This window comes from Selaginella moellendorffii, unplaced genomic scaffold (genome assembly GCF_000143415.4).
Source record: "Selaginella moellendorffii unplaced genomic scaffold, v1.0 SELMOscaffold_16, whole genome shotgun sequence".
Taxonomy (NCBI): Eukaryota; Viridiplantae; Streptophyta; class Lycopodiopsida; order Selaginellales; family Selaginellaceae; genus Selaginella; species Selaginella moellendorffii.
In genome coordinates, this window is record NW_003314277.1 from 2,200,905 (window position 1) to 2,322,484 (window position 121,580).

General features: G+C 43.8%; 23 protein-coding genes and 1 non-coding gene across 31 annotated transcripts; 12 read left to right on the top strand and 12 right to left on the bottom strand.

Moving 5' to 3' along the window:
* Nucleotides 1-11,011: 11,011 nt before the first annotated feature.
* On the bottom strand, nt 11,012-15,507 carry LOC9642116 (respiratory burst oxidase homolog protein F). Of its 2 annotated transcripts, none has more exons than XM_024675902.1 (15): nt 14,315-15,507; nt 13,870-14,029; nt 13,728-13,776; nt 13,542-13,655; nt 13,066-13,482; nt 12,584-12,970; nt 12,421-12,516; nt 12,248-12,363; nt 12,097-12,199; nt 11,950-12,023; nt 11,738-11,897; nt 11,541-11,678; nt 11,366-11,494; nt 11,226-11,304; nt 11,012-11,165 (listed from the first exon to the last, which is right to left on the bottom strand). In XM_024675902.1, exons 1-15 carry the CDS (start codon nt 14,898-14,900, stop codon nt 11,056-11,058), a joined length of 2,718 nt encoding a protein of 905 aa, XP_024531670.1. In that variant the 5' UTR covers nt 14,901-15,507; the 3' UTR covers nt 11,012-11,055. The 2 variants fall into 2 exon arrangements, with proteins under 2 accessions (XP_024531670.1, XP_024531669.1); XM_024675901.1 differs by having other exon boundaries at nt 11,541-11,696.
* Nucleotides 15,508-15,636: 129 nt separating this feature from the next.
* On the bottom strand, nt 15,637-17,861 carry LOC9642741 (rhomboid-like protein 15). Of its 2 annotated transcripts, none has more exons than XM_024675904.1 (14): nt 17,754-17,861; nt 17,536-17,701; nt 17,169-17,472; nt 17,089-17,121; nt 16,949-17,040; nt 16,819-16,892; nt 16,693-16,772; nt 16,552-16,630; nt 16,313-16,497; nt 16,210-16,264; nt 16,080-16,139; nt 15,938-16,012; nt 15,830-15,873; nt 15,637-15,775 (listed from the first exon to the last, which is right to left on the bottom strand). In XM_024675904.1, exons 1-13 carry the CDS (start codon nt 17,775-17,777, stop codon nt 15,862-15,864), a joined length of 1,239 nt encoding a protein of 412 aa, XP_024531672.1. In that variant the 5' UTR covers nt 17,778-17,861; the 3' UTR covers nt 15,637-15,775; nt 15,830-15,861. The 2 variants fall into 2 exon arrangements, with proteins under 2 accessions (XP_024531672.1, XP_002971354.1); XM_002971308.2 differs by having other exon boundaries at nt 16,552-16,633.
* A 32-nt stretch (nt 17,862-17,893) lies between these two features.
* On the top strand, nt 17,894-19,723 carry LOC9642742 (pentatricopeptide repeat-containing protein At4g02750). Its single transcript, XM_024675927.1, has one exon. The coding sequence runs from the start codon at nt 17,894-17,896 to the stop codon at nt 19,721-19,723; it is 1,830 nt and encodes a 609-aa protein (XP_024531695.1).
* LOC9642117 lies at nt 19,660-21,816 on the bottom strand. Its single transcript, XM_024675903.1, has 9 exons — nt 21,052-21,816; nt 20,881-20,953; nt 20,750-20,820; nt 20,565-20,650; nt 20,429-20,512; nt 20,287-20,368; nt 20,039-20,220; nt 19,917-19,975; nt 19,660-19,862 (listed from the first exon to the last, which is right to left on the bottom strand). Exons 1-9 carry the CDS (start codon nt 21,785-21,787, stop codon nt 19,766-19,768), a joined length of 1,470 nt encoding a protein of 489 aa, XP_024531671.1. The 5' UTR covers nt 21,788-21,816; the 3' UTR covers nt 19,660-19,765.
* A 189-nt stretch (nt 21,817-22,005) lies between these two features.
* On the top strand, nt 22,006-23,016 carry LOC9642744 (small heat shock protein, chloroplastic). Its single transcript, XM_002971118.2, has 2 exons — nt 22,006-22,318; nt 22,392-23,016. The coding sequence occupies exons 1-2, from the start codon at nt 22,027-22,029 to the stop codon at nt 22,847-22,849; spliced, it is 750 nt and encodes a 249-aa protein (XP_002971164.2). The 5' UTR covers nt 22,006-22,026; the 3' UTR covers nt 22,850-23,016.
* Nucleotides 23,017-23,780: 764 nt separating this feature from the next.
* Nucleotides 23,781-25,016, bottom strand: LOC9642118 (14 kDa zinc-binding protein). Of its 2 annotated transcripts, none has more exons than XM_024676007.1 (7): nt 24,896-25,016; nt 24,789-24,842; nt 24,645-24,719; nt 24,538-24,595; nt 24,382-24,471; nt 24,178-24,295; nt 23,781-24,128 (listed from the first exon to the last, which is right to left on the bottom strand). In XM_024676007.1, the coding sequence occupies exons 1-7, from the start codon at nt 24,955-24,957 to the stop codon at nt 24,061-24,063; spliced, it is 525 nt and encodes a 174-aa protein (XP_024531775.1). In that variant the 5' UTR covers nt 24,958-25,016; the 3' UTR covers nt 23,781-24,060. The 2 variants fall into 2 exon arrangements, with proteins under 2 accessions (XP_024531775.1, XP_002971357.2); XM_002971311.2 differs by having other exon boundaries at nt 24,645-24,728.
* A 35-nt stretch (nt 25,017-25,051) lies between these two features.
* LOC9642745 (thymidine kinase) lies at nt 25,052-26,899 on the top strand. 2 transcript variants are annotated; one of them, XM_002971119.2, is made up of 4 exons: nt 25,053-25,446; nt 26,133-26,274; nt 26,332-26,453; nt 26,512-26,899. In XM_002971119.2, exons 1-4 carry the CDS (start codon nt 25,112-25,114, stop codon nt 26,798-26,800), a joined length of 888 nt encoding a protein of 295 aa, XP_002971165.2. In that variant the 5' UTR covers nt 25,053-25,111; the 3' UTR covers nt 26,801-26,899. The 2 variants fall into 2 exon arrangements, with proteins under 2 accessions (XP_024531774.1, XP_002971165.2); XM_024676006.1 differs by having other exon boundaries at nt 25,052-25,446; nt 26,133-26,453.
* Nucleotides 26,900-27,009: 110 nt separating this feature from the next.
* Nucleotides 27,010-28,976, top strand: LOC9642119 (splicing regulatory glutamine/lysine-rich protein 1). Its single transcript, XM_024676004.1, has 3 exons — nt 27,010-27,630; nt 27,755-27,842; nt 27,920-28,976. The coding sequence occupies exons 1-3, from the start codon at nt 27,544-27,546 to the stop codon at nt 28,834-28,836; spliced, it is 1,092 nt and encodes a 363-aa protein (XP_024531772.1). The 5' UTR covers nt 27,010-27,543; the 3' UTR covers nt 28,837-28,976.
* A 6,068-nt stretch (nt 28,977-35,044) lies between these two features.
* Nucleotides 35,045-36,315, bottom strand: LOC9642120 (protein PLANT CADMIUM RESISTANCE 10). The gene is made up of 3 exons (XM_002971312.2): nt 36,134-36,315; nt 35,509-35,735; nt 35,045-35,399 (listed from the first exon to the last, which is right to left on the bottom strand). Exons 1-3 carry the CDS (start codon nt 36,273-36,275, stop codon nt 35,259-35,261), a joined length of 510 nt encoding a protein of 169 aa, XP_002971358.2. The 5' UTR covers nt 36,276-36,315; the 3' UTR covers nt 35,045-35,258.
* Nucleotides 36,316-36,364: 49 nt separating this feature from the next.
* Nucleotides 36,365-38,212, top strand: LOC9642746 (ELMO domain-containing protein A). Its single transcript, XM_002971121.2, has 10 exons — nt 36,365-36,757; nt 36,811-36,919; nt 36,997-37,100; nt 37,156-37,224; nt 37,286-37,401; nt 37,452-37,506; nt 37,563-37,683; nt 37,754-37,801; nt 37,867-37,961; nt 38,033-38,212. The coding sequence occupies exons 1-10, from the start codon at nt 36,533-36,535 to the stop codon at nt 38,132-38,134; spliced, it is 1,044 nt and encodes a 347-aa protein (XP_002971167.2). The 5' UTR covers nt 36,365-36,532; the 3' UTR covers nt 38,135-38,212.
* A 16,789-nt stretch (nt 38,213-55,001) lies between these two features.
* On the bottom strand, nt 55,002-56,856 carry LOC9642747 (acyl-coenzyme A thioesterase 9, mitochondrial). The gene is made up of 5 exons (XM_024676118.1): nt 56,319-56,856; nt 56,049-56,226; nt 55,516-55,973; nt 55,325-55,453; nt 55,002-55,266 (listed from the first exon to the last, which is right to left on the bottom strand). The coding sequence occupies exons 1-5, from the start codon at nt 56,793-56,795 to the stop codon at nt 55,129-55,131; spliced, it is 1,380 nt and encodes a 459-aa protein (XP_024531886.1). The 5' UTR covers nt 56,796-56,856; the 3' UTR covers nt 55,002-55,128.
* Nucleotides 56,857-58,314: 1,458 nt separating this feature from the next.
* Nucleotides 58,315-59,094, bottom strand: LOC112346603. The gene has a single exon (XM_024675928.1). The coding sequence runs from the start codon at nt 59,092-59,094 to the stop codon at nt 58,315-58,317; it is 780 nt and encodes a 259-aa protein (XP_024531696.1).
* Nucleotides 59,095-59,487: 393 nt separating this feature from the next.
* LOC9642748 (ras-related protein RABA5e) lies at nt 59,488-60,860 on the bottom strand. Its single transcript, XM_002971315.2, has 2 exons — nt 60,360-60,860; nt 59,488-59,889 (listed from the first exon to the last, which is right to left on the bottom strand). Exons 1-2 carry the CDS (start codon nt 60,691-60,693, stop codon nt 59,567-59,569), a joined length of 657 nt encoding a protein of 218 aa, XP_002971361.1. The 5' UTR covers nt 60,694-60,860; the 3' UTR covers nt 59,488-59,566.
* Nucleotides 60,861-66,540: 5,680 nt separating this feature from the next.
* LOC9642122 (zinc finger protein STAMENLESS 1) lies at nt 66,541-67,449 on the top strand. The gene has a single exon (XM_002971123.1). The coding sequence runs from the start codon at nt 66,541-66,543 to the stop codon at nt 67,447-67,449; it is 909 nt and encodes a 302-aa protein (XP_002971169.1).
* A 142-nt stretch (nt 67,450-67,591) lies between these two features.
* On the bottom strand, nt 67,592-70,371 carry LOC9642123. Its single transcript, XM_002971316.2, has 5 exons — nt 70,285-70,371; nt 69,627-69,980; nt 68,441-69,572; nt 68,279-68,367; nt 67,592-68,217 (listed from the first exon to the last, which is right to left on the bottom strand). The coding sequence occupies exons 1-5, from the start codon at nt 70,332-70,334 to the stop codon at nt 68,079-68,081; spliced, it is 1,764 nt and encodes a 587-aa protein (XP_002971362.2). The 5' UTR covers nt 70,335-70,371; the 3' UTR covers nt 67,592-68,078.
* A 211-nt stretch (nt 70,372-70,582) lies between these two features.
* On the top strand, nt 70,583-72,110 carry LOC9642750 (rhomboid-like protein 20). The gene is made up of 8 exons (XM_002971124.2): nt 70,583-70,734; nt 70,793-70,899; nt 70,975-71,115; nt 71,175-71,241; nt 71,302-71,459; nt 71,517-71,618; nt 71,676-71,786; nt 71,857-72,110. The coding sequence occupies exons 1-8, from the start codon at nt 70,710-70,712 to the stop codon at nt 72,037-72,039; spliced, it is 894 nt and encodes a 297-aa protein (XP_002971170.1). The 5' UTR covers nt 70,583-70,709; the 3' UTR covers nt 72,040-72,110.
* LOC9642124 (FRIGIDA-like protein 3) lies at nt 71,782-76,666 on the bottom strand. Of its 2 annotated transcripts, XM_024675977.1 has the most exons (4): nt 75,367-76,666; nt 75,064-75,239; nt 74,481-75,002; nt 74,315-74,427 (listed from the first exon to the last, which is right to left on the bottom strand). In XM_024675977.1, exons 1-3 carry the CDS (start codon nt 76,652-76,654, stop codon nt 74,484-74,486), a joined length of 1,983 nt encoding a protein of 660 aa, XP_024531745.1. In that variant the 5' UTR covers nt 76,655-76,666; the 3' UTR covers nt 74,315-74,427; nt 74,481-74,483. The 2 variants fall into 2 exon arrangements, with proteins under 2 accessions (XP_002971363.1, XP_024531745.1); XM_002971317.2 differs by lacking the exons at nt 75,064-75,239; nt 75,367-76,666 and having other exon boundaries at nt 71,782-74,427; nt 74,481-74,593.
* A 35-nt stretch (nt 76,667-76,701) lies between these two features.
* On the bottom strand, nt 76,702-78,635 carry LOC9642751. 3 transcript variants are annotated; one of them, XM_024675979.1, is made up of 8 exons: nt 78,350-78,635; nt 78,199-78,282; nt 78,040-78,144; nt 77,943-77,979; nt 77,536-77,702; nt 77,371-77,476; nt 77,079-77,308; nt 76,702-77,020 (listed from the first exon to the last, which is right to left on the bottom strand). In XM_024675979.1, exons 1-8 carry the CDS (start codon nt 78,531-78,533, stop codon nt 76,803-76,805), a joined length of 1,131 nt encoding a protein of 376 aa, XP_024531747.1. In that variant the 5' UTR covers nt 78,534-78,635; the 3' UTR covers nt 76,702-76,802. The 3 variants fall into 3 exon arrangements, with proteins under 3 accessions (XP_024531747.1, XP_024531746.1, XP_024531748.1); XM_024675978.1 differs by having other exon boundaries at nt 78,196-78,282; XM_024675980.1 differs by having other exon boundaries at nt 78,196-78,302; nt 78,350-78,453.
* A 1,497-nt stretch (nt 78,636-80,132) lies between these two features.
* LOC9642752 (pumilio homolog 12) lies at nt 80,133-82,733 on the top strand. The gene is made up of 6 exons (XM_002971125.2): nt 80,133-80,186; nt 80,260-81,589; nt 81,642-81,804; nt 81,867-82,030; nt 82,084-82,339; nt 82,413-82,733. Exons 2-6 carry the CDS (start codon nt 80,325-80,327, stop codon nt 82,521-82,523), a joined length of 1,959 nt encoding a protein of 652 aa, XP_002971171.2. The 5' UTR covers nt 80,133-80,186; nt 80,260-80,324; the 3' UTR covers nt 82,524-82,733.
* A 103-nt stretch (nt 82,734-82,836) lies between these two features.
* LOC9642125 (putative D-cysteine desulfhydrase 1, mitochondrial) lies at nt 82,837-84,637 on the top strand. The gene is made up of 10 exons (XM_024676003.1): nt 82,837-83,014; nt 83,061-83,126; nt 83,192-83,386; nt 83,450-83,560; nt 83,624-83,715; nt 83,766-83,855; nt 83,921-83,978; nt 84,033-84,146; nt 84,208-84,305; nt 84,377-84,637. Exons 1-10 carry the CDS (start codon nt 82,892-82,894, stop codon nt 84,540-84,542), a joined length of 1,113 nt encoding a protein of 370 aa, XP_024531771.1. The 5' UTR covers nt 82,837-82,891; the 3' UTR covers nt 84,543-84,637.
* A 9,672-nt stretch (nt 84,638-94,309) lies between these two features.
* LOC9642127 (DNA polymerase kappa) lies at nt 94,310-97,851 on the top strand. The gene is made up of 17 exons (XM_024676037.1): nt 94,310-94,482; nt 94,542-94,714; nt 94,782-94,955; nt 95,006-95,129; nt 95,184-95,284; nt 95,331-95,417; nt 95,470-95,565; nt 95,623-95,743; nt 95,794-95,922; nt 95,974-96,065; nt 96,117-96,228; nt 96,277-96,613; nt 96,667-96,905; nt 96,984-97,026; nt 97,086-97,205; nt 97,269-97,389; nt 97,447-97,851. The coding sequence occupies exons 1-13, from the start codon at nt 94,317-94,319 to the stop codon at nt 96,749-96,751; spliced, it is 1,797 nt and encodes a 598-aa protein (XP_024531805.1). The 5' UTR covers nt 94,310-94,316; the 3' UTR covers nt 96,752-96,905; nt 96,984-97,026; nt 97,086-97,205; nt 97,269-97,389; nt 97,447-97,851.
* Nucleotides 97,852-105,527: 7,676 nt separating this feature from the next.
* On the top strand, nt 105,528-106,555 carry LOC9642753 (warthog protein 6). Its single transcript, XM_002971129.2, has 4 exons — nt 105,528-105,756; nt 105,809-105,876; nt 105,932-106,148; nt 106,214-106,555. Exons 1-4 carry the CDS (start codon nt 105,528-105,530, stop codon nt 106,543-106,545), a joined length of 846 nt encoding a protein of 281 aa, XP_002971175.1. The 3' UTR covers nt 106,546-106,555.
* Nucleotides 106,556-109,603: 3,048 nt separating this feature from the next.
* On the top strand, nt 109,604-112,834 carry LOC9642129 (protein STABILIZED1). Its single transcript, XM_002971130.2, has 2 exons — nt 109,604-112,512; nt 112,574-112,834. Exon 1 carries the CDS (start codon nt 109,612-109,614, stop codon nt 112,510-112,512), a length of 2,901 nt encoding a protein of 966 aa, XP_002971176.1. The 5' UTR covers nt 109,604-109,611; the 3' UTR covers nt 112,574-112,834.
* TRNAL-CAG lies at nt 112,568-112,648 on the bottom strand. Its single transcript has one exon. It is a non-coding gene; the product is annotated as a tRNA-Leu (tRNA).
* Nucleotides 112,835-121,580: the final 8,746 nt, after the last annotated feature.

Consider the following 121,580-nt stretch of genomic DNA (forward strand, 5'->3'; position numbering starts at 1 on the left):
GTGGACAATTTTCAAGATGGCACATTTCATACCCACAACAATGGAAATGGATGCAGAAAATGTAGCAAAGCTGTTCTTCAAACAAGTAGTTTGAGTGCCACCACAATAGAAGTGGATGCGGAAAGTGTAGCAAAGCTGTTTTTCAAATAAGTGGTTCGAGTGCGAGGAAGGCTAAAAGAGATTATCTCAGATCGAGATAAGATCTTCACTAGTAGGTTCTTGAGAACTCTCTTAGAACAATATGGCACCAAGTTGAAATTTAGCACAGCCTATCACACACAAACATGTATTAGGTATTAAGTCAAGTTTGATAACAATAACATTTCTTGACAGATGGACAAACGGAAAGGGTGAATAAGCAACTAGAGGATTATTTGCAATGTTATGTTTGTGGAGACTAGACTGATTGGGTAAGTCATTTAGGCCTTATGGAAATATGCTATAACAACTCACCACATTCGAGTATCAAGGTGAGTCCATGGGAAGTCATCAATGGGCGAGTTATTGAAAGTCTTGTGGAACTCGGTGTGGCAAAGTATCATGGAGAGTTACCCGCAGTGGAGGCATTCACAACGGAAAGACTTAACATTTGGAATTTAGTGAGGGATTCCTTAAAACGGGCTCAACAAAGGCAATCTAAATATATGAATTAGAAGTGTCAGGATGTAAAGTTCTAAACTAGGGATAAAATATGGCTGAACACCAAAAAACTAAGGTTATTAAGTGGGATTAGCCAAAAGTTGACCCAAAAGGTAAAATGCATATATTCTTAGAAATGAACTGATCTTGAGTTCCTTAAGTAGGTTTGCAAGGCCTTATGAGATTGAGGCTCAAATTGGTAAAATGGCTTACCACTTCTGATTTCCTCGGGAGATGGGGAAGATGCACCCTATGTTCCATGTGAACTTACTCAAGCCGTACTTTGAGGATCCACTTTGTAAGGACCAAGTAAGACCTTTACGTAAGATTATCAAAAGGGAAGAAAAATACGAAGTCGAGACCATCTTTAATGTACGTAAAAGCAAGTAACAAGGATGCAAGGTGAGGGAGTTCCATGTGAAGTGGAAAGGATTTCCACACTGTGAAGCAACATGGGAACTGGAGGAGAACCTAACAAACGCGCAAGATCTAGTGGAGGAATTTTTGCAAAGTAAAACTTTATGTATTTATGTAAAATTCAATTAAATTATCTATTTGAGAAGTTTAATATGTTAGGACCCAAAGGCACGCCGAAGGTAAGCTAATTAGCATGGGTTAGCTAGGTCGACCAGATGTAGGGAATTACACCTAACTCTCTGCAAAGATGTCGAATCCGTAGACATATTCTATGGAGGTTAGGTTTGAGGCCCAACCCTCTAGTAAAGCAAGGTTGGGTTCAAGTCCTAACCCTATACTAGGGCGTGGTGAGGTAAGGGGTGTAGGGACACTTATATTCTGTTGTCATGGGCTCTTGGTCAGAGAAGCTAACTTATGCACACCGCTAAGTGGGGGGATGCCCCCAGAGACATGGTCAACAAGTCATAGGACTACAAAGAGATATTTAATATAGGCATTGAACTTCTTCTATGGGTGGTGGAGTTCTAAGGAACCAACTCCCTGAGGTGTCACAAGCTAAAGGATCCCCGAAAGCACGATCCAAATGATAAAGAGTTCATTGAATGAGACTAAGTCTGAGATCAAGTCCGAGACCGACTCTAAGACCGAGTTCAAGACCAAGTCTGAGATCGAGTCTGAGACTGACTCTGAGACCGAGTTCAAGACCAAGTCTGAGACCAAGTTCGAGACTAAGTCCGAGATCCATGATTGGGTTTGAGATCGAGTTTGAGATCGAGTCCGAGATAAAGTCCAAGGTTGGGTTCGAGATCGAATCTGAGATTGAGTTTGAGATCGAGTCCAAATACTAATATAGGTCTTGGGGTGAAAGGTTTCAAAAGTATAGTAAGGATAGTGAGATCCAAGAACCAATCTTGAAGGAACTCTTCAGTAGTAAGGCTTAAGGGCCTTAGGTGGGAGTGAGCATGGACTCAAGTGGTGCTGGAGGGATCACCTAAAGAGGTGCTTAATAGCAGCTCCCACTTCTAAAAGGGAAACTGACTACGGTGGTCCTGACTCATGTGGAATGGTGCCCCACTTGAGAACTTTGGGGCTCATTAATCCTCACCCTTTCTAGGAGCTTGGGCCTTCCCTTCAGGATGGAAATGAGGGAGTAGGGGTACTTATACCGGGCCATTAGGCCACAATGTTTCCCCCCAATGTCCTGAAGCAAGTGTTGCACTAAAGGGTTGGGATTTAAAAGGTCCTATGATCAAGTCTTGTTGTACCAAGGGATGTAGAAACTTGGAGGCTTGGTGTGCTTGGTTGCTTATGCCTGCGAGAAGTGTAGCTGAACCTCAAATCCAATCTAACTCGGGAAGGGGGATTAGAAGAGAATTTGGGAATCTGTGAATGGATGGCTAATGCTCCATTTCTAGTGTAGTGAGTTGTTGAAACTAAGTAGGACCAAGTAGGAGCAGGTACAATATGCAAGAACCTTGGCAAGGGAACTTAATTAAGGCCAAAGCAATGGTGGTCGGATAGACAAAGTAAGCTGGCAAATTGGAAAAAAAAAATTTGTAGCTTAAAACCGATAGTTTAACGTAAGGATATAGGTACTCCATTAGCTAACATGGTGTGGAACTTGGGTTTAGACCCATGTCAAATGCACAACAAGAATAAGCATGCAATCAAGAGTTAGACTATGGCTTAAGTTGGTTGGCCATGCTTAACCTACCCACTATTCCTACTATATATTTAAAATGCTACCCCCCCCCCCTGACCTTGAGGAATGGATGCTTTAAGCTTTCACCTTTAGTCACCCTTAGTCACCCTTAGTACCAAAAGTTAGTCCTTAGGACAAGCTTTAAACTTACAACTTACTAAATATGGAATAGTGCTAAATAGTGAATTTGAACACGCCATCATGTTTAGAACAATCTATATATTTTGTAGATATGCCAATTACCAAATCTAGACACTTTCAATAAATAGCCATTGGAACTGGAACAAAACTAATACAAAGGGCATGATAGCGGGGGTGTTTGGCAGACACGATAAGCTATCATCTAGCGAATATTAAAGGACTAATCTCAATATCACAAGGGTTCTTGTCAAGCTAGTGCATGACAGAACAAAAGAGGACTAACAAGCCAGGCCAAGTATGTTTAGCTAAATAGACACTTATAGAAAGAATGCACTCAATCCTGGTTGATGAGATTTAGATTCAAAAAATGCCTGCTAAAGGATGATGACGTTGACGTTGAACAATCCTAGAGTATCTTAACTATGCTTATAGGATTTGAACTCAAGACCTGTTAGATATATGGATGCATATCTGGGATTAATTTGGACTTATACCTATATTAAAATCTTAGACTAGCTGACCATTGTACTAGATTAGTTTTTAGAGCCCAATTGCAGAAGCATTTCATTCCTCTAATTGCATAATGAAAATAATATCCTAATCTAACAAAACTAACATTAGCAACAATTAATATATCAGAATGAATGGCACAAGAGCCAATAACCACTCTAACTATTACATTAACCAATTTGGATAAATCCAAAGTAGCAATACTAGGCTTCACAAAGAATGCATAATAAAGAATATGTGATAATACAAAAAGCCAAAAGCTATTAAAAAACAATTAATCATCATTAATGTCGTGAATATGATTGTGGGTATCGAAAGTTATTTGTCGGTTAGTACTTTTGGATATTCTTTCCTTACTACCACGATGGCAGGAGGTTGGTATTGCTAGACTTTTTTTCAGTCCCTCTTATTTAAGAGTTAGTAAACTTGACTTAACATTTGTACTTGGCCAGAAGAGCATAAGGAAGGAATTCCGGTAAGGAAATTTATTCTATTTGTTCCTAAATTCTTTCTCTAGGGGAAGATGATGATGCCATCTTGTCCTAGCATTTAAGGCACTATTTGTTAAAAGAATAAAATGAACTAAAATTCTAACCTATATCTCTAATACCATGTGAAGAGAAGCCAAGCCTCACAACTTAGTGCTCTATGAAGAAACAAGAACACTAAGCCTCTAGGATAGTTCTCAAAAAAAATGGCAAAAGAACCCTAAACTAAAGGACCATGGCTCTAACAGAATGTGGTGGAGAATAGGAAATTGTAGCCTTATGTTTTGAGTAAATTTATATAGAATTTATAAGCTGAAGCGAAGTAGGTAACAAGGCCATATATTGTTATATACTGTTCTACTGTTAGCTCCAAAACCACAAGTCACAGGTCACAATACAATCAGATGAACAACAGCTTTACATAGTTTGACTTATGAAGTCAAAGGAACTTCTAGGAGAATCTAGGGCTCTGCAGCAACATTTTCTTGATTCAATTTTGAAGAAAGTGAAAATATAAGAGACCATGTGGCAGTCAATTGACTTTAATTTGAGTACTCAAAATATAACAACAAAACATAAATAACAAAATTAAGCATTGCTCTTCCTAGAAGAGCCAGTTGTCTTGGCATTGATAGATTTTCTACACCAGGATTGTGTATATAAAAAGAAAAAGATATTAAAATATAAAATAATATAAATGACTATTCCTAAATATAAATTTATTATTTTATATTTAAAATAAGTCTTCTGTAAAAGTGTCAAATAAAGTGAATGAAAGAAACTGTTTTTAAACTAGTTTTATAAATATAGAGTTCAAATACATTCATTTAGATTTTTCAATGAAATACATAAATTTTATTATAGCTATTTATTCATGTTGTTATATAGCTTATGCTCAAGAAGAATATCATCATGAAATTTATGGAATTAATGGAGCAATTCCTAAACAAATAAATATGGATGTAATAGTTTACTTTTTTATTAGTTTCATAGAAACATCACTGCCCTTAAATGGAAATACACCAGAAAGCTCTACATTTCACACATCTTATATTGACATGCTTTCAGATCATACAAGCTTAATTATAGATTTATTCCTTATTGTTATATCTGCTGGTAATCATTGCCCAACAAATAATAATGGATCCGTCAAATTGATAATAATGATGCTACAGGTTTGATATTAAGAACTGCCAGGCAAGTTTATCTTTCTTTTCAAAATGAAAGAGCATCATATTTTATAAGTATTATTGTTTGACATGATATTGGTATTTTTGCAATAGCGTATATGATACGTGGATATGAGCTTAGAATAACTCCTCTTTATAGTATGATTTATTCATTTCCCAATCCATATAAAATTTGTAACTTTTTTAAAAGTACATTACTTAGTGGATATAAAGGTTTATTTATATCCACACTTTATGCTGGTGAATTTTTAACACATCTTTATAAAACATATGTATTTTTAGTACAGAAAGATTGTAATGCTGTTTATTATTACAAAAATATAGCTATATGGAATACTGAAACATATGGAATGAGTTTTGATTGTAAATTCAGATTACAAGAAGATGGAAATTTTGTTTTATATTCAGCATTTGATTTGAAACCCTTATATGCAACTGAAACTTATTGTAAGAAATTTAATTGTGTAAAACCATCAATGTTAATATTACAGTTAGATTGTAATTTAGTTTTATATGAAGATGGAAAACCTTCTATAAGCATGTGGTCAACTAAAACAATATGTTATAGTTATTAAGTTAATTTAATATATTTATTATAAGATATTTTAGCTTATAAATTTATATCTATATTTATATATCTGCGACTGCTTGTAATAAATATACATATTTTTAAAATATAAATTTTTATTTATATCTAGTTTTGATATTAAAATATTTTCTTTTGCAATTTCAAAACATCCTTATAGAATACAGAGAAGACTTCCTTATCCAGATATCTGCATGCAATTTTAATTTTAATTTCTGTAAGTCAAAGAGATTGAATATTCTCTTAATGTAAAATTTACCTAGAACTTGAAATTAAATTTGAAAAATCCAGCTAGGCCACGACAACTCTAGTGAAACAGCACATCAATTGCACTATTAGGCAGTAAAAAAGGGTGGCATGGCAAGTACTTAGGCCTTAACTTGGTCACACACATAAATACAATACAACACTACTCTTTCTAATAGGAGTTTCAAGAAGTGGCTTGTTCAAGTTGTTACAGCAGCATATAAGGAGGTTATTAGCTTTGTTGCCTGCTTGGCTTCAGGTTATAGATTTTATATAAATTTACTCAAAACAAACAAGGCTGCAATTTGGGTATTCCACCTGTTCTCCACCACATTGAGCCACAGTCCTTTTGTTTAGGGTTCTTTAATTTTCTTTGTCATTTTTCTTCAGAGCCATCCAAGAGGCTTAGTGTTCTTGTTTCTTCATAGAGCATGCATAAAAGTATGTTGTAGGGATATGAGAGAGAGAGCTTAGAACTTGCATCCTACTACTTGACTTACTTTTGCCAATGCTGCTTGATCTGCTCTTATTGATGCTTGATCTATGCTTGCTACTAAGGCTAGTAGGGAAGTCTACTAGGCACTTGCAAATGTTAGACTCTATTGAAGCATCCACAATTTTTCTTTAAAGAGGGAATATGATTCTAATAATGTAGAAACCTCCTTGGCCCTATATATATCACTTCAACTTTAGCACTACCAAGCTAAAGAAATGCATGAAAAATTTATGACTAAGGTTCTAGTTTTGTGCAATGTGATTGTGTGGCTGACAGCTTGGAGGATTGTAGTACACATGGTTTTCACCTTTCTTTTTATGGTGATTTATCATAGGATAACTATAGAGTGGAACCTAAGTTTTAGGGCATTGGGCCACTGAAGAAAAAGATAGAGCCAAATGCTCAAAAATATAACTAACAAACGAAGAAACTAAAACACAGAATGACTTATGAGTGTACAACCCAAGGAGTGAGGGATAAAAGCATAGAGCAATAGTAGAACATACATTTTGAAACCCCTACAAGCCCCACACCCCCTTATATAAAAGTAAGAACACTATTCAATTGAGAAGGAAGTATTTAACAACAATTGTAGACGCACTAGCAACCATTAGTTATAAATGATCATTAAAATTTATCTCCACAAAATAAGGAAGGTCGTCCTCAAGACAATCTTAAGAATATAAATATTAAAATGGCAAGTCATCAGCAATTAAAGCAAAATTCTCAAACCCCTCCCAAAGCATTTGGATCCATAGCTCAAACTTTTGAGCCTCAAGAACTTTATTAGGGTTTAGGGCATAAACCCTAAAGCCTCAGGAACCTCAAAAAAAGAAAGTAAGTTTTGCTCTATATCTTGTGAACAATGAACATTAAGTATAATAACTGTTGATAGCACAAAATCTTTATCCAAAAAATCCATAGATGCTAGAATAATATGCTCATTAGGAACAAGAGAAGAGAGTGAAGAAGGAAGAAGAGCTTAAGAAATGGCATTAACATTAGTTATAGAACTTTCTAAACGATAAACAACCTCGAAATCATATATCTGAAACTTTCAAGGCCCACCAAGAAAATTATTCCACTTAAATAACAAAGTAACCATAGCATGATCACCTTTTAGTAATGTTCAAGAACTATGCAAATATGCATGAAACTTCTCAAAACCCCACACTGTTGTTAAACACTCCTTGTCTATTGTGGAGTAGTTCATCTTTGTTAGTTATAATGTACAGTTGATATATGCAATGGATGGCACTAACTAAACACACTCAAGCTCTTTTACATCAACATATCTCCAAGATTGGTATCAGAAGCATCCATGCGCAAAATGAAAAATTAAGTGTAGTGAGAATACACCAAAATTGGAAGAGTTATCAATAACTCTTTGAGATTTGCAAATGCCCACAAAGCAAAATGGAAGTCCTAATTCCAGACTCAATCAGACAGCTCAAACACTCCACATTCCAAAGATTCAACAGCCATAATTACAGACCTAATTGAAAAGCTCAAACACTTGACCTTACAGAGATTTAATGGCCATGATTATGGTTGTGCCACATGCAAGCTCACTCATAATCCACAAACTAGATGAAAGATGACATTGATGACTTCAGCAACACTTGCAATGCAGTACAATCAAAAAAATGATCAATGAAACAACCAAGATATTATACCTTGCCTAAAAAGTGTTATATATTATTTACACACTTCGGAGTTGGGAACTTTAAAATAGCTATAAGTGTTTGTCAAGATTAATTTGCAAATCTTCATAAAAAATATAATACCTGAAATAAATTGTGTCTTTGGACCCAAACACACACTTCGATTGATTCAACTTTAAACCAATTTCCCACAGCCAATCCAACACTTTACGAACATCACAAATGTGCTCTTCCCATATACCTCCGAGTGGATCAAGACATCATCAATGAAGTCAATAGTTAGTTTTGGCATATCATAAAAAACTTTGTCCATCATTCGCTAAAGAGTCATTGAAGCATTGTTTAAATTGAATGCCATCACCAAGAACTTATACAAACTAAATAGTGTATGAAAAACAGTCTTGGGAATATCTTTCTCGGCCATTGGCACTTACCAATTCCCATAAGTAAAATCTAACTTAGTGAACTAATGACTTTTCCCTAGATGATCCAGAAGATTAATAGTGTGAAGAAAAGGGTACATATTCGAAATAATCACCTAGTTTAATAGACGATAGTTAATGTAAAAGTGAATACTCCCATTAGACTTTGTCACAAAATGAAGTTCACACACCTAAGGACTTTGAGACTTTTGGATAACACCTCTAACATCTCCTTGACGTTCACATCTAAAATCTTGATCTCCTTTGATGATTGACACCAAATAAGAACCTTGATTGGATGGGCATCCTTAATTGGATTAGAATGATGTCTTACAATCTTAGCCCTAAATGACAGGTCAAAGTTGAAGATATTAACATACTCCTTTCTAAGTTGAATTATTGCAACACAAAGAGTGTTGGAGTTGGAGGGATTAGAGAGAGAATAGAGGAGCAAGATGGAAATAAAGTAGGAAGTAATGGAGAAATAAAAATGATGGAGGCAAAGGTAAAAGTAAAAGGACAAAATGAAAAAAAAAGTGAAAGGAATGAAAGAAATATAAAGAAATATGAGAAAAGGGGGAGAAACTTTAAAGTAATATTTGGCATGATTATACTGTAGCCAATCTATACTAAAGATGAGGTTAAAAGCTTAACTCACACCACCTATAATGATTGAAATTCAAACTTGAAATCTCTTATATACACCGCTAGATCTGCCTCATCCCATACATGTGTATATGTATAGCCATTACTATAAAGAATAAAAACTGGCTTCGTTGCATGATGTAACTATAGATGGCAATGTATGGCAATAGGCTGAGCAATAGAAGATAAATTCAAGTTTATATCAACTAACATAGAGAGAATAATAGATCATCTCTTGCTATAAAAACAAATTTGGAAAATAAATACTAGATGAACTAGTGCCGAGTGAACCCCTTGATGATACTCTTAAAAGAAGGATGAAAGGGTCATTTCTTTATTTGCACAAAAACCATCCACTACTAACATGACTCCTAGCTTTCTGGAAGAATCTTTGTATCAAGATTTTCCATTACAACAACACTAATAGGATGTTGTTGATGCCAAAGTCTCCATTTAGAAAATGGAAAATGCTAATCCAGAAAATGCAGATAACATTGATACATGTGGCTAACCCCAGTAGCAGATATCACGGCCATGACCATGTCTTTGCCTTTATCCTTGAACACGAGCAACAGTAACATTAACCTCCATTGGAATAAGACCATCTCCCATAAGAAGTGAAACGGAAGGATGTGCAATGAGAAGTGGAAAAGGTGATGTATTATAACATTGTGTTAGTCAAAGAGCATCATCAAGGATGGTTGGAGCAAGTGCATGCACAAATTTCACAAGATCTTGACGAAATGCTAGCTACAACATTCCCAACTTGATCCACTTTAATATATTTGGCTTTGTACAAAGTAAAAGGCTCTAGAAGCGATCGCCAAATTGCATCACTAACTTAGATGGCCTTTGCCGAAGACAATGCAATTGTTGGAAGGCATCATCGTAATTGTCAACATGTCCAAATACATGTTTGAAAATTCTAATTGTCCTTCCGTAGCACGAGGGGGAGTATTATGAACTTGGCACCAAACACAATTACAAACATACCAGATAACATCATATCACATCTTTGATTAATAAAAAGACCTACACAGCTTCTTGGTCACACAATAATGTCTTATATACCTGCTTAGAATAAGAGAATCATGGTAGGCATAGAGAAACTGTGGAATAAAGATTGAAGGTACTATTGGCCGTAAATGATCATCAAGAATTCTCCAATCCACATGAGTGGTTGCACTCAAACTATTGTACCACTACAATGCCATCCCTTGGAGATATTTGGGAAACTCACGCAAACACTAAGTATCATCCCAAAAATAATAAGTAGCAATCACTATAAAGTGATTGAACTAATAGTACACATCATCTCTAAGATTCCCATGGAAGAACTCCAAATGGACATGAGGTTGGCAATAAGAGCTAGAGGAGTTATACCACATGTTATGAATGTTGCTAGTTTAACTACAATTGCATGGCATTGAGCAATTGCACTAACTGCTACTCTAGTGTCAAAGAGGAGGAGGTTGCTGCTCTGCTATGAAGATAAATGAAAAGAAAAAAAAGTAAAAAAGAATAAATTGAAAAAGTTACAAAGAAAGTGAGACTTAAACAATACAAAAGTTATATCTAAACCAAAATCTCAATTCCAAGCACTCATCAAAGATAATTAAAGTTGCCCCTCACTTCCACCAATATGAGTGCATAGAATATGGAAGATTGGTTTCAATCTATACCACTTGCTCCTATATATAAACCAAGTTTTTGGATTAATTAATATGCATATTTTTGTATTCCAGATGATTATCAAAATCCTACTACATTATTATTGTTAGCATCATATCTATATTTTCTATTCTCAATTTCTTTACATAAAATTTTCTATTTATATATCTTTATAAAATTTAATAATTTAAATAGCATCTCAACTTCTAGTAATTTGATTGAAACATGAAAGATTTTGTTAAAAATTTTCTTTGTGAAACTCAAATTTTGAGTTGGATATTTGGTTAAATTCACTTGATAATGCATCAAGCTCCCTAGCTAAAACCATAGGTCCACAATAGAAGACACCTTCATAAGCAAATGCAATAAGAAAGAAAATAAAAAAGAAAAATAGAAAATCTCACTCACCTATTCTTGAATTTGTATGAATGTTGGCAAGCCTGGAAAATACTTTATACCATTTGGGTCGAGCAAAGTGAGTTCTAACCTGAGTATTGGTAAGAGATTTATTATAAGCAATCAAAATGAAATCAGATCAAAGATCTTACTCTTGTTCCTGAGACAATGTCAACACCATTCTTGGCATGATGAAAAGCTTGCATCATTGTGATGAGAGCTGAGCGAGCATCCCCTTCTTCATAAACGCTGGTGAGATAGTTATGCATCTCGATCACTGCCTGCAAGAATATATTTTAGTGTGATATTGTCATGATCAGGCATCACCTTGTTGTCAATCTCGGCAACTTCGTTTAACACTCCTCTAAACCACTCGAACGAGCCTTGCTCTCGAGTGACCCAGTAGAAATATGCATTCGTGGGACATTGCAGCTTTCTTTCATTTCGTTTCCTGGGGCTTCGAATCTGCTTCATCGACAAGAACTGGCAAAACAATAATAATAATAGGTATGAAGATATAATACCTGTTGTTGATCTGCCAGTTTTATTTGGTTTAGCATGTCTTTGAGAACGCTGATGAAAGGCGTTGCTCCAATTCCAATTCCAACGAGCAGTAAAACATCATATTTCTGATAATCCTGGGCTGGAGCTCCATAAGGTCCATCGATTTGAAGCTTTGGGAATCTGAGAGAAAGCTTGCAATTTAAAAGTTATAAGTAACCTTTGAATAGTGTACCTGTGTCTTATGATGCTAATGTCGCTGCTCTCACTCTCCAGAACATTTTCTTTCTCTGCAAGACCTCCAAGTGCCTGAAAAACAAAAGAGATCTTTTGAACAAACCTAAGCAAAATAACAATACTATCCTAAGTGTTTTCTACTTACCTTGGAGAAGATTCTTCTAAGCTCCTCCGTCCAGTCCCCCACAGTTCGTATATGCACACTTAAATGCCTGTCACTAGGAGCGGAGGTAATAGAAAATGGATGCCTGAAAACAATGTAAATAGCTTCCAAAATAATGTTTTCTTTAACTTACCATTCAAAAGGAGAGATGGATATACATTTGATAAATAGATACATGCCACTCTTATACTTGAACGTAGGTGGCTTTGTCATCTTCAAGGCAAGAACATTTCCAGGATGAATAGCAGCCTTCATATACACAAAAGAGTTTAACAGCAACTTCCACAATCCAATGAAACTTCTCACCTTGACAACTTGTACTGTGAAATGTCTAGCTCGAAATGCTGAGAGGATCCTCTCCACTGAGTAAAGAAGCACTGGCACAGAGAGATACATCCATGTCTACCAGATCAAAACTCATACTTTTGTTAGGACAACATGCTAGGAAAACAAACTGTAACCAGCTTACTGATTTCGCCACCCAGTCGTTTGTGAAAAATAAGAAGATGGAGTGAAGCAGCAAAAGCACGTAAACCACCATGAAAAGGTGGTGGGAGTACCAAAATGCGTTAAACCCCGTCAACCTGTGCAAGGGCCAAGGGAGCCTCACGAGATTCCTACGAAACCATCTCGTTGCCAGCACGAACGCGATGCTCATCATAATCACCATGCTAATCCCTGTAACACCCTCTATAGAAACCAAGATCCCCACGTAAGTTGGCTGCTTGTAGTGGAACCCTCGCCCGAGATAGATCATAAACTCTTCCTCGCTCGCCCGAATGATCCTGGGAAAATCACACGCGAGATGAACCGTCGCGTGGATTCCAACCCCCGCAACGATGGCTCCTGCAATTATCTGCAAACGTATCAGTCACCAGGAACTTAGAACCCACAGCACGAACTTTCTACTTCACTATTTGGTTCTCAGAAACTTTAGTTCTAAACGCTTGCCTTGTGGAAGTTTAGACTGTCATCGAATGGAACAACACTTCCCACGATCGTGGAGCGAAGCCAAGTGATGGTGTTCCTGCAAACCGGGAGGAGAACCAAAGCCATGTTGAGCTTGAGTGTCTCGGCGGCTCCTTTGGCCGAGCAAAGGCAGTAGCCGAGAAGCTTGAAAGCCGAGGTTTGCTTGTATGCGAAGAACTTCCAGAGAAAAAGCCCACACATTGCAAAGATCCACAAGCCCACCACCCAGACACGCTGCCAGTTCTCGATGACGAAGTATTTGATCTTCCTGGCACAGAGTATGATCTTCCCGGATTGTTCAAATGCCAGAGTCTGGCTCCAAGTTTGGCTGTAATTGAGATAACCATCTTGTGCTAGTGATGCGAATTGTCCCAGCATCAAACTCTCGAGCTGCCAGAGCTAGCAAATCAAAGAAGAGATTGAAAAGGTGGTGAAGGTTTTATAAACTTGAAACTTACTTCAATGTAGCCGATTCCGCTAGGATCCAGCTCTTCCATGATGAGGGCCGCATATTCCTCGGCTTGCTCGTTGAGCTTTGATAGCTTGTTGGCCGAAGCGCTGAGAATAATAATCTGGGACGAAAACCAAAGACAGAGTAGTGTATTTAAGATAGAAGTGGAACCTATCAGCTAAATTCCACGCACCTCTTTCACTTCTTCCTCGGTGATACGTCCATCTGCGTCCTTGTCACACCTAAATTATAGGAGAACAAGATAGAAAACGATAAGAAGGTGGCGGGCAATGAGATTATTTAAAACGTGAGACGAGTGGGAGTGATGCGCTTACATATCGAAAAAGATTTGGATCCTGGAGTCGAAGCTTTGGTCAGATAGCTGCAACCAAAACTCGTAGAGCTCCTCTTTGTTAATGCACTGGAGGTTTTGGTGCTTCCTCCGTGCAAGCGCGTCGAAAAGCTCGCCAGTGAATTCCCTCGAGTCTGGCATCCCTGGAAGAAAAAACCATTGCAAGCTTGAGAGATTTCAGCCGAGAAATCAGATAAAAGAAAAAGAAAAGTTTTATGTGAGCTTGGGAGGAGAAGAACGCAAAATGGGGAAGAACAATGTCAAAAGTCTGGAAACGTGTCAAGAAATTCTTGCTATGGACCACGAGAAACATGTAGAACCTGTAGAGGCAATCCAATCATGCAAGAACTTTGATCCATCATGGAAATTTGTGAGTGTGTGTGTGTGTGTGTGTGAGAGAGAGAGAGAGAGGAATTGGAATTGCTCACCAATGCACAGGCCAAAATCGCCACGATCGAGCATCCCATCCGGCTTGGCGAGCTGTTGAAACCTCATCTCCACCGCCTCCCACACCGCCTTTTGGTCCGCGCTCTCGATCGCGCGGCTGATGTATCGGAGCCCCTGCAACGCAGTCTCGGCCCCGGATCTCGATCGCGCCAGGAACAGATCCCCACTCTGCTGCTTGCGGATTCGCGGCTGCTGCTGCGATGCCGACGATCGCGACGACACCGCGCTATTGCTCCTGCTCAGCGCCAGGATCTTCACCAGGCGGTCGCGATCCGGCGAGCTGGGCCGCGACCGCGACCTCGATCGCGGGGTGCTCGCCGCCCAGTTGCGAATCAGCTCCAGCTCCTGGGAGATTTGCTTGGAGATGAATCGCCCCGACTGGGTCGTGTGGCGCAGCAAGCTCGCCAGCGTGATCCTGCCGCTGGGCTGTGGATCGTCGCAGCGATCGTCCAGCGCGCTCACGCTCCTCACCCTTACATTGTCGTCGCGCACATCGATTGTCAATTCCAGCATCCTGGATTCGTCCACATTGTCCTCGTCCCCTGGCGATTTAGGACATACTTCCATTGCCTCGCAAGAACACGAGCGAAATCTTCCCCCTTCTCTGGATAGCTCGATCAAAGCCGCGATTTGAGGCACGATCGCCAATTGGGATCCAGGATCTGTCCTTGAGTGACGGAATTTAGCGAAATCCTGGATCAAATCATCGCTCTAGCCTGCTCTGCCGCGAAATTGTCAGCTCCCTGGAACAATGTAGGCTCCCAGGATCGACTAAGATCGCTGTTCACGCCATAGATTTGCCCTTTTTCTCTTGTCTTCAAATTCCTCCAGCTGGTGAGAAAAGCATCGGTCGCGACGATTGATTGATTGGGATGGATCCCATGATCCCTCTCTTGCCTGCCAACAGTAAGCCCACAGCGAAGGAAATTTTCTATTCTTCTTCCCACAAGTCCACCATAGCTAACGAAGCTTCTCCTTCTTCTACTTCCACTTCCATTCTTTCTCTATTCTTTCGCTCTCTCTCTCTCTCTCTCTCTCTCTCTCTTTTCTTATAGTCAAGACACTGCCGCTTTGTATTTTTATTTTTGCCCTAGCTTCGCCATCGCTGGTTTCCAGCTGCTCGCACGAAGTGTGACGACTTCCTATTCGCAGGACCGAATATTCGCCAAAAGGGCCGCTTAAACCTAAACCACTACAGTTAATGAGGAACCAAACCCAGCCAATACCGACGCGACACGTGGCCCACTCGTCGGTCAGTTTAAAAGCCTCGAGTTCCGCTGACCGGCCCAATCTAGTGCCCGAAAAAAGAATTAGCCACCAATTAAGTAAAGCAAAATTCAATGCACGTCTTGCATGAATCATGATAGAGAAGGACGTATATGCCACCGCGTTTGAGTGGAGAACTTTGATTCCTTTTTTTTCTTCTTTTCAAAGCCAAGGACCTGGCAATGGGGGAGAAAATTGGCCGATCAGAGTGCTAGAAAACTCACTCTTACCTCGATCAAGTCTCTCAGTGTCCTCCCGGTTGCTAGTGATGTGCCTGGAAGTGATAACAACGTGTAAGAACTTTAGAACCAAGAAACACAATTTTGAGAAACTTGGACCTGCGAGGAGCTGAGAATCTCCACGGCAGTAGTGATGTCCCCGTTTGAAGCACTCAAAGCTTCGCTTGCTCGGCTCTGTCCAGTAGAAAGTTAAAGGAGGATGTTAGCAGCTCAAACGAGATAGCGGAAGAAAGGACCAAACCTGTTCAAATCCCATTGCCACCAAGCTCCGGAGGCTGGCAGCTTTGTCTACTTGTTGCCCCTGAGAGAAAAGATAATATTTTTTTTCGGGTAAGCGCACGACTGACATGGAAGTCTCAAACAAGGAAAACCTGGACGGCTGACTGTGGAGGCGCATTGCTACCGCCTCTGGCTGGAGTGGAAGGCCTGTGAAACACAGATTCTAGCTGAGGAGGATGTAAACTTAATCCATACCTTATTCCTGGCGGTGATGGCCTTCCATGGCCACCCGTAGAAACGGGAGGAGCTTCCACTAATTCGAGGTCGTCGTCTTCCAGTAATCTGGCTTCTAGATCCGTCGCATTTGCGGTTGCTGGCGGCGTGGTTTGTTGCTGCAGCCTTGAAACACCTCCCAGTGTTCTACCAGTGCCGGGGAACCTCTGCCAAAAGGAACAAAGTCAGGCGCACCGCATGAAGCTTTGTGCGTAAAATACCTCATCGATAGGAACGTCTCTTTGTGGCGTCAACGAAGACCGCAAGCGGCTCCACGTGTCACCAAAGTTGAGGGTGTTACTGCTGCCGAAAGGCGAAAGGCAATATTTTAGATGACAGAAAGCCAAGGCCAAACAACATACCTCGAAGTAGAAAACGTAGGAAGAGTTGCATTGGCAGAGCCACCCCCAACAATAAATCCCGGCCTTCTCATGCACGATGCCTGTTTCAATCAAAGAAGTTAAAGCCTTAAAAATCGTGCTTTTTACAAGTAAAGAAGAGCTTTCGATCTTGGTGTATGTCGCCTGGGACAGCATTAAGACGTTGAACAATCCATAAGAATCTACAAAAACCACGTGAATCAGAAAACGCATCAAAGCCAAAAACCTTCTTACGGACATGCAAATCCAGACAAAATCCCGCTAAGATGCCCGAGCAACGAAACTCTTGGCATGATCATCTGGAAAATGATCAATAAAACCCATGGATACCTGTAAATCAAACTTTAGAGAGGCTACAAGAGCAGAAAATGTCCTTACCATTTTGCAGGCACGTTGAACAAACCAAAGATGCTACAGCAAGAAGTTAGCCGACTGAAGCGAAGAAAATCCAACAATACCTTCGATTTTGGCCGGTGTAGAGGCTGCCTTCTATGACGATCATGGCAAAGAGAATGCCGGAGAAACCAATCTGACACTCCATCAACACACTCTTGTGCACATAAATCGGGTTGTACGCGACAATGTAGGCAATGAGGATGTGAATCACCGCGTTGCTCACGGCCAGAAGCAAGATGACGTGAAGATATCTCACGGACCCCATAATACGCTCCAACGAGCTTCCAATGGGAACCAAAGCAAGCATGTTGAAAAGAACGTGTAGAAGCGATGCATGGAACAAGACAGCGGTGATAGCCCTGTACACTGAAAAGGAAGAAACACACTTCTTCATTTGCCAGAAAAAAAAATTCCTTGCTTGAAACTTACCTTGAAAATTACCGATCACACTGTCTGTGGAGAAGCACACTTGCTGGAAATTGTCGTAGCCAATGAGAAGATCCACGATGTAGATGGCAACGCAGAGGATGAGAGTTCCTCCAGTGATCGCCGGAATGCTCGCCCACCATTGCGAAGCGCGAGTGCTCAAGCTAGCCTGCAAGAATAGAGGAAGTTAGGAGCGCCGGAGCCCTCTCTTTTCTCTTTACCTCCGAAACCACGTTAGGCGGCATGGGCCTGGACTGGAACTCCCCTCTCGCCAGGGTTTCCAGAGGATTCCGCCACGGAAAGGCGAGGCAAAGTTCCGTAACGGAAAGCCTCTCGCGATCAACGGTGACGATACGCGGGGATGAAGATCTTGCAGTCCGTCACGAGGGCTTCCCTCCGCCACGACCAGCTCCTCGAGGAGCTGCGATGCGCGGCGATCAAGCCCAATCTCTCGCAGACCAAGCGGCTCCACGACCAGATCCTCCCCAATGCTCGCATCCGCCAGAAGCCCTTCCTCCTCAACCGGCTGATCTACCTGTATGGCAAATGCGGCGCGCTCGATCAGGCCTGGGAGGTATTCGTGAACAAGTACCAGAGAGATTCCTTCTCCTGGAACTTGATCATCGCGGCCTACGCAGAGAATGGAAGATTAGAGAGAGCGAGGGAAGTTTTCGACAAGATGGACGAGCCAGATGTGGTTACCTGGACGACGATGCTCCGCGCCTACGCCCAAGCCGGGCAGATCGCCGAGGCGCGGCGGCTCTTCGATCGCATCTCCTCGCCCGACACCGTCGCCTACAACACGATCATCGCGGCCTACGTCCACGCCAGGGAGCTGGATCAGGCCCGGCAGCTCTTCGATCGGATGGAGAAGAAGAGCATCTGTACCTGGAATTCGATGATCGCGGCCTATTCCCAGCTCGGGGATCTTGAAATATCAAGATCCATGTTCGATGCGATGCCGCGGCGCAGCGTAATCACCTGGAACTCGCTCGTCACGGCCTACGCTCGATCCGGCGAGCTGGATGCCGCGGACAGCCTCTTCGATCGGATGCCGCAGCGCGACGTCGTCTCCTGGACCGCGATGCTCGCCGCAAATACCCTAGCCGGGAACCTCGATCGCCTCCGCGCGCTCTTCGATGCGATGCCCGAGCGCAATGCCGTGTCGTGGAACTCGATGATCTCGGCGCACACGCACCGCGCGCGGCCGGACGACGCGCAGGATTTCTTCGATCGAATGCCAATGCACACAACCCTAGCCTGGAACACGCTCCTCTCCGCGCACGCCCAGGCCGGCAACGTAGAGGGCGTGGAGTGGATATTCCACCGCATCCCAGAGAAGAACTCCCTCTCCTACACCGCCATGGTCCGGGCATATTCCCAGAACAATTTGCTAGCGCAGGCGCGTCGCGTGTTCGATTCCATGCCCCAATTCGACACCGTCTCAGCAAATGCCCTTCTTACCGCAAATGCCATAATGGGGGATCTAGAGTCAGCAAAGCGTATCTTCGCCCGGATTCCCTTCCCAAGCCCCGCGGCGTGCACGACCATGATCACTGCATATTCCCAGCAAGGGAATATCCGGCAGGCAAAGATCCTCTTTGACTCCCTGCCCGAGCCGGACGTGGTATCTTGGACCGCGATGGCCGCGGCATATGCCGACAACGGGAACATCCTCGAGGCGAAGCGGATATTCGACGCCCAGCCAGTCCGGGATCGCATCTCGTGGACGGCGATGGCTGCCGCGTTCGCGAGCAATGGCTTCGCGCGAGAGGCGATCCATCTCGTGTGGATCATCAGCCTGGAGGGGCTCAGGGCGGACGAGGCGGCATTCTCGAGCGTGCTGAGCGCCGCGAGCCGGGTGGGGCGATTGGAGGACGCGATCGAGTTCTTCGTCTCCATGATCGGCGATCACGGGCTCGCCCCAATTCGCGAGCACTACTGCTGCGTCGTGGATGCGCTCGCGCGCGCTGGGCGATTGGCCGATGCCGAGGAGCTCGTCGAGAGCATGCCATTCCTCCCCGGAGACACCGCTTGGGGATCGCTGCTCACGGCGTCTAGGACCCAGCGCGATCTGGATCGCGGCGAGAGATCCAGTGGAGAGATGGGCGATCTAGATCCCAGCAATGCCGCACCCCTCAAGGCCATGTTTAATATATACAAGGAGAAAGATCATCACCATCTCTCATAATCAATGCTTCTTCTTTGACACAAAGGAGTGATACCTTTTCTATCACTCCCTGTAGTTGTAAAGCCTGTGGGATTTCACGTATTCGATCACGCCATCGTGAACTAGATACTTCACCGACAGTGCCCTCTCGAAGCTTTGCCTGCGAAGAAAGAAAACGAGAGATTTTAGAGACAAAAGAGTGATTTTTCTTCACCTGACGATTGTGGAGCTTACGCCGATCTGTGCCATGTCTTCCATAGCCAGGATGTTTCTCTGCAAAATCTCCGGAGAACACAAAACCATGACAAGAGAATGAGAAGACTGCTGGGAGCTTACTCGGTGTCTGTGCAAAGTCTCGTTTTGGAAGACGACTTTGTCGATGCTTTGTCCGTCCCTGCTGAGACAGACGATCCCGTAGTCTCGACAGATTCGCTCTACGTGATCCGGGATCCAAATGCTTGCGTCTTCCAAAGTTGCGAGGAGATCAACTCCGCAAAGCAGCATTATCCTTACGGTTCCTGCGTAGCGTGACAGACGTTTACTTCAGTTCCTTGAAACGCAAAAAGAATCTATCAGTCGCTGACCTTCAGTGATCATTCCCCCATTGATACAGTGATCTACTCTAGCTAGAACATCGACAGTTCGTTGACGTGTTGGTTGCCTCGCCTAAAGGAAACTTAAGCGTCAAGATGAGAAGACCAAAGAAAAAAAAAACCATTTTTTTACCTCCCAGCTATCAACCATGATGAATGGCGAGTCTGCTGTAGAGATTTGACACATTTGTATTCTATGCTCAGCTAGAGCCAGCCCCTGGAAGACGAAAAGCGAGTTAAGTAACATCGATGTTTGGAGAAGAACCTACAGGCTTTGCATATCCGTCGTGAACAGGAGACATATAACCGCCGAGTACACTATATCCCTCCGACATCAAACGGTTCCTGGCGAGCTCTATAGAAAACGAAAAACCGAATGTAAGTTCCTGGCGAGCTCTCTAGAAAATGAAACAAAAAAAGTGAATGTAAACTACGAATGCCTGGAAAGACATACCAAACATTCGAAGATGCATGATCGTCGGAGGATTGAAGCTTCCGGTGGCAACGAGAATGACACCCGGTCTCCTGGCAAAACCAACAAAACCCAGCTGCTAAGAGCGATCAAAAAGAGACTGAAACTCTCACCGCAAAGAGCCATCCAAGTTTCGTATCAGCTGGCTCCCGAGCTTGTCCAAGCAGATTGGAACATCGACATGACCTGCAAATCTTATAAGCAGAATGAACCGAATGAAAACGAACGAAAAAAACGAAAGAAAAGCGAAAAAAAAGAAAGAAATGGAAGAACTCGCAACGTACTTAGAGCCATCTCAAACCGAGACAAGGAACTGCTGCTAGAGTTCCCAGCAACCGTGGAGTTCCCAGCCATGGTGGAGTTGCCATTCCCGGGAGCTCCATTTGGATCCAAGCACCGCGCCCTCCTTCCATTCCTATCCCCGAGAAACTCCGCCATGCTCTCAAACAACTGGACTCTAAACGTCGCCGGGAGCTCCTTGGCCTTGGTCTTCTCCTTCTTAAGAACATCGTCCAGCTCCCAGTAGCTGGGATGCCCGATCTTCTTGTTCCACTCCACGATTTGCTTGTAGGCCGTCAAGAGATTCGACCACTTTCGCTCGATCTCCTTGGGCTGCCGATCCACGCCCATCGGCAGCAGCAAATTCCTCACCTCGGTCCACTTCTCGTTGGCGGATTTGAAGACGTGCTTGCCATTCTTCCCGGCCAGGAGGAGCTTCATGTGGACTTGCTTGTAAGCGCTTACCAGGGCGTCCATCTCCGAGTCCTGCCACATCTCCGCCCGCTTCTTCTTGCTGCCTACGCTCTCCGTCTTGTCGATCTCGTCGCCGCCGAGCCCCTCCTCCATCGCTGCCGGATGATGCTGGTGATGCTGCTGCTGGTGATTGCCCGCCGCCCCCAAATCCCTGGAGAAGCTGCCCAGGCTCACGGATGGATCCTCCAGATCGGCGGGATCGAATGCGGCGACGCTGGCCTCCTCCGAGGGCGCGAACTTCAGCGGGCTGGGAAGCATACCCGCCATAGCTCGGAGCTTCGGGGAAAAAACCCTAAAAGAAGAAATATTTTGCTTTGTGGGGTTTAACGGGAATCGAGCCCAGAACAAAGCAATCCTGACGTGGTCATCGACGTGGCAGGAATTCTGACCTGGCATTATGCACGTCCCAGATTCTGCCACGTGTCTGAGTAACTAGAGATCTCTAGAGCCTTCTTTTCTTCCCATTTAAATGCCGGAGAGAGCTACTGGGTGAGTATCCAAGAACAATGGCTTTGGTGTTTAATCCTCTAGCTCTATGCGCTCCTCCAGCGATTACTAGGGTTTGTTCTCGGCCAGGCAATCGCAGCTCCAGCGCCAGGCCCTGCGCTCGCGATAGGCGATTGCGCGTTAGAGCGTCGGCAGCGCCGGATCAAAACAGCATCAAGATCCAGCAGCAGCAATCCTCGCCCCAGCAGCTCCAGAGAACGAATGGATCCTCTTCCCCTCCCCAGCAGCAACAGCAGCAGCAAAGGCCGTCGATGGCATCGAGAAGACAATCCTCGCCCCTCTCGCCGCTGGGTAAGAATCTCCGATCGAAATCTCTCTCCCGGAGTGATTCTTAGAAATCGCGAATGTCTCTCTCTCTTCACAGATTTGTGGGATCCATTCATGCCGGCGTCCAGGAGCTTCGGCCAGATGCTCGACGCGATGAATCAAGTGCTGGAGACTGGAGCGATGCCGACGCCGGCGCCATCGATGCTGCCCACGATCCAGCGCCGGAGCTCCGGGCGATTGCCGTGGGACGTGATGGAGGACGAGGAGGCCTTTAGGATGCGCGTGGACATGCCCGGGCTCGCCAGGGACGAGGTGAAGGTATCGATCGTGGACGATGGCTTCTTGCTCATCAAGGGCGAGACGAGCAAGGAGAGGAAGGAAGGGGGCGACAAATGGGCGGCGCGAAGCGTGGGGTCTTACGAGTCGAGGGTGATGATCCCGGACAATGTGGAGGTGGACAAGATCACGGCGGAGCTGAAAGACGGCGTGCTCTACGTGACGGTGCCCAAGAAGAAGATTGAGGCCAAGAAACCCGTCGAGATTCAGGTGTCCTAGGGTTTAGGGTTTTATTCAGGGCATGCTTTAGCATGGGTTTAGGGTTTACGCAAATACAATAAACCCTAAATTTGCTCGCCAACGAGATCTGTCAACTTCTCCACAGTGCTTCTTTTTCTCAGTAAGTAAAGTCAGGCTTTGAATTATCATTGTGGTTTGGTTTTCGATAGAATTTGAACTGTTCATATCAGAAAGTAAAATACTGGAGTTTGGTTAAAGTCTGGTTCATATTTTTCACAAGAACGAAAGGGTTTTAGTTGTGGGTGGTTTTTGTTTATGTCGTTGTATCATCACCCTGTATCATCGCCTTGTGGTTCGGTGATAAAACGATGCGAGAGCGACAAAATACCCCCTCTGTTTTTGACTGTAAGGACTTGGTTGTGGATCACTGATCTCAGAACTGCAGGGGAATCTTGAGGACACTGATATGGTAATATATCATATCAGCCGTGTTTGACTTGTACATCGATCCCTGCTGCTCTTGGGAACGCGAAATTGCTGCCTTGGCATGTGTTTTAGCACAGTCTTTTACAGTTGATTGGATAGTATTTGTGTGCAGGGTCTAGAGCAGGCGTACATGTCAATGGTGGGCAGATTCAGGGACCACAGCAAGCACTTCATTGCAGTCATCTTCGACAAAGCTGCTCATCGCATGCAAAGGGTGGAAGGAGTAACTGTGTTCCCAGGCTACTTTGAGCCGGCCCTTTAGCATCTTGTTGTCTGAAATACATCCTCTACTGCTTGTCGTATTGCTTTGCAGAGAACGGAGAACGTCAATCCCCAGAACCGTCAGCTGAGTATTCTGTGTGTTTGGATATACAATAGCCTCTTGACGAGGGTGAGATCATGTGTTCTTCATCTCTTTCCATGGAGAAGAACGGTACTTTAGACCACCTTGTTCTTTAAGAAGGTCCAATAAGGAGGGAGTGAATTCCTTGAGAAGAACAAGTTGTCTAGGAGAAAAGAGGATTGAACTAAGAACTTTGGAGTGGATGGCGACCTTGAGCTTATTCTTGGTAGTAAGAAGTTGCTCGACTAAGGCCTTGCACTACTAATTGAGGGCGAGGATCTCTGTGTCACAAGCATGGAGTTTGTCCTCGTCGAAAAGCTAAAAAGCTGTGAAAGTGGGAGTAGTCTGGTCCTTAACTAAAGAGGCCGGACTGACTACAAAGGGGAGGTGTAATTCATGCCGCATGAACTTCATACAAATATCAACCTGGTGGCCACTTAAGTTGTCTTCCTCCCAAGATGTGCAGATGAAGGTGGTAAACAGACTGACCTGCAGAATTACAGGGTGATCAACCAACGAAGTAATCGATCAAACTTACATCCGAGGGGGCCATCGTTGATGACGACTCTGTAACCATCTCCCAGCCCTTCTTTTTCACCAATGAGTTTAGCCACATAAAGCAAGTGTCCAAGAACGTCCTTGTGTTTCTCTTCAGCCTAGAAGGATTGAAAAGAAAAACAAGAATAGAACTGAACTTTAGATCAAACAATCAATGCAAGTAGTATATAATAGATTTGAGAACCTTGGAGAGCTGCGTGAGACCGTCCCGGATCTTTGGAATCAGTACCACATGAACTGGGGCTTGAGGATTGATGTCTCTAAATGCCAGTGCCTTGTTCGCGTGAATTGATCTAAAGAGTGTAAGCAGCGATCATATTGATTAGAAGGAGATACTTACCTTGTCGTCCTCGTAGACAATGGTGGATGGAATCTCCTTGCTGAGGATTTTATCAAATCTGGGAGAAACATCGATGAACCTTTCTTGAGGAATCAATCTCTACATACATGGTTGGGCCTCCTACATTTGTCTTTGCGGCCTCTTTCGCGGCGGATTCTTCGCTCCTCTGCGCTCTAGCAACACTGAAAGTTCTTCACACACGAAAGCCAAATGACCCTCCACAAAAACACGAAAAAAACGAAAATTTGGACCTTTTCTTGTGCCGCGATAATTGGCACCAAGAACATCGAGCAGCTCTCCCAAATCTAAGCAAAAACCCCAAAATTTGGATGTAAGAATCGATCTTAGAGATTTTTACCTGGAGAGAGGACCTTGCTGGGTTCTCCATAGAATACTCCCAGCGAGGATTACACTAGACATGGTAGCCAAGAACGAATTTTTAGGGTAACCTAGCCTATGCGGGAAAATTTTGGAAAGATCTCTTATCTATCTATTCGAGGGGGTTTTGGGGGTTTTATAATATATCGTATATGGAGGCGTTTGATTGATTCCAAGAGGCTGTGAGAGACGAGCAATGCTGTTAGGGTCTTCGTCGCTGGCAATCGCGTCGTCTAGGTCCAGGATCTTCTCAGCGGCAGCGGCGGCGGCATCGCGGCGGCACAGCCTCGCCCCGGCTTCTTGCTCCTCCTCATCCCAGGCGCTGCAATGCCGCGATTCTAGAATGGTGGGATCGCCAGTGTTGCCCGCGCGGCGATCGTTCTGCTCCCGCCGGAGCAGCGCCAGCGCCGATTTTGCGGAGAATGGGCGAGAATCTCCCGACGGCGGCATACATTTGATTCTAGGGCCGATGTTTGCTGGGAAGACCACGGTGCTGCTCCAGAGGATTCAAGCGGAGGCCGATGCTGGGAGGTATGTGTTCTTCCAAAGAATTCCCTGGTTAGAAGTTTCTCTAGTTTCTTTGCTTTCTTTGTTTGGAGCATTGGAACGATCTGTTTGCATTTCTTTCTTGTTTATATTTGTTCTTTCGCTCGTTCGTGTTTGTGAGGAGTGTAGATCATTAGAACTCCCTGGTTGCATTTTCATTTTCGGTTTGTTTGTTCTTGCGCTCGTTCGTGTTCGTGAAAGGAATCGTAGAAATCCCTGGTTAGAAGTTTCTTTGCGTTCTTTCTCTGAAGCATTGGAGCGATCTCTTTGCATTTTCTTTCTCGTTTATGTGGGTCGTTAGCTCGTTCTTGTTCGTGAAAGGAATCGTGTAATCCCTGCTTAGAAGTTTCTTTGTTTTCTTTGTTTGAGCATTGGAACGATCTCTTTCTCGTTTATGTTTGTTCTTTTGCTCGTTCGTCTTCGTAAAAGGAATCGTGTAGATCGAGCATTAGCTCGTGTCCACCGTCCTAAGCACGATCTTATGGCTAAATCTTTTTTGTCCATTTGAGGCAATCAGTCTATAACGCTTCCTTCGCCATCCTTGTCGTGACGGGGCTCGAACAGCTCCACAAAAGAAGAAGTCGAGATTTTTGCTTCTGTTTTCTAGCGCATCTACAACTGGTGGAACATCGTTCTCACATTTGTTTCGTTGCTTTTCTTGTTTATTCCAGGAGAGTCGCCTTGGTGAAATCGGACAAGGACACAAGATATGGCCTCGGCTGCATCGTCTCGCACAGCGGCAAAAAGATGCACTGTGCCGCCGTTGCATCGCTCTCCGACTTTAAGTCAAACAAGCCCGAGCTCTACGCACAGGTACTCAAAACTTCCAAAACGAAAAATCAAAAAATCTTTCACTTGGATTCCAACCAGGCCGAGATCATCGGCATTGACGAGGCGCAGTTCTTCGACGATCTCTTGAGCTTCTGCCAGTCGGCGGCCGACTGGGACGGCAAAACTCTCATCGTTGCTGGGCTGGACGGCGATTTCTTGAGGTACCAAGAACCAAAAAAACTCTCTTTTTTTTTATCTCTGTTCCTCGATCCGTCGCAGGCAGCGCTTCGGCTCGGCGCTGGATCTCGTCCCCCTGGCCGACTCCGTGACCAAGCTCTCGTCGAGGTGTGAGATTTGCGGCCGGGCCGCGGCATTCACGTTTCGAAAGACGGACGATCGACGCAAGGAGGTGATCGGCGGGGCGGACATCTACATGCCCGTGTGTAGGAAGCACTACGTGAACGGACAGTTCGCCATGGAAGCCGCGCGAAGTGTGGTTCTGGAATCCCACTCGCCGCAACGCGACCCTTGTTCGTCCTCGCCAGAGAGAAAGCTCGCGATTGGCTAACTTCCCATTAACTTAGCTTAACTTAATCTCGCTGGTATATGCCTCTTAGATTTAGGATATTCTGTCAATTTCCTTGAATATTCTAAGGTATATTCTATCTCTGTTAGGTCTTGCCTTAAGGATGTTGATTAGAGTAAGCTGGGGATTAGCTTAATGATAGCTTTAGGGCAGAATAAAAAGGAGGCCAGGGCTGCCAGCGTGCCCTTTTTTGCTCCCATTCCCAGACGCTTGCGCCTAGCGGCTAAGCTCTCCTCTAGCACGGCCTAGCAGCAAATCCTTGGAATCGCGGGAGCTGGCGGACTGATTGCGCCCACGAGCCTCGCATCGTCGCCCCAGCGCCGCGCCGCACCGCGCCGCGCATCGCCATCGCATCGGCATCGCGCATCGAGCGAGAGAGGAGAAAATTTCCAGGGTTTTTGGTTTTTGTGGTAGCATTCCCGGGAGCCCCGATGGATGAGGGCGCGGGATTTGGCAGCAGGTGTAGGGAATTGCGGTCCTGGGCAGGGATCGCCGGATTGCGGTGAAATGTGGCGGCGTGGGAGATTTTGAGCCTCGTCGTCCCCTCTCCCTTTTCTTCCCTTTTCATCCCTTTTGGAGAATCGCTGCATAGGAGCTGAGAATTATCGCAGTGGAGGGCAGTGGGGGCTGTATGTAATGGTGCAGTGGTGGCAGCTGATAGAGCCCACCTCCTCTGGGTGCTGGTGTCGCCACTCCTCTACTAAACGCTCACTTAGGGTTCCTCGATGTCTCGGTGTCATCCATACCCGCCACCGGGATACGAAAAGAAAGCCACCACCGAGCTCATTGCGGACATAGTTCCTGCTGCTCAGGTTGGTGCCTCTTCGTTTTTTTTTTCCCTTGCTAGATAAAAGAGAACTCTTTTTCTTTTGCTCGAAGTGTGTACTAATGCTGCCGTTTTTTTTTTTCTTGTTTCTTTTCTCTTCGATTCTCAAGGTTGCTACTTCCAAGGAGAAGCACAAGCACAGAGACAAAGAGAAGAAGAAGAAACGAAAGAGGGACGACAAGAATGAGAATAATTCACGTAAGTAACTTTCCTTTGTGTGCGTGTGCATGGCTTAGCCTGTTGGGACCTTGGGATCCACTTGCCTGTGTTTACAGACAAGGATAAGCGATCTAGCAAGAACCAAAAGACGCACGCCAGTAGCAACGATGTTTCTGGGGGAGAGAATGGGAGGTTGCAAGCTGCTGCTGATAGCAAGAGTGCCACTGGCTCGACAAAGGCTGGAAAAGGTTTGCAAGATGCGAAGCTATCGGACAGGGTCACGGGGACTGGGACTGGGTGGCAAGAAGCAAAAGCTCCCGAGACTGGGAAGGCCGTTCTCCAGGAAGCGAAAGCGACCGAGACAGGCAAGGTTTTGGAAGCGAGGAGCTCTAGTTCTACTCAAGTCCTGGATGGAAGCTCCAATTCCAAGTCCAACTCCAACTCCAAGGCCGGGGTGGCGGCAGCAGTGGCGAGCACTTCCAAGTACGTAGTTACAGACACCGAGATAAATGGCAAGGTTCCTTTAGTTATGGTAAAGCCGCTCGACACCGGGCAAGTAGTAGCACAGCAGCAGGGACAGCAACACCAACACCACCAAGATCAAAAGATAGAAGACGATCGAGGCAAGAGGGAGGATCAAGAGAGAGAGAACGATCGAGCGAAGAGGGAGGATCAAATGAAGGAAGACGATCGAGCGAGGAGGGAGGATCAAAAGAAGGAAGACGGTCGAGTAAGACGGGAGGATCAAGAGCAAAAGCAGGATACAAAGAAGAAATCGCCACCAAGTGTGGAGAAGGAGAAGGAGAAGGAGAAGCGGCATAGATTTCCAGAGATCAAGCTTGCGGAGATCAAGGAGGAGAGGCTTGAGGAGGACGACGCGCACCTCGAGTGGCTGTATCATAAGAGGAGAAGGGACGAGGGGAAGAAACCAGGGGAGGAAAAGGAGAGGGAGGAGGAAGACCAGGTTTGGGCCGAGGCGCGATTTCTTCCAGCCGTGGGCGTGTATGCGTTGCCGTACGTGGTTCCATACTGAGAGGAGGACGCCTGGTACTTAAGTTTCTCCACGTTTTTTACTTTTTTCTTTCTTTTTTTTTTTTGGGCTCCTAGTTTGAAATGTGGTATTGGTAACATTTTTTCAATGAGATTTAGGGGCTTAAACCTGCGGACTGTGAATAGATGTGTCAGCAGACCCGTGGAAAAAAATATTTCTTCTTTAGCTGTTTCAAACGTTTTTTTCTTTTTCTTACACTTTTTAAAAATAGCTCAATTAAAAATTATAATTACAGTTAGTTTGAATATTTCTCTCTTTTTTCGTTTTAATTTTAAAATAATTAGAACAATTACAGTAACTAAGTTATTTACTGAACATATTATGATATAAAGGAAATATAATAGATCATAATATAATAGAAAAGAATAATTTAAGTTAAAAATATTTTCACCTTTTCTAATTTATAGTTAGAAAATAATATATTTAATTATATAAATAATGAGAAAAATTAATCCACCTTCATTCATAATTCATAACTACGTATGACATTTGAAGTAACAAAAATCTTGAAATGTTATAACAATAGTTATTATTAATGTAGTTAAACTACAGAATTTGAAGTTATTATATTAGACTTTTTAAAATAAAAACAAATATATTTATTTTAATGGTTTTTATATATTTATAGCTTAATGAATAAAATATATTCTAACAAACCAATGTATTTCATTTATATGAAAAATAAAAATCACAAATTAATGTGAATTCAAAATATCAAATTTGAGGACTATTCTTTTTGCTACCAACTTCAAAAGGTAAGTTATTAATAAATTATTAAGTTCATGTAAGTTAAAAATGATGATATTTGATGATACTATTATTCCTATTTCACATATTTTATAAATTCTTCATTTTGGTAGACTTATTTTTAAAATGTATATTATTGTTATAGAATTTATCATTAGATTTTAAAGAAAAGTTGCAAAATCATCGTTTTTGCTTCAGGCTTCACTTTGTGAGTGCATGGAATATGGAAAGGGAATACAGAAATGTGCATATCAATTAGCCCAAAAACCCTAGCTTATATATAAGAGTAAATGGTCTAGATTGAAACTAATCTGACAGCTACCAAAATCCCACTACGCTAATCTTAGTATACGGCATCGTAGCTGTACACTTGGCCCTCACATCATCCCCTCCTCTTGAAATAATGGAAAACCATCAAGGTTCTCTTATAGACGGGCCGGGATTTGAAGGAACGTCAGGAGGAGGCATTAGTAAATTTGTAGGTGGTATTAACTGCTCCTGATCCCTTTGTATGAAGTGTTTCAACCACTACACATGCACAATCTCTAGAGGATTAGTCTGCTGGACATCATGCCAAACCTTATAAACTTGTGGTCCAACTTGCCGTAACACCTGATATGGTCCTTTCCACTGTGTAAGGAGCCCCTTAGATAAACCATGTACCGTAAGATGGGGAAAATGGACTAACACCAAATCATCCACTTTGTACTCTGCAGGTGGATAATGATGTGAGTTGTATTGCTAGTGTTGTCCCACTTGTACGTAGCCTAAGTGTTCGGCAGACTCCACTCGGACAAGTGGAAGAATGTTCATCAAATACTAATCCCATGACCTAGCATCCGCAACTCATGGCAATTGCGAAGGTAAACCCAAGTCCGTTGGTAATATTAGATCATGACTATATAGGAGTTTATATGGTGAAGCACCAATAGAACTTTGCACCCCTGTGACATATGTATACCGAAGAGACGGCAAATGACCATCCCAATCCGAATGTTGAAAGTTCACATGCTTTGCAATTATCCCCTTGAATCTCTGAACGAGCCATTCCACCAGACCGTTTGATTGTGAATGATAAGCACTCGTGAAAGTGTGGTGTATCTCCAACCGAGACGTCAAAACATGAAATGCCTCAACCATAAATGCAGGACCATTATTCGAAAGAATCTACTCTGGACAAGAATGCTAGAACACCACTCGATTAAGGAGGAAGTATCCAACAGTAGTTCTAGAGGTGCTAGCAAGAGCACCAACTTCCACCCAACGATTCAAGCAATTAGAAACAATAATAACATACTCATTACCAGTAGTTGACTATAGAAAAGGTCCCATAAGATCAAACATCACCAACTCAAGCGGATGGGAAACTGTAATTGACTCCAATTGTCCTTCCGCAGCTTGAGGGGGAGTATTACGAACTTGGCACCAAACGCAGTTACGCACATACTGGATAATATCATATTGCATCTCCGGCCAATAGAAAGACCTGCGCAGCTTCTCAGTTACACGACAATGTCCCATATGCCCACCTAAAATAGGAGAATCATGGTAGGCATGGAGAAACCGTGAAATAAAGATAGAAGGCACCACCAACTGTAAATGATCATCAGGATCCGTCCCCACAAAATAAAGAAGGCTGTCTTCAAGGTGATATTGAGAATGTAAATGCTAGAAAGGCAAGTCATCAACAAGTGATGTAGGATTCTCAAACCCATCTCGAAGCTTTCGAATCTACGCCTCAATATTTTGAGCCTCGTAAACCTCATCAAAAGAAGGTAAATATTATTTTGCACTTTGTGGACACTGAACATCAAATACAGCAACTGCCGACGGCACAAAATCCTCATCTAGAAAATCCACAGAAGCTGGAACAACAAGCTCATCAAAAACATGAGAAGAGAATGGAGAAGGAAGAGGAGCTCGAGAAAGGGCATCAGCATCAACCATAAAACTCCCTAGGCGATGAACAATATCAAAATCATATATCTGAAGCTTCAAAGCTCATCAAGAAGTACGACCAACCAGGTTCTTCCGCTTCAATAATGAAGTAACAGTAGCATGATCACCTTCAAGTAACGTTCAAGAACTATGTAGATATGCATGAAGTTTCTCGAAACCCCCCAAACTGCTGCTAAACACTCCTTCTCTGTCGTGGAGTAGTTCATTTCCGCTAGTTATAATGTACAGATTATATACACAATGGGATGACACTGACCAAGCACACTCGAGCTTTCTTGCATTAACACACCTCCAAAACTAATGTCACAAGCATCCACACACAAAATAAAAGGTCGAGTGTAGTCAGGATATGCCAAAACCGGAGGAGTCGTCAACAGCTCTTTGAGATCCCCGAACGCCCACTCACAATCCGGAGACCAAATGAAAGATGATGTTGATGACTTCAGTAATGCTCGCAACGGTGCAGTGCGATTAGAAAGATGATCCACAAAACGATCGAGATATTGCACCTTGCCCAAGAAGCATTGCACATCATTTGCACACTTCGGAGTAAGGAACTTTAGAACAGCTACAAGTTTGTCAGGATCAACTTGCAAACCCTCATGAGAAATACAGTACCCAAGATAAATTGTATCCTTGGACCTAAACATGCATTTCGACCGCTTCAGTTTTAAACCAACATCGCATAGCCGATCCAACACTTTACAAACATCATGAACGTGCTCCTCCCACGTCCCCTCCGAGTGGATCAAGACATCATTAATGAAGTTAGTAGTCACCTTCGACATATCATAAAGAACTTCATCCATCATTCGCTGGAAAGTTATTAGAGCATTGTTCAAACCAAACGGCATCACCAAGAACTCATAAAAACCAAATGGTGTACGAAAAATAGTCTTAGGAATATCTTCTTTGGCCATCGGTACTTGCTAGTATTCAGAAGCAAAATCTAGCTTGGTGAACCAACGACTTCGCCCCAGACGATCCAAGAGATCAGCAGTGTGAGGAAGAGGGTACACATCTGGGATCGTCACTTCGTTTAACAGACAATAGTCGATGCAGAAATGAATACTCTCATTAGGCTTCGTCACAAGATGAGGTTCACATGCCCAAGGACTCCGCAACTTTCGAATAACACCCTTCTCCAACATCTCCTTGACATTTGCACGTAAAATCCAGATCTCCTTGGGTGACCGACGACGAACGGGAACCTTGATTGGACGAGCATCCCCAGTTGGAATTGGATGACGTATGGCAATTTTGGCCTCAGATGATAAGTCAAATTCAAAGAGATTAGAATACTCCTTCATGAGCTGGTCCACCACTGTAACACAAAGATCGTCTGAGGGATCGGAAAAGGGAAGAGCAGAACAAGATGAAAACACATAAGGAAATAATGGGGGAACAAAAGTAATGGAAGCAGAGGTAAAAGTAGAGGGACGAAGAGGTATGGAAGTGAGAGGAATGGATGAAACATAAGGAAGTATAAGATAAGGGGGAGAAGCCTCAAACTCACATTTGGCATGATTGCACTGCAACCAATCTATACCAGGATGAGGTCAAAAGCTTAACTCGACACCACCCGCAATGACTGCAACTCAAGCTCCAGATCACCCACATGCACAACTAAGTCCACCTCATCCCGTGCACATGCATGTGTACGGCCATTGCCATAAAGAATGAAAATTGGTTCCGGCGCACGACACAAGTGTAGATGGCAACGTGTAGCAACAGGTCGAGCAATAGAAGATAAACTCGAACTTGTATCAACCAACACAGAGAGAATAATAGGAGATCTCTTGTTATAAAAACGAGTTTGGAAAGTAAACACTGGATGAACAGGTGCCGAGTGAACACCTTGATGATACTCTCAAAAGAAAGATGAAAGGGTCACTGACTTATTCGCGCAAGGTCCCTCCATTACTCGCGTGACTCCTCGTTTCTCAGATGTATCTTAGTGTCCAAACCATCCACTGCAACAACACCAACAAGATGTTGCTAACGCCAAGGTCTCCACCCAAGAAATGGAAGTCGCCAATCTGGAAACCACTGACAATGCCGATAAGTATGACCAACTTCATCACATGCCTAACAACAAACATCATGGCCACGACCACGTCCTCAAACTTGTCCTTGGACTCAAGCAGCAGCAGCATCAACCTCCATTGGAATAGGACCATCACCCAAAGGAAGTGGAGCAGAAGGACGTGCAACAAGAAGTGGAAGAGGCGATGTCTCATAACATTGTGCCAAGCGAAGAGCATCATCAAAGGTGGCAGGAGCAAGTGCATGCACAAATCCGACAAAATCTTGACGAAGTGCTGGCCACAACATTCCTAACTTGATCCGCTCCGACATATTTAGCTCTGCACAAAGCAAAAGATTTCGGAAACGAATGCCAAATTGCATCATCGACTCAGATGGCCCTTGGCGAAGACAATGCAATTGTTGGAAGGCATTATCACAGTCGTCAGCATGTTCGAAGGCGCGTTTGAAGACGTCTGGAAGAACACTCTAATCCTCACAAGTGGTTGTGCTCAGACCATTGTACCATTGCAACGCTGTCCCTTGGAGACACGTGGGAAACTCACGCAAACGTCGAGCATCATCCCAAGAATGATATGTGGCAATCACTGTGAAGTGATCAAACCAATGATACATATCATCCCCAGGATTCCCACAAAAGAACTCCGGCCGAACGCGAGGATTAGCACCAAGAGCATGAGGAGTTGTACCACATGCCGTGAATGCTGCCATCAACTGAGTTTGGTTGTTCAATTGCAAACATATAGCATCAAGCAATTGTACCAACTGGTGCTCCAAAGTCAAAGGAGGAAATTGTTGATTTGCCATGAAGACGGATGAAGAAAGAGCAAAAGAAGAGAAACAACAAAAAGCATGGAAGATCTAGACAATGCAAAAAAAAGTTAGATTTAAACCAAAATCCTGAAATGGAAAAACAAAAGAAAGGGAATGGAAAAAACTAAATTTAAACCAAAATCCTAAATTCAAGCATTCCTCAAGGACAATTAAAAGTGCCCCTCACTTTTAACAATGTGAGTGCATGGAATATGAAAAGGGAATACAAAAATGTGTATATCAATTAACCTAAAAACTCTAGTTTATATACAAGAGCAAGTGGTCTAGATTGAAACTAATTTCACGGCTACCAAAATCCCACTACATTAATATTAATATATGGCATCATAACCATACACTTAGCCCTCACAAGTTGTTATTATAAGTTCTTTAAAAAATGGAGTGAGAACTTAGAAGTTGGCCACAACTACTAACTCCCAAACTTAAACTAGGTCCCAATCAGGCACACATAAACTGTAAACACCATTTTATATCCTTACATCACATTGTGGCAGCCACTCGTCCAGTTAGTGTAGAACTGATAAATCTACCCATATCAAGGTCGTGAATCCTCAATCATAAGCATCCCTAGTGTCAAAAGGCACACAACACTAAAAAAGATAAATAGTGTTTAAAACCGTAAAAAAGGTTTAGTACCACCTTCTCCAATCAATATAAACTCCGTCGTCTGGTGCGAATTCTCCACCGCCTTGGACACCCGGATCGCCGCCAGCCACAGTTCTTGAGCCTCGCCGAGCAGCTTCCACACTGATCCCGAGGGTGCTCGTCACCATCGTCACGCACAACAACATACTTCATTGGATTTACAATCATCGCAGCTATACCATTACTTGATTTCCAGGAGCAACAGTTACAGGGATTCCCGAGTATGTCCCTCGCTCTTTCATTTCTCGGTACTCTTGGCACACTGCGCAGGGATGGCAGCACAAGTGCGTGAGAAAGTCGCCGCACGGAGCATCCTGGAAAACACACAAAAAAAAAAGAAGAAAAGAAATCGTTGGTCAGATACACAAGGAAAGCAGATCGCTTCAACTTGAAAAGAACTTGGAAACTGTGAGATGGAGTTACCTCGAGATTATACTTGTCTCTCAGTGTTTTCCTGTAGCCACAAGCGTAGCATGACACGCATGACGCAGCGACGCCGAGAGCAGTTCCTTCCGTCAGTGCGCAGCAAAGTCCAGTGACAGCGCCCCAAAGAAGAAGATGCATCACGCACGGCCCGACCCACGGCCGATCTTCCAGAGTCTCCACATTCCGGCCAAAGAGTATACAGGGGCAAAACAAACCAAGGCAGCCTACACACAAGAAAAACCAAGGAAATGGATTAGAACTCTTATGAAACAAGCATAACTAGAGAACAGTGAATGAAACTCAGAACAAACAACACTCTACTATGCATCAAAGAGTTGGAAAGCTTTGTCAAACAAACAAGAAAACCAAGAGGAAATGGATATGAAACACCCGTCCCAGAGAACCAACGTGAAAACGAAAACGAAGAACAAAACTTAGAACTCTAAGCATCAAAGAGTCCCTCCCATACTGGAAAACTTTAGAAATAAAACAAGGAAGCTCAAATCAATCGAAAAACTAAAGAGTCGAGAGCAGCCAAAATCGAGACTGGAAACTCACCGGAAAGCCCAAAATAGGGAAAGAAAAAAAATGCGAAGCACAGGAGGAAAGATCGATCACTCACAGCTCGGAATATCGTCGGAGCAAGCGCAAATCCCAGAGGTCCAGCGCAGGGGGCGCTCATGCTGATGGAAGGGCACGGTGCCATCCTCTGCTGCTAGCGGCTGGTAGCTCGCCCTCGAGGAAGAGAGCTCCGGCGCATCCATCACCACGATCGCTGGCGCAAGCCCTAAACCTTGGAGAACGAAGGCGTACGGAACAAGGTAAAGGTGAAACTCATGGCACGGTATTTTAATTTCGTGGGCTATGTTTTTAGGGTTTCGCTGGTCCTCCCCGCGCTGTAGATAGATTCGCGCGCGTTTTCCTTTGCTCAGCGCCGGGAGCTGGATCGCGCGATCTAGCCTAGCAGCGGTGTGGAAATATGGGAAATGCGATCGCAGCGATGGCGATCTAGGGGCGGTCCATGAGCAGCAGCTCCGCCGCCTCGACTAGCTCCAGGAATCTCGTCCTCGGCAGCGTCGCGGTTGCGGATTGCGATTGGTGTGGCTGCTGCTCGCCGCTGTGCGCCAGGATTATGAGTTCCGCGGCGCGGCTGAGGCGGCGCGTCCATCACAGCGATGTGGGAGGGAAGAAATTCGAGCGCGTTCTCTCCAGTGGATCCGATGGATTGAGCGAGCCCCTTCTTGGAGTGTGTTCTTCCTTCCTTTGCTTGCTCTTATCGATTTAACTTTTTTTTTACAGGGTGGAGACGATGAGTATTTTGAAGATTGGAAGGAGAAGAAGAGAAGGGAGGAGCATGAATGGTCGCAGATTTTCACTCGGCTCCTTGCTCAATGGAGCCAATGGCTGTGTAAGCTTTGCTCGTGCTCTTGACACTATCACTCTCTTTTTCTTTCTTTCTTTATTTCTTTCTTTCTTTCTCTGCAGCAATCGTGCTTTTAGGCTCGGGATCCTTGCTTGGTGACATGATCAATCGTGTTTTGTATCGTCGAGACGAAGGTATCGTGCATATCGATCTAACACCTGTACAGGTAATCTTTCTTTCTTTCGCCATCACTAGCCAAACGATTCTTTCGTGATGTGCAGGAAGAACGGCTTCACAAGCTCCAGAAACGCTTGCAAGTTGCTTTTGATGGAAGCAATTCCAAACACGCGGTAAGACAAAGTCTTCTCGGAGATGGCTTTTTCTCAAACTGGGAGAATGGCTGTCTTTCAGGAAGCACTGGTAGCGCTGTGGCACGAGGCTTTCCCTGGCCGTCTCTTCGATGGTTTGATCACGGAGAAGTGGAAAGAAATGGGATGGCAAGGCACGGATCCTTCGACGGATTTCAGGTCCTTTTCTCAATCCATTCATGCTCGCCAATTTCTCCAATTCCATGCAGAGGTGGTGGATTCATTTCCCTGGAAAATCTGCTCTTTCTAGCGCAGCGCTATCCGGTATGTTACTTATCATTCCTTCCAGCAAGATTCCCTCACATTTTCTACGTTTCTAGAGATCGTTTTCGAAGCTGCTGCACAAAGAGGAGGGCCAGCGATCCGAGTGGGAGTATCCGTTTGCGGTGGCAGGCATTAACGTGTCTTTCATGCTTATCCAGATGCTCGACCTTCGATCAGGTAACAACCGAGCTGCGCGATTCCATTATTGACTTACTCGTGCGCTCTGTGCTCTTGTTTGTTTGTATAGAAAAGCCGAGCTCTCTATCCGGACTGAAATTCGCGAAGATCTTGGCCGGTACGTTCTCCATTTCATTACAGCGACGTTGTCCTTGAAGGAATCTGGCTATATTGGTATTGCAGAAGACGAGCAAGCTTTTGACGTGCTGTACTGCGTAGCGTTTGAGATGATGGATGCACAGTGGCTGGCAATGCGTGCTTCCTACATGGAGTTTAACGTACGTTTCCTCGCTTTCTTCGTCTTTGCGATTAACGAAAGATTGTTTAAGATTGTTCTTTGTCTAATCAGGCTGTCCTAAGCGCAACCCGTTCTCAGCTCGAGCGTGAGTTGTCTCTAGATGATGTCTACCGAGTTCAGGACCTCCCCGCATACACACTCTTGTGCAGATGATTTTTAATCTCGGAAAATGGACAAACTATGACTCTAAAACTTAATATTTGAATCGGTCCATCTTGTGTATTATTATTATTATTGGTTAAGATTATTTGACTCAAAATAAATTCAATTAAATTTATTATGACGCTTGGATTTATCAGCCCTTCTGGACGCAATGTTGCGAAGCAATTATACTCGTTCAAATCCCCCCAGGGTAGTCCAAGTTCTTCTAGTACGTAAGTACGGCACTTTGAAAATCATACACGAGGGACCGCATTTCCCTCTGCCTTCCGTGCAGCAGACGGTTGTGAAGAAAATTCTCCACACAGCACAGCATAAAAGCCCAGACTTGACGAAAACTAATGCCAAAGAATCAAGGTCTAGATCACAGCAGAGAGCGATCAGGAGTTTTTAAATCCATGGCGTTCAACATCTTCTTTGTTATAGCTCTCACGCTTCTCTCATCAGCCGACATACAATCTCTTGTGGAAGCTGCCGATCCCGATCCAGTGCAGGACTTTTGCATTCCCAGCAACACCTTGATCGAAGGCTCTCCCTGCAAGCCATACTCGCAAGTCACCTCCAAAGATTTCTACTCAAGCCTCCTCCGCACCAACACCGATACTACAAACACCCTCAATCCTCTCTTCAACTTCACGCAAGCCATCAAGCCAAATGCTGACGTGGACCAATCAGGGACGAGATAGGATGGGTAAAACTTCAGATGCCGGTCCCCGAAAAGTTTAAGGATTTGTCCATATTTAGCCCATGTCGGAGTCGGATGAAGAGTCCGAGGTCCGAGACTGGGCATGCTGCCGTGGGCCAGTGGGTTGTCGGGAGAGGCATCTGTAAAACCTCGGTGTCGTATCTCTTTCCATACGCTTGTCGTCAACCCTCAAAACCGGGAGTGAGAGAAGTCTCCTGTGTGGCATGATTAATACTGGGCCTTGCTCTTCCGGGCGGGTCACTTGGTTGTGGTTTTTGGGATGAGGCTACATGTTGCGCTGGCAGTTGGTGGCTAGCGTGCTTGCTGTACTCTCTCCCACAGCTGCACCAAGTTGGCTTCCGGGGCTGAGCGTAGGTCGCTGATCCGAATCCGTGTTGGAGACTTGCTCTCATCCCGGTGTGCAGTGGTCTGTTGTCATTGTTTGTTGTGGTATATTTCAAATTCCACTTTCCCGGCTCTCAACACCATGGGACTATCCATGGCGCAGATCTATCTCGGGCCCAAGGGTGTTGCCAGGACTCACACTCATCCCCGGGCGAGCGAGCTTGTTTACGTCGAGAAGGGTGTTGTGGAGGCTGGCTTCGTGGACACGAACAAGCTCTTCTCCCACAAGATGTGTGCCAGCGATCTGTTCGTGATCCCGCGAGGCGTGCTTCACTACGTGGTGAATGTTGGACGAGAGCAGGCGATTCTTTTGGGGGTGCTCAAGCTCAACAGCCAGAATCCTTCCTTCCAGATACCATCGTCTGCATTGTTCGGACCAAAGTTGCCGTATGAAGTCCTCGAAGCATCTTTCAGTCTCAACAGAACCACCATCGATGCGCTGCACAAGATCTACAAGAATGTAATCCCTTGAGATCTCTAGAGAGCTCTTAATTGATGGCAGAATATTTAAATTATTCATTTGAATAAAACAGAAGATGAGCAATGTCCCACGCATGTTCCACACCCATGGTTTCCCACACCTGCATAAATTTGATCACCACCCCAGGATTGAATCACCTACATGATCTACGTACCAGTGCTCGCGTATGGTGCAGTTCCTCAGTTCCTCAAGTATAGACTGGCCCCGCACCAAAGGTGTGGAGCGGTATTTTCTTTCCTTCGTTTAATCAGGCTGTACTAAGCACAACCCGCTCTCAACTCGAGTTCAGGACCTTCCACATACATACTATTGTGCAGATAATTTATCTTTGAAAAATTACTGGATCTCCGAGACCAGCTTGTTCTGGAAAAAAACAAAGAAACCATTACTCTCTTTGCTTGTGTCCAGAAGCTTGTCTCCCAATTCCTCCCTTCATCAAGGAACCAACATCAAGCTTAGCATGCATGCCATATGCATCCAGCTCCCAGCGCTTCAGATTCTTCAGCTGTGAATTATTGGCTTCGACTATGTGTTGTTTAGGAAGGCTACTCGTGGTGTACCTGTGCGGAGTGATCAGGCAGAGGTGGTGCGCCTTATGAGAAGTTAAAGGCCATTAACTGCTCTTCCGAGTGCTTGTGCTTTTCTATGTTAACAGTGTACTGCACCCCGATCAAGTGCTCATATCTCTGTAGATGATCATGGCCGTAATCAGCATGTACATATATCCTGCACCTGTTGGCAGATCGTGCAGCGGAATGTCAGCCGGCAAGCTTCTGCACTGCATATCCCATGCTGGGATTGATGGTCTTCTCCCAGGTGCCAGGATCTGCGACTTCGCCTTCTACTCCATGAACAGCGTCGAGGGCGGTGCTTACGTCACTCCGGAGGATGGTTATGGTTTTAGCTACGCAAGCTTTGAGACCATGGCATATGGACCGAGGGACATTGATCTCCAGGTCCTGATGGACAGAGTCTTGCGGTGCTTCAAACCGGGTTTCTTCTCGCTGGCACTTTATGCGACTGGGACTAGCAACAGCTCCGGGCCTTTCGAAACTCCTCTACATAGATCTGCTCCACGAAAGGCGAGCAGAACTCGCATTCTGACAGTGCGTATCTGGGATCCTGACTGATCATTTCCGATCGCAGGTGGAGTCCAGCCTTGCGACGATTTTTTTGACCGTATTGCGGATGGAAGACATGGTACGTCCGTTAATGAACTGCAGGAGCACCCTGTGCCAATCCTCCTCGTCTACCAAAAGTATACAGACTTCTTTTGGCTCCAGTTCAGCTGGTGGTGCGAGTTTGAAGTTGTTCCCGTCAACCCACTCAATACTTGGTTCGCATCTGCCTAACTGCTTAATCCGAGCTATTTCCATGCAAGCCGCGTCCAGCTCATCCAGAAACTGGGGATGGAAACCAGCGTAAAAATCCATGTCCTTGGTCCGCTGCATATGACCAGTTACAATGGCTCCCAGCACAGAGTGAAGAAGAAAAACTTCTCTTTACGAAAGACGAGGTGGGATTTAGTTGACGACCACGAGATATAGAAACACAAACCTTGTTAAAACCCCTGACACGATAGACTACTACTTGCTCCGAGTCACTCAAGTTGGCAGTCACTTGGTGTGCTGTAGGAGACACGCCCCACACGACTTTGTAAGGCTCAACAATGGCTTTGAGCGTCAGGAAGGTGTTTTCCAGCTCTCTATCGCCCGCTCTCTCGATGCCACTGTGATGACGAGTGTCCAGAGCCTGCGCACCATCAGCAATAAAAGTGAAATCGTCCCCAGCGGCTGCCCTCTCCTTGAGAAACTTCCATCCATTTCTCTATGTTCCCAGGCACATTGAAGTCCCCGTCCTCCTCCATTTCTTCTTCCATTTTGTGAACCGCGTCACGAACCGGCTTGTGCTCGTCTGCACCCGAGTATGCAAAGCGGAGCCCATCAAGCAGCCATTTCAGTAGCTGCAACGGTGTTCTGGCCTTCTCCATGTTCCACACGCAAACGATCACACTCTTCTGTGGGCCACCCGCATAGAACATGCTCGCAATTGCCCTCAACCGGCAGCTTTTCCCAATGCCCTTGGGCCCGACAGTGACTAACTCTTCCTCACATTCAAGAGACAGGACATGCCATAGCAGTTTCTGTAAGTCCGGTGACCCCACAAAAAAAAAAGACTTTCTTAACCTTTTACCAAGATTACAAGTGCCTGTGTAAGGAACGATGATCACCTTGGTTAAGATTGAGAAGATCCTTGCAATTGAGCGCCTTGATCTGCTGTCAAGATGCCTCCACTGTATCATCTCCGGCTACACGCTGCCGCTTCTTCGCAGCCTCTGCTCTCTCCATGAATGCCACCCTAACAAAATAAAGTCTTCTCGATGGTTTTTTCTGAACTGGGAGAATGGCCGTCTTCCAGGAAGCACTGGTAGTGCTGTGGCAAGACGCCCTGGCCGTCTCTTTGACGGAGAACTGGAAGGAAATGGGATGGCAAGGCACGGATTTCTCAATCGATTCATGCCCAGCAATTTCTCCGATTCTGGTGGTGGATTCATTTCCCTGGAAAATCTGGTCTTTCTAGCGCAGCGCTATCTGGTATGCTACTTATCATTCCTTCCATCAAGATTTTCTTACATTTTCTACGTTTCTAGAGATCGTTTTGAAGTTGCTGCACAAAGAATCCATTTGCCGTGGACGGGATTAACGTGTCTTTCATGCTTATCCAGATGCTCGACCTTCGATCAGGTAACAACCGAGCTGCGCGATTCCATTCTTGACTTACTCGTGCACTCTGTGCTCTTGTTTGTTTGTATAGAAAATCAGAGCTCTCCATCCAGACTGAAATTCGTGAAGACCTTGGCTTGTTGTCCTTACAAGAATTTAGCTATATATTGATAGTAGCACTTGCTTAGCATATGCTGTCCTGTTAACAAATACTGTTTGAATGTTATAATTATAATACAAGTTTTTCAAGTCTTTTTTATTTGTTCATTAGACTTATATCAAGAATTTCTTTCAGTGCTACAAACAATGCATGGAGCATTTAATATAAAACCTCTTTATAGACTGTGTTAATAGTGAAAGTAGGACTCAAAGGGAATAACTGTCCTTGGAGTGATATATTTTGTATTTTAATGCTTAATCCTACTGATGATGTGCATCTTGATAAAGCCACATAAAGTTAGTTATGGGTGAAAACTGGATGTGGTAGGTGTATTCTGACTCAGTCAAATGTTTGGCCTTGACATTTAGAGATTGTAAGGCAATGCCCCAAACGTATTGGAAATTGTTTTTTGGACATTTTAAATGGAATTTCTGTGTCTGAAGGTGTGAGTGGGATGAAAACTCATGTACTTTTAAATTTGCCTAATATAAAGAACTATTGGTAAAGTATGTTTAAGGATGAGGCATGTACCATTACATAGTCTACTTGATGGACATATGTTCCTTAATAGAATAAGGAATAACACCTTCTTTAAGTAAGAGTTTATGTGGTGGAAGTTTAGAAGGAGTAATGGAATTTAAGAATTTAATTGGAAAGTCTTTTGAGTGTTTAATGTAAGTATGACTCTATTAGATGCAATGTAGGGGTTTGAAATATTCTGTAGAGATGGGAAAACAAAATTAACAATAGAGGACATTATTACCTATGTGTAAGGCAATATAATAGATTTTGAAGCTAAATTTGGTAAATTCACATAATTATTATCATTTCCAATTTGAAGAAGCCAATCAGCATATAAAGAGTTATTTTCAATTAGTCTTATATTTGTTTTAGTGGAAGTGTTCTAAAAAATTTCTATAACCTATTCATTTTTATTGAACTTAAAACAATTTGTGCTCGATGACCATGTGGAATAGCTGGTAATATTTGTCTAAAGTCACCACTTGTAATAATAACAATTCCTCCAAAAGGTAATTCATTTTTTTTATATCTTATAATGCTAAATTAATAACAGAAAATTCATGTGTGTGAACCATGCTAATTTCATCCCATATTAACATATGTGCATTCTTAATTTTTAGACTTGCTTCACTATTTTAAAAGTTTATAAGTTATATGTAATGTCTAACTATTATGTAGTAAAGTGCTTGCAATACTTATCCAGACTTACTAATTACATTTTTATTTAAAAGTTAATGTATAGAAGTTAATGTATGTATAAAAGTGTTAAGGAGAAAAGTTTTACCAGTACCACTAGAACTATCGATAAAAATATATTGATTTTGCTCAGTTAGGTTGTTAATTGTGTTGAGGATATTATAATATATAATCTTTTGTTCATCATTAAATCGAAATAAATTTTTTCTACAGAATGAATGAGCTGTATTAAATTAATATGATTATTTGTATCAAAATTTGTATAAAATAAAGGAAATTCATAGTCTTGATTGGATTTTCCATATAGATTGAATTTGCTATTTATATCATATAAAGCACATTCATAACAAAGTAATAGATCTATTAGTACAAAATCTTCAGAGAAAGAGTTTTTGAATTTTCTCATAAGGAATAAGGATTTTTTCGACTACAAAAGACATATAAAAAACAAATAGTTATCTTAATTGTGGTGACATTTTAAAAAAGAAACCATCTTCTAAACAATTTACTGCATAGCAAATGCAGTACTTTGAAATGTTTCAAAATAAGTATTATGAATTCTTTTTAGATCATTAAAGGAAGTAGCCCCTTTTTTGTAAAGCAGTATAAAGCATAAATAATAAAGTTCAGTATTAAATGGGGAAATAGAATACATTTGTGAGATAATATTTTGTCAATATTTAATTTGCCAATGATGAGTGTGTTTATTAAATGTATAATGTAGAGGAATTTCAGGATATATATACTGCCTTGCATTTGGATCATGTCTATTTAATTTAAACCATTTTGTTAACATAGTATCATTTTGAGTAGCTTTTTGAAGTTCAATTAGCTCATTATCCTCAATGAAATAAATATTTTGGAAATTTTCTAGATTCATAGAAAAATAGATTATAGGTGTTGAAAGCCATGCATTTTAAATAGAAAATGTCTTCATATAACTTCTAGAGCAGAAACATAATAAGTATTTAAAAAGAATAAAATTTCATCTCAGTTTAAGCTATTATTATGTTATTGAGTGGTTAGATGGATTTTAATAGTGGCACAGTCATAGCCTTTGTAAATATATTGAAATAAATATTTAATAATTTTTATAATTGCATATATTTAAATATTTATATGAGCTTTATATGTTTTACAAAGGTATTTGTTATAAAGTATAACCCAATGGTTATCCATATGACAACCATTTTTAAAAATTGTACGCCCGCTGTCTAATCTATAATAATCTGGATATCCATTATCAAAAAATGTTGTTTCATTATTAAATTTTTTTGGAAAACCTTTTGAGTAAGAATTATTTTCCATGCAAGGACTATTAGGATAAAAAATTCCACATGGTTTATGCAATATATACGATGTAACTATTTTAAAGAGTTCATACTCGTTACAAAAATCTGGTAATCTAGCCATGATATATTGATTAATTGTATCATGGTCTTTAACTTTATTTTCATGGGTTAGAATTCCTAGAAAATGACAATGTGGGAGACCTTTTTTTTGGAACTCAATTATATATATATAGGCTATACATTTTCCAAATACATGTTTTTCTGTTATGTCTTTTAAATTTTTTTTAAGTTAATATGGAAAACTCTAGAAACAAATGGTCTTCAAGACCTTCATTTGGATGTAAGTTTTCTATAATTTCTGGCTATTTAGGGTTACAAGTGAAAGTAATGAAAATATCTAGTTTCAAGTAATGAGCAACAATTGCCATTGGATTTTGATAATTTTGTTATATTGCTCTAGAGCCACCACCAAAACTTGAGGGTAATATAAAAAATTTCATATTTTCATTTGAAGCATAATCCATAAGATTAGTATACATTTCTACTTGTAATTGTTTTTGGTGGGTACAATAGTAATATAGATTATTACACTCAACTTTGACATAAACATCAACAATGTATTATTGAGTAAGCTTACCAGCATGTAAGATTTGGTCAAAATTTAATTGTAGTGGTTCTTTTTTAAATAAGCAATATGCATAATATAGAAGTGATGTAGTTCAATATCATCGTATATTCAAAATATTAGTATGCCATCCTTTATCACTAAAAGGAAATATCAAGGGATAAACTATAGAATCACAATTAACATCGTGTTGCAATCTTTCTAGAAAGATTTGCTATAGGATATATGCAAATTTCACGTCCACATGAAGGTTCTCCATTCTTACTAACAAAAATAACAGCAACTTCATTTAGTTGTGGTATATTATAGCATCAATGATCAGTTCCTTCATTCCTTAGTAACATATAAATGCCATGTAAAGGCTGGCCTATAACTACTACTACATGAAGTTCTTTTTGTTCCATTTTATACATCATTCTATAAGCTTGTTCATATGGATTAATATGATAAAGGAGTGTATTAAGATGTAATAATAAATCTCGCTCACAACTTGTATTAAATAGGTTTTAATGCCTTATATCTGTGGCTTCTTAAAGCAATAAGGACCATTACTCTTAAAGTGTCAATATTCAACAACCCCTTTTATTTAGAGTGGCCCATTTTCTTATTTGGACTTGCATACCACTTCATTGTGCATGCCACCTCATGACTATAAATTTCAAAGATTGTTTAGTATATTATTTTTCAATTATTTTTAAGTATATAAAATTACACAATAAAATATACTATTTATTGTACTATAACAGTATTATCCTGATTGTATAAATTAATATGACTACATATAATATTAAATGCAGTTTCCTTCCTTTCAATATATATTTTTCGCCAAATATGTTTTTGAATGTAAGAGCTGTATAATCTTTTTGTTGTACCATAGTGAGGAAAGGATCATTTCACTACATTCCATATCGATTCAATATGATTTGTATAAACTCCAATCACGGGATTAACAAAATTTTGGGAGTGGTTGACCGTATAATGAGTGAAGACTCTAAATCATAACAGCCCAATAATCACTATATATAATTACTCCTAAACTATTAATTATAATTATTAGTTAATAATAATAATAGAAATAGAATTTAACTGATTCAGCATTTATATATAAGATATCAGTTAAAGTTTGTGCAGTATGATCGACCAATAGAACCATAAACATTCAATCTGAATCCTCCAAAGATGCATTAATGTATTACTCTTCTACCACAACTATATTTCTACTTACCAAACTTACTTTCATCAATTTCGAAAAAAAAAATTTGAACCACCAATCTTTTGACTACCTCATTGTAATGTGATAACACAAATATCATGACAAAAGTTGTACCAATTTGTTGTCATGTGCTCACTTTTAATACTACTAAATACAAGCTTGATCTTGTGGCATTTTAACCAACAATACATCACTCTAAACATTTGAGCAAATGTGAGAGTGCTATTTGCAAATTAAATATTAATTCAAAGAGATAGTGTGATATTACAATTTTTACAATTCCACTTCAAATCATCTGTACAAACTTAATTATTATCAGATCGATATCTCATTGGTCGATGGCATTTTTCACATTCTCTCTCTTCTAGAAGAAGACTCAATAAAATCAGAAAAATAAAGAATACTGATCTATATATTCCAATCTAACCATAATACTAAATAGAATGAATAAAATTAGAAAGAAAATATAAGGAGGAGCACAAACATAAAACATAATGAGGAAAAACCTAAACCAAAAGTAGGTTATATACTTTTAAATTATAGCCATTCATTCACTGGCTAATTATGAAATTATAGTCGTTAATATACCCATTAACAACACCTACTAATTAAAGTTTAACATTACTACTTTAGAGTTAGTCATTAAGCATTTTAGGGTGTGGCACTGGGCATGACTAAGTGTGCCATAGAGGGAGCGAGGAGTGAGTGTGGCAAAGGGGTAGCCACATAAGAGAGGGGGGTGTTGGATTATGCATTCTTCCCAAATCACAAGATAAAAAAAACTCAAAACAAAAAGAAGTTTGCAATATACTTTATCAAGCAGCATACCCATCTCCACAAATCTTGCAATGACTAAATGGTCATATATAGACCAGCCTTCAGCTTTTAGAAGATAGAAAACAATTGATTGACTAAAACATAACAATGCATTTAACCTTTACACAAGACTTTACCTCATAATTTCAATTTGCTAATAATGCATTAGAAATAGTTAAAATGTCCTTCATTCAAACCAACCATTTTTGGAGCATTGTTATGTGTAACCAAAAAAAATTCTATTATAACATAGATGCTTCATTGCTTGTCCTTCAACAAGAAAATGAAAACCTTTTTTAACCTTCTCCATTTTTAGGAATTAAGTATGTGACAATGAAACAAAACAAAAAAGACCTCTAATATATCAGCTTGCTCATCAAATTTTTCTTCAATTTCTTGCTCAAAGTCCAACTTTCAACTAACTTCTTTTGTATTCGCTGGGCTTCTACTTCCTCAACACAAGATCTTCTATGAATCTACAAGTAGGTGACTACTTATTTCATAGTCAATTCAATTACATCCTTTCTATTCCAACTGATTTTCTCATTTTCCTCCCCTGACTCCTCATTGTCTTCATATGTAGAATGTTGGTTCTTTGCCTCAAGAACTTCCCTTACCTCTCAATTACAGTCATATAAAGATATCAGTGAGAAGAAATAAGGAAAAGCCTTTGCAACAAGCAATATGCTCTGCAGCCATCAATATCCTCTTTTGGAAGATCTTCATCACTTTCCTTTTGCATAGAGATAAAAATTCCATGAACTTTGCTTTCATTTTCCTCTAGTTTCAAGATTGGATTCCTTCTGAGTTTACCCATAGTGGATATTCCTAGCATATGCTAGCATATTTAACTTAGAGCTTGTGTGGATAGAGCATACTCATTTGAGCCAAAAATAGGTCAATAGAGTAAGAAATACAAAGAAAAAACCAAGTTTAAACCAAGTTTCCTTAGCAATGAACAAAAAAAACCAAAAAAAAAGTCTTATCTATTGCTATCATGGTTAGCTTCTTACCAAGTTCATGAAACTATATAAACAAGAATATAAAGAGCCAAAGAGAAGAATTTACAAGTTTATTGAGCATTATGATGGTGGTAAGGAGGCCAAGCTTAATACCAATCACTAGATTGTCATCATCCTCTGACAATATTTTAGACTCATGCAAATTCAAACTACTTCTAACTATGTAGCATATGTGATTTTCACCCTTTACCCTATAGCGATTTATCATATGATAACCACAAAACAGACCTACCCTTGAACATGTATGCTAAGAGCAATGGAGTAGGACTTAAGTTTCAAGACTTTAGGCCACTGAATAAGGAACAAAACTAAACTTCTAAACATATAACCAAAGAGTGAAGGAACTAAAGTATGTAATAACCAAAGAGTAAAGAAATTAAAGTATGTAATAACTCTTGTGTAGCTAAAGTGCAAAGAAGTAAAAGTATGAAATTGTAAGCTTCTAAATTTGGAGTTCTTGAGAGGTCACCTAATTCAATACTACTAAAACCCAAGGACACTTAACCCCAAGTCAATTGGAAAAGAGCAAAGAAACTAAAGTATGTAATAACTCTTGAGTGTAGCTTAAGTGCAAAGGAGTAAGAGTATGAAATTGTAAGCTCCTAAATTTGGACTTCCTAAAAAGTCACCTAACTCAATACTATTAAACCTAAAGATACTTAACCCCAAAACAATTGGAAAAGAGGGTGCACTCTTATTCATAAACCCTTTTCTTTTATATTTGAATCCCATAGATCATTTTTTAAGTTGTTCTCTTTAGTTATTTCTTTGCAAGTTCACACCCTTATGAATGGAAACTAAAATCTGCAACTCTCTCGAGAGCCTTGCTCTCTTTGACACCTTACTCTTTGGGTTGAGCCTAGCTAGAGCAAATTGGACATGCCAGATGTCAACAATATGTGGTGCAATTCCTCTAGTCAACTAACAAAGTCGGACCCAAAACCCCTTTGATACCAAATGTAAGTTCATGAATTTAGACTTCTTAGGAGGTCACACAGCCTAATACTACTCAAACCCAAAGACACTTAACCCCAAGTATCCCAAGACCCTTAACCGATTAAAAAAATGGGTGCACTCTTATTTATCGACCCTTTCCTTTTATATTTGAACCCCATAAATTGTCTCTTAAGTCATTCTTTTTGGTTACTTCTAGAGATGACACTAGAATAATCTTAAAGCATCTAGCATCCTAACACCAAGACTAGCAGAAAAAAAAGCAATTTGGTGTTATTTTAGCATATAAATGGCCTGATGTGAGGATATAGATATTCCACCATCGTATAGAGCTTAGGCTTAAACCTAAGACAGATACAGAACAAGGACAAACATGATTAATGGGGAGTTAAACAATGTCTCAGGTTGGTTGGCCATATCCAACTTATCCTGTAAACAACGAAAAACAATGACTTGAGAGATAATATAAAAGGGTTCAAATATAAAGTGAAAGGGCCTATGAACAAAAGTGCACCCTTGTAAACAACTAAAGGGAACGACTTGAGAGATGATCCATAGAGTTCAAATATAAAGGAAAAAAGGCCCATGAATAAAAGTGCACCCTCTTTTCCAATTAGTTAAGGGTCTTGGGATACTTAAGGTTAAGTGTTTTTAGGTTTAAATAGTACTGAGTTGAGTGACCTCCTGAGAAGTTCAAATTTAATAGCTTATATTTGGTATCAAAGGGGGTCTTAGGTTTGATTCTGCTAGTTAATTAGGAGAATCACACCACATGTTGATTGCAATATCTAGCAAGTCCAATTTGCTCTGGCTGGGCTCAACCTGAGGGGTAGGGTGTCAAGAGAGCGAGGCTCTCGAGAGAGCTGCAACTTTTAACTTTCGTTTATAAGGGCATAAACTTGCAAAGAAGTGTGATGGATTATAAACAACCAAAGAGAATAATTTAAGAAACTATCCATGGGTAAATAGAAAATGCCCATAAATAAAAGTGCATTCACTTTTCTAATCGGTTAAAGGTCTTAGGATACTTGGGGTTAATCATCTTTAGGTTTTAATAATCCTAGGTTGGGTGACCTCCTAGGAAGTCCAACTCTAGAACTTACATTTAGTCTCAAGTTCAATTGGTAGGCTAGTGTAGTGCATCTTATTTCTCTCCCCTTAAGCTAATTAGAAAAGGGGCAATTATTTAATGAGAGAGCCTTTAATGGCTATTTTATCCCCATTTATCCCCCAAGGTTCCAAGGATTCATGGTGATAGTATATCCAAATCTCATCCCATGATCACATGCGCTACAACTAGGGGAATCATACCAAACATTGAGATTAACATTAAAGAATGACTCAAAAAAATAATCCATAAGAGTTCAAGTATAAATAGAAAGAGCTCATTAAAACAAGAGTGCACTCGGATTCAAATATATATGGAAAAAACAAGTGCACCCTTTTCTTTTTAAAATGATCCATAAGGGTTCAAATATAGATGGAAAGGGTTTATAAACAAGAGTGTTCCTAATTTATGATCGTGGGATATTTTAGATACTTAACTTTCACCCCAATCCATAAATAACTAATATAAATGGAAAGGGCTTATGAATAAAAATATGTCTTTTTTCCATAGTTAGCTTTCACCCTAGTCCATAAATAATTATTAAGATTGAATGACTAAAAAGACAATCTATAAAAGTTCAAATATAAAAAGAAAGAACTCATAAACAAACATACACCCCCTTTTTTAATCTGAGATATTTGAGATATTTAAGGTTAAACATCCTTACTATTTAGAACCCTTATCTATATGAAAGCACACTCTAGGCTTTCATCCCCAAGGAAATGAAACCAAAGAATTCTAGAGTCAGATATGTCCAAGAGGGGTGAAAACCCAAAACAATCATTTCCCAAACCTTCCTAGAATTGGTAAGTTTTTATAAAATAGCAAGGGGAGTATTCTAGTAAGGGGATCTATTTTTTAGATGGAATATTTGATGTCTGGCAAAAAAAAACCATTAAAAAAGGGACCCTCCAGAAGCTTACACAAATGATCATCTGAAGTTAACATAGAACCTGAAGGCCATCATGTTGGTGGTGTGATGAATCTACTAGAAGGCACAAGTATCACAAAGAAAAAACACTATGAAATCACCAACTCGTTTTGCAACGCAGGTGCTTCATCACAATGGCACTATTGAAAATAAATCAGAAATCTACACCAAAGCTTACCCCACCTTGTGTTCTTGGTCATATACTTGCTGTATGGCAGTTTTTCTCAAAGAATCCCTTGACCAATATGACTTGCAAATCTACATCGAGAAAGTCATAGTTCCAGAAATTAAGAGTTTGATTTAAGAAAACCCAAATGCTCTCCATGCCTGGTTCTTAGGTTAATCCGTTGTCATTGTGCACTCTAGTAGAGCCATGCCGACTAAGACTGTAAGGATTGTCCTCTTTGGGCAGCCAGTCATTCATGCTCAAGAAATCTACCATGGTTATTCCCATGGCCCGCCACCTGCTCGTCAGATCACCGTGAAGCTCCACAATGTGCTGGTTATAGCTGATGCGGTCCAAAGGATATTGCCTGTCTTGCCGTTTTCATATGAAGGGCACAAACACTCTGGCCTGTGCGAGGGGGTGGTCCCTTGCTCTGGTGAGCACCTCCTCTGTCCTACTCTAGGCGGTAGAGGAAGAGGACTTGAGGTTAGTCCACCTCATGTTGATACAGCAAAGGCACGAGTTTGTTCAAGGCCTCTCTCCACTGCAATGAGTTTGTGAGCTACATACACTGTGATACTCTCATGAAAGAACTTACCCCGACCCTGCCTCCCCAAAGCCCTAACGCTCTGAATTGTCAAGCGTGGCCGTTGAAAGGTCAAACCATGACCCGGAGCTGAGGGATAGCTGACCACTCTCGGCTGGGACTGTCCTGCCCTCGTCTCCTGTTCAAAAAGTTTTTGCTGATGGTGAAAGGGCTCCAGTGATTCACGCCACTTGCTGACAAAACGGCTCTTTGGAATTTACATGCATCGGCAATGATCCTCTGGTACACCAAGTTTCCGGATTTTGGGAACACCTGCAAAAAAAATAAGTCCAGAAATCTTGCTTGTAATCACGAGCTCTTCGCAGCTCCTATTTGCAACAGCTTTGTGTAAGGATAAGGGCCAAAGACACCATCTGAGGGCACAAGGGCGGACAACCGGGTTCCTGAGGTGCACGATTAGAATCCAGGAAATCTAACCCCGGAAACTTCGGCTAGTTTTCTTGGCAAGTATAGAACTCATCTTGAAACCGCTTATGGTCTTCCTTTTTGCCAATCTTCAGGAGGTTCCCCTCGATTCAGGACAATTAGTTTCTTGTTTAAAGCAGGTCGCCAAGATATAAAAAGCTCTGAACGAAAAAAAGTCCTTATCAAGCAGCGTACGTAGCCTTGCAATTTCTGGATGGTCACATACAGACCGACCTTCAGCCTTTAGAAGAAGATAGAAAACGATTGATTGACAGGAGCTTAACAGAACCATGTGCTTAACCTCCGCGTAAGACTTCTCAACTTTCCCGATTTCAATCATTAGAAACAAATAAACTGTTGCTTTTATAATGGAGCGTTGCTGCAACATGTACCAAAATAAACTTTTCCATTACAACTATAGATACTTACCTCATCACTGCTTGTCCTTAGACAAGGAATTAAGGTCTTTTTTAACCTTCTCCAGTCAGAGGCTGTAGGAAAATAAGCATGAGAGAAACGAAAAGAAATGTACCTTCACCTCTAAAGTGTCAGCTTCCCCACGTTTTCTTCCATTCCCTGGTGAAAATCCTCCGGGCAAAGACTTTCAGCCAGCTTCTTCTGCATTTACCGGGCTTCCGCGTCCTCCAATGCAGAACCTTATGCATGCTAGATTGAATCTACAAGTAGGCGATTTTCTAAAACATGGAGAACCAAAGATGTTTACTTCGTCCCTTTACCTTTCCTCCACTCGATTTTATCGTTCTCCTCTGACTCTTCATCGTCTTCATCGTTTAGAATGCCCGTTCTTTGCCTCGAGAACTTCGCTTGAGAAGGAAAAAGCAAAAACCTCAAGCTACTTTGCCTCCTCTTCATACTTCGTCCCCATCTTCTTGGCTTTTCTTCTAGATTCAAGACCGGATGCTCCAACTCTTCCTTGCCCCTAAACACCGCACATTTCTCACTTGGATTTATAAACATTAGTGGCTATAATTTCTCAATACCATTGTTTGGACTCATGAGAAGCACAGTTGAGGAGCGAGTGATAGTGCGGGAGGGTCGAGTTTGGGGGCCTCTCCAGCACCAGCAAGCGCAGGAGGCGGCTGTAGAACACCCCGCGACGCAAGTGCCTCGCCTCCTTGATGCGGAACGGCTTGAAGACAACGTAGGCTGACGTCGCTAGATCAGTTTCATGCGGGAGACACGTTTCGCCTACGGCGTGCCTGTTGCCCCTGAGCTCTGAGTACGCTTCTGCCACCCTCTTTTGCACCTCTGGGACACCCGCGCTGGCCCTCCGGAGGTTCCAGCCCAGCCTGTCCACGGGCAAGCACGAGAAGTAGTCGCTCTTCATCAACTTGTAGACAAGATCAAAGATGTTGAGGGCGGGTTCCCTTCCTGAAATATACAGAGCACGGTTAGAGACTCGGGAAGAATGGAAGCATACCACTACTGTAAAAAGGTTGCTCGAAAGATGCGGGTGTCCGATAGCTGACAGGCTGGGACTGTCCAGAAAGACTGCCCTCGTCTCCTGTTGCAAAAGGATTTGGTCAGAAAAGCAAGAAATCGATGCGTATACCAAAGATGAAGCTGGATGGTGGAGGGCGGAGGGGCGGGAGAGGACGGGGTTCAAAGTCAGTGGGCCAACGATTTACGAAACGACGGGGACACACTCCAACGCTCTTGCTGGCACAAAACCGCTCCCAGAACTGCTCCAGCGCCTCCCACACTTCGTCTTCTTCGTGTGAATCGTCGAAGTCGTGCCGCAGCAGCTCCCGGGCGAAATCCGCAAGAAGGCGCAGCTCGAAGCGGGCATTTGGCACATCGTTGCAGTGGTAAAGATGGTCGTGCTCGCCGGGGCTCAGGTGCCCCAGGTAAAGGATGCCCACGTAAGTCACCAGGGAAAGCTCGGCAACTGGAATCCAATATAGTTGTCCATAGTTTCGCACATAGCGTTCAAGAGCGCGCGCCTCAAATGCGTCTGCTCTTGCTTCTCCGCCTACGTCACCAAAGGTGGCATCTCTTCAACCTTAAACCATTAGGGTATTCGTTTTCAGGTTAGAAAAAATAGATGATGATTAAAGGAGTAGAAAGTTGGCACACTTTCTGTACATGCACGTCAGAAAAGATGGCGAACCTACGCTCATTGTGTTGTAACTTTCCACTCTAGACCGGCACGGTCGCTAGTGATCCGCGTCGTACCTCGAAACACAACGTCGTGCCTCCTCCTCGGTCGAAGGTAGCACTCTCCGTACGACCATGTCCCCGGATTTGGAGCTCGACGTGTCTAACGTGAAAGTAAAATGGAATGTGTTTGACACCTGCGAAAACACAGTCCAGAAACCTTGAGCACGCTTCTCTATACTTCTTGTGACTCACCTGTGACGATCGTGACTCGGGTTGCGTTACGATGGCCTTCACCTCGACGTGAATCTTCGGCCGCGCGGAGTTCTCTTCCTCGGTGTACAGCACGCAGGATCTAAAGCGCAGGAAATCACCCACATCAACCTGTTGTGAAAAAAGGAGAGCTTGGATCAAGCAAGTTCTTTGCAACGCGTATATATACGAACCGGACGAAGGAAGTCGACGTGATCCACCTCCAGGAACACTGGCCTGTGCCCCCCGAATACGTAGCACGTAGAAAACGCCAGCTCGAACGCTCTGCGCATGAGAAATCCTCCAAATATCCGGCCGTGTAGATTGCGCTGCTGGGGCTGGCAGATGATCGCATTCTCCAGCTTGGTGTGCTGGATGAGTATGCTGTTCTTGTCCGCCAGAGCCGGCATGTCGGTCAACACCCGAGCCTCTGCCAGCAACTGCTGCACTCTCTGGTCGTCGGCTTGGTCGGGCTGCTTCGACCGGGCTTGCTTTCGTTTCAGCTCGAGCTGCTCGGTCGCGGCAAACAGCGCCTTCTCTTCGTCGGTCTCCGGCGAGAGATGGTTCACGGGTGCCGACTTTTGAGTCTTGGAGTCGCGGGCAACGAACGTGAAGTTTGCGACGAGCGCGAGCGACTCGTCGGTGACAATATCTGTAAAAGAGAGAGAGAAAAAAAAGTTGTGGAGTGAAGAAGCGAGAGGACTTGATCTTGAACAAGGAGCTATACCTGTTGCAGGCTGGATGACTTGCATTTGGATCTTCATGGACGATCTCCCGACCCATGCAACCGCGCCAGCCAGCTTTAGATCGACATCGACACGCAAAGGCTTCTTCAAGCTCACTTTGTCCACCGATGCTGTGACTAGAAGCAGTGGCCTCGTCGTGCTATCATCATCGGCACAATGCTGGAGAAGGGAGAAAAAAACCATCAAAGAATGAGCAAGAAGAACAAAGAAAACGAGAGAGAAAAAATGCTAGCGAGATCTAGATCTCTTACCTTCATGGCAATCGTCCCGGCCAGAGCATCCAGATCCTCCATGAGCTTGCCCATCCGGATGTTGTTCCAGGGATTCCTATACTGCTCCCGAAGAGCAACGTCGGACACGAAGTTGTAGAGCACGCTAGTGCGGCTCTCGCCGGGAGCCCGCGTGAGAAGATTGACCTGCGAAGGCCCATCGTTTGACGAATTCACGGCCCTCTCCAGCAGCGTGGAGCGCGCATTCCACAGCGCGGCGGTCACTGGCGAGTGGTACATACCCGGCCACAGGCTGAGAGGCTTGTGATGCGGCCGCAATTCGTCGCCACCGCCGTTGGCCTGGCTGAGCGATCGCCGCGCCGCCGTGGAGTAGACAGGAATTGGCGGATGATCCAGAGCTGCTGCCGCTGGATCCATCGCGGCCCTAAGGAGAGGGAGAGAAGTGGGGGAGATCCGGCGGCGGCGCCAAGCGCATTGGAACCTAACCCTGGCTGCCATGGACGCGGAGCTTCACGCCAATGCCGTGAAGAAGTACTCCTGCCGCCATAGCCTTTTAGGTCACGGGCGGATATTCTCCACAATTCAAAACAGGCGGCGGTAAAGCAATGTTGACTTTAGGGCTCGCGTGGCAGGAGAATATTCGTTCGAGTCAAAATAGTCAACACTAGTCAAACAGGTTCAATGTACGAGTGTCGAGATTCCAAAACAAAGCCAGAAATCTTCCGTGCTTTCGGACGAAGAATTTCTCGGCTGTACTTTTTCAACGAACAAAAGAAAACAAGAACACCAACTTGCCTGTCCAAGCAAGTCCAAATCGCCACAAGTTCACTGCTCCTCTGAAAGCCAAAGCTCACGAAACTAGAACACAAAGAGCCAAGGAGGAGAACTTACAAGCTCACGAGCATTGCGGTGGTGGCGAGGAAGCAAACGACAGATGGAAAGCCGAGAATGCAAGCAGCACTCTCACAGCGACGAGGGACGGGTGCCTCTCTCCAGTCTCCACTGCTGTTGTCTCCGTGACCACGCCAGCCCCTTCGGTTGTTTCCATCGTCGTTGTTGTTGCTGCCCGTCCACCGATCGTTGCTATACTGCCGCTGCAAATCCCTCCCGACTGCTGGAAGCGCCTGAATCGCCCACCGCAAGTCACTGGAGTGAACTCCAGACCTCTCTCGGATCACGGCCAGAAGCTCCTGCGTTTGCTCTCGGGAGAAGTCCTGCGAAAGTGGACGACGAGCCCTGCTGTGCTTGGAGAGAACGAGCTCGATAGCACTCTGCCTTGCCGGATGCTCTGCTTTGAAAGTACCATGAAACCAGAACGGAAAACCAAAGAAGAAAAAACTACGGAAGAAAGGACCACTTACACAACTGATCCAGAGTCGAAGTTGACATGGAACTTGAAGGCCATCACGCTGGCGGTGTGACGAATCTACTCGAAATGCTCCATGACGCGCTCCACAATCTTCTGGTTCATGCCAGGCGGAAAGCATCGCAAACTTCGGCGCGGTACCATCAAAACACCGGTCCGTTTTGCAACGCTCGTCAGGACACCGGGAAGGTGCTTCATCAAAACGGCATTGCTGAAAAACGACACTGTAGAATTAGAAATCTACACCAAAGTTTACCCCATCTCACTTTCCCAGTCATATACTTGGCCTAGTTTTCTCGAAGAGTTATTCCTTACAACTTCTTTCCGTGACTTGCTGCTTTTGATCGGGCCACGATAGAGTCAGCCGAAGAAAAGACCGAGAAATCTAAGAAGACGAAGAAAAAACCAGCGCTGACCTCTGGCCAAATTGTTTGCAACATCGGCCGCAACAACAAGACTTGCAATCGAAAACTCTCCTTCACCAAGTCGTGAGTTCGACAGAAGTGCAAAACTAGAGTGTGATTTAAAGGAAACCCAAATGCTTCTCTTCTCTTAAATCCGCTCGAAAGAGAGCTCTCTATCCTCTACTATCACTATAAAATGGATCCTTTATAGGGTTCTTGGTCAAATCGAATATGCTTCTTTCGCTGTCTAATTGTCGGCATTGGCACAGCTCGCGATTTCTGGACGATTTCCGAGGAAATCCACAGGAAAGCTCTTTGGAGGAGCGATCGACACCTCTCGCAGATTCTCGGTCTCCAGCGCCAGGCGATTGAATCGCGTGTCGGCGACGACGAGCGCCCGGATGGACCTGCTGCGCAGCGTCACGACTGGGATCTGCGTGGAGAAGCACTCGTCGATCGTCAGCTCCTCCAGCGCCGGGCAGCACGCCACGAATCTCTCCAGATCGTCGCCGTGGAAGATCACATTGGCGAAGCGGCATGTCCTGAGCTCCGGGAAGCGGCAGCCCTGGGGGATTCCATCGAAGTATCCAAACTCGAGCGAGAGGGAGGAGAGCCTGGGGCATCCCGAGAGAGAAGGGAGGAGATCCGAGAAGGCGCAGCCCTTGTTGCTGAGCTTGAGCTCGCGGACGCTGGCGCTAACGTGCTGGATCCATAGCTGCACGGCATTCTCGCACAGACACACGAGCGATGGCTCCGTGGGGGAGAATCGCAGCGATAGCTCGCCGATGCCGCCGCCCTGGACCCTGGAGATGGCCGCCCAGACGATCTTCTCGGCGTCGAGCGACCTCACCACGCAATCCTGCTTCCACGACTTGGGGAAATCGAAATGCAGCGCCGGGACGCGCGCCGTCCAGCGCCGCCAATCCCGCGACACGGCCGAGCAGCGCAGCAGCGCCTTGGCGTCCCTGATCTTGGACAGGATGCTGTCGACGATGAGATCGTCGGGGAGAGATTGGAAATCAGCCATCAAAGGCAGAAGAAAGAGCCTCGCAAGAACAAGAAGTAGAGATCCAAAGAGCCTTGCGAGAACAAGGAACACACACCCTGTCCTTGAGAGACTTATAGTACCATTGGGCCCAATCGCGATGAGCCACTGGCCGCTGCCGTACTCGCGACAAAAACCTTGGTGGTATGGTTACACGATCTCGTCGCCCCATTGGCCACGTACATTATTTCCTGTGTTAGTGTAATAGATTAGGGAACGTAAGGCCTGTCTGAGACCACGTGACAGCTTCTAGAAGCTATTCCCCATGTGCCATTACACCCCCCTGCTTGACCTAATCTTAGGGTTAGGGCAAGTCAACACCAAAGCCCTAAACCCGATAGATCCGGATTTAAAAAAGAGGCTGGCCAAGATATCTATCGAAAAGCTCTAGCTTGTTTTGAGATAACAGGTCGATGATAATATTTACTAAATAGCATATTAAATAACCGCGTGATCAGGAAGAACAGCAGCTTAGGCCGGAGTCTTGAGGTTTGGAGCTGTTTCCATTCTCGAGGCCGAGTTTCTTGGTGCCGCTGAGCGTCCCCGCCTTGGAGGAATCGGAGGAGAGGATTTTCTTGCTCACCATGCCGAAGATCTCCTTGATCACCGTCTCAAACGCGGCGGCCACGTTTGTGGAGTCGAGCGCTGAGGTCTCGATGAAGAAGAGGCCCTCTCTCTCGGCGAGATCGGTGGCCTCCTCGATGGAAACCTGGCGCAAGCTTTCGAGATCGGACTTGTTGCCGACGAGCATCGTGACCAGGCTAAAGTCAGAGTACACTGCAAGAAAACAAAATAGAATCAAAGACTTGTGGATGTTTGAAGCAATGGTAGAGAAAGTAAACTGAAACACTCAAAGTCAGACATTTTCCCCGTGATCACGTCAGAAGCAAAGAAAGAATCTGACAAACTGCGAAATATAGAAAAGGACTCAAACACTCGCAAAAATAAAAATGGAAAAAACACCCTCGAAAAACTCGCCTCGAGAAGAGCAAACTAAGTTCAACGAAAAGAGAAAGAGAAAGAAAACAGTGGGATCTTCTGCAACTTCCAACGACCGCAAAGAGGACAAAGACACAAGAGCTAAAGAATATACTCGCTACCTAGAGAACAGTGGACGATCACACAACCAAAGAAATGACAAAGGAAAGAGGAATGGATGTGATGGTGGAGTGCTTGGAAAAGGATGCAAAGAAAGAGATCTAAAGGATTGATTGAATAGATCTATGAATCGATCCCGAGTAACTTACCTCGGAGTTCTTCCAGCCATCGCTCCACATTCTCGAAAGTTTGCTTCTGGCTGATATCATAGACGATCATCGCTCCCACGGCGCCCCTGTAGTACGCCGAGGTCACAGCTCGAAACCTCTCCTGGCCGGCGGTGTCCCAAATCTGGGCCTTGACCTCCTTGCCTTCGATCACCATGCTCTGCGTCTGGAACTCCACGCCGATGGTGGCGCGCGAGTTGAGATGGAATTCATTGCGCGAGTACCTGGAGAGGAGATTCGACTTGCCGACCGCGGAATCGCCGATGAGGACGATCTTGAAGAGGTAGTCGTCGCCATCGCTGCCGCCATGGCCCATGGCGCGGCGCGGAGCTTCGAGCTTGCTCGCTAGTCGCTGCCTAGAGAGAAGGGGAGGAGGGATTCGCCAAATGCGCCAATGCCATGGCAGGAGCTCCGTGAGGGCTTTGCAAAGGCAATGTATGTAAATTAGAGTGGCCTGGCATCATTGAATACACTAGGAGGGGAACATACTTCCTTGCTCTCTGTGTATTAACAGTGTTGTGTCAGATGAGAATATACAAGAATCATCTTCGTTTTGAATTATGTATTATGATAACTATAATGATGTTAGCTTATATCTATAAAATAAATGAAATCAAAAAACAATTCACTAATATTTTAAACATTATTTCTTTTAGACTTGGATATTCATGGTATATCCCTTTTAACATATAGAGATCTGGATAAGACCCTTATATCGCGCCTTGAACTTTTGGGTGAGCAACAAGGCCGTCATCCTCCGAGTAAAAAGTGGATTAAAAAAATTAAGCAACTCTAGGCTGAACTTATGCAGGTGTTGTTCAGTGAGTAAGACTTTTCGTGATTCTGGCAGGATTTGATTTGTTCTGACGCCTGTTTGTGGATTTCTAGACGCTGTGTCGCTGGCAGACGGATTGGCGCTTGTCAAGATGGGAAACATGGTAAGGATGTGTGTGACGTTTCGACTGATTGATTGGAACTTTGGGATTTTGTGAGTTCGACAATGCTGGCCGTAGTAAAGCTAGAGACGATGGAGCCTGCTGCTGATACATCCAATCAAGGTTGCTTGAGTGAGTCTTTCTTGAGTAAAACACTATTCTTCTACACTTTACTGTGAATTTTCGTGATTTTTCGAGCAGCTGTAGATTATGCTCGAGTCAGTAGAGCGCTTTGTAAGTCTCTCCAAGCCAATTTTTGCTCTCTAGTTTTTGCTGAGATTTCTAGGAAATCTAAAGATTATCCAGTGTAAGGCTATTCAAAGTTGGATCTATTTACTTAAATCTCGTGTTTTTTTTCCAGGAGACTCAACGTGAAAAACGGTAAAGTTGCTCTCACCTGGGATCGAGGTCATGCGTTACAATTGAAAGGAAAAACTTTTCTGGTGTGTTTTTGAGAGCTTCACAGCTAGCTAGCAGTGCGCCACACCGCCATCGCAGCACACCCCTGCCCACACCGCTAAGCACGCCATCGCCACCATGCCACCATGCCACCCCACGCAACGGCCGCTCAGCCTAGCCCGCCACCACCATCCCTCCACTGCCCAGCCAATGTTAGTTAAATGTATTGTTGTTTTGAAAGGTAATATTGTACTTTTATATAAATATGATAAAATCAATGTTCCTAATAAATAATATAATTGACTTATTAATTTACTTTATACTTTCTTCACATCTGGGATCATTTGCCACTTGCTGTTTGAGAACACACTATAAATCTTCTCTTTTCACAATTCCCATCATTTGGCAGATTAATTGGATTTGGCTAAAGTGATATCTTTGTTCTTGTTGTTATTCCTAACTTAGCTAACCTAGGTGCGAATTAGAAGCTACTCTTGAATATTTCAATCTTAATGCTACATACTAGCAAAAGTCCCAGCTACGCTGGGAGCATTGTGTTTATTTCTGATATTTTAATAATTTCAAAGAGTTGTAAGCGTATTTATATTTTTTAACATAATCATAATTATAAGATATATAGTTAAACATTTTTATATTTAAATATAGAAGAGAGAGTATCTGATTGATTTGATACTACATGTTTAAACATATTGAACATATTTTTTGTTTTAAAAATATCGTATATAGTAGACATAATAAAAAAATTCATCAATGAATACCATCTTTATACAACTAAATGTTTAAAATCATTTGAACCTAGTGCATTATATTATCTTGGATCAGTTGTCTAATTGCCTTTTATATGTATTACAATATCACTTATGCCTCCTTGAATATTTGTTGAATTTAACACTTCATTCTCTATTTCTTACAATATTGTGAATGCATTAGCATAGGGATTTATCTCTTTTAATAATTAATCAAGACCACCCATTAGTTGCTCATTGCATTTAGAATTGTGTTTGTTTTTTGATTTTTATCTCCGTTGGCATATTTTTCATTATTTGGTTTGAAACTTCCTAATATATATAAAATTAGGGCCACCACTGCAATGATCAATGAGGCTCTTTCGTTTAAATATATTGGATGGTTAGTGAAAGATCTCGATTGTATCTTAAAATCTTTGATCAAACTACCATTAAATTAAAATATTAAATTAGAGTTTGTGAAGAAGTTTTTGGTAGCAAGAGGAATTCCAGTTGCATATATGGCACTTGTATGGTAGGTTTGGAGGGTATGGCCTGGAAAAAAATGTAAAATAAAAATATATGTGTGCTTGAATTGTTGTATGTGATTGCATATTATTTTGCACCACCACAAACAATGTCTGTATATAATTTTTTTTTCAAAGGTCATGCAAAATCCAAATAACCACTAGTTATTTATAGCCTAGCCTCTCTTAACTTTTGTTCTTGATTAATAAAAACATCTAAGGGTTGGATAATCTTCTTGTTGCAGTTGTTAAAATCCTGTGTTTTACCGGTCCCATTAAATTAGTTAATTCCTTTTAATTGCAATTCTAAAATATACTTAAATATTCTTAGTATCTTACTTCAGTATTAGGCCTTTGAGGCTTCTTCATGGCAGTAAGTTCTTTGATGAAAATCTCAACGTAGCTCATAAATTCACTGCAGTGGAAAGACGCCTTAAACAAGCTCGGGCTTTTCCTGTATGAACACGAGAGACGTGCGATAGAGGCCAACCTTACTACCTCTTCGCAGACTATGACGGAGGACGCGCTCGCCCGAGCAGGGGACGACCACCTCGAACAGGCCAAAGTGTTCGTGCCCTTCATACGAGCACCTCCAAACAGTCAGGCGGACTATAACCAGCAGACTGTGGAGCTTCACCGCGATCTGGTAAGAAGGTGGCAGGACATGGAAGGTGACAGCTTTCAAAACTTTTGGGCAAGCAAGAAGGCCGTCGTCCTGGACGCTCTTCCAAGGAATGCCTGGTTCAAGTAGTCACGGACGAATCTGACAAAAAAGTTAATGGGGTGGAGTCGTATTGACAGCAGCGTAGTCTGTTCGTGGTGCTTGCCAAAGCTATAGCTACTGCGCAAGGGGTGCTCGTTGACATTACATAGGGTTTGAAAGGGGCTGAGGACTCTATTTTTGAGGGAGGGTACTCCAGGAGGCCAGACAGCTTCTTCAAAATCGGCGATACATGGGTTGCTATGGAGCTGAGGACGAAGGGTGATGACCACAAGATCGCGGAGGCCAGGGGAGAGGTGGTGATTCTCGGCAACTTGTTGTGGAAGCAGAGAACGAAAACTAAGCCGTTCTACTCGTTCCAAAACGAAGTCTTTGGTCTTGTCGGGAACGGCATCGACGTGCAGTGCGTGAGGCAGATCCATGCATACGGGGCACGCGTGAAAGCTTACAATGGGCCGCTGCTTCCACTCGCCGGTGGGGATTTCAAACCAGGGGATAGCTACACAGTAGACCTCGAGTCGCCGGCTTTGATGTGGGTTGCCGGTGCTCTTCATCGGATTGTGGTGACCAATGCATCCAAGATAAGTCCTTGTAGCGAAATGAACAAGGACGGCTACTATGGGTGCGTCAAACTCACGACCAGGGCTGGTTACTGGGTCAGCGACGAGTATTTCCCTGTAAGCCAGACTTCAAGGAAATCCTGGTAACTGTCGTGGGAGCTACCCGGAACAACAAAATATCTGTGGTTATGAAAGTCTTTTGGGAAGGCGAAGTGTGGTGGCTCAAAGTTGGCCCAGACGCTGAGGCACGTAGACAGGACCGGATGAGCTCCCTACTGGAGGCTGGGAAAGGTGGTTCCAGACGGAGAGAGACATGATATCCAGGGCATGCTGGGTGACGGTGGTGGCACTGCTTTCCCGGTGACAATCGAAGGTGCCAACAGGCCAGCGATGCTTGTCAAGGATGCCGGTGATTCCGTCTCCAAGCAATTGCTCTCGAGGGAGTTTGCACCGGCTGACGTTTATGAGATGAGCAAGCAGCTGTATGAGGCTCTAGAGGTCAGTGGAGTCATTCACGGGGACGTTTGTCTCTAAAACATCTGCTGCAAAAGTGGTGGCTACAGCGCCTGGCCTGCGGTCGTCCATTTTCGAGCCTGGTATCTGCAGTGGACAAGGCCTAGCCGGGCCTGGCCGTGATGCCCAAAATCCCAAGTGGGAGATGTCCCTGGATTGTTATTTTTGTGGGGGGAGGTCCAGCAACGTGGTGCGGGACCAGGAAAGCTTGCTTTATTGCTGCTGCCTCAAGATTCTGGGAGGCAGCCTTGGAGCAGTGCTGCTGACGAATTTGAGGTTCTTCAACTGAGGACTGCAAGCATGAGATCTCTCATCGAGGAGCACGGACGTCACCCTTACCCGCCACTATTGTGCAAGTAAGTGCTCTCTCTCTCTCCCCCTGATTCTATTGTTTGTGATGTGAACAGGCTCCGTGGGATTGTCCTCGGGGCTCACTGACTGAGATTTTTTATTCTGAATGATGTTAACAACATACACTTCGAGCTTCAACTTTGACCACTTTGGTCTCGAGTGACTCGTCTAACTATTGGAACGGACGATTAGGAGTGATGAAAACAAATCTTTAAGTAATATTTCTTGCGCTTAAAGTGTATTATCTTAGTTTAAAACGTAAACAAACAATAGCGATGATGATCTTGGGTCAAAGTGAAACTTGAGAACAAGAACAAAATTGACCCATTACTACTTTGGCCGCGAGCACCCCACAAACCATCAAAGAATCTCAAAACCCACAATCCAACTGGAAACAAACAGCACACAATCCTAGAGTGACGCACCTTAAGTAGTACAAACTGTTGGCCCCTTCTCAAATAACCTCTCTCAACACACTGCTCATCCCGCAAAGTGGCAAAGACGAAGCAGAAGAAGAAGAAGAATGAAACCTCCCCAATCCCCTCCAAAAGCTGCCACTCACTCCACTCCACCACATCAAACACACCGCTCAAGATCAAAACACTAGCAAGAGCATCCCGTGAGACGCAAAACGGGGCACTGAATAAGACGATCTCGCGGCCGGCAATTGTAGGACCCAAGATCCCACTCTCATAGCCAAACAACAAAAACAGTAGCCTTGGTACAGCCGACGGCCACGATTCGCCCGGACCATTCAAATTCGAAATTTGAACTTTGGCGCGAGATCACGGTGGAATATCCCGGCTGGTCGCGCGAGAAAAGCCAAGCTTGTCAATGCTGTGTGCCAAAGGCCTCCCTCTTTTGCACGCTCGTGCCCTTCTCCTACCCCCTCGCTTATCAAATTACTAAACTATTGCCGTGTAGGTACCCAGCGGATTTGTATAAGTATTCATCTCCTCCTTGCTCGCTCCCCCCTTGTTTGGCTGCAGTGTTTTATAATCTTCCCGGTGCTTGCTCGTATAAACAATTCTCTCCTTTTTCCTTCCATCATCTTCTTCCCCCTTCCCTGTGAGCTTTTCTCCCCTGCTCGAGTGGTGTGGAGCAAACCATCTATCCTGCTTGTGATCTAGCCAGCAGCACTAAATCCATCCTGTCTGCGTGGTTTGCGATCGTAGCTAGCAGCACAGCTCCATTCTGTCTCGTGATCCATCCTGTCATGTGATCCGATCCTGTCCAGCGATCACTCCATTCTGTTTGTCAGAGTAGCGCTTCCATCCATCCTGTTCGTGATCCATTCCAGCGAGCAGGGAGCTCACACTTCGTCCTGTTTGTGATCCACTCCAGCAAGCGGGAGCTCTCACTCCAGCAGCACCAAACTGGAACTTCCCCCAAGAGTTTCTCATCCGGGATCATGGCCAACTGGAGAGCTTCTTCGGCGCGGCAGCAATGGAACTCGAGAGCTCCAACAGCAGCGGCGGCGGAGGACGATTCCTGGGAAGTGAGAGCTTTCGCCGAGGACGCCGCCAGCTGCAGCGGCCAGTGGCCTCCACGCTCCTACTCTTGCAGCTTCTGCGCCAGGGAGTTTCGGACGGCCCAAGCTCTCGGCGGCCACATGAACGTCCATCGTCGCGAGCGAGCATACGCCAACCAGCTCGGCTTGATCTCCAAGGCGGCCTCCAATTCCTCGTCCGCCGGCGTAGCTCCTGTTCCTGTTGTCCCTCTCGGTGGCGTTGGAGCCGGCAGCAATAACAATCCTGCCGGCAATGCTCCCAGCATTCCCAGCTCCAACGATCATTCGTCAGCTTCTGGAGCTCCTTCCACTCCACCAGCGCTTGGATTTTGCTGGGTGTATCCGTATCACCATCCTCTAAACCGGCCACCTATGCATATGCATCCCGACCACGCTGCGAATTTCGTCTATCCACAACAAATGCCCGCTGCTGCTGCCGCCGCTGCTGCCATTTTTTCTCCTCATCCCGTCATTGCTGCGAGCACTGCTGCTGGTCCGGAATTGTCACTGTCTCCACCGAATGTGTCGTTGAGCACCACTAACAACAGCTCGTCGCTTTCGTCGTCGCCGTCCCACAACTTGGCCTCCCTGAATTCCAGCAGCGGCAGCGACTCTTCGACCGGTAGCCTCCGAAAGAAACTAGCTGTTGCTGTCAGCTTCAACCAGCCTTCACCGGACGAGAATGGAAATGTGATGATGAAGTGTCCTGATCTGTCCGGGATGAAACTGATCGTGGTCGACGGCGAGGCGAATGCGCTTGACTTGGAACTTCGGCTGGGACACTCGAAATCGATATCCGAGCCTTCTTAAGTTTTTTGCTCTAGTTTTGGAGGAACCATTATTTTGACACCCAGAATTTTGCGTCCTGGAAGGAATAACAGAAAAGCTGAAAACGTTTAGAAATAACAAAAGGCAAAGGAAGAAGAAACAGGACCACCTTGCCGGCTTCCCATTCGTTGCCTCCAAGGAGAAAAGAAAATCGTTGTTGTATGTTCGGAATCTTGTAATCACTCCGGTTTCTTTCCCACTGAGAAGATATTGGTCGTCTGTGCCGTTGCTGACTTAAACAAGTCTTCTCACGCTTGGCAGCAAAACAGGAGCCTGTGCGATGTACTTTGATATCTTAAGCCTCTTCTTCGTTGCCACTGATCGTTCCGTCTCCGAGCACCAGGACGCAAAGTACCGTCATACCGAAAGTGTGGGACTCGTGTGGTGTGGAAGTCAAAAGATGGTGCTGTCATCGTTTCTTTAGTTTATGTGTCGCGTTGGTGAGGGGGAGGTTAGCTAGTCCATGCGTTCCTTGCAGCAGTCGGGTGTACAAACCACCAGCCTTTTGACTTCGATTCACCTGAATTTCTTCGCCTTCCCCCTGTGCCCGTTACTTCACCCACCTGTGCCTCTACTAGTACTGAGAAGAATGATTTGGCCATCTTTCCCAGTCAAGGACTCGCAACTGGATTCAGCAAGCAGTAAGCATCCGGATGAAACACGATAACACCTTCCCTGCCGTTTGAAGGTGCGCATCTCGGCTCTAGTGTCCTGTCCACAACCTGGGGAAAATTCTCACCTCGCGGCTGGCTGTAACGTTCGACAGATTAAGAATGACGTCATACGCCGCGGAAGAGCGAAATTTGCTCACCTCTGTGAGCATGAAAACCTCCCGTCGTGACGTTTATTTGTCAGTCCAACATTTTGGCGCCTTCGGGATCGGTTCAAACAATGGGAACTCTGACAAAGATTCATCAGTCAGACAAAAGAATGAAAAGAAAAAAACGTAATACAAAACTACAAGAATACGAACTTGAGTTCTAGCTGAGTCGTATCTCCTGGCGTTGTTAGAGCCTGTGCTACCATTCCCGTGACTAATGACTGTTGGTGCGGACTGTACTGAGTAGTGACCATCAGATAGGCCGGAATCCCGGCATCTGGCGATTGCGGATGCGAGCTTCCAGTCAAGCCTTTCTATCGACGCAAGCACACTGGTCTCTGCTCTTGACAGCGCTGTCAGATCAGCTACACGGGCCCTGTGCTTGAATCCCCGGGAATCTACAGTACCACTTGAGGAATGATAATTTCCATCTCTCGCTGGATACGAAGGCAAACTACTGCCACCGGTAGAACACTGCTTGCCCGAGGCAACCTCAGAAGTACTATCCCCAAAGGTCGGAAATTCACTGTAAGTCGTTGGCTCTGGATCCTGCTGCGCAGGAACTGCGCACTGCTGCTCACTACAATTGTCGCAATCACTAAAACCGACTTCCCAAGCCTCAGACCTGTAAACTTTGCAGTCTCTACGTAGCATCGTCCTCTGTGACTCGTCCTCGTCCCTGCTACATGCCGAGGCCTCGGGAAATTGTATTGTGTCTTGTGAGACTCCTACTCCTAGCATGTCCTTCATGCTCGAGCACCTGTTCGTCTCGTCCTGCTCGTTTCCCAAACCGCATGCCCTTTGTGAGGTCATTGGTTGTAAGTCGTCCAGACGTGATTCAAGGCCGGTAACTTCAGCAATCATCCGATTCGTAGCATTTTCGTTCTCCAGTCGGAGCTTTAGTGCCTCTTCGAGAAATGCATTCAAGTCGTCTATGGAAGTCTTCTGTTCATCAGCAGCCAAAGCTTGAGGGATGGAAAACCTGCCTTCTGGCTTGGACAAAGTCTCTGCTGTAGTTTGAGCCAGAAACGAGCTGTTCGATGACGAATCAGGATCCGGGCCATCAAAAACTATAGTCGGTGATAGCGGTCTTACTACGTCTCCTTCCCTGGACTCGGCAAAACGGCCAAATTGCTCGCTGAAGAGCTGCCCTTCCGCTTCCGGACCATGACCCAGTGCATCTTCTTTAAGGACTGCAGCCGGATGGAACGTCACTCTCAGATTCTTCGCAGCTGCACATTTTCTAAGTGCATTGTCCGTTTCCTCGTCGAAGGAACCTAGCAAACTGTAAGGTGGTTAATATATCTAAAGCAGACAAAGCCAAAAGGAAAATTCTTACCGCGACTGATCCCAAGTCAAGTCTTCTGATGGAGTTCTGCTTGGGACGTGTGTGCCCATTCGAAAGAAAAGCTGCCGAGTCTCATCACGCAAGAAACTGTTTTGAGCAGCAGCTTTCATTGTCTCTCTGAGCCTTGCGGCAAAGTCTTGGTTTTGTACGATGCAAGGCTTGCTTGGTTTTGCTTTTACCGTGGAATTCTGACGCGTTCTCAATGGCTGCTGCGTTTTATCCTTCGGAATTGTTAGATACAAATATGCAGACAACCGCGCTCTTTCTTTTTTCCTGCTCTCCAAGGCTTCTTTCACAAGCCTTTTATCCTCCTCTTCTTGCTGCCTTGCAAGTCGCTGAAATTTTCTGCAGTGTAAAAGTCATTAGCACTGAAGCTCGAGTAAAACTTTTCATAACATGCCAAAAGAGAAAAAATCAACACGACTATCCAATAAAAAAAGAGAACAACGAAGAATTTATGGCAAGATCATTCTATATAAGACAAAACAAAGAAAAGGACTAAACCAGACTCAAGAATTTTAAAAACAATTCCGGAAAGCTCATAGAGCAGTTTAAGCAATATAACAACGATCAGCTGAGTCTTTTCTTTCGAAATTTTGGAAAAGAAAACGAATGTCCCCGAAATTTCACACTAGAGAAGGGCGCTTACCTCTGCCGCATTGCCGTCTGCCGCGCATTGGCGATCCGCTTGCGCTCCATGATGGCGCGCGGCCCAGTGCCATCGGCGCCATCGCAATCCAACCCCATCAGCCCTAACCCTAAAGCGACACCGTGCGCGCCGGCCTACATGGCTCCCTCCAACGCTCCTCCCTATGGCTTTCAAATTCAAACACTTGAAACCGGCCGGCGTACACGTGGCAACACGTGGCAAACGGCAGCCACGTGTACGCCTGGCAGTTCCACGTGGACATTTCGTACGGAAGCCCTTGATATTTGGTACCCTAAATCTAGGGTTTTTGTGGAAGGAAGCGTCAAGATTGTTTGCGGGGACGATCGAGCTCGATCGGGGCAGCTTGGCGCTCGAATGCAGCTTGAATCGCTGGAATTGTAAGCGGCGAGTGGAGCGCAGCAGTCATGAACGCCGGGCCGTCGGGATTTCGTGAGTAATTTCCGTCTGGATTGATTGATTGAGCTGATTGCGTTCTCCCGATCTCCAGAGAATGCTCCAATCACGAAGGGCGTTGTGGTGGTGTGCGGATTGGCGACGTTGCTCGTCGGCACTTCGCGGAGGAGCATCATCAAGGCTTGTGGTCTTTCCTATCAGGTAAGCAGACTAGTAGCTGCGCCAAAAAAGAACTTTTTTTCCCTTGTGATGCTGACCTCTAGGATTTTTTGGTAGGCCGTAGTACAAAATCTCCAGCTATGGCGTCTCGGGACGGCGACCTGCGTTTTCTCTTCGACTCCCGAGCTAGTTTTCGGTCTCTATTTAATTTATTTCTTCCGGGTGTTTGAACGGCAGATCGGATCAAACAAGTACTCGGTATGAGCTGATAAGAAGATATAAATTCTTTTAGCTTGCTAACCATGGATTGATCACAGGTGTTCGTTCTTACAACTACAATCATCTCGACACTGTTGGAACTTTCCGTCTTGTCATTTTTCAGAGGTAATCAGCTCTAGAAACTCCGCTTTTATAGAATCTAAGATGAGTTTCGGGTGCTCGCAGATCCCACAACTTCCGGTATCAGCCTAGCGCCGGGACCTTATGGATTGATCTTCGCTTCTTTTGTACCGTACTTCTTCGACATACCAATCTCTACGCGCTTTCGAGTTTTTCGAATGCAGTTCTCGGACAAGACCTTCGTGTACCTGGCTGGCCTTCAGGTTCTCAGATCTTCTCTCTTGAATTGTACCGCAACAATGCAAAGTTTCTTTGCGCAGCTGCTACTCTCCTCGTGGAGACAATCTCTGATACCAGGCTTGTGCGGGGTGCTGGCGGGATTTACATACAGATCCAACATTTTTGGCATTAGAAGATTAAAGGTAAGCTCAAAATCCGGTTTTTACTGTTTCGCCTGACACAAATCGTCACCCAAACAGTTTCCAAAATGCGTGGCATCGTTCTTCTCTCGAATTTTCTCCCCCCTTCTCTTGAGCTGGCCATCGCCAGCCCCCAGAGGCTTGAGAGAGCCTTCGCGACGTTTAGTCGAGGTAAAAAAGAGCTTTTTGTTTTTGTTTCCAAAGGAAGAACACAAGTTCTAAGCGACCATAATCTTTGCAGGGACCATTCGTTCCTCCGCAAGCTCCCGCCCGTGCAGCCGCTCCTCCACCGCCTCCTCCGGAAGAATCCATCGCCACTCTTGTCTCAATGGGCTTCGATAGAGGCCTCGCCATCCAAGCTCTGAGCCAAGCTCGAAACGACATGGTTGCGGCTACCAACATCCTCTTGGAGCAATCCCACTAGAAACTCCTTCCACTGTATACATTCTTCTCCAAAAGGGGCCCAAAAATCCACCGAGCACCAAAGTTTTGTTCTTCCCGGTTTGTCTTTGATCCTGGCTCTTGCGTTCCAACTCTCTGGCAGCAAAGCTTCGAGGATCGTCTACTCGGTTTGTCTTTGATCTTGGCTCTCGCGTTTTAACTCTGGGAGCAAGGCTTTGAGGATCGTCTCGTTCACGAGCGTCTCGTCCTCGGACTTGACACGCTGCTGCTTCCAGAAATCGATGGTGGCCATCTTTTTCTCCACCTCCACCAGATCGTGGAGCATGTTTGCGCGCTTGAGCCCCTTGGACATGAGCGAGTACGTGATGGAGTTTGGCATCACCCCCTCGTCTTGCATCCTCTTGAACACCGCCAGCGCGTGGCTCACTCGCCCGTAGTGGATGAGCGAGTTGATGAGCGACGTGTAGTTGACGACGTTGGGCTTGCAGCCATTGAGCGGCATCTTCTCCAGCAAGTGCTCCGCGGCATCGATCTTCCCCTCCCGTCCCAGCGACTGGATGAGCACTGTGTAGGTGTGAGCGTCGGGCTTGCAACCAGCGTCGAGCATCTCCTGGTAGATCGCCATGGCCCGGTCGAAGTGCCTCATCTTCACCAGCATGTCGATCACGGTCGTGTACGTCCGCGTGTTGGGCTTCACCTTCAAGTCCTTCATCCAGTAGAAGATCTTCATGGCCAGGTCCGGGTTGTGCGACACCGAGAGCGTGAAGATGATGGAGTTCATCGTCACGATGCTCACCTCGATGTCGCTGCTCTGGAGCTTCATCAGGAGCTCCTCCACCTGCGAGAAGTGGTGGTGGCGGCCCAGCAGGCTGATCATCTTGGTGTAGACGAAGCTGTCGTGCTTGTATCCCGGCTGCTTCTCCACCCAGTAGAAGAAGCGGAGCGCCGCCGTCACGTCTCTCATTCCCATGAGCACCCGCAAGACCTTCCAGGGATCCCACCGGAAGTTTGCGGCTTCCAAAGCCGCGGCGGTCTCGGGCGTCCATCTGTAGATAATTGTCGAGAAGGCCTTCATGTCGACGAGAGGCCTGTCTAAGCCTTCCATCACCTCCATATCCTGTAACGGGACGCTCCGTTCCTTAGTTTCACCACCGCTAGAGCCGCGGCGATCATCCTCTTCCTTGGTGGACTCTTGATCAGGAGTTTTAGCTTGAAAGTCTGCGTAAAGTTGGTCCGCCTCGATCATACTCTCCATGGCTTCGAGGAGAGGCGCTGCTTCGGTCAGCTTGCCAGCCTTCTTCAGTGAGTCCATCACCGTGAAGTACATTTTCCCGTTTGGCTTCTGATTCGCCTTCTTCATCCCTTCGAAGAGCCCCTTGAGTAGCTCCAAGTCGCCAGCACTGGCGGCGGAATCCATGAGCACTCTGAAAGTAGCAGCTGTTGGAGAAGCCTTCAAACTGTCCAGCTTTTCAAAAACCAAGAGAGCTGCGTCCAAGTTTCCTGACGAGGCCAAGCACTGAATGAGCACGGTGTAAGTTCTCACGTTGGGCCGGCAGCCAGCACTGACCATGTCTTTGAAAATTTCTCCAACTTGTCTAAACCTTTTGAGCTTCGTAAGCAGGCTCATGAGCATCGTGTAAGTCACCACGTTTGGCAGGCACCCCACTTTCAACATCTGGTTCCACATTTCCACCGCTCTGTCGATATCATCGGCCCGGCTGTACCAATGTATGACTGTAGTGAACAAAACCACATTCATCCCACAGCCGTAAGCGGACATGTCGTCTAAAACCTTCTGTATACCCGTGACATCCTTGACTCTTCCGAAAACTTCGATCAAGCTGTTGTAAGTATGCTCTGTGTGCCTGTATCCTTCAACTCCCTTCAACCACTGAAAGAATCCCCATGCAGCATCCGGTTCTAAAGGCTGCCTAAGCACCTGTAGGACGACCAGAGGATTCCACGGCACTTTCAGCTTCTCGACTTTCACCTGACTATCCTCGTTCCAGCCCATTTCCCGGAGAACGTTTCCCACCTCTATAGCTGCTTCCATCTTTGAAAAGAACGAGCCGATCGTGTCCCGGGACTTGAAGGGCTCCCACCGAGGAGGACGAGATGGTCGATACATGTGAAGATTTCCTGCTTGAATGTTGAGCGGCGTCTCCTCCTCTGCTGGACTTTCCGACGTACTGGGTTCTTCTTCCACTGCCCCGTTTCCATTTCGGTCTGCTGGAGCCAAGCCTCCGACCTGCGGGTGTTGCCGAAGAAATTGGAAGAACGATCCGTAGTGAGAGCCTTTGCCATTCTTCGCAGTGGTAGAGGGGGCTGCTGCTGCTGCCGCACTGGAATGAAACTCGCAGTACCTATGCCATCGAGCTCTCCTCCAGCTAGGCCGCATTCCCCCAAAACCCTGAACCCTAAACACTTCAGTAAAATAGAAGGAAAGCAACACTAGAAACTTACACATCAGTGCAGGAAGGACGCTTGATAAGCTGGGGGTGGCGGAGGAAGTCCACTTCCAAACTGGTAGCTGCTGTAAGAAGGATTCCCATAAGCTGCAGACCCGTAGAGCGACGAACCCAGCCCGTCAGCCGAATACAGATATGAGGTAGACATTGAAACTGGAGTTCGATTTCCAGTGTATGTCGTCGTTGCAAACCCCCCTTGGTTCCTCCTGTCATATCCTGTCTGGGGGGCCAAGCCGTAGGTAGAGAGGCCGACGCCACCGAACTGAGCTCTGTCCGATGGCCGATAGAAGCTCCTTTCACCGTTTCCATATACAGCTCCATTTCCATTGCAAGCTCGAGGACGCTTGGCTTGTGCTTTGACAGCGACTGCTGCTCGTTTCCTGTCGGCCTTGGCCCTCTCCAGCACATCGATCCTTTTCTGCAGCGACTGCGGAGGAAACTGAGCGTCCAGCTTGTATTCCTCGATGCACTTGATGACAGATTTCAAAGCTGACAGCTCCTTCATCGACGAGTCGTTCTTTACAGGAACAAATACATTGTCAAAAGAAAAGTAGAGTAATATAAAAACTCTGTGGTACCTGTGCTGCAGCTGAGTTGTTGCCGCTCTTCAGGATCACTTGAGCTGACTTTCGAGCATCTTTGAGGTAGGCCTTGAGCAGCGGCACAGGTTCAACTCGATCCATAATCTCGAACGCATGAGCAAAAGCCAGTGCCTCAACTTGCTTTCCTTCCTTCGCAAGCTTGTCCACCACATCTGGAAGAACAAAGACATCAAGACGAAACGAACGTAATTCTCAGAAAGCTTTGAACAAACAAAAGCAAAAACTGAACCAACGCGGAGAACAACTCGCAAAGAACACAAGACGATTGAGGACACCGACCTGGTATCTTCGGGGCCAGTCCCAGGGCCCTGCAAAGCGCAGGAGACTGCCTGCGCCGTGCGACAGTGGTCACAAGCCTGCAAAGCTCTTCATCATCATACTCGGGGGAGTGGAGAATCAAGTGGGGGCTCGAGGGTGTTGCCACTAGCAACCATGATGCCATAGAGAGTCTAAAACATGGAATTGTCCAGGCAATCCCATAAGTTGCCAGGAGCTGCAAGAACACCTGCGCGTCCAATGAATTCTCCGATGCCACAGCACCGCTAGAGTCCTTGAGGACATCCATCCTAGACTTCCATCTGCCAGCAAGCTCCTTGGCACGCTCCTTGATGTTAAACGGCACCACCGGATGCTCGACTCCTAGAACCGGGTCGGCCAAAGCCGAGCCAGCACTCTCTAAGATGAGCACACAAGCACGGCGATTAGCCGAGACCCCTGACTCCTTTCTATCACCACCACCACCACCACCACCACCACCACCACTCTCACTATCAGACGGGATGCTATACCCCTCGAGGGCATCCAGGACGAGACGAGCCGGATCAATGGCACACCGAATTGCGACCGGCAACTCCAACCTCAATGCACTCACATCCTTCCTATGCTCACTCACGTACCTTCTCAAGCCTTCCCCGTCCATGTTCTCACAGAGTGTTTTAAGCTCTGGACGAACTCTCACCTCCGCCACCACTGAGTTGACCGTCGGCTGCTTTGGGGCGGGCGATGGCACTGGCGTTGCTTCTTTCGTGGGTGTTCCACTGCTGCCTTGCCCGTTCGTGGGGGAATCGTTGCTCTCCTCGGAATGCTGCTGCTGGGCGGCGAGAGGATCGTGATCCGAGGCCGGGGATCCGCAATTCTCCTCCGGGTTGCAGATATTGCCAATCCCTGTCCCCGGGTTCTCCAGATAGATGGCCTGCCGCTCCTCGCTCAATCGCCGCTTCTCCTCCACAATGGCCGCGATCGCTGCCTCGCGCTGCTCCTGGACCCTGGCCAGCGATGCTTCCTCCCGCGCGGCGATCGCCTCCTCCCTCCGGCTCAGCCCTTCCTCCACATCGTCTAGGGCTTTCTCGCGATCGCTGAGCTCCTCGTACCTCTTCCGCAGCGCCGCTTCCACCTGAGCGAAGTGCTCCTCAAGCTGCTTCCACTCGATCGTGCAGCTCTCCAGCGCGGCCCGCCGGGACTCCAGCTCTTGAAATGCGCGCTCGATGCGCTCCCGCCGCGCAAGAACATCGTCCAATGCAAGCGCTACCGGGCTGAGATGAGAGATTCCAGCGTCTGATCCAGCCATCGCGAGGAGATACACGATAATATTTCACCCTAGAACCAAGAACACCAAACAAAATGCTGGCCGTTGAGGCCCAGATTGATCCAACGGCCAGCAGCGAATTCCCGGGCCGCGGCACTTTGCAACCGCTTGCCACGTGGCAGCCTGGTTTCTAACAGACTGTCTCAGATTCGAAGTAAACGGCGGCGACTGCCGCCCCAAATTCGTGACGCGTGACAAAATCGTGGACGTCGAATCTCCCGCGATCCGGGGCGTCCGTTTCCCGCATCCATGCCTCCTTTGTGTCGAAGAGAAGGAAGACGTGCTTGTGCCTCCCTTTGGAGATGGACGGCATTTGACGATACTCGAGGATTTCTTCGTGTCCAAAGCCTGGAAAGAAAATTCCAATGTGAGAACTCTGCGAAAGAGTTTTTGAAGTAGAGTATACCAGTTTGAAGAGATTTCAAGACCATCCACTGCAAGTAATCTTCTCCACCGGCTTCGAGCTCCACGAGTAGCAGCAAGAACAAGCTTCTCAGCCTGGAATTCGATCCACCAGATCTTTCTACCACTCTTACGGACGGTGGTCCGTGCATTACTTCTCGGTCGATGATAATTCCATTAAAAACCTGGAAGTTGCCGAAGGCTATCTCCAGAAAAAATCCATCCTCCTCCACACTGAATAAATAAAGTACGTAAAAAAGAGCACTAGCTTGAGCGTTTAACACAAAGAAAAGAACCTGTCTAGCAAGTCTGGGATGATATGCGTCTTCTTTAACAATGTCGAGGTTGTGGGGAGCTCCGTTATATCGGCGCCAGGAACCATCCCGGAGTTGTTCGCTCGGCCTTTAAAAACCGATGTGTGTCAGTTCTTAAAACGCACGAACTCACAAAGAATTTATTACCTGGAGTACAAGGAGGAAGAGTGCTTACGATCGCCTCCGTGTGGCTATCGACCACTCCAAATGCGCAAGCAGCCATGTCCTTCAGCGAGAGATCGGCGGTTTCAGTGAGACCTGCTGTCACAACTCTCTGCAGCATGCTCATTGTCGCTGCTGAGACTGGCAAAGATCTACAAAAAGAGAAAACAATGAAAGAAAGAAAAAAGAAAAAGTTAAGTAGAGGAACTCGGAAGCTTAGCCTTAAACTATACCTGGACGAGATTTGCAGCTTACATCAAGCACAGACTTGAAAATTCGAAAGAAAAAGCTTTCTTTTTTACACGAGAACATACCAGGCAACAAGAGCAGAACTAGAAAATACAGACACTGACAGCAAACACGAGAATGAAACATAACATCGTCACTGTGACCTTATATCAGTTGCGGGTTCCGATCCATCGTTTCGAGCTGAAGAATTGTCAAAACACTTTAGAACAAGGTCGATCAATCGGTTTACGTTGTCCTTACCAGCAAACGGACTGGTCGCAAAGCCATGAACTTTAATCCGGGCGCTCATTCTACTGTCATCGCAAGACGGATCTTCCAACTTCTCTAAGCGCTGCGCTGCTTTATCTGAACAAAGGCGGTTTTTCAAGATGTGGAGATAGAACAAAAAATAATTACCACGCTGCTCTTTCTGTTTTGGATCGACTCCTTCGAGACTTTCATCTAGAGAAGTCACCATTCCAGCCTGAGAATCAACCAGCACTCCTGACAAGAGAAAAAAAATCCTTTTGCCCAAGTTAAACGCGCTTTCCTTTCCGAGAATGATGTATACCTGTGTATGGATCATATGCCTTGGACGAAGTTTTAAGAGCTTGCTGCTGACCCGAAAGCCCTCCCTCGGCAACATCGCGCAGCGCCGAGGGAGAATCTTGTTGCGCGCCTTCGTTCTTCTCGCCGATCATACTGGCGGCATTGCTAGCCCCGCAAGAATTCACACCCACATTCTTATCCTCCATCCCCAAAATCGAAGCGATTGAAGCGCAAGCAGCACAAACAGCAGCAGCTCCCTCTTCCCCTTCTCAAGGGCCCTAAAGTGCGATCAGTCCTCCAAGTGTGAAAAACTGGACGCGTGTCCCACCGACGTGGTGCGATCGTTTTAACGTGGGATCTAGCACGACACGTGGAAAGCCCTAAAATGTGAGGCTAGGATGAAACCTTAAGTGTGAAACCTTGGGTAAAGTAGACCACTAGTGTCTTACAAGCACATTGACAAATGTGTCCCGCTGGGTAACACCAACTTTGTGTTGCAAACAAAAGAATCCACCAAATCCATCCAATACCCGTGCTACGTACGATGCTACGATTAAAAATACTATCTCGGTATATTCCGTGCTCCTCCTCACACACACACACAACACAAGGCTATCGGGCCAAACGACGCCATCAACCAGATATTCGGCGTGACATAAGCAGCACCACGCTATAAATAAAACCAAAGATCAAAGATCAAACAAAAGGTGGTGGGCAGCAGCAGCACAATAAAAAATCGATATAGCGTGAGCTCGATTGCCCTAAATTCCACAGCTTCACGTGTTGGGGACCTATGGTTCGTTGAAGCTGCAGCACACCGCCTTTCTTTTTGAATTAGGTGGAAATCGGCGATCCGTCCGATCCTGGCGACGGGGTAACCCGCCACGTGGCGGCCTGGCGGGCGCTAGATCGCACCGTGACGATCACGCCACGTCATGCTCGGCTTCCCATGAGGATCCACCCCGCGTGACATGACTGATGTTCCTTCGCCCTAAATTCCCTTTTTTACCCTTCCGTACCCCTCAATGACGCCCTTGCCCCTTGCATTTTAATTGCCGCACCCGGGTTATTATTAGAGTTTCTTTGGGCTAAAGAAACTGGTAAATCGCCCATGTAAGAAAGCTTTTTGACGGGCTGTGAAGTGTGGACTCCCTTCTCTTTTTCCTCTAATCGCGAATCGCCTTCTCCATTCATTCATCCATTTTTTTTCTTCCCCCATTCATTCTTCGTTGTGTGTTAGTGTGTTTCGGCACAGCCGCCGCGGCTCAAGAACCAGCGGCAAAGATCGGCGCCTCCGACCTCGGCGATCTCGCGGCTCGTCTCCACCGATCGCCCGCCCGGCGCTGCGCGGCACGCAATGGATCGCGTCGGGAGCTCCGAGGTGATGCGCGGCGCCGCCCGGATTGATCGATCCGGGGCGCCTTGAATCGCCGGCCCCATTTCCGTGATCGTGTACTGGTAATATTGCCTCTTTTTCCCGATTCGATCTTTGGTGAATTCCGGCCAGGCGCCGCGCGGAGAGGGGAAATCGGCGCTCCTGATTCGCGATTCATCGCGTCGAGGTCGGTATTTCGGTAATGTGCAATCGATCGCGCTTCTTTGCCCTGTTTCGGTGCACGGATTGCTTGGCATATCGATCGATCCCCTTGCATTCCTGGATCCGTGCGGGAAAGAATTTGACTTTGTCATGGTTTGCCTGGAGAGATCGCAATTTTTCTTCTTTTTTGTCTCTCCAGGGTCATGTTCCAGAGAGCATAATGTTGGTACCTTACGCGTAATTTTGACGCTTGGTTTGCTACAGCTTTCGTGGTTATGCGGTTCCCTTCTATTGACAAGGAGGCTGACCTTGGAGCTGACTGGTCAGTAAAAAAATCCCTTCTCATTCCAATGTTTTGTTTCAATGATCAGGAGCGCCTTTGCTATGGCTTTCAGATGAAGTGCCATGTGTGTTGGAGCCAAGTTTTGTAGCAGTTTAGAGCAGTCGAGCGAGCAGCGCCATGGGTCAGGACGACGAAGATATTGATCAACTCTTAGGTGAAATCCCTCGGGCTACCTCGGCGCCTCCGCATCTTGATGAATTCCGGCCGGGTCGGGACAGTACTATTGCTCAGCAGCAGGAGGATGGCTTGACCAGCTCGGAGACAGACAGCAATTCTTCTGGTATGTACCCGGAGGGATTCACAACGTTTACGCCCCCACGGGCCGCATTTGATGCGTTTGGTTTTGGGCTGAGCAACAGCAAGAGCGTTAACAGGGGCTCGTGTACAACAACCAGTCACGACAGCGCCTTTCCGCAAGACGAGACGGGAAACTTGGTCCAGCTGCCTTCGAATGATCCCACGAAGTTTACCGGTGGTTACTTGGAAAATGGCTTGTATCGCCACTCTCAGCGGTCTGCGACCGAGTACTACGACTATTTGCGATCTCTGCAGCAGGACAGGATACTGCAAGCGCAGAAGCAACAGGTCTTTCTCTTCCAACGTGAGCTAGAGGAGGAGCGGCAGCGGAGGGTACAGCAACATATCTTGCAGCAGCAAATCCACGACCGAGCAGCTCAGCTCTATGGTTTGCAAACTCAGGCGTTGCTGGCTGCCGCGGTTGCTCCATATCGGGCTGGACGTCAACTTCAACCTTCGGCGGTTAACAGGGACGTGTACCATCGGCAGCCAACTTCTCAAGGTCATATAGACTCCATTTGCCGCTACTATGCTCAAGGTTATTGCAGCCGAGGAGATCAGTGCCCGTATTTGCACATTCAAGCGCCTGTAACGGGGAACCGAGCTGACAAGTATCCTTCGCGAGCAGGCAAGTCGTCGGTATCAAGAACAAGAAAAAAGCAGAGCAATGGCGGTTATGTTTATGCCACTGGTTTAGAGAACGAGGACGCCGACGAGGACGGGTTTTACGGCTCGTCGAAAGCGTTATTGTATCATGATTTGCAGCAGCTGCAGCTAGGGAGCTCCAACGAGCAGGTGCTTAGATACTCGTCGCTGAAGGAGGTAGAGGGGCGTATTTATTCTATTGCCAAAGATCAGTACGGTTGTCGATTTCTCCAGCGGAGGTTTGACGAGGGCGTTGCAGAAGACTTGCAGAAGATCTTCGAGGAGATAATCGACCACATTGTCGATTTAATGACTGATCCATTCGGTAACTATCTCGTGCAGAAACTCCTGGAAGTTTGCACCGAGGACCAGCGACTCGAGATTTTACGTGTCGTGTGCTCTGGAGACGAGCTGATTTCGATCTCCTTGAACATGCACGGGTACGCTTGTTTTGTTTTTCTTATCGCTCACTAGAGGCTTTCTTCCTTGCAGCACCCGAGCTGTACAGAAGCTAATTGAGACGTTGAAGTCCCCTGAACAGGTTTCTATGATCACCTCCTCGCTCGAGCAGGGGATAGTAATTCTTATCAAGGACTTGAATGGTAACCACGTAGTCCAGCGCTGCCTCCAGCGCCTTGGGAACGAGGAGAACCAGGTTAGAGCTTTTGGATTGTCTCGCCTCTAGCTTACTAACAAAGTGGCAACTCTGGCATGCAGTTCATTTTTGATGCCGCGGCGCAGCACTGTGTCGAAGTTGGAACCCACAGGCACGGGTGCTGTGTTCTTCAGCGGTGTGTGGATTTTTCAAAAGGTGTACAAAAGGAGCGCTTGGTTGGAGAAATAGCCGCCAACGCGCTAGTGCTTTCGCAGGATCAATACGGGTATGCAATGGCCTTCCTTTCTTTCGAGCCTCAGTGACGCTTTGTTGGTGCAGTAACTATGTTGTGCAATACATCTTGGACGAGGCGCCGTGGATAGCTCCGGAGGTGATGGCCCAGCTGGAGGGGCACCACGCGCACCTCGCGATGCAAAAGTTTAGCAGTAACGTTGTAGAGAAGTGCCTGAAGCAAGGGGCGGATGACAAGCGTGCGCGAATCATACACGAGCTAACCAAGAGTGCGTTCCTGGGGCAGCTGCTGCAGGATCCCTTTGCAAACTACGTGATCCAGTGCGCGCTTACAGTCACGAAGGTAATCCAAAGTTTGAAAGTTTGTTCGATTTGTTCTAGCTCTGGGAACTTACACTTGTGGTATCCAAATCCAGGGAGCTTTGCACGCGAGCTTGGTGGAAGCTATACGTCCGCATCTACCAGCACTGCGCAGCAGCCCATACGGGAAGAGAATTTTGTGCCGGACAAACCTTAAGAAGGCGTGAGTTAAGCGGCAAGAGGATTTTGTCTTTCCGGACAAAGCTTAAGAAGACGTGAGGAGCTCTCGATAGAGAACCATTGATCAAGCGTTTCGTACGGTAACTAGACGGGAAAATTTTCTCTCCATGTTTTTGATCATTTGCTCTTACTGATACTTGCGGCATGTACATTTGGAAAATGTAAAACTTTTATAAAAATGGAGCCTTGTACGGCTAGGGTCTAGGGTTTGGGGTTTTGGGGTTTAAGGTTTAGGGCCAAGTCATTCCTTCGTACACATGGCGCTTTGGGTGTCCACGTGGATGCTCTTCTAGGGTTTATGGCCAGCGGCCTAGTTTTTTTCTCCTCGATCTCTCCGTGTACCGCCTCGCGTCCCATGGCGCGAGCTTCAATCGACGAGAAGACGAGGCCTCCGATGCTCTCGAAAGGCGCATTTTCTCCTCCGGATTGGGCCAAACACTTGAATCCAGCGCCGAGCAGCATCTACAGTCTCGCACAGGTATGCTCAATTCTCCATTCTTTCTTCCTACATTTTGCTCTTGCAGCTTCCATCGCCAATCCATCGCTGGGATTTGCCGAATTTGCCTGCTGATACCCAAGTTTGGATCAAGGTTGTGTGTGTGTGTGTGTTATTCTTCTTGTGTCTAAGATTTTTTTTTTTTCCATTCGATCGCAGAGAGATGATCTCACTGGAATGCAGCTGAGCGGGAACAAGGTGAGAAAGCTGGAATTTCTCCTGGCAGAAGCAAAGTTACAAGGTGCCGATTGCGTGGTAACCATCGGTGGAATCCAAAGCAACCATTGTAGAGCCACCGCTGTTGCTGCTCGCTATCTGGATCTCGACTGCTATCTCATCCTTAGAACAAGCAAGGTGTGTTCTTCTTCTTTTCTTTTCTTTTTTTCTTTTCAACCTTTCTTCTTTACTTTGGTGTAGAGTCTGGTGAATGAAGATCCTGGACTTGTTGGTAACTTACTTGTAGAGCGACTCGTGGGAGCTCGTGTGGAGCTCGTATCGAAAGAAGAGTACACGAAGCACGGAAGTGAGGTATTGCTTCTTTTCCCAGAGTTCGATTGCGTTTTTTAATCAAGTTTCTCGCTTGTTTTGCAGGCGCTTGGAGACATGCTCGTAGAAAAACTAAGAGCCCAAGGAAGAAAGCCTTATCTCATCCCTGTTGGTGGCTCCAATTCTCTTGGAACCTGGTTAGTATCTCAGAGTTTCTTTCTTCTTTGTTTTCTGAGCTTGCTTGTAGGGGCTATATTTCCGCAGCACAGGAGATTGAGCAGCAAATAGAGGCTGGGACGTGTCCCCGTTTTGACGAGATTGTCATGGCATGCGGAAGGTTAGTTCATACTTTTCCTCTTTTCATGTAGCTGATGTAGTTGTTTATGGATTCTTTTATCGTAGTGGTGGAACTACAGCAGGACTGGCTCTAGGAAACCATCTCAGCATGATCAAGGCCAAGGTTTTGTTTTTGTTCTTTGTATCGGTATCTAAACAAGGAAGAGGTTTTGGACAGGTTCATGGTTACACAGTCTGTGACAGCCCGGACTATTTCTACGATTACATCCAGGGACTTCTGGATGGTTTACATGCGCAAGTGGACTCTCGAGACATTGTCAGGCTGGTTGATGTAAGTTTGCTGCTTGTTGATGGAAGGATTGGAGGAGCTAACACTGTAAGAACTTGATCAGGCCAAAGGACTGGGATACGCACTGAGTAGTACAGGAGAGCTTGAGCTGGTGAAAGAGATCTCGGAGGCCACTGGCGTAATTCTGGATCCAGTTTATAGGTGAGGAGAGAAGTCTTCTCACCAAGTGTTCTCTAACTAGAAATCTCTTCGTTTCTTTGTGTGTTTGTCAGTGGGAAAGCATTGCATGGCATGGTGAAAGACATGGTGTGCGATGCCAAGTATTGGACAGGGAAGAAGGTGCTGTTCATTCACACTGGAGGCCTCCTTGGCATGTTTGATAAACTCCAGCAGATCCAACCCCTCACTGGGAATTGGAGGAGAATGCAAATCATGTAAATCTAAATTCTTAGTCAGAGAAAGGAAATTCCTCCATTTGAAGGTCCCTTGGAATATCTTGCAACGATCAACAAATCAAAAACTCCTTCAATGCATTCTTGCAGTATTTCCCTCCCTTGACACGCAGCAGACTCCAATTCTCGTTGTCTCCCACACACATCTCACACAGACTCGAAAGAAATACGATACGCTGGAGCCGGAAGGATCTAGAAAGCGCTCATCACTGCCAATATAAGCCCAGCCCTATGCTCTCTGAGCTTGTGTCCGTCCTACCTCGCTGAGTGCTCTCCTTTTCTCCCTGGTGGAGTGCTCTCGCTGGTTCCATATTTTTTTCCCCTGGTCTTGCTTTCTAGTGCTCGTTCCATGTCCATCTTGCTCGCCATTTCGTTTGTCTTGTTTGTTTACACTGGCGATGGCGGTGGTGTTCAAACACATGAACATCTGTGTTCAAAAACCTGAATGTCAGGTTTTTGAACAGCACTGCCATCGCCACCAACGCCACCAACGGTTTTCGACTGCCTGACCTCGTTGCATACGGAATTGTTAGACTTGCACGAGTTTTCTTTGGGAACCGGCGCTTCCCTCCACAAGGAAAATCAGGTTTTTGAACAGGTTACCATTTCCATCGCCAGTGTAAACAAGACAAACGAAATGGCGGGCAAGACTTGTTGACACTGGCGATGGCGATGGCTAAAAAAACCTGAACATCTGTGTTCGCCATTTGGGTCTTTAAGTGCAGCTCCTCTAGTTTTCTTTGGGAAAAGGAGATCTTAAAAAATCAGCAGTGATTTTCTTTCTGTAGGGAAGATCTCCTCTTCCCAACAAAAAACAACGGTGATCAGATAGAGCATCTTGCTCTCATGATCATGATGGTTGCTACTGTTGGTGAACAGCCAAAGCAGCAGCCAAAGCGGCCAAGGCAGCGTGATATCACGCTGCCTTGGTTTCTTTGGCTCCGATGAAGCAGGATGGTCTCAAGATTCCTCTTCTCTTTTGGCTACTGAGAATGGATGTTTAAAAGGAAATCATGAGAGAAACGGGATAGATTCTTGAAACTTCTGGTGTGCGAATTGCTCCAATGCGCGTGCAGAATAGCTTCATTCATTCCAACTATTCCTGCCGGGAGCGATTATCTAGCCAAGGGAGCGCAAACAAACTATTTATAGAGCTCTAACAAGGCCATGTTCGAAAGAAAAAGATTCATCCAATTTTGTGATTATTTTGGCACTATTTAGTGTTTAGAAACAAGCTCTTGCAAAACCTCAATCGCAGCCAAAAGGTCTACTTTCAAAGCGAAAGGAAATCAACTGGCGCCCTTCGCCTTGACACGTGCTTAACTGATTGCAAGCGAGTGACGAGCCCTCCAAGAGTTACTGGTTTGTTTCTGGCAAACTCTCGCTCGCAAGGATTTGCCGGAGGTTTAGGTAAAGATGCATGCACCGATCCGAGGTCAGTAGCATATGTAACTAAGCAATGCCCAGTCTCTGAAAATGTGTAGCAGGAAAACTTTTCAGGGGCGAGGCCCAAACTCCAACTATATCATCAACAAGGTAATTAAGTTTGAATTGCTGAAGAGAATTCTAAAGGCTTGTAAACTTCCCTGGCGGATTTCTTCCGAAGAGATCTAATGCTAATGGTACAGTATCCAGGACGCTTGGACCATTCATTTGTTGAAAGAAGGAAGGCTACATAGTTTGGGCTTCCGGTTTTGCAATCCCAGTTTGAGCTCGGTTAGCGCCATGGAAGGGAAGCCAGCCATTCGTGAGTTCGATGGAGTAGGTTTCGAAGGGTTCAGGATGCATCTTGAATCCTATCTCCTTTCCGCGGTTTGTTTGGCATTGTAGATGGGACAGAGCCTACAATGGGACAGAGCCACTGCTAGCACTGAGTGCAAATGCTGCAGATATTCGTGATTGGACTCTTCGGGACTCCAAGGCTAGGGGCAGTATCACAATGTGTCTCTCCTCGAATGTGCTCCTTGCTGCCCATTCTTGGAATGGACGATGTCCAAAAGTAGATTTGGACATATAAATTACAAATCTCTCCAACATATAAAAGTTCATGCTATTGTTATTAGCTGAGTATTCTATTTATATTTTGTGAACTTTACATTTTAGGCAAACATCACCACTATAATTTTTCATTGAGCAAGCATTGTGTATTGCCAAAGGTCAATGTGAGTATTAGCTTCCATGGTTTGGAAAGCTTAAATTGAATCAGCAGTAGTGAGCTCATACAAATCCCTTGTGGCCCAAGTAACAACTACATATACAGAACGAAAAAGTCACTAGAGTCAATTCAGAAGACTCCCTTGGCATCTAAGACTACCATTGCACTTTCTCACAACAAATATTAAGTTTATCAGTTTAATAGTTTAGCAGTTCATATTTTTTCATAGCAAGGTAGAGATAAAGAGGCCATGGTCCTCCCATGATCAAGTTAAAGCTGGAATTAATTAATGCCTTCCATAGGTATGGTTGTGTCATTGCCAAGTTAAACATTATGTTTGTTATTGTTCAACTGGTACCACTCAAAGACAGTCTTCTTATTGCCCATAAGAATAATACAACTAGAGTCTACTTAGTGCCACAACTGCCTTTGCATTGTGGAACTCCTCATCATGTTATGCCAAATCCATCACTCTTGAGAAAATTGGCTTGGAGATGAGGAATTAGGCTTGCAATTATATGGCCCCAAAGCCTGCTAGCTGTTGCTGCAAAAGCATACACTGATTCTTGGCAAGTCTGGGTTTGGCATACCTAGATGCCCTAGAAGTTTTCTCTTTCTGGATGAGACTTGCCTTGTTCTTTTGATCCCACTTGTGGGAGCAAACTTGGTTTTACCTCTGCCACTAGCTCCTATTCATGTTTTGCCACCAGCTCCATTAACTCCTCTGGGAAATCCTTTATAGATATCCTTGAACTAGTTAATGCTACTCTAGTCAAGGATAAGCCTCCAATGCTCATCAACGTCATGGCATGCCTAATTTGCTGCCATTATTCACCTACAGAAATGTTGGCCCTCATTGAAAGTCCAGGAAAATGCTAAAATATATGTTGTGGAGCTTGATGACTTTTGCAGCCTTGTTGATGCCAGCATCCCCATGACCTATGATGAGGCTGTCTCTGTTGTCTCTGGTAAGGCTCACCTTGCTAGTGTGGAAGAAGTTGCTTCCATTTGGGTTAATGGCATGTGGATTCTACACCACTAGGATCAAAATAGATTTTTTCCAAAAAGTATGAGATTTAAGGCATGATTGCTTGTTCATGGCTTTTGCCAAGTTCATAGCGTCAACTACAATGAAACATTTTCCCAAGTTGCCAGCCTTCATTCTGTGTTTTGCACATGCAGCTGCTATATGGATGTCAAGATGGCCTTCTTGAATGGGGATACCCAGAGGATATCAACATGCATATGATGTTGAGCTGTATGGCAATTGCAGAAAGCTTTGTATGGTTTGAAACAAAACTCTTGCATCTAGTATAAAAAATTTGATGCTAGAGGTCATGCAAGGAGCATGCTCATTATGGCTCTCTACATTGATGATTTGCTCATCATGGGTGATGCTCCTGATGTCAAGGCAGCAATAGCATATGGGTGATGCTCCTGATGCCAAGGCAGAAATGGCATATAGGTGCTCTTCAGGTTTTCCTATTTTTTTCCTCAATATAATAATTGATGCACTCTTTTTGTTCAAAGCAGCTAGTTTGATGTTCAAACATATTGCCCTGGAGCTGCATATGAGACGATGTCCTCTTCCCTATCAAGACTTCAATATGGCATCGACAGTGCTGTGGCCGTAGTTTACCAATAAATTACGATCGGGAACTAATAGACACCTGAAGCATTATTTGAGCCACCAGCATTAAATTAGTGTTATTAAATCATTGCAATGACTCAACGCAAATCCTACTATTCAGAGTCAGGGAAGCTAAGGAGCGCTTCCAGGTACTGCTGCTTCGCGAAGGAGGCTCTTGGTCCTTCTCAATCACATCGGAAAATCTCCTTCTCTTAGTAGGCCACAGATTTGCCCCATTGTGAAACGTGGATATGATTATACATTGAAGTTTTATTAGTATTTCAACGAGATTGCTGGGATTTGCCGAGTTGGCACCCAAGTCTGGATCAAAGTTGTGTTTTCTTGTCTCTAAAATTTTTTCATCCGATCCTCTAAAATCTTTTCATTTCGATGAGCTCACTGGAATGCAGCTAAGCGGGAACAAGGTGAGAAAGCTGGAATTTCTCTTGGCGGAAGCAAAGGTACAAGGTGCCGATTGCGTGATAACCATCGGTGGAATCCCAAGCAACCATTGTAGAGCCACCGCTGTTGCTACTGTCTGCTCGACTGCTATCTCATCCTTAGAACAAGCAAGCTTCTTCTTTTTTTTTTTTCAGCTTTTCTTCTCTACTTTGGTCGAAAGAAGACTACCGCTAGTGTTCGTTTTTCAGAGTTCGATAGCGTTTTTTCTCAAGTTTTCGCTTGTTTTGCAGGCCGTTGGAGACATGCTCGTAGAAAAACTAAGAGCCCAAGGAAGAACGCCTTATCTCATCCCTGTTGGTGGCTCCAATTCTCTTGGAGCCTGGTTAGTACCTCTTATCCTTCATAAGTTTTGTTCTTCGTTGTTTCTAAGCTTGCTTGCTAGGGGCTATATTTGCGCTGCACGGGAGATTGAGCAGCAAGTAGAGGCTGGGACGTGTCCCCGTTTAGACGAGATTGTCATGGCATGCGGAAGGTTAGTTCATACTTTTCCTCTTTTTATGTATGGATTCTCTTTTCGTAGCGGTGGAACTACATCAGGACTGGCATCTCAGCATGTTAAAGGCCAGGGTTTTGTTCTTGTTCTTTGTTTCGGTGTCTAAGCAATGAAGAGGTTTTGGACAGGTTCATGGTTAAAGAGTCTGTGACAGCCCGGACTATTTCTACGATTACATCCAGGGACTCGCAAGTGAACCCTCGAGACATTGTCAGGCTGGTTGATGTAAGTTTGCTGCTTATTGATGGGAAGATTGAAAGAGCTAACAAAACTTGATCAGGCCCAAGGACTGGGATACGCTACAGGAGAGTTTGAGCTGGTGAAAGAGATCTCGGAGGCCACTGGCGTAATTCTGGATCCAGTTTATAGGTGAGGAGAGAAGTCTTTCGAGTGTTCTCCAACTAAAATCTCTTTTCTTGTTTCTCAGTGGGAAAGCATTGCATGGCAGGTTAAGACATGGTGTGTGATGCCCAGTATTGGACAGGGAAGAAGGTGCTGTCTATTCACACTGGCCTCCTTGGCATGTCTGATAAACTCCAGCCCCTCACTGGGAATTGCAAATTATGTAAATTGAAATTCTTAATGAAACTCCCGTCCATTTGAAGGATATCTCGCAACGATCACCAATTCAAAAACTCCTTGAATGGCGGCCTGGTTTCTTGTCACTCCATTTTCCATTAATTCCCTCCCTTGACACGCAGCAGACTCCTATTCTCGTCAACTCCCACACACATCTCACACAGACTCGAAAGGAATATGACACGCTGGAGCCATGGAAGGATCTAGAAAGCGCAAAATTCTTCTTCATCGCTACTCATATAAGCCGAGGCCCCAGCCCCTTGCTCTCCCAGCGCTCTCAGTGCTCTCGCTGGTTTCCTTTTCTCCCTGTTTTCGCTTTCTCCCTAGTGCTCTCTGCTTTCCTTTTTTTCCCTGGTCTTGCTTTCCATTGCTTTAAGTTGGGACTGAATCTTGCTCGCCCTGGCAATGGCGGTGGTGTGAACATCTTTCGTGTGTCTGTCGTGCGGGTGGCAGGACAGATGTTCAGGCTTTTGAATACCACGCCATTGCCACCACTGTCATCACCAACATGTGATGAGTTTTCTTTGAGAAGAGGAGATCTTCCCTGCACAAACAGATCTCCTCTTCCCAAACTCTGGTCCAGCTGGTGACGGAGCAGAGCTCTACAAAAGGTACGAACAAAAAACAAGAGCTTCTTGCATGCTGCCTTTGCCGCTTTGGCTCCTGCGAGCAGCCGGAGGATGTGCATATGGGGAATTTCTGAAGCAAAGTGGCAGCAAGAAACCTCCATGAGAGACTCTCATGGAGGTATTTTGCTGCCTCTTTGCTTCAGGAATTCTCTCCTTTGGCTACTGGTAATCGGTTCCGATTGTTTCATGTTGGAATAGAACTCCCTAGATTCCTCTTCTCCTCTTGGCTAGATAATCGCTCGCGGCAGGAATAGCTCTTTCCCCTTGGAACGAATGAAGCTATATTGAAACTTTGGCGCGCGCATTGGAGCAATTCGCGCACCAGAAGTTTCAAGAACCGTTAGAAACCTTCCTGATTCTCTTGTAAACAACATTCCATTCTCTTCTTCCCGTCTTTAGCAAGCAACAAGCAAGCGAAAACAATCAAATCATCTCCAGCTCCAAGCAAAATTCTCCATGTCCCTGGCAGGGCCACGATCACTGCGTTTCGATCTTCGAAAGAACAAGATTCATCCAGGTGATTTTTCACATCAGTCACTTCATATGGCGGGATCCGGTAAAGGCCTCGATCATTGCTCACACCTGGGACGAGCATCGCGGTCATCGCTATTTGTGGTAAACGCTAAAGATCTAAGAGTTCATGATCATTCTGCTGGTGATGGATCAGATGCGCAGCTCGGCAATCTCTTCCTTGATAAATCAAAGCTTTGCACCTCAGGATCGACAAAGGCGCCTTCGAAAAAGCCTTGCAGCAGCTGTCCCGGCTCCCGGAGAATTGGAGATGGTGGTTAAGCGTGGGATCATAGCATCTCTACGTTATCCATGGCAGCCGCGCGCAGCGTCCTGATGATCATCACATTGGCCTCCCAAACGCGAGGAAGACGTGGAGCGGCCAAAGATTCAAACAAGATACCGGATATGGGCATATGCAAAACGCACTGCATTCCATGGGAGGCTATCTTGCTTTAGGATCCTTTCAAGAACCTCTTTTAATGTATTGATTTTGCCATGCATTGCATACATTTACGTTTAGAATGCAATGCTGCGCCGTGGCATCTATAGAAACAGTTCCTGGTATCGCTCTAGATTCCCTTTCATGGAGCATCTTGCAAATCTAGCGGCGGCATGGAGACTTGATCGCAGTTCTCTATGCTAAATCAGCCCAGAGATCGCTGAAAGTTGATCTGAGCTAAAAAAACGTATTCTCTCTTCAATTCTGGTGGCCTGGAGCAAAGGAATGAGCTTTGGTTCTCACTCTGTTTCTCTTGCTCTCACCCCTTTCCCAAGTAGTCCTCACCCTTTTGCTACCAATGCTTGCATATTCTTGGTATGCTTCTGGGACTGATTGTTTGTTTGTGTAACAGGAGCCAATGTAGGCAAGAAGCTCTTGAATCCCTAGATGTCGAGGAGGGTGCTCCTGTCAGGAGCTCGTCGACGAAAGAAGGGAAGACTGGTGATGGCATGCGCACTCCCCAACCCAATATCAGAGTCGTGAGAGGAAATAGGATCTTTTGCCATGACAGAAAAATGTTTGAAAGCAGCTCGGGTGACTCGGGCAACAAGCAAACAGTGCAGAATGCAAAAAGATTTTTTGGTAGCCTCTCCTGTTTTTCAGCCAAAACAGCAGTCGCCCAAGAGAGCATGAAGGAGATACTCTTTGGTTGAAATAAAATTCCTGGTCTCCTCTTCTTGATAATCTAACAATTGGAATGAATGAAACCTTGAAAGTTATAATTAAAAATAATATTTTATTTTATTTTTGCTAATAACAACACTTAGAATAAGAGATTCTTAAAAACTTATATTACTAATAAATAAAGAATTTATAACCAACCAAAAAATTCTATAGTGGTACAATAGATAATAAAACTTTTAAATTATTCTGTTAGTAAAAATAATCTAGTAAAACACAGTTTATTATCCAGTAATTTTCTGGATGAAAATAAAATTGAATATTTTATAAATAATTTTATATAATATATTTTAAAATTTAATATTTAGTATTTTTAAATTGAAGTAAAAAATTAACTAATATACACTTTTTATATAATAAAAGTTTTATATAACAATTAAATCTTAAATCTATGCTATTTTTTATTTTTAATAAATTACAGTAACTATATACTCTTGAAATAACATAAAAAATTTATAGGTTTAAGGCTGGTAATGAATATGGGTTCTAAAAATTTAAATTTACATACTTTAAAGAATCTCAAAAGATAATATATAAATTTTAAAATAAATAAATATCCATTTAAATTTATATGAATTACATAGATGTGCTCACACTTTTAAGACTTATATCTCAAACACCAAAAAAAAAAAAAAAAACAAATCCTTCAATTTTGATTTGTTAATTTTATTATTGCCTTTTGCTGCATTTAAATGATTTTTATTAAGAAACAAATAGAAATATTATACCAGGTAAGGCATTTAAAATTTGTAAAATGAGTTGAAACTTTATACAATGGCTGCTATTGAGCTTTTGGCACCTCTACATCTATGGCTTTTCCATCGAAGCTGATCAAGAATTTGTCAAGGATGAGGACAGTGAGGTTAGCCATGAGTTCCCAGGCGACTTGTTCCAGCTTCAAGACGCGACTGGACACATGCTAAAGCGGAAGTTTGCAGAGGACGATTCCATGGACAGTGTCATGTGGCGAGGAGGCTACCATGGCAGTGAGTATGCAATGGTGAATCTCCAGAACGAGCTTGGAAGTCTTCTCTATGTCGTGGCTGAGACCTCTCATTCATGGTCGTATGCTCAACTTGTGCCGGAGGGATTGTGCAAGTGGTGAATGGCAAGATCGACCCAGAATTCGCAAGTCTTAACGGGCTGTGGCTCGCTTGTTAACTTGATCCAACTGTTGGCAGCCGTCAAATTGAATCAGGTTCTCTGCAAGAATGTGGCTAACAACTACCAGGTTCTCCAAAACCTAGCTGCCAGCTGCCAGGTTCTAGAGAACCAGGCTACCAGCTGCCAATTCTAGAGAACCCTCTCATCCTCGAATAACATTATTCCACATGTCCGTTAACAGTCTCGCCACAGCCCGTTAAGGCTGTTCCCGGGCACAACCTCGCTCGTTCCCTCCAGAACGCGCTCGCCGGGCTAACACCCGGCTCACCCGTTCTGGGCGGGAACGTGCTCGCCCTACCCGGGAACTGCCTCATCCTCCATACTGAGTCCCCAAGGACATCGTTCCAGCTTCCAACGACTGGGAGCTATGGGTTTAGTCACGTTCTCTTTGACGGGCTTTTGCGATTGACACTCCTCATACAAGCTCTGGGCTTGTCTTGGAAGATCTTCCTATAGAACATGGTGCCAGTTGAGAGAGTCGCGAGTGAAACTCTTGTGACCCGACTCTTGGTGACGAGCGAACGCTACCATCAGAATCTGAGAACAAGGATCAAGCTCAATGACGAGACGATGAATCGCTGAATAGTGAGATACTCCTCCACGTCCGTGTTGGTACTCCCACTGCCGGTTGTTACCGGAGGAGAGGCAGCCATTCAGCCGCTCGATCTCTCGAAAGGATGGCAGTGTGAACATCTCGCGAAAGGATGGTAGTGACGCCTTCTTCCTCTTTGACGATGGTCACGAGCGAGTGGGAAGCTGGCTCTGAAAACGTCCTCGTGGTGATTGCCGCGAGTGATCTCTGCTGCCATCGCGCACAACGTTGTGTGGACAACCTTGATGAGAATGAGTCCAACCGGTATATTCTATCTCCGGTAAAAGACAGAATATTCAATGGGTTTTGTGTACGGTAAGATACTAAACCCTCGGCCGTACATTAGGTTTATTTTCAAAGCCGATGGCGGGCGAGGAGGTATCAGCGGTGAGCCCTTCCCACGGCGATTCGAGCGATGGGAGAATGGCGCCTCAAGCTCAGGATCGAGCGGGGAGCTCGTCGGAAGCGGCGGCGGAGGGAGATAAGCCCTGGCATTCTTACGACACGGTGTTCTTGAATGCCAAAGCAGGTCTGGATTTGTGGTTATTTTCCACATTCTTCCTATGTTTGTGTGTGTGCGTGAGTCAGGAATGAGTGGAGTGGACAAGGAAAAAGTCCAGAAGGTTGTTTACGAGATGAGCAAAGGATCCCGGTATTTCGAGAACGAGCAGCGCAAAGAAGCAATTCTCCAGCAGAGGATCGAGAAATTCAGAGAACAGGCTGCAAAAATCAGCACGACTAAGCTCGCAGAGACGAAAGCGGTGAGATTTCTTTGTTTTCATTTTTTTTTCTTTTCCTTTCTCTTCCAGCTCTAACAGAGATGTATAGGCGGTTGATAGAGGAATTCTCGAGCTAGAGGCGAGCCGAAATCTCGACAAAACTTGGATGCATGTTGATATGGATGCGTTTTACGCCGCCGTCGAGACAGTGGAGGATGTTTCCTTGTCTTGCAAGCCTATGGCTGTTGGAGGCATGTCGATGATTTGCACTGCAAACTATGAGGTATGCCGTTTGTTGCACGAAGAATTTCAGTGCTCACTTCTCCACCGCAGGCTCGGAAGTTTGGAGTGCGTGCTGCAATGCCTGGTTTCATAGCCTGCAAGCTGTGTCCGGACTTGGTATTGATAAAGCCAAACTTTGAAAAATACACGCATTACAGTGAACTCACACGTCAAGGTACTACCATATTCCGCTTTTCTTTTGGAGGCTTAGTAAACCTTTCTGTTCCAGTCTTTCGCTTATATGACAAAAATTTTATTGCAAGGAGCCTGGACGAAGCGTATCTTGATATTACAGAGTTTTGTAGAACGGAAAGCATTGCTCCGGCAGAGGTAGTCTGGACGCAGTATTATGTGGTTTATCTCATGTGGTTTACAGGTAGCTGAACGGCTTCGGAAAGACGTTTTTGAGAAAACTAAGCTTACTTGCAGTGCTGGTGTTGCAGCCAACCGTCTCCTAGCGAAGGTGCTTTCATTCCTAATGCTTCTGACCATCTTTGCTTTTTGCTTTTATGTAGGTGTGTTCTGACATTAATAAACCAAATGGCCAATTTGTGCTTGAAAGTGATCGCGAAAAGATTATGGAATTTGTGTCGAAGCTGCCTATTCGGAAGGTTTTGAGTTCCTGATTCCAATTTTTTGTTTTAAAACCTGATATTTTTGTTTTCAAGGTTTCTGGTATTGGAAAGGTTACGGAGAGACTGTTGAAAGACGTTCTTTCTATCAATATGTGCTCTGATTTGATAGAAAATAGATATTTGATTTCGGCTTTGTTTTCAACAATTTCCACAGGTATCGTATGTCTCATTCGACGATGGTGACATTATTTCAGGTTTTTGCAGATTTTTTCTTATCAGTTGGCCTGGGTATTGGTGCCTCCGAGGCTCCTCACGAAGAGCAAAGAAAAAGCATAAGCAATGAAAGAACGTTTTCACCGACAAGTGACGCGAACATTCTTGGCAAAATCTTAGGTTCGTTTTGCACAATTGAGTGTAAAATTTGTGATAACTTTCGCATATCAGGTGACCTCGCTGAAAGTTTGTCCGAGGACATGATCAAGGAAAATTTGCAAGGCCGGACATTAACGCTAAAACTTAAGACGAGCACATTTGAGGTGCGTTCTAGTCATAGAGTTTTGTATAATAGCAAATGTTTTCTCTGGCAGGTACGTAGTCGGGCCGTATCAGTTCAGCATTTTATTAGTTCTAAGAAAGAAATCGAATCACTTGCTATAAAACTACTTAAAGCGGAACTTCCTATTTCATTGCGCTTGCTGGGTAAGTACTTTATCTTACCTTCCTCCATTGCTAACTCAAACACCGCAGGAGTGAGAGTTTCCCAGTTCAAAGAAGACGATCCTTCCCAGAAGAGTATTGCAAGCTTTCTGAAAGACATCTCTGATGCCGCTGTCAAGGATGACGACTTGGAACACGATTACGATGAACAGACACCATATTTATCAGACACTGACCGCGATACAAGTTGTAAACATACGGCAGACCAGTGGACGCAAGATGATCGATGTTCCTTGTGTGGCGAGAGAATATCTTCCGAGTATCCAACCCTCAGACAAGAGCACGAGGACTTTCACTTTGCTTTAAAGATCCAACAACAGGACTCTGTTAACCAGCTTGAGGTTTCGAAAAGAAGCATTGGCAAGAGGTATGTCGATAACTTTTATTTTGATTGCAAACTGATGTGGTCCACATTCTCAGACCAATAACTCAAAGCAGCGATCGTGGTACGAAGAAGTCCGCAAAGAATAGAAACTCCATCGAATCATACTTCGCAAAGAACTAGCCGTGCGACAGGGTTTGGACAATCGTGTTATGCCAAGGATCAGAAACGTGCGTCAGCAAGTTGTCTATGGGGCCTGTTTTCGTGAAGAAAGCTTGAACAAAAACACCAAGTATTGCTACCATGGCCAGCCTTCCTGCAACTCACATCAGGATCGGTATGAACAGCAAACCTTACTACCGTTTTTGAGTTCCTTCTCTTTCAACGTTCGTGCGTTGTTTATGTCCCTTCCTAGGCCAGCGGGATCGAAAAACGGACCTCCGGGATAGCTGCATATGGTAAAAAAATCCATTTTTCTTTCCTCAGTCATATCCAATATTCGTTTTCTTTTGGCCAGGAATATACCCGCTTTGTAGTCCAGCAAGAGCATCCTCAAACCCCAAAAACGTATCTTGAGCCGCTTGCGAACCAGGACTGATATAATCGTAGTATCTCCTCGTTTCAGCATACCTGCAAGGTAACACAAGTGGAAGTTTTACATCTCTGTCAAGGGCTCATAAGATTTCTCCCACCCCATTAGAATCAGCTGGACTACAAACAAAGTTCGCGTGTCTGCGAACTCGAATTCTGTGGCACCGGCCTCGTACCAGACAGGCAGGTCCCTGCCTCCCACAGTCCTTAAAAGCTTCAAAAGAGCCAAGGTATTGTTTCTATAGTTGATAGAAGAGAGTGACTTACATCTGTGACGAGGATTCCAGCAATGCCAGCCATAGCAAAACGAGAATGGACGAGTTCCGCTTGCACGTACCATCGAAGGGTTTCGGGGTCTTTACCGAGCTCGAGGGGATCAAATCCAAAGTCGCCTGCGAGACTGGATGGTCGATCGATAGCAAATTTGCCACAAAGGAGTCACACGGCCGAGAAAGCAAAGATAAGAAATGGTTGGACTTACGAGCCATCAAGATGTTGGGGTGGAGATAAGCCAGGTAGCCAGATGGGCCTTTCGTCACTGCCAGAAGATTGAGCTCGAATTGACAAGAACCGAGCACAATGTGCGTTTCGAATTCGAGGATAGCAGCTTGACGGCTGTGGAGTCCTCCATACCATTGAAAGCCGGTTGCTATCCATTCCTTCCAAGAATGTTATATGCTTTTCCTATGGTCCAGATTTTAATTTGATTTTGTTTAGGTTTTGTATACAAAAAAAATTATCTACATAATTTAAGACGCAAATAGATTTCTTTGTCCCTGGAAAAAGATTAAAGATGAGTTTTTGCCTAGACTACTCGGCCCTTTGTTTTACCTTTGTGTTGCTTTCAATGCTTTTGGTAGATACTAAAGTAATCGTCACAGGTGGATCCTCACTACAAATTGCAGGCCGTCTTAGCAACAAATTGTATCACTCTAGCACTACTCCCAGCGTTGCGTGTGCTTTGAGGCTACAGCGCGGATGGATTATTTGGAGTGACTGTAGATGAGGCTAGTTCTCAAATATACACCGAACACGGCTGTTTCTAATTTTTTTAAAAATAATTTTAGGTTGATAGAAATTATAAAAGAATATTCATTTTTAATAAGCTTCTCTCTCACTCTTCAGCTCTCAAAAAACCTTAGGAATTCCATTTTTCAATAGAAGAGATCGTAAAGCGAGTTCCCAGTATTGCAGCAGACCAGTATCAAAATTATCAAAAGGTTTAGTTTTCAAGTAAACAGCTTACTCATGCCACATAGGGGCAAATTTGCTCGGTTCTATCGCATTTGCCTCGACGCGAGCTTTTCTAGAGATGACTCTTCTACTTCCCTCTTCTAGTTTTTTGCTTGATAATAGAGCGAGCCTGTGAAACATATCCACGATTAAATGCGAAGAAACCTTCGAGACAAGATTTACCATGTTTGGAGCTGTGTAGAAGGGATGGATTGAGAGATGAGATTTAAAATAACACATACAATGTATGTTTTTCACGAGTCTAAAAAATGATATGCTAACCCAGTAGTTTTTCTGCAATGGCCACGACCAAAGTAAAGCCTCCATAGGCCAAGCTATAACACAAAAAGGAAGACCTGGAGGTGAAGCAAACAATACATCTTCCAACTTCAGTTTCTTAGCGTCTTCATGACAGGTGCACCTCTTCAGTAACTTGCCAGAACTCGCACATAAGCTGGTGAGTGAGAAGGGACTCCCTTGGGACTATGGATGTTTGTGGGCATTTGAAACAAGCCTCATCCTGGACTTCTTTAACAGTGTGAGAGGTTTTGGTTTGGGGGCACAAGAACATTTTGGTGACAAGCAACAGGATGATGAATTTCCAAAATTGAAGGGGAGTTCCTTGATTCTTTTCCATCCCTTCTCATGGCCCCTGCTCATTCCGCAATACAGTCATAAAGGGCATTTGCAGTAAGTTGGAGACAAGTGTGGTGTTTAAAATATAAAATATATAAATATAAACATTATAATATAAATAGTGTAAAATATAAAATATTAATAAATACAAAATATTACAATACAAGATGATTATCTTATGGAAAATAGTAAATATCACTAATTAATAAGAAATATAAATAAAAAGCAAAGAATAATACATGATGACTTCATATTAAAATAAATAAATAACTTAACAAACAGTTGTGCTTATTTTTTAACAGGAGGAGCAGGAACTGAAAAATCAATGCTTTTAAATACATTTATAGAAACACTCAAATGATATTATAAAAAAAACCAAGATATCAATAATCAACTAGGACAAACAGTATTAATAGCAGCACCTAGAGGAAAAGCAACTTATAATATAAATGGTTCAACAAAACATTCAATTTTTGCATTTCGATTAGAAGCATCAAAACAATGTCAAATAATATTAACAAATGACACATTAGATAAATATAAGAGAAAGCTTTCAACAATAAAATCTTTAGTACCTTCACAAGGAATGATGGAAAACATTGATCACAGCAAGCAAACAGTCATTCTAAGACAAACTTGTGGAATCACAGTGCAAAGCACAAAATCTTCTTTCAACAAAAGAAATGACAAAATTTTCATCAAGTTGGAATGAGTGTGAACTATCCAATATATAGTAGATGCCAAGTTTTGGAAAATGTAATGCATAATCTCCACAATTGCCAATTACTCACACAATCTTAGAGTTGTGGCCTGCTCTCGGAATCATGGCCAGATTTTCCAATTACACTAACAACGCAGCCTTGACACCACCACCACCAACAATGTAAGCCACCACAAAAATACATATAACACAGAATATTAATCTATATTTGCAGCTAACAAATAAGTAAGAGAACATAATGAAAAAAATAATACAACACATACAAGATAAAAATATAATTATAGAAGTACAAGACAAACATGGAAATTCTTGTCTTATTACCAAATGACATAAGAAAAACACAAGAACTATATAAAATAATCTATAGCAACTATCAACAATAATCTATAGCAATAGAAGATAGATTAGTAAATAGAGCAGATGGAGTATTACAAGATGTAACTCAGATTGAAGAAGAACAAATAATATGGATAGAATTCCCAAATATAAAAATAGGTAAAAAAAACAAGAGCTAAAGAAAACATAATAATAAAGCAAAATAATGAAAAACAAAACTGGACACCAATAAAAAAAAACAAGAATAACAAATATTACTAAAAATAAAAATTATGTTATAAGTAAAACCTAATTTCCAGTACAACCATGCACAGGAAGAACAATACATAGAGCACAAAGACCAACAGTTATGCAATTAGGATATGACTCATATAAAACAAAATATCCAGGACAAGTATATACAACATTATCAAGAGCATAAACACTAAAAGGTATACATTTATACAGACCAATTGAATATAAACATATTATAATCAATAAAGATGCAGCTAAAGAAATAATCAGAATGACAACAGAAGCACCATGGCAAATTGATTTGATAGATTTACCAATTATACAAGTTCTAAACACAACATCTATTATTGCTTATTGCTTATTACTGCACATCAAGAAGATATAAAGAGTGATTCACAATTATTAACATCAGATATAATATGTATGCAAGAAGTAAGAACACAAAAACATGAGGATTTATATTTTAATAAATATAAATCATATATACATAAACAATATTGCATACAAATGGTTATAAATCAGAACAAATAGAACATTTAAAAACAGAAACAATGGCAATGTCGTATATATCACTAGAAAAAAAAATTACAGATAATAAATTAACATAGAAAACCTGGAAAAATATACAAATATTCATAAAACAACTACAACAATATATACAGAAAATAGATAATAAAAAACCAGTAATAATTACAGGAGATTTCAATATTGATTATCAAAAAGAAGAAGCAAAACCACTTCAAACAATAATAGAGAAAGAAGGATACATACAAATAATAAAAAACTAATAGATCTTATATGGATAAAAGATATAGTATATACAAAAGCAGGAGTAGTGCATACTGAACAGATCATAATAAATTATATATCATAATAAAAAGTATTTAAAAACAAAAGCAAACCTAGCATTGCTGCATTGCAATACACAGCAATTTTATTATATACTTTTAAGATTAATTTGATTATTACCAATCTATAATAATTAAATTAAAAATTAGGAATATTCATAAATATTCCTTTAAACCGATTTGCATATCTAGCTGTTGGAGTTATCAGCGTCAACTAGAATCTCTTAATAAAAGGATCTATCAAGAGGATTGATGAATAAAACATCTTGCTATCTTGTTCTCGATTCTATCTTTCTTTCCAATACACTCTTTGAAGTCTTTATCAAGCTTTAATTGCGTGGTACGTAGTGACCTTGCATGGCAAAGTGGGAGTTCATGGCTTCAAGAGAAGAAATGCGATCTCGTCACTACTCTTTCCCAAAGTCTGTATTGGCGAGAAAATTCTCACTGTAGAGTAAGAGTAGTGTTACTTGGTCGAGTATAAATACACAATGTGTACGCACTCGTTTAGTTCCATCTCCCATTTGTATTTCCTCCATGATGGCTTTTAAAAGCTTTGTTGCTCTTGCCATTGCCACTGTAGTCTTGATGGCGCCAAGCCTGGGAATTCTCAACACAGGTATGCACCAAAAACAAAAAGAGCGTAAGAAGATAACTTTTCACTGTACCATTATGAGGATGACTTCTCTCCTTTGTCTCACAATCCAGAATTGGCTTTCCATGATAACGGCGAGCTTCCACCTGATTTTATTGCAGTGGCATCGCCAGGGATCTATAACAATGGAGCACATTTACCGCCATTTACTGCACATTTCCTGTGCCGTAGTTGTGAAGCTCTGAGCAGGCATTGCAAGAATCAATAACATGAAAGTTCACTTAGCATTGTCAGCTGACCGGAGTCTTATGGGAGTCTCAAAACCAACATGAGCTACACGATCAATTTACAAAAAAAAAAACCATCAACAAGTACAAAACTTACAGACGGAACCTCGGGTGCAGAATAAACTCCTAGAGTTTTCTGAGGGCATTTTCTTCCTGGAGGCCGTGTTGAATCATTGGCAACTGGTGAGTGGCGATCCATGCATGAAATAAATATGGTTGTGGAGCTAGCCTGGACCAGATTACAGATCAGCCAGCTTGCTCATGGCATGGTTCTAGGCATAGTTGCCGGAAAACGTATGAAACTAAAAAAACGTAACGTTTTAAACGCGTTAAAAAACGCCGTTCTAAACTCCCAACGCGTTTGCACTATTTGCAAAAAGAGACAAAGGTTTCTTTAGGGTTTCTTCAGGGTTCATGTAGTCATGGCAGGAATTGGAGGACGCCACGAATGCTGGAGCTGGAAGCATGTGATACGAGCAGAGCGGCACTGGACATGTAAGTATTGTCATGAGATTCACACTGGGGGAGCGGAGCGAGTGCGAGCACATCTTGCTGGAGTTCAGGCAAGAGGTGTGAAAACATGCAAGGCAATGAGGGAGATCCCTTATGAAGTTCTTAAAAAACCTCGCAGCAGTTTTTCCGATTTCGAGCTAGCAGACCCAGCAGATGCCGATGATGGGCATCTGCTGCAGCAAGCTGCACAGGGTTCAGGGGGGCAGCAGAATCTATGGTGGCAAGCACAGAGAACTGGTCCAGTGCTGGGACAAGTAGAACAGCGAAATGGCTTTTTCTTTCATTTGTTTTAGTATGGGTTTTATAAACTTAATATCAGATTAAAGTGTCTTTAGTAAATATTAGTGTTTTCTTAATCATTTTAGGCTTTAACATGTAAACGTTTGATTGTCCTGAAAAAAACGTTTTAAACAGCATTTAAACATGGACGCATTTGAACGTTTGCATGTCTAGCTGCAACTATGGTTCTAGGGAAGCTGATGATTTGAATGAAGCTGCAAGCTTGGATCAGTGGCTGCCAGGCCTTAGAGGGTGCAATCCAAGCTTTGCAACTGGAATCCATGCAATGAAGCTTCCAAGGAAGCTCTTGCTGCAGTTTGAAAGGGCGAGTGTTAAGAGGGCTTGGGAGCATCTAGTTTGCTCCACTTGGCTACAGAGTTTCTCTTGCTTTCAATGCTTGTCCATACCAGCATTCCTATTATCCAGGAAAGGTAAAGAAATGATGAAGTGTTCCAAAATTAATAGTGGCAAGCTTATTTGAGAAATAAATATAAACAACAAATTTAAACTATGAGTACATGGAATATGGAAATAAAATATAGAAATGTGCATATCAATTAGCCAAAAAATCCTAGCTTATTTACATGGTTCGAATTGAAACCAATTTTAATGGCTACCAAAATCTCATTACACTAATATTAGTATACAGTATCATAGTTATACACTTAGACCTCACATCATCCCTTCTTTTCGGAATGATGGAAGGCTGTTAAAGTTTTTTTTATGGATAGGCCAAAATCTGAAAGAACATCAAGAGGAGGCATCAATGGATTTATAGGTGGTGTTAGTCATTCTTGATCCCTTTGTAAAAAGTGTTTCAACTATTGCATATACACAATTTTTGCAAAATCAACTTGTTGGACGTCATGCTAAACCTTATAAATTTGTGGTTTAACTTGCCACAACACCAAATATAGTACTTTCCATTGAGTAAGGAGCCCTTTAGATAAATCACATACCATAAGATTGAGAAAATCAACTAACATCAGGTCATCCACTTTGTACTTTACAGGTGGACGATGATGGGAGTTATAATGCTATTGTTGTCTCACTTGTACACAACTTAGGTGTTCAGCAAACTTTGCTCGGCTAAGTGGAAGAATGCTTGTTAAATATTGATCCCACAACATAGCATTATCAACTCATGGACCTTCATTTAAACATTCACCAACAGAACATTGTTGATGCCAAGGTCTCCACCTAGGAAATAGAACTAATCCAAAAAACACTAACAACTCCAATTAATGTGACCAACTTTATTATATGCCCAATAACAAATATCACAACCATGATCTTATCCTTGCCCTTATCCTTAAACTTGGGCAATAATAGCATTAACTTTCATTGAAATAGGATTATCTCCCACATATTGTGAAGGTAAAGGATGTGTAGTAAAAAGTGGAAAAGACAATGTCTTATAACGTTGTGTTGCCAAGTGAAGAGCATAATCAAGGGTGGTTGGAGCAAGTGCATTCATAAGTTCTATAAAATTTTAACGAAATGCTAACTATTCTCAATTTGATTCATTTCGATATATTTAACTTCACATGAAGTAAAAAGCTTTAGAACCAAATGCCAAATTGCATCACAAACTCAAATGGCCCTTGATAAAAAGGATGCAATTGTTAAAAGGCACTGTCACAATTGTCAGCATGTCCAAATATTTATTTGAAGACATTTTGGAAAATGCTTCAATCCTCACGAGTGGCTGCGCTTAAACCATTATACCATTGAAACACTATCCCTTGGAGACACATGGGAAATTCACACAAACATTGAGTATCATCCCAAGAATAATATGTGGCAATCATCATGAAGTGATCAAACCAATGGTATACATTATCCCTAATATTCCCATGGAAGAACTCCAGTTGGACTTGAGGATTGGCAATAAGAGTATGAGGAGCTGTACCATGCGTCGTGAATGTTACTATCAATTGAGTTTGATTGTTCAATTACAATTGCATAATATCAAACAATTACAACAACTACTGCTCGAGTCAAAAGAGGAGGAAACTACTACTTTACAATAAAGATGAATGAAAAGGAAAGAGTAGAAAAGAAGAAGGTGAAAAAAGCTATAAAAAAAAAAGAGATCTCAACAATACAAAAGCTAAATCTAAAGTAGAATCCTAAATTCAAATACTCCTCAAGGATAATTAAAGTTACCCTTTATCTCCACTAATGAGAATGCATAGAATATAGAAATAGAATATAAAAATGTGCATATCAATTAACACAAAACCCCTAATTTATATATAGGAGCGAAAGGTTTAGATTGAAACCAATCTGATAGTTATTAAAATTCTACTACGCTAATATTAATATATGGCATCATAGTCGTACACTTGGACCTCATAAAAATATTTTTAATCTATTTTAATAAAAATGCTTTCCTCTTTAAATCTAATAGAATTTTGACAATATTTTTATTTTAGATATTATGCTCATATTAAGAAAGTTTCTCCATGCTTCTTTCTGGATAGTATTTAGGATCTCACCAAAATAGGTGAAAATGATAGTCTTAATTAGGACCACCATTCACTAGCTCCATGTGCACTATGTTTGAATTTTTGGTGGACGAAACCAAACATTAGATGCTTACATTGTGCTATAAAATGGCTTGCTCTAGAGTGTTAGCAAGCAGCAGTTTTGGGCTAGCTAGATATATCATAATTCTGTTCTAATGGCTTATACCAATGCTCTAATCTTCCTGACTTCTTTCATTGCCTTTGCTGCAAGCATTGCAGTGGCACAAACTTCAGCCCCTCCCACTCCACCCCCTGCCTCCCCTCCCGCTCCAGCCACTCCTCCAGGCACTGCACCCCCTCCAGGCACTCCCCCTCCCACTCCAGCAGCTCCTCCTCCAGGCACTCGACCCCCTCCACCCCTTCCAAAGGCAGGATGCTTCCCAGGTAGGGTTCATGTGAATTCACTTTTTGTCTTACAATTTTCAAGCTATTATAGGAGATGCAACTGTTCAGATGTATAATGGAGAAATTAAGTTCGTGAGGGAGCTTAATGTCGGAGACAAGGTTGAATACTTTCACATAAATTTACAAATCTTGTCCAAGTATAACTTTTCCACAGGTTGCAGTAGGCAAGAATATCTATTCAGATGTGTATGCATTCGGCCACAAGGATGCTGATGTCATCTCCAAGTTTTTCCAAGTGCATAGCGCTTCAAACATGTTGGAACTCACTGCAGGCCACTTTGTTCCCATTGCTGTCAATGGGAAGCTCGTGTACAAGAGAGCCGAGGACCTCAAGGTTGGAGATTCCCTGTGGGAATCATCTAAAATCACTGGTAAGGAAAGCAAAAAGCATATATATTGGTGGGATGTTTCTAACAATTCTGCGCTACTTCTCCAGAAATCTCAAAGGTTGAGAAGCTAGGCCTCTACAACCCACTCACTCTCTCTGGCAGTATCATGGTGAACAATGTTCTAGCATCCACTCACAGCGAGTGGTTCTTAGACTCCATCTTTGATGCTGTCGGTGCAACCGAGTACCTGCCATACGCATACCAGGCCGTGCTTGCTCCAGTTCGCGCCATCTACAACATCGTGGGCAAGGAAATTTATGCAAAGGGCTATGCTGCCATCGATTCCTTCACCAACATTGCTGAGTTTGGAACGAAGTATGGAGGAAGCGTTGCTCTCGCCCTTGGAATTGCTGGTCTTGTGCTGGCCTCCAAGGTGTAAACAATTTTGGCAAGAATAAAATTTGGAAATACATACAAACGTACAGTGCACAGACAATTATTGGGTACCTCTCACACCACCAGTAGACCAAATGTCCACTACACCGCGTTTGTTTTGTTTTGCTAACATAACTAAAACACTAAAGTTGGCATTTTATAGACATTGGCCAATTTAAATAAATTTATTATGATATTCTTTGAATTTTAGGCATTTATAATGATTAAGGAAAATATTATCATTTTATTATTATTACGGGGTTATAGGAGCTGGATAATGGTAATCTGCCCTAGCCTCACTCCACTTAATCAGTCTTCTCTTGAGTTCCAGTCCCGAAATTCCTCCTGAAATTCATAAACTTTTAGTGGCACTATCACTTAGTAGTATCAAAAGGATGTTGATTAATCTAGTGGGCCATTTGAAGCTATTAGGTTTAAAATATATGTTTTAATTTACTTCCACCTCCAGCACATATAGTATATTTAAAAACCAGATTTTTTAAAGAAAACTAAAATTGTTGTGCATCTTATTTAACTAAATATTATTTATTATTACTTATCTCCTATTTTAGTGTTATTCCTGTTTTGGTATATATTGTACTTTATATCTATAGTTCCTTCTATTTTTTTAATACTTGATTTAAGTATTGTGAGTGCATGGAATATAGAAATGAAATACAAAAATGTGCATATTAATTAGCCTAAAAACCATAGCTTATATATAGAAGTTAATGGTTCGAATTAAAACCAAATTGACAACTACTAAAATCCCACTAAACTAATATTAATATATAGCATTGTAGCCTACATTTGGACTTCACATCCATCATAGCAATACATTTAAACCTCATATCATCCCCTCCTCTCAGAATGATGGAAGATTGTCAAAGTTTTCTCATGGATGGGTCGAGATCTAAAAAAACATCAAGAGGAGACATTGGTAGATCTATGAGTGATGCCAATTTTCCTTGATCTCTTTGTATGAAGTGTTTTAGCCACTGCATATATATAATTTCTAGATAATTAACTTGCTAGACATCATGCCAAACCTTATAAACTTGCATTTCAACTTGCTATAACACTTAATACAGTCCTTTCCACTAAGCAAAGAGCCCTTTAGATAAACCATATATTATAAAATTAGGAAAACAGATTAACACTAAGTCATCCACTTTGCATTTTATAGATGGACGATGATGGGAGTTGTAGTGCCGTTATTGTCCCACTTGTATACGGCATAGATGTTTGGTAGACTTTGCTCAAACAAGTGGAAGAATGCTTGTTAAATACTGATCCCATGACTTAATATCAACAATTCATGGTAATTGCGAAGGTAAACCTAATTCCATTGGTAGTATTAGATCATGATCATATAAGAGTTTATATAGTGAAACATTAACAGAATTCTACCCCTTTATGACATATGCATAATAAAGAGATGGAAAATAACCATCTTAATCCAAATGCTGAAAGTTCATATACTTCATGATCATCTTTTTAAAAGTTCAAAAAAACTATTTTACTAAACCGTTTAATTGTGTTTTTTAATTGTAACTACATAGTATCAAGTAATTGCACCAATTGGTGCTTCACAATCAACAGAGGAGGAGGCTACTGCTCTACCATAAAAATGAACAAAAAGGAAAGAGCAATAAAGAAGAAGGTGAGAAAAGCTATAAGAAAAAGAAGATTTAAATAATACAAGAGTTAAATTTAAACTAAAACCCCAAATCCTAGCACTCCTCAAAGATAATAAAATTGCCCTTCATCTCCACCAATGTTAGTGTATAGAATATAGAAATGTGAATATTAATTAACTTAGCTTATATATAAAAGCAAGTGATCTGAATTAAAATCAATCTAACTACCAAGATCCCACTACACTAATATGCTGTATACTTGGATCTCATAGTATTAGTGTTATAGTTTATATATCATTTTTATTTGTTAATCTATAATTTAAAGAGAGTTCTAACCTTTAAAAAATAAACTTTAGAATTCCCAAATTAAATTTAATTTGGTGCCAAAACAAAACAATCAAGCTGCTTCCAACTTTACTCCTGCAGATCTTATGAAAGTACAATCCACAATCTTACATGATGCTTTCTCATGATTTGTGACACAGACAAGCCACAAAAGAGACTATAAGAGACTATACCTGTGAAAAAAATTTCAACACCACCTTCATTATACAGTAGACACTTTCATCACATTCACCTTGAGATTTTTGTGTTGTTTCCGTGACACTCAGTGCGTCCTCTCCTGCAATGCATGAATGAGCCTCAGGATTGTCACAATCCCGTTGGTGAAGTACTTGAACAGTGACTAGACTTTGCTGATGAGTTTCAAGCTACCACCTTTCCTAGCTTGTGCAGTGCAGGGAAGAAAGACTATATCTCGAGCGAGATCCCTCTTCTTGTTCATGGAAAGGAGAGGATTTTCATTCAAATGAAAGCACCTAGAGTTTCATGTCATCCTCTCGTCCTCAACTCACAAAAAGAACTTAGAAGTGTCAGTTAAAGAATTTTAAATTTTAAACTGTTTTCACATGTGATTGGTTTCCTAGCCCCAGGAAAACACCAAATTCCATGGTGAGGATATAGTCTCGTGAAACTTATGCTTGTTGCTTATGCACAAGCTCAAAAAGCTCTCGAGGTCATTGCTCTCATGCCATGGACAAGATCACACAGGCTCTAACTTCATGGGGCAGGGCAGCATGAAATCCTTCCAGCCGCTAAAAGAACAAGAACATGAAGATTATACAGAAAAGGTAATAGAAGATCTATAGATGAAACAAACAAGCGTAACAAAAATAATTAAATAAGAAGTGGATTGTCTGATTTTGATCAACGTGTTCCACAAAAACTGACAACATGAATCTACACAAGCTAAATTCTATGTGACACTGAATCCTAGTGATTGAAAGAAAAACAGTGCATTGCGGCCAAAGCATGAGATTTTCCAACAATTACTAATATTCTAAGAATATTCTCAAAACAGAAGAATGTAGAGGTTTTAAATGCTAGAAAATTTAGGGCACTCTATCTTAGGGTTCTTGACAGGGGAAGAAATGCAAGCCCCAGTGCAGCCGAGGAGCGGCCGCTTGGATTTCCTCAACGCCAAGCCGCCGCCCAACTATGTGGCCGGATTGGGGCGCGGCGCCACCGGATTCACCACTCGATCCGACATCGGCCCCGCCAGGGCAGCGCCGGATCTCCCCGACAGGTCGGCCACCGCCATTGGCGGCGCTCCAGGGCCGGGCGGCGGCGCCGGGCGCGGCAGAGGCAAGGCGCCACCTCTTGGCGGAGGAGCGGCGGCAGCGGCGGCGGAAGACGACGACGACGATGCCGACGACAAGGGCTACGATGAGAACCAGAAATTCGATGAATTCGAGGGCAACGATGTGGGGCTCTTCGCGACGGGTGAGTATGACGAGGACGACAAGGAGGCCGACCAGATATGGGAGAGCGTGGACAAGAGGATGGATTCGCGGCGCAAGGACCGGCGGGAGGCGCGGCTCAAGCTGGTGATCGAGCAGTACCGAGCTTCCAATCCCAAGATCACGGAGCAGTTCGCGGACGTGAAGAGGACGCTGCTGGATCTTCCGGCGGAGGAGTGGGAAAACATCCCCGAGGTTGGCGACTACTCTTCCAGGAACAAGAAGAGGCGGTTTGAGAGCTTTGTGCCCGCGCCGGACACGCTGCTGGAAAAGGCTCGGCAGGAGAAGGAGCACGTCACTGCGCTGGATCCTCGCAGCCGCGCCGCCGCTGGAGTTGGCGGCGCTGCTACTGCCGGCGGCGCGGAGACACCGTGGTCGCAGACGCCGGTGACGGATCTTACCGCGGTCGGGGAGGGGCGGGGGACTGTTCTGTCGCTCAAGCTGGATCGGCTGTCCGACTCGGTGAGTGGGCTCACGGTGGTGGATCCGAAAGGATACCTCACCGATCTCAAGAGTATGAAGATCACGAGCGACGCCGAGATCTCCGATATCAAGAAGGCGAGGTTGCTGCTCAAGTCGGTGATCCAGACCAATCCAAAGCATGCTCCCGGGTGGATCGCGGCCGCGCGGCTGGAAGAGGTGGCGGGGAAGATCGCTGCTGCGAGGAGTTTCATCCAGAAGGGATGCGAGGAGTGTCCCAAGAACGAGGACGTCTGGCTCGAGGCCTGCCGGCTGGCCAGCGGCGATGCGGCCAAAAAAGTGATCGCCATGGCGGTGAAGTCCATCCCGACGTCCGTGAAGCTGTGGATGGCGGCTGCGCGGCTCGAGGTGGAAAACGCCGCCAAGAGCCGTGTTCTTCGCAAGGGACTCGAGTTTATACCCGACTCGGTCCGGCTGTGGAAGGCGGTGGTGGAGCTGGCGAACGAGGACGAAGCGAGGATCTTACTGGCTCGCGCTACCGAGTGCTGCCGTCTCCACGTCGAGCTCTGGCTAGCGCTTGCGCGGCTGGAAACTTACGACAAGGCGAGGGTGGTGCTCAACCGAGCTCGCGAGGCGCTGCCAACGGAGCCAACAATCTGGATCGCTGCGGCGAAGCTGGAGGAGGCACAGGGGAACGTTTCGCGCGTGGAAGGCATCATCGACCGCGCGATACGATCTCTCCAGCGGGTCGGGGTGGTGATCGACCGCGAGTTTTGGATGAAGGAGGCGGAGGCGGCGGAGAGGGCCGGGTCGGCGGCGACGTGCGTGGCGATCGTGAGGAGCACCATCGGGATCGGTGTGGAGGAGGAGGACAAGAAGCGGACGTGGGTGGCGGACGCGGACGAGTGCCGGAAGCGGGGCTCGATCGAGACGGCGAGAGCTATCTACGCTCATGCTCTGGCTGCGTTTCCCGGGAAGAAGAGCATCTGGGTGAAGGCGGCGCAGCTTGAAAAGAGCCACGGAACGAGAGAATCGCTCGACTCGCTGCTGAAGCGAGCGGTGGGGTACTGTCCACAAGCGGAGGTCCTGTGGCTCATGGGAGCCAAGGAGAAGTGGCTAGCCGGGGACGTGGAGGGCGCTCGGGAGATCCTCACTGCCGCCTACGTCGCGATTCCAAACTCGGAGGAGATATGGCTGGCGGCGTTCAAGCTCGAGTTTGAGAACCGGGAGCCGGAGAGAGCCAAGATCCTCCTGGCCAAGGCCAGGGACCGCGGATGCTCGGAGAGGGTGTGGATGAAGTCGGCGATCGTGGAACGAGAGCTGGGAAAGGTGGCGGAGGAGAGGAAGCTGCTCGAGGACGGGCTCAAGCTCTACCCGAGCTTCCACAAGCTGTGGCTGATGCTCGGCCAGCTCGAGGAGAGAGTTGGCAACTTTGAGGCGGCGAGGAGCGTGTACGAGAGAGCGCTGGAGAAATGCCCGGCTAGTACTCCGCTGTGGCTCTCGGCTGCGCAGCTGGAAGAGAAAGTCGGGGGGATCAGCAGGGCAAGAGCGATGCTGACGACGGCGAGGCTCAAGAACAGGGAGAACCCGGAGCTGTGGCTGGCGGCGATCCGGGCGGAGACGAGGGCCGGGAACTGGAAGGAGGCGGACGCGCTCATGGCGAAGGCGCTCCAGGAGTGCCGGCAGAGCGGGCTGCTGTGGGCCGCGAATGTGGAGATGGTGCCGCGGGCGCAGAGGAAGACCAAGAGCTTCGACGCGATCAAGAACAGCGAGCAGGATCCATACGTGATCGCGGCGGTGGGGAAGTTTTTCTGGCAGGACAGGAAGGTGGAGAAGGCGAGGAACTGGATGAACAGGGCGGTGACGTTTGCTCCGGACGTGGGGGATTTCTGGGCGCTGCTGTACAAGTTTGAGCAGCAGCACGGGAGCGAGGCGCAGCTCCAGGAGGTGGTGGAGAGGTGCAAGGCGGCGGAGCCCAAGCACGGGGAGAGGTGGATCCGGGTGTCCAAGGCGGTGGAGAATGCGCACCAGACGACGGAGTTTATATTGAAGAAGGTGGTGGCGGGGTTTGGGAAGGACGAGGGGATTGTCATGACGGCTTGCAGGCCCTAGGTGTGTTCTTGTAAATTCTTTTTGGTTGTAATTTTATCAAGTACTTTGCCTATTTTGTCAGGAATGGGATTCGAACCCATGCCCTTGCGGACTAGTACCTGAAACTAGCTCCTTAGACCAGCTCGGCCATCCTGACTTAGTAGTCATTGATTATTAAACATATTTTAGCAGTAAGAGAAATGACCCCCAACCCAACACGTTATGCAACTAGATACTCATAAAAACATCTCAAAAGAAGATAAAGCATTCTGCATAATTTATCCAGTGTAGGTTGGTTACAGGAGATTTGTTATTTCTGTTTCAATACATACAATATGTGATAAACAATTTGATTATTGCATATGGATCAAGAATTATATGTGTATTTACATTTGATTGTAAATTTGATAATTTATTATTAAAAGTATTTGTGTTTCTGTCTTTTGGTTTTTGTTTATAATTGTTTTTGTATTTATTAATGTGGATTTTATTGTAGTTTTATATTGCTCATATGTTATTCATATTATTGTTAAATATTCATCAAACTCTAAATTTTCTAGATTTACAGTTTTATCTTCTAGTATTGTTTTTATTTTTTTGTAAATTATTACATAAGAATTTTTTTCATGTTTTGTAATGACTTTGATAGGGTCTAAGATTTTTATTTGTGGCATTGGAGGGATTGGGTGATATACCTTCCACTAATTTAGTGAATACTACTAAAGCTCATATTATTAACCATGTAGTTGTACTCATTGCTACATCATTTGTCCAGCTAATATGAGAATATTCAAGATTCACTCAAAGCACCATGTTTGAGTTTATAAGACTTGTTGGAAAGATGTGTTTTTGGTTCATTGGCAAAAGAATAGTATTCCATATGCTCATGCAATTGCAACTATCATATTTCATAGGGAATGAGTGCAATCCTACACTCATCCTTACTACTTACACAAGGCTTATTGTGGGGTATATATAAGTGTTATATATCCCTTTAATTTAAAGGGCTTTTGCAAGGATAATATTATAGCATACATGGTTTTCACTTTTTACTCTATGATGTTTACCATAGAATAACCATGAAATGGAACTTTAACCCTTGGACACATGGGCCAATGGCAGCAAGGTAGAACTTAAATTCAGAGCCTTGGGCCACTGAATGAAGAGATGGAGCTAAATTCCTAAGCATATACTAAGGAGTATAAGAAACTAGAGCACAAAACATCTCCCAATCATATAGGTTAAGGAGCAAAGGGATAGGAGTCTGGAGTGATTCCTGAGTGTATAGCTTAAGGAGCGAAGGACATGATCATGGAGTGATGTTAGAGTAGTCCTAGAGCATCTAGCATCATAATACTAAGACTAATATGCAAAACAGAGTCAAACAAAGTCTAGTGCTATTTTAGTATACCAATAACCTAATGCAAGGATATAAGTACTACAAAGATAGACACACAAATAGGAGCTAGACTATGCCTCAAGTTAACTTATTCATTATCCTTAGTATACATTTGAAACCCCCCATAAATAAGCGCTAGACTATGCCTTAGGTTAGCCATGCCTAACTTATTCACTATCCTTACTATACATTTGAAACCCCCCATAAATGGGAGCTAGACTGGTTAGCCATGTTTGACTTATTCACTATCCCTATTATACATTTGGAGAACGAGAATGAAAGATATTGGTCATGAAAAGAGGGCTTTCCATTATGAATGATGTTATCAAATTGGCATAGCTATCATGAATGTGACTACAGGTATCAAAAATTATATGTTAGTGAGTCCTTTAAGATATTCTTCTTTTACTATTACAATAGCAAAAGATTAATATTACTAGTTCCCTTTATCAATCTTTGCCCAAGCTAGTTGAGAAACTAGTTACCACATGTCTACTAGCACTAAGGAAATAGATTTTAAATTATCATTTAATCAAGTAATTTTGACACAATGATGAGAAATTGTTAGCTTACACTTATTAGTGTTGGGGAATATTGAGCTTAATCCTTCAATATTTGCTAAATGATATCTTATCATGTCCACTAAGACTCCCTCACTATCATACCCCATGTGTTAGTTTTGTTTGATCCTATTATTATTTATGGAAAATGTCTAAATTTGCTGATGAGGCATATTTATAGAATGTAGAGATTGTTCTAAACATAATAATGTTATCCTTGCTGTTAAGGGAAAAAAGAAAACTCTAAATTTCATTTCTCCATGGTAAGACTTTAAATGATTTTCTCCATGAGTTATGCCTTGTACTCTACTGGGTGTTCTCTAGGATCCATTGGTTAATCACTAAGTATTGTCCACTCATGAAATCTTTGCCATACGCTTCTTTAGAGGGATTTTGTGGAATATTGTAAAATTAGAAGATAAACCTTAGACTAGAATCACTCCATCCATACTCTAATGCCTCATATTTTATGTTTTATTGTTGATATCATAGAATATTAGTGTATTGAAGGTGGTAGATTTAAATGACCATTGTTGAATGCATATGTTGTACAAGAAAAAAAATTTAAATGGTGGCAGAAATTTTTGTAAGGTTGGAGGGTATACTTAAATGTAGAAGGTATATAACAAATCATTTTATAAAGGTGGTGGAAAATAAGTTTTAGATAGAGTAAAATGGATGGATAATAGGACAAATATAAGATATAAAAATAAGAGAGTAGTTGTGAAAGGATTTGGTTTAACTTCAAATATCAGGTCATAGAGAAAAGGTGGTTATAGAATAGTAAAGTGGTAAGGGTAGAGGTATAGAGGAATGGTTTTGTATATACATATCTTGTACATATATATACCTCAACTTTGAGTATGGCATTTTTTGTTGAAAATTTTTCTTGTCACATAATCCCATCCAAACAAGCCCTTTGGTTATAAGCCATGCAAGTTGTTTACAACCCAATGGTAGTGTTGTTTTATAGTTGAACATGGAACATTTTCAGTCTATATCCATTTAATTGGGTGTCATATTGTTCTCTATCAAAATCTGCTAGCAAGTATAATCCATTATTGTGATCTGATATGGGCCACCCTATCGCGGAAGAAACTTTTTTGTGAATGTTTTATCAATCCTGCTATCATACTTCATAACTAAATCACTAACTTGAAAAGCCTTTACACATTTCTTATCAAATTTGTGCTTTTGTTGCTACTAAACTGCTTCCATATGTTGACAAGCTTGACATTGATTCTTATCCATCCCCTTAAGTTGAATGAGCTTTAATTGCAAGTCCTCATTATCAATGCTTCAACATTAGTTGTAAAATTAGGATCTCCAACTCAATTAGAAATATAACTTCTATCCCATAAACTAGCTAGAAAAGAGTGAAGTTGTTGTTACCTTATGTGTAGTTTTATAAATTTATAATACTGTCATCAGTCATTTGTCCCAATTTTTCTTCTTCTCAATAGTTAGTTTTCCTAGAATGTTGCACAATACATTATTTATTCCCTCCACCAACTTGTTAGCTTGTGGATAGTATGATATTGACTGTCAATATTTTATTGATAGCTTTTTCATTAGTGTTTTAACCACCTCATTGCAAATTGGTCAGTGACAATCTCTAACAAGCAACCAAACCTTGTGCATATAATTTGGACAAGAAAATTTACCAAAAAACTTCTTTTGTGTTAGTTTTAGTTGTTACTACTTCAGCCCACTCAGTAAGGTAGTCTATTGCCACCAAAATAAATATTTTTTAACTTAATGCCATCAGAACTGATCCTATAAAATCTATCCTCCATTTCTCAAATGGTTATGTCGACAAAATTGGATGAAGACTTCATGGTTGAAGGATTCTTCTTTCAAAAGCTTGACAAATGTGATATGACTTGCACCATTCCTTCACATCCTAGAATATTGTTGGTCAGAAAATATCCTACATTCACAATCTTCTTGGCCATATAATTATGGAAGAATTGTCCAATGTTGTTTCATCTAATTCAATAAAGTTGATCACTTGTTAGTGAAACGAATAGGAGTGTGAACCCTAGGCCAACCTCCCAAACCTTAAGGCGTTACGGCCTTAAATCCCACAGGCCATGGAATATTCTTGGAATATTCCTGTGGTTCATGTCATTCTCCCCTCCCTCATGACCCAGCTACATACGGCAGCCTCGAGAAGCTAAACAAGCCTCACATGAAGGGAGTCCAAGGCAATACAGCCATAGAGGAAAGATGTGCAAACGGCAACATCAACATCGCGACAAACGGCCACGAAAGAAAGAAAGCAATATGGCTTTCTCACATGACAATACGGTCATGGAAACAAGAGAATGAGAATAGAACAAACAACTCAAATCACATAGTAATATGGCTATAGAACTCAATTCTCCCCTTCTTCAGGAATGTCATCCAAGTCATAACCAAAACTCGGAAACACTCTCTTCATGTTATCCTCAGTTTCCCATGTAGCTTCGTCCATGGAATAACCATTCCACTGAACTAACAACTCCCTAGTTGTCTTTTTGCATGTTTTCACCAATCTTTGAGCAAGAATATTGGCCAGACTAGCTTTCTCTGCATCAATCTCTGGAACCTGGATGATGGACTGATTCATGATATCACTAGAGTGCAAACACACTTTAAGCTTGCTCACATGGAATATTTGATGAATCTTCAAACTAACTAGCAAGTCCAAAGTGTATGCAAGATCCCCCACACGCTATAAAATTGTCCAAGGCCCACAATACTGTGGAGACAACTTAGCATTGCCACTTCCTTTTAGAGATTGTTGTGCATCCGACAACTTAAGGAAAACTTTGTCACCAACTTTGTACTCTTGATGACAACGATGCTCATTAGCCAATCTTTTGTCTCGCTCTTGAGCTTGCGTCATGTTCAATTTTGCCAACTCAAGCTTGTCTTGCATATCCTCTAGGAAATCACAAGCATGAGGAACCCGAACTAAAGCCAAATTTAAACTCATAGGAGACCTAGGCTCATAGCCATACATCGCCATAAAGGGAGACATGCCAATAGCCAATTGATGAGCGCTATTGTGAGCAAACTAAAGCAAAGGCAAGTACTTCTCCCATACTCTCTGTCAAGTCAAATTTCCCACAAAAGACCTTAGCATATCTTCTAATAGCTGATTCATGCGCTCTGTCTACCCATCAGATTGTGGATGCTCACCACTACTCATGCTCAGCTTAGTCTCTAGCTTCTCAAAAACTGTTTGCCAAAATTTGGATGTAAACTTGGGATCCCGATCACTCACAATGTCACTCGGCAAACTAAATAACCAGTCTACAAACAACTAAGCAAGTTCATAAGCTTTTATCGTCATTTTCATAGGGAAGAAGTGAGCCATCTTCGTCAAACGATCCACAACAACCCAAATAACATCATTTTCTTGAAAGGTTTTGGGCAAACCAGTGATAAAGTCCATCGAGATGTTATCCCACTTATTCTCGAGTACATATAAAAGATGATAGAGGCTAGCAAACTTCTGATGATCAACTTTGACTGCTTGGTAGGTCAAACAACCACGTATGTACTTCTCAACATCTGACTTCATCCCAGGCCAAAAAAAATGCCTCTTCACCAACATATATGTTCTCAATACCCCCGGATGCCTAACACTTGGCACATCATGACACTTAACCAAAATCCATTTGATGAGTTTGTCAACACGAGGAACCACTAAACATCCCTTCTTCACTAGAATTCCATCTCGTATTTTGAATAACGCAAACTTGTCACCCTTCAAATCTGTAAAGGCGTCCCTCAACAAAACCTTCGCGCGAATATTAGTGATAAAGGAGTCGAAGTCAACAAACTCCTTAAGCTCATCCAAGAAATCATTGGATAGCTTCACAAATGAGATAGAATTTACCATCCTAGATAATGCATCAGCCATCTTATTGTCATCTCCATGCTTGTACCGGATCTTAACAAACATTTCCTATAAGAACTCTTGCCAACGAGCAAAGTAGCCTCGAAAATCCACATTTGGAGAGACTAATGATCTAAATCTACATAGAAGTCCGATCCATAATGTTGCCATTCTTGAGTAGGTCAATTCCACTGTGTGGTATCAAACTTGTAGCTCATGAATGCGAGAGAATGCCTAACTTGAAGCAATACAGCCCCAAAAGCACTATCACTCACATCATTGCCTATAATTTCCACCACAATCATTATATCGTTTCCACCACAATTTCTCTGGATTTAGGCAACCTTTTGACATCTAGCCTTTCAAATGCTATTTGTACTTTTTCCAGATGAGTTGCTCAATTGTTGTATATACAAAAGTCATCAAGGTACACTCTGATAAATTTGCCAAGGTAGGGGTCAAAGATTTTGTTTATCAGTCATTGAATGTTGTTGGTGCATTTGTGAGCCTAAATGGCATCACTCTATATGCAAAAGTTCCTTAAGGAGTGGTGAATGTTGTTTTCAATTGATTCTCCTCCTTGATTTGAACTTGAAAATATCTAGAGTATCATCACAAAATGTGTACCACTCATGCTTTGGTACTTCATCAAAGATCTCATTCATGAATGGGATGGGATGATAATCACGTTGTATAACATCATTCAACTTTTTATAGTTGATACATACTCTCCATTTCCTTCCTTGCTTTAGTGCAACAAATGACACCCAATCTGAATTCTCCACTTCAAATATGAAGTTAGCTTTGATCAACTTCATTGACAATATTAAATTTTAGAGGTCCTAACCTGTATAGCTTTTGAGCCACTAGCTTTGCTCCTTGCTTGATTAGAATCTCATGTTCCACTATATCCATTTGCCGTAGCTCCTCATAAGAGTTTATGAAAAGCTTTGGGAACTTCTTCAACATCACTATATAGCTTTTATGTTCACTCCTAGAAAGCTCTACTCCTGCAAGCATCTTTTCTAACTGAGCATAAGAGCTGTGTTTGTCTATATTTTCCTGCAAAAAGTGATCTCCTTTCTCAATGCTAGAAAAAAATTCTACGTTGACAAGAATATTTTAAGAATCTTCTGGCATACTAAGGAATATTCTGTCAAGATTTTAGTGGCAATATTTTTCTTAAATAGGTATTTTAAAAAAATTATTAATTTTAATAATATTTAGTAAACTACCAGTATCTAATCTTAGGTGCTATTTAATTGAGGTTTTACCTTATCAACTTGTATTTTAATATTTGAATAATTAGTATTTATAAATACTAATTCAATCTTGTTAAAGTCTGTACTCTAGATTATCCTCAGAATATTCTATTTAGGGCAAGGTTGCAATGGTCGACATTGAAGTGAAGGCCGAAGGAGGAATTCAGTATGCCAGAGCAGAGAGGGATCACTTGGAGCACGTAGCGTTCATTGTGAGCAAGTAAATCTGTGAACGTATTGGCCTGACTTTTTACTTTTCAGCACAAGATCAAGAGTTGTGAATTAGGCGAAGGGAAAGCGGTAACCGTTGTTCGCATGCACGAGGCACAGTGGAGTGTGCACAGAGGTGGGCGAAGACTAGTTTTTCTACTACAGTACAGATCAAGTTTAATCTCTGGCTTGCCTCAGAAACAATCCCTTTCATGGAGGAGAATTGCTACAGACTTGGAAAGCTCTTGGAGGAATCCTTGAAGCGCTATGGCTTTTCCAAGGAAGCGATCGAGGTGGCCTTTCAAATGCAAGTCGCCGGGTTATTTCTTATTTCATTTCGTTGGCGTCATAGGCAAAGTTGCTATCCAAGATTGAGGTTTTCTGTTTCCCAGTATCGCCTGTGCTGGCCTTTCCTTACAACTACGTTGGTTGTGATCAAGGGAGATGAGGCTTTGGTCGCTGGTGGAGGTGCGTTTTGCAAGCAAGAAAGAGGTGTGTACATGCCTTCTAGCTCAACATTGTAAAGGTGGTAATCTCTTGCTTGAAACAGGAATTCGTTGTCAACCAAAAGGGCCTAAACGTCAAGGACCAGCACACGATCATCGTGGACAAAGTATAACTGTACACTTATATCACATACCCTGGCTGACTGTGGCTTGTCTAGGTGGATCTTTCGAATAAGCAGGTTATTCTGTTAGTGCCGCAAAAATTGCACAAGTAGGAAGCTTGGACCAGGTTTTTATTTTTTCTTTCTGATCTTTTCTCTTTCATTTCAGGAATGCCCTGAAGGGCTCATTTAGCAGGCTGACCACAAGACATGTAAGTTTTTTCTTTCTTCCTTCTTCATGACGCTATTTCTCTCGCAGCCAGCAAATTTATCGGCAATAGCCAAGGGAGTAGTGGCCATGGATAGTCTGGCAAGGGAAAGCGTGGCCATGGCAATAAGCAAGTTGTCCTAGTACTTTGTTTCATTTGTGGTGGCCAAAACTCTAGGCTACGAGACCCTGGAAGTTTATTAAGGGGACCATGAGAGAGTGAGGTAGGTTAGGTCCCATGCTCAATCTTTGTGTGTTTAGTTCATATACCAATGTTTAGGTTAATTTCAATGTTGCTTCAGCTCTAAATCAACTTCCCATGATCGGTTCGACACTTTTTGAACATCATGGATATGCACCTCCCACATTCCCTTGGTGGCTGGCCACTAGGACTTCCCTCTTCCAATGGAAGTTCTGCTAATGTTTTGGCTCCACACCAGCCATTCTTTCAGACCTCATCAGAAGCTCCGCTCTTCACCAAGTCCTTGGCAGCCTGCAATCTCACTGATGGGAGGCTCCAAATGGTCACCAAACTTGGGTTGGCCCCAGGACCAATTTTTCAAGGAAGCTCAATCAATCCAGTGGCAAGGGAAGGATAGACTCACGATTGAAGAGTATCGAGGGGAAAACGATCAGCAAAAGCTACAAGAATGGCTATGAAAACTTAGATCATTGGTTTGTGTATAGAGGCCACCGAATACTCACAAGGTGGCATTTTCAGTGCTAGACCTTAAAGGCCTGGCTTCAGAATAGTTTAGCTTGGAACAGAGGGGCAAGCTTCCAGGATGGGAGGAATTCAACATAGCAGTTCATCACCATGTCTGTTGGAGAGCTGCCATTGAACAAGTTGAAGGGCCAAATGCTGTAGGAATTCAATGAACAATGGCTGAAGGTAAGGTATGAAGTCACTGGAATTCCAAAGGGGGCTCTCCTTCAGCACTATCTGGCATTGCA

Bases quoted from the DNA above. Each gene is read 5' to 3' on its own strand.
- LOC9642116 (XM_024675901.1), bottom strand. From the start codon at position 14,900: ATGGAAGTATGTCCTAAATCGCCAGGGGACGAGGACAATGTGGACGAA. The intron at 13,656-13,727 runs GTGCGTGGAATT...TTTTCGTCCCAG, and splicing joins CCGAGGAAGAAGTGAAAGAG to ATTATTATTCTCAGCGCTTC. The intron at 12,024-12,096 runs GTAAGTAGAAAA...TTTGTTTTTCAG, and splicing joins TTAGAAGAATCTTCTCCAAG to GCACTTGGAGGTCTTGCAGA.
- LOC9642741 (XM_002971308.2), bottom strand. From the start codon at position 17,777: ATGCCGCCTAACGTGGTTTCGGAG. The intron at 16,498-16,551 runs GTATTTTACGCA...TCCTTTTGGCAG, and splicing joins GAGACGTTCCTATCGATGAG to AGGTTCCCCGGCACTGGTAG. The intron at 16,140-16,209 runs GTTTTCCTTGTT...CTTTTCTCTCAG, and splicing joins CTCCACAGTCAGCCGTCCAG to GGGCAACAAGTAGACAAAGC.
- LOC9642742 (XM_024675927.1), top strand. From the start codon at position 17,894: ATGAAGATCTTGCAGTCCGTCACGAGGGCTTCCCTCCGCCACGACCAG.
- LOC9642117 (XM_024675903.1), bottom strand. From the start codon at position 21,787: ATGGCGGGTATGCTTCCCAGCCCGCTGAAGTTCGCGCCCTCGGAGGAG. The intron at 20,821-20,880 runs GTGAGAGTTTCA...TGGTTTTGCCAG, and splicing joins AACTTGGATGGCTCTTTGCG to GAGACCGGGTGTCATTCTCG. The intron at 20,513-20,564 runs GTAGGTTCTTCT...TTCGTCTTCCAG, and splicing joins ACGACGGATATGCAAAGCCT to GGGCTGGCTCTAGCTGAGCA.
- LOC9642744 (XM_002971118.2), top strand. From the start codon at position 22,027: ATGGCTTTGGTGTTTAATCCTCTAGCTCTATGCGCTCCTCCAGCGATT. The intron at 22,319-22,391 runs GTAAGAATCTCC...CTCTCTTCACAG, and splicing joins CTCGCCCCTCTCGCCGCTGG to ATTTGTGGGATCCATTCATG.
- LOC9642118 (XM_002971311.2), bottom strand. From the start codon at position 24,957: ATGTCTAGTGTAATCCTCGCTGGGAGTATTCTATGGAGAACCCAGCAA. The intron at 24,843-24,895 runs GTAAAAATCTCT...GTTTTTGCTTAG, and splicing joins CAGCAAGGTCCTCTCTCCAG to ATTTGGGAGAGCTGCTCGAT. The intron at 24,296-24,381 runs GTTCTCAAATCT...CAATCCTTCTAG, and splicing joins GTCTCACGCAGCTCTCCAAG to GCTGAAGAGAAACACAAGGA.
- LOC9642745 (XM_024676006.1), top strand. From the start codon at position 25,112: ATGCTGTTAGGGTCTTCGTCGCTGGCAATCGCGTCGTCTAGGTCCAGG. The intron at 25,447-26,132 runs GTATGTGTTCTT...TGTTTATTCCAG, and splicing joins GCGGAGGCCGATGCTGGGAG to GAGAGTCGCCTTGGTGAAAT. The intron at 26,454-26,511 runs GTACCAAGAACC...GATCCGTCGCAG, and splicing joins CTGGACGGCGATTTCTTGAG to GCAGCGCTTCGGCTCGGCGC.
- LOC9642119 (XM_024676004.1), top strand. From the start codon at position 27,544: ATGTCTCGGTGTCATCCATACCCGCCACCGGGATACGAAAAGAAAGCC. The intron at 27,631-27,754 runs GTTGGTGCCTCT...TCGATTCTCAAG, and splicing joins ACATAGTTCCTGCTGCTCAG to GTTGCTACTTCCAAGGAGAA. The intron at 27,843-27,919 runs GTAAGTAACTTT...CTGTGTTTACAG, and splicing joins CAAGAATGAGAATAATTCAC to ACAAGGATAAGCGATCTAGC.
- LOC9642120 (XM_002971312.2), bottom strand. From the start codon at position 36,275: ATGGATGCGCCGGAGCTCTCTTCCTCGAGGGCGAGCTACCAGCCGCTA. The intron at 35,736-36,133 runs GTGAGTGATCGA...TCTTGTGTGTAG, and splicing joins CTCCGACGATATTCCGAGCT to GCTGCCTTGGTTTGTTTTGC. The intron at 35,400-35,508 runs GTAACTCCATCT...TGTGTTTTCCAG, and splicing joins GAGACAAGTATAATCTCGAG to GATGCTCCGTGCGGCGACTT.
- LOC9642746 (XM_002971121.2), top strand. From the start codon at position 36,533: ATGAGCAGCAGCTCCGCCGCCTCGACTAGCTCCAGGAATCTCGTCCTC. The intron at 36,920-36,996 runs GTAAGCTTTGCT...CTTTCTCTGCAG, and splicing joins TCAATGGAGCCAATGGCTGT to CAATCGTGCTTTTAGGCTCG. The intron at 37,962-38,032 runs GTACGTTTCCTC...TTGTCTAATCAG, and splicing joins CTTCCTACATGGAGTTTAAC to GCTGTCCTAAGCGCAACCCG.
- LOC9642747 (XM_024676118.1), bottom strand. From the start codon at position 56,795: ATGGCAGCCAGGGTTAGGTTCCAATGCGCTTGGCGCCGCCGCCGGATC. The intron at 55,454-55,515 runs GTTCGTATATAT...TTTTCACAACAG, and splicing joins ACGTCGACTTCCTTCGTCCG to GTTGATGTGGGTGATTTCCT. The intron at 55,267-55,324 runs GTGAGTCACAAG...GTGTTTTCGCAG, and splicing joins CCGAGTCACGATCGTCACAG to GTGTCAAACACATTCCATTT.
- LOC112346603 (XM_024675928.1), bottom strand. From the start codon at position 59,094: ATGGCTGATTTCCAATCTCTCCCCGACGATCTCATCGTCGACAGCATC.
- LOC9642748 (XM_002971315.2), bottom strand. From the start codon at position 60,693: ATGGGCCATGGCGGCAGCGATGGCGACGACTACCTCTTCAAGATCGTC. The intron at 59,890-60,359 runs GTAAGTTACTCG...GTTTTCTTGCAG, and splicing joins ATGGCTGGAAGAACTCCGAG to TGTACTCTGACTTTAGCCTG.
- LOC9642122 (XM_002971123.1), top strand. From the start codon at position 66,541: ATGGCCAACTGGAGAGCTTCTTCGGCGCGGCAGCAATGGAACTCGAGA.
- LOC9642123 (XM_002971316.2), bottom strand. From the start codon at position 70,334: ATGGAGCGCAAGCGGATCGCCAATGCGCGGCAGACGGCAATGCGGCAG. The intron at 68,368-68,440 runs GTTCGTATTCTT...AATCTTTGTCAG, and splicing joins ACGACTCAGCTAGAACTCAA to AGTTCCCATTGTTTGAACCG. The intron at 68,218-68,278 runs GTGAGCAAATTT...CGAACGTTACAG, and splicing joins AGGTTTTCATGCTCACAGAG to CCAGCCGCGAGGTGAGAATT.
- LOC9642750 (XM_002971124.2), top strand. From the start codon at position 70,710: ATGAACGCCGGGCCGTCGGGATTTC. The intron at 71,460-71,516 runs GTTCTCAGATCT...TTCTTTGCGCAG, and splicing joins TGTACCTGGCTGGCCTTCAG to CTGCTACTCTCCTCGTGGAG. The intron at 71,619-71,675 runs GTAAGCTCAAAA...TCACCCAAACAG, and splicing joins TTGGCATTAGAAGATTAAAG to TTTCCAAAATGCGTGGCATC.
- LOC9642124 (XM_002971317.2), bottom strand. From the start codon at position 74,415: ATGCGGCCTAGCTGGAGGAGAGCTCGATGGCATAGGTACTGCGAGTTT.
- LOC9642751 (XM_024675978.1), bottom strand. From the start codon at position 78,533: ATGGAGGATAAGAATGTGGGTGTGAATTCTTGCGGGGCTAGCAATGCC. The intron at 78,283-78,349 runs GTATACATCATT...TTCTCTTGTCAG, and splicing joins GGCATATGATCCATACACAG to GAGTGCTGGTTGATTCTCAG. The intron at 77,477-77,535 runs GTAATAAATTCT...CGGTTTTTAAAG, and splicing joins TCTTCCTCCTTGTACTCCAG to GCCGAGCGAACAACTCCGGG.
- LOC9642752 (XM_002971125.2), top strand. From the start codon at position 80,325: ATGGGTCAGGACGACGAAGATATTGATCAACTCTTAGGTGAAATCCCT. The intron at 81,805-81,866 runs GTTAGAGCTTTT...TCTGGCATGCAG, and splicing joins TTGGGAACGAGGAGAACCAG to TTCATTTTTGATGCCGCGGC. The intron at 82,340-82,412 runs GTAATCCAAAGT...ATCCAAATCCAG, and splicing joins GCGCGCTTACAGTCACGAAG to GGAGCTTTGCACGCGAGCTT.
- LOC9642125 (XM_024676003.1), top strand. From the start codon at position 82,892: ATGGCGCGAGCTTCAATCGACGAGAAGACGAGGCCTCCGATGCTCTCG. The intron at 83,387-83,449 runs GTGTGTTCTTCT...ACTTTGGTGTAG, and splicing joins TCATCCTTAGAACAAGCAAG to AGTCTGGTGAATGAAGATCC. The intron at 83,561-83,623 runs GTATTGCTTCTT...CTTGTTTTGCAG, and splicing joins ACACGAAGCACGGAAGTGAG to GCGCTTGGAGACATGCTCGT.
- LOC9642127 (XM_024676037.1), top strand. From the start codon at position 94,317: ATGGCGGGCGAGGAGGTATCAGCGGTGAGCCCTTCCCACGGCGATTCG. The intron at 95,566-95,622 runs GTTTTGAGTTCC...TTTGTTTTCAAG, and splicing joins CGAAGCTGCCTATTCGGAAG to GTTTCTGGTATTGGAAAGGT. The intron at 96,229-96,276 runs GTAAGTACTTTA...CAAACACCGCAG, and splicing joins TATTTCATTGCGCTTGCTGG to GAGTGAGAGTTTCCCAGTTC.
- LOC9642753 (XM_002971129.2), top strand. From the start codon at position 105,528: ATGGCTTATACCAATGCTCTAATCTTCCTGACTTCTTTCATTGCCTTT. The intron at 105,757-105,808 runs GTAGGGTTCATG...AAGCTATTATAG, and splicing joins AAAGGCAGGATGCTTCCCAG to GAGATGCAACTGTTCAGATG. The intron at 106,149-106,213 runs GTAAGGAAAGCA...CTACTTCTCCAG, and splicing joins GGAATCATCTAAAATCACTG to AAATCTCAAAGGTTGAGAAG.
- LOC9642129 (XM_002971130.2), top strand. From the start codon at position 109,612: ATGCAAGCCCCAGTGCAGCCGAGGAGCGGCCGCTTGGATTTCCTCAAC.